This window comes from Ascaphus truei, chromosome 6 (genome assembly GCF_040206685.1).
Source record: "Ascaphus truei isolate aAscTru1 chromosome 6, aAscTru1.hap1, whole genome shotgun sequence".
NCBI classification, from domain to species: domain Eukaryota; kingdom Metazoa; phylum Chordata; class Amphibia; order Anura; family Ascaphidae; genus Ascaphus; species Ascaphus truei.
In genome coordinates, this window is record NC_134488.1 from 116,690,275 (window position 1) to 116,834,453 (window position 144,179).

Genomic DNA, 144,179 nt, shown 5'->3' on the forward strand with positions numbered 1-144,179 from the left:
TGACTCCAAAAGACTGTTCATGGTCCCAAGGCTCAACAAAGTATCCGGCCGTTCCTCCTTCTCTTACCGTGCACCCCAAAACTGGAACAACCTACCGGTTACTCTCACATCCACCACCAGTTTAAATTCTTTCAAATCTAAGGCTGTCTCACATTTTAATCTGGTCTGTAACTGTTACATATGCCTATAATATACTTCTTCTCTAACTGTGCATGCAATGTCTTGTATATAATGTATACCCTGTTAATTAATTTATGTAACTATTTGTAACCATGTATTATTTGTCTTAACTCTATGCCCAGGACATACTTGAATGTATTACTTCCTGGTAACACATTTTATAAATAAATAAATTAACCTACATCATAATACGATACAATATATACAAGGATGGGGGTACTATAGGAAATGACTCACCTATCCCCCAGAATAATAAAAGCTTGTGCCATATCCAGTTGTGGATTTATAAATCTGCCGCCTTTATGCACTTTCCTGGAGCCGTCCCTGTGCTCCGTCCCATTGCCATGGCAATGCGATGCGGCACGTTGGCGGCCACCCTTGCACAATTAGCGCTTGCCATCCACGCACGCGCGATTGGCGTTTGCTGGCGGCACATATGCAATCGGTGCTTGCCAGGTGTGTATGTGCATGGCGCGGCTAACCAGCGCCCATTGCGCATACGCACAAGCAGCTGGCAAAATACCGAGCGCGCTTGTGGGACGACAAGCGCTGATTTAGCATGCACAGGAGCGGCTGGCAAGCGCTGATCTCGCATGCACACGAGCGGCTAGCAAGCGCTGATCTCGCATGCACACGAGCGGCTAGCAAGCGCTGATCTCGCATGCACACGAGAGGCTAGCAAGCGCTGATCTCGCATGCACACGAGAGGCTAGCAAGCGCTGATCTCGCATGCACACGAGTGGCTGGCAAGCGCTGATCTCTCATGCACACGAGCGGCTAGCAAGAGCTGATCTCGCATGCACACGAGTGGCTAGCAAGCGCTGATCTCGCATGCACACGAGAGGCTAGCAAGCGCTGATCTCGCATGCACACGAGAGGCTAGCAAGCGCTGATCTCGCATGCACACGAGCGGCTGGCAGGAGCTGATCTCGCATGCACACGAGCGGCTAGCAAGCGCTGATCTCGCATGCACACGAGAGGCTAGCAAGCGCTGATCTCGCATGCACACGAGTGGCTAGCAAGCGCTGATCTCGCATGCACACGAGAGGCTAGCAAGCGCTGATCTCGCATGCACACGAGAGGCTAGCAAGCGCTGATCTCGCATGCACACGAGCGGCAAGCAAGCGCTGATCTCGCATGCACACGAGCGGCTAGCAAGCGCTGATCTCGCATGCACACGAGTGGCTGGCAAGCGCTGATCTCGCATGCACACGAGTGGCTGGCAAGCGCTGATCTCGCATGCACACGAGCGGCTAGCAAGCGCTGATCTCGCATGCACACGAGAGGCTAGCAAGCGCTGATCTCTCATGCACACGAGTGGCTAGCAAGCGCTGATCTTGCATGCACACGAGTGGCTAGCAAGCGCTGATCTCGCATGCACACGAGTGGCTGGCAAGAGCTGATCTCGCATGCACACGAGTGGCTGGCAAGCGCTGATCTCTCATGCACACGAGTGGCTGGCAAGCGCTGATCTCGCATGCACACGAGCGGCTAGCAAGCGCTGATCTCGCATGCACACGAGTGGCTGGCAAGCGCTGATCTCGCATGCACACGAGTGGCTGGCAAGCGCTGATCTCACATGCACACGAGCGGCTAGGAAGCGCTGATCTCGCATGCACACGAGAGGCTAGCAAGCGCTGATCTCTCATGCACACGAGTGGCTGGCAGGAGCTGATCTCGCATGCACACGAGAGGCTAGCAAGCGCTGATCTCGCATGCACACGAGCGGCTAGCAAGCACTGATCTCGCATGCACACGAGCGGCTAGCAAGCGCTGATCTCTCATGCACACGAGCGGCTAGCAAGCGCTGATCTCTCATGCACACGAGTGGCTAGCAAGCGCTGATCTCTCATGCACACGAGTGGCTGGCAAGCGCTGATCTCGCATGCACACGAGCGGCTAGCAAGCGCTGATCTCGCATGCACACGAGCGGCTAGCAAGCGCTGATCTCGCATGCACACAAGTGGCTGGCAAGCGCTGATCTCGCATGCACACGAGCGGCTAGCAAGCGCTGATCTCGCATGCACACGAGCGGCTAGCAAGCGCTGATCTCGCATGCACATGAGTGGCTAGCAAGCGCTGATCTCGCATGCACACGAGTGGCTGGCAAGCGCTGATCTCGCATGCACACGAGCGGCTAGCAAGCGCTGATCTCGCATGCACACGAGTGGCTGGCAAGCGCTGATCTCGCATGCACACGAGCGGCTGGCAAGCGCTGATCTCGCATGCACACGAGCGGCTAGCAAGCACTGATCTCGCATGCACACGAGCGGCTAGCAAGCACTGATCTCGCATGCACACGAGCGGCTAGCAAGCGCTGATCTCTCATGCACACGAGCGGCTAGCAAGCGCTGATCTCTCATGCACACGAGTGGCTAGCAAGCGCTGATCTCTCATGCACACGAGTGGCTGGCAAGCGCTGATCTCGCATGCACACGAGCGGCTAGCAAGCGCTGATCTCGCATGCACACGAGCGGCTAGCAAGCGCTGATCTCTCATGCACACGAGTGGCTAGCAAGCGCTGATCTCTCATGCACACGAGTGGCTGGCAAGCGCTGATCTCGCATGCACACGAGCGGCTAGCAAGCGCTGATCTCGCATGCACACGAGCGGCTAGCAAGCGCTGATCTCGCATGCACACAAGTGGCTGGCAAGCGCTGATCTCGCATGCACACGAGCGGCTAGCAAGCGCTGATCTCGCATGCACACGAGCGGCTAGCAAGCGCTGATCTCGCATGCACACGAGTGGCTAGCAAGCGCTGATCTCGCATGCACACGAGTGGCTGGCAAGCGCTGATCTCGCATGCACACGAGCGGCTAGCAAGCGCTGATCTCGCATGCACACGAGTGGCTGGCAAGCGCTGATCTCGCATGCACACGAGCGGCTGGCAAGCGCTGATCTCGCATGCACACGAGCGGCTGGCAAGCGCTGATTTCGCATGCACACAAGCGGCTAGCAAGCGCTGATCTCACATGCACACGAGAGGCTAGCAAGCGCTGATCTCGCATGCACACGAGCGGCTAGCAAGCGCTGATCTCGCATGCACACGAGAGGCTAGCAAGCGCTGATCTCGCATGCACACGAGCGGCTGGCAAGCGCTGATCTCGCATGCACACGAGCGGCTGGCAAGCGCTGATCTCGCATGCACACGAGAGGCTAGCAAGCGCTGATCTCGCATGCACACGAGCGGCTAGCAAGCGCTGATCTCGCATGCACACGAGCGGCTAGCAAGCGCTGATCTCGCATGCACACGAGAGGCTAGCAAGTGCTGATCTCGCATGCACACGAGTGGCTAGCAAGCGCTGATCTCGCATGCACACGAGAGGCTAGCAAGCGCTGATCTCGCATGCACACGAGAGGCTAGCAAGCGCTGATCTCTCATGCACACGAGAGGCTAGCAAGCGCTGATCTCGCATGCACACGAGAGGCTAGCAAGCACTGATCTCGCATGCACACGAGAGGCTAGCAAGCACTGATCTCGCATGCACACGAGCGGCTAGCAAGCTCTGATCTCGCATTCACACGAGTGGCTAGCAAGCGCTGATCTCGCATGCACACGAGAGGCTAGCAAGCGCTGATCTCGCATGCACACGAGAGGCTAGCAAGCACTGATCTCGCATGCACACGAGAGGCTAGCAAGCGCTGATCTCGCATGCACACGAGCGGCTAGCAAGCGCTGATCTCGCATGCACACGAGAGGCTAGCAAGTGCTGATCTCGCATGTACACGAGTGGCTAGCAAGCGCTGATCTCGCATGCACACGAGAGGCTAGCAAGCGCTGATCTCGCATGCACACGAGAGGCTAGCAAGCGCTGATCGCTCATGCACACGAGAGGCTAGCAAGCGCTGATCTCGCATGCACACGAGAGGCTAGCAAGCACTGATCTCGCATGCACACGAGAGGCTAGCAAGCGCTGATCTCGCATGCACACGAGAGGCTAGCAAGCGCTGATCTCGCATGCACACGAGAGGCTAGCAAGCGCTGATCTCTCATGCACACGAGAGGCTAGCAAGCGCTGATCTCGCATGCACACGAGAGGCTAGCAAGCACTGATCTCGCATGCACACGAGAGGCTAGCAAGCACTGATCTCGCATGCACACGAGCGGCTAGCAAGCTCTGATCTCGCTTTCACACGAGTGGCTAGCAAGCGCTGATCTCGCATGCACACGAGAGGCTAGCAAGCGCTGATCTCTCATGCACACGAGAGGCTAGCAAGCGCTGATCTCGCATGCACACGAGAGGCTAGCAAGCACTGATCTCGCATGCACACGAGAGGCTAGCAAGCACTGATCTCGCATGCACACGAGCGGCTAGCAAGCTCTGATCTCACATTCACACGAGTGGCTGGCAAGCGCTGATCTCGCATGCACACGAGAGGCTAGCAAGCGCTGATCTCGCATGCACACGAGAGGCTAGCAAGCGCTGATCTCGCATGCACACGAGAGGCTAGCAAGCGCTGATCTCTCATGCACACGAGAGGCTAGCAAGCGCTGATCTCGCATGCACACGAGAGGCTAGCAAGCACTGATCTCGCATGCACACGAGAGGCTAGCAAGCACTGATCTCGCATGCACACGAGCGGCTAGCAAGCTCTGATCTCGCTTTCACACGAGTGGCTGGCAAGCGCTGATCTCGCATGCACACGAGAGGCTAGCAAGCGCTGATCTCTCATGCACACGAGAGGCTAGCAAGCGCTGATCTCGCATGCACACGAGAGGCTAGCAAGCACTGATCTCGCATGCACACGAGAGGCTAGCAAGCACTGATCTCGCATGCACACGAGCGGCTAGCAAGCTCTGATCTCGCATTCACACGAGTGGCTGGCAAGCGCTGATCTCGCATGCACACGAGTGGCTAGCAAGCGCTGATCTCGCATGCACACGAGCGGCTGGCAAGCGCTGATCTCGCATGCACACGAGAGGCTAGCAAGCTCTGATCTCACATTCACACGAGTGGCTGGCAAGCGCTGATCTCGCATGCACACGAGAGGCTAGCAAGCGCTGATCTCGCATGCACACGAGAGGCTAGCAAGCGCTGATCTCGCATGCACACGAGAGGCTAGCAAGCGCTGATCTCTCATGCACACGAGAGGCTAGCAAGCGCTGATCTCGCATGCACACGAGAGGCTAGCAAGCACTGATCTCGCATGCACACGAGAGGCTAGCAAGCACTGATCTCGCATGCACACGAGCGGCTAGCAAGCTCTGATCTCGCTTTCACACGAGTGGCTGGCAAGCGCTGATCTCGCATGCACACGAGAGGCTAGCAAGCGCTGATCTCTCATGCACACGAGAGGCTAGCAAGCGCTGATCTCGCATGCACACGAGAGGCTAGCAAGCACTGATCTCGCATGCACACGAGAGGCTAGCAAGCACTGATCTCGCATGCACACGAGCGGCTAGCAAGCTCTGATCTCGCATTCACACGAGTGGCTGGCAAGCGCTGATCTCGCATGCACACGAGAGGCTAGCAAGCGCTGATCTCGCATGCACACGAGAGGCTAGCAAGCACTGATCTCGCATGCACACGAGAGGCTAGCAAGCACTGATCTCGCATGCACACGAGCGGCTAGCAAGCTCTGATCTCGCATTCACACGAGTGGCTGGCAAGCGCTGATCTCGCATGCACACGAGCGGCTAGCAAGCGCTGATCTCGCATGCACACGAGAGGCTAGCAAGTGCTGATCTCGCATGTACACGAGTGGCTAGCAAGCGCTGATCTCGCATGCACACGAGAGGCTAGCAAGCGCTGATCTCGCATGCACACGAGAGGCTAGCAAGCGCTGATCGCTCATGCACACGAGAGGCTAGCAAGCGCTGATCTCGCATGCACACGAGAGGCTAGCAAGCACTGATCTCGCATGCACACGAGAGGCTAGCAAGCGCTGATCTCGCATGCACACGAGAGGCTAGCAAGCGCTGATCTCGCATGCACACGAGAGGCTAGCAAGCGCTGATCTCTCATGCACACGAGAGGCTAGCAAGCGCTGATCTCGCATGCACACGAGAGGCTAGCAAGCACTGATCTCGCATGCACACGAGAGGCTAGCAAGCACTGATCTCGCATGCACACGAGCGGCTAGCAAGCTCTGATCTCGCTTTCACACGAGTGGCTAGCAAGCGCTGATCTCGCATGCACACGAGAGGCTAGCAAGCGCTGATCTCTCATGCACACGAGAGGCTAGCAAGCGCTGATCTCGCATGCACACGAGAGGCTAGCAAGCACTGATCTCGCATGCACACGAGAGGCTAGCAAGCACTGATCTCGCATGCACACGAGCGGCTAGCAAGCTCTGATCTCACATTCACACGAGTGGCTGGCAAGCGCTGATCTCGCATGCACACGAGAGGCTAGCAAGCGCTGATCTCGCATGCACACGAGAGGCTAGCAAGCGCTGATCTCGCATGCACACGAGAGGCTAGCAAGCGCTGATCTCTCATGCACACGAGAGGCTAGCAAGCGCTGATCTCGCATGCACACGAGAGGCTAGCAAGCACTGATCTCGCATGCACACGAGAGGCTAGCAAGCACTGATCTCGCATGCACACGAGCGGCTAGCAAGCTCTGATCTCGCTTTCACACGAGTGGCTGGCAAGCGCTGATCTCGCATGCACACGAGAGGCTAGCAAGCGCTGATCTCTCATGCACACGAGAGGCTAGCAAGCGCTGATCTCGCATGCACACGAGAGGCTAGCAAGCACTGATCTCGCATGCACACGAGAGGCTAGCAAGCACTGATCTCGCATGCACACGAGCGGCTAGCAAGCTCTGATCTCGCATTCACACGAGTGGCTGGCAAGCGCTGATCTCGCATGCACACGAGTGGCTAGCAAGCGCTGATCTCGCATGCACACGAGCGGCTGGCAAGCGCTGATCTCGCATGCACACGAGAGGCTAGCAAGCTCTGATCTCACATTCACACGAGTGGCTGGCAAGCGCTGATCTCGCATGCACACGAGAGGCTAGCAAGCGCTGATCTCGCATGCACACGAGAGGCTAGCAAGCGCTGATCTCGCATGCACACGAGAGGCTAGCAAGCGCTGATCTCTCATGCACACGAGAGGCTAGCAAGCGCTGATCTCGCATGCACACGAGAGGCTAGCAAGCACTGATCTCGCATGCACACGAGAGGCTAGCAAGCACTGATCTCGCATGCACACGAGCGGCTAGCAAGCTCTGATCTCGCTTTCACACGAGTGGCTGGCAAGCGCTGATCTCGCATGCACACGAGAGGCTAGCAAGCGCTGATCTCTCATGCACACGAGAGGCTAGCAAGCGCTGATCTCGCATGCACACGAGAGGCTAGCAAGCACTGATCTCGCATGCACACGAGAGGCTAGCAAGCACTGATCTCGCATGCACACGAGCGGCTAGCAAGCTCTGATCTCGCATTCACACGAGTGGCTGGCAAGCGCTGATCTCGCATGCACACGAGAGGCTAGCAAGCGCTGATCTCGCATGCACACGAGAGGCTAGCAAGCGCTGATCTCGCATGCACACGAGAGGCTAGCAAGCGCTGATCTCGCATGCACACGAGAGGCTAGCAAGCGCTGATCTCGCATGCACACGAGAGGCTAGCAAGCACTGATCTCGCATGCACACGAGAGGCTAGCAAGCACTGATCTCGCATGCACACGAGCGGCTAGCAAGCTCTGATCTCGCATTCACACGAGTGGCTAGCAAGCGCTGATCTCGCATGCACACGAGAGGCTAGCAAGCGCTGATCTCGCATGCACACGAGAGGCTAGCAAGCGCTGATCTCGCATGCACACGATAGGCTAGCAAGCGCTGATCTCGCATGCACACGAGCGGCTGGCAAGCGCTGATCTCGCATGCACACGAGCGGCTGGCAAGCGCTGATCTCGCATGCATGGGCAGCAAGCACTGATGTACGCCACCCCAAAATGTTGCCGCCCATCGGGCCTAATGGAAAATTCGCCGCTGACCAAATCAACTACTTGTTGGCTCAACAAAAGGTATCATAGCACCTGCTTCTTCCCCCTGCTTTGTTACTACACGGAAGACAGGACCGGCACAGGGACCCGCCCGTCTCTGCCTGTGAATTTATCTGAAATATATATTTCTATTTATAGAAAGCTTGTTGCAGCGTTGCATTGAATAGAGGAGCAATATATAAAACCGTTCTTTTTATTTAAAGAAAAAGCCATTTTGAGAGTTTTTCAAAAGAAAAACAATACGTTTGACACCAATATTTTTGGAACACAAAAAGCTTTCATTCCGAAGTATTTTATTGTGATTTTTTTTAACCCTTTTGCTGCCAGAGGGTCCAGCAACCCATTGCTTTGCTGTTCTGTCTTTGCAATACTTTCTTGGTCAAGACGTTTGGTCCGAAAACATCGATCCGTCCGCAATAAAGCCACTGTTTTTTATATGGAAAAGCCCTGGGGAGTGACAGGATTCAGCTTGCAGTGATTACCCCTACGAGGTGTGACAATATTCCCGAGGCGGTTTCCAGCTGCGACACGAGTGCGCCTTCCTGTGAATTCTGCAATACGTTCTTTAGCATTTCCTTGACATGGAAGTGTACGTTGAGACTAATAATGGGAAATTAAAGATCATTTCTTGATAATAAAATTGGTCTGAGTAAGTAGCATCGCTGCATTAAAGCGGTGACTTGTTTCCTCTCCCTTCGTCGTCATTGGCCGAGTGTGCAGCAGGGATGGGTAGCGGCTTAAAGCAGAAAGGCACATTCCCATTAACATCGTCCAACCGGGAGCGGAGGAATGCGGGTGTTGTATGCTCAGCGTTAGAGAAATGTGAGCGAAACGAAACCACCTGGGATTGGAATGAACCAGTATGAACACCTTCCTCTCCAGAGAAGCAAGCAAAGCCTTTCTGGCAGCAAGAAGTGAACCTTTTAGGTTGCGACGGGTGGGGAAATATATTAAAAAAAACTCCCTGGCATTTTACATTAAACAACATTCAGTAACTAACACAGATGTCAAGATGTCTTATTTAAATGCCTTCAGCTCTGTGTAATATATTAAATTACTTCAAGAGGATAGGTTCCATTGAGGCTGTGTTAACATAGTCCTTACAGACAATGCTATTGTTTGTACAGTTGTGATGGGCACATTTTTCACGGAAGTTGGCAAATCGGGCACAATTTGCTGTCTCCCCCTCCCACAACTGAAAGTTTTTTTTTTAAACGCACGTTTCAGAGAAATTCACCAAGTTTTAAAAAAATCAACGTCCATTGTCCCATAGCCCCTTATACACTGCCATTAACAACTATTTTTGCCCAATTCTGTTGAAATTGGCAAAATTCTGAGAAATGTGAACTTTCCTCAAATTATTGACAAAAACTTGAAATGTCACTCACCACAACAACAAAACGGTGATGGCAAATTTGAAGTCATTTGTAATTATTTGGAAAAGCCATGACCACAAAGAACTGAAGGGTAGCTCCTCAGAAGTTTGTACATTTGTTAACGTTACGTTATCTCATTTTAACGTGCCCGTATTCAAAAATACAAAAATTGGGAGCCACTCTTACACCGTGTTAAAAGGAACGGCTCAGTGAGTAAAGACACTGACTGGCACTGAGTTTGTAGCAGGGGAGCCTGGTTCAATTCCCGGTGTTGGCTCCTTGTGACCTTGGGTAAGTCACTTTATCTCCCTGTGCCTCAGGCACCAAAAACATAGAGTGTAAGCTCCACAGGGCAGGGACCTGTGCCTTCAAAATGTCTCTGTAAAGCGCTGCATACAATTAGCAGCGCTATACAAGAACATGCTATTATTATTATAAGCGGATTCGCGTTGTAACGGATCGCATTATAATGGCGTTGAGCTGTATATAATGTAATAATGACTATAGGAGTACAATAAGGTATATCCATACATACCTCAACAATATTCATTCATATTTAATTTCTATTAATGTACAATTAAAATAAATAAAGGATGTCCTTCTTTCATTTTTTTTAAATTGTACACTTATATAAATGATATATTAATGTATATTGTTGAGGTATGTATAGATATATTATCGTACACCCATACCTTATACAGTCATTATCACCTTAGATGCCATATAATTAAGTGAAAAGTTGAATACGTGAATCGAAATGATAAATGTCTCAATATTATAACAAGATTTGCATTAGCTTTTGGTAAGACACATGAAAATCTCTGTTAATAGCGCTACCTTAATAACGCACACATGGGAAAACGCAGGTAACGTAAGGATGGGGGTTTTGCTAACGGACCCTATTTATGCATATGATTAGCTTCCAGGAAACGCGTTAAATGAAGGAAAAATAACATATGTTACCTAATTAGGTACGGTAACGTTATTTCCCCTTATTTAGCGCACTTCTCAGGATCTACCTTTATGGCTGACACGCAATGCGTTACATCAATGTGTGTAACAATAGGGCTACGGTGAGTGGGATTGTGATAAATAAGCAGAGACAGGCGAATCCACCCAAATCCGTTTCCCGGATTTTCTCGCATCTTCCACCCAGAATCCATTTTGCGGTGTGAAATCCGCACGCGAATTTGGTCGGTTTTAATCCGCACGGATTCATCAAAAACCCACTCTTGGATACAACCCACAGACACAAATCCGTCCACGGGTTTGCGGAATCCGCGGAGTGTATTTGTAAAAATAATTTAAAATCCACAAAACGCGGATCACCCCCTTTTTTGAGATTGATCCGCTGAAATCCGCGAACCAAAGGAACCGGCCGATCCGCTACAGGATCCAGATCCGCTAAAAGAATTCGACCCATTTGTATAAATAAGGGTCTTTATTATGTGAACCATAAATCTTTTTGGGGATCATTTATCAAAGTCTTCCCACTGCAAATCTGGAGCAAAACCAGTGTGCAGCGTCTACACCAGATGTATCAAACGGTGTTTCTTTGAGCGGAATCCTGTCTCTTTGGTAAATATGGTGCCGTTTTTTGCTCTGGTTTTGTCCCAATTTTGTTGCCAGGAGATGTAGATAAATGTAGATAAATTGACCTCTTCATTCTTTTATTCCCAGGTCATACAACTAGGAAGTGAAAAAGATGAAGAGACCCATGTGGTTTCGAAACGCGTTGGACTAAGAACATTGCGAACCCTCTATATCCCAGCACTCCCAGAGAACCGGTCCGGTGTCTTGTAGACTTGCGACGAAGTCTCGCGGTTTTGTGACGTCACAGACCCGGAAGCGCTCGACCAGGACGCCAAACAGCGTGTACCCCGCTGCTCCGTTACAAACGAGATCCCTGCAGTGACGGGCATAACGCATACAAGCGGAGGTCTTTTCTGGACTGCTGAAGCTGCATTAGCCTTACCCTAAGGCGAGAGGCTGAAATACCAGCGTTTGGAGTTGAGATTCCAGGCCCTACACCGAGGTTGTTGGAGCGAGAAGGAGAGAGCCACGAGACTATCACGGGCGTCCGTTGGTGCGTGGGTAACAATAACCCTGAAATGCTTGTTTAAATTTTATTTCATGTACGCACAATACTTACCTCCTTATTTTGGTTACTAAAGATATCATTTAATACACTATGAGCGTTGTGCGCTGTGTTTCTTGTTTTTTTGCATACAACTAGGAGTAGCTGTTAGTTTAATTACTGTAGATAATAGTCTGTGATATCGGCAGCGCAACATTCCTCATCCTGAGTGTGTGACGTTACACATGGACCTTGGTCATCTTTCCCTTGCTCGCTCCGCCTACTCAGGCTAAATAACAGAAAGGAGCTGTTTTTAGGAGCAGGACTGTGAGATATATTGAAAGTATGTAGAATCCAGCCCTGCCCACAGAAGTGACAGGACCTGTTAATTAACCACGGATTAAATCTACATAGGCTGAATAATTACATAGTAATATAGTCATCTTTTAACACGAATGAGCCATAACCTCAGGAGTAGAGGTCATCTTTTTTTTTTAGCTTAATATAAAAGGAGGAAGGGTAGTCAGCAGGCTTTTTAAGTCTTGTTAGTCAAGTTCATGGTAGCAGAGTGAGCAGTTTAGCAACAACATTTTGATACATCAGAGGCTGGGAAAGAAGGAGTGAAACATGTCCAAGGAAAGAACAATACAGCTCTCAAGCCAACTTCCCACCTATGGGGTATGCGTGGTCGGAAGTGATACAACATTGGACTTCTCTAGGTAAGTGGGAAGAGGGTTGTTGATGTTGAGGATGCACACGGCGGCGGGAAGATGTACTCAAGTCTCCCAGCCCCGTAACTGGTGCAAACTCAGTACAAGAAAAAACCCAGCATGAGATGGATCGAAGAAAAGGAATCCAGGGTGAAATATGATCCCAGGAAGGAATTTATTTTTCCCTTTGTGAGACATCATTGAATAATGTTTCACTGGGGTTTTTATTTGCTTTAATCTGGGTCAAAATACTGTAAATACGAATCTAGGATCAAGTATCTGTCTTCTAAATTTAGCATAGGTTGAACTTGATGGACACATGTTTTTTTTCAACCTTTTCTACTATGTAACTATGTAACAATTGAGAGTAATATCATGTATTCTTTAATTCAGCGGGTGTCATTATTTTGCACTAGTGTTATCCCTGTTTTGCAGTAGGAAAATATAAGTAAGTAATCCCCGTTATATGGAAAGGGCATGGTAAAAACTGTCCTGTTACTTTTTTTGTAGTGTGCGTTTTAAATTACAGCAACACCTCTGTTTTAATATAATAATGTTGCTAATCATAATGCAAAATCTCTTGTATTATCTGCAACATCAGGGATATAAGTATAACCAGAGAAACCCTCCCAGCACCCAAACCAAATATGAGACTCTGTGTGCATAGAACCTGTATTTCCTCTGCACTGCAACAATGTTATTTGCAGATGAATAGGAAACGATAGATTGTGGCGACAGTCAGGGTAGGGGAAGCTTAGGGGCATAAGATACGTGTAGCTACAAAGGAATAAAGGACGAATACTCACATGGCAAATAATAAATGTATCCTTAAAAAAATAGCTAAGGTTTAATTACGTCCTGACCCGTCGGGCAGCAAAGGGTTAAGACAGAGCCCGGCGTTAGCTGCTGCTTAGAAAAAGTATCTCTGAGCTTCAGGCTCCAGCAACCAATATGAAAAATACAACAATCATGTATCTCACTCCACTGGATAGTGACAGCACAGCACAGACACCCCTCCGTGAGCCAATCACAGGCCTCGGAATCCAGTCAGCTCCTTAGAGCTATTGTGAAGTGATCGAGCTGCTGTGCGCCGCTGGTATAATTATTTATTGTGCGTGTTCTTTCAATGGAAAGCCCTTCAACACCCACTGCAGATAATGAGATAAGCCAGCGAGTCAGCCTCTCCAAAAGCCACTTATTTCAATTGGAGGGATTCTGTCCCCACCGACCAAAAATATCTAAAGCATGAACTGAAACAAATGAAGGAAAAGGTTCGACTGAGCCACTGATTGAGCCATCTGTGCTGAAGCAGGGATATACTGAAAACCTGACCTGTTGGGGTTTTTTGAGGACTGGAAATGAGCACCCCCTGCCCTAAAGGAAGATTGACGGCTGTAAAGCACCAGTTTTACTTACTCAGATCAAAGGAAATTTTAAAAAAAGAATTTTTTTTTCATCCGGATCTGATATTTCATTGTGAATCTGGCAGTGATCTGTTCCGTAGCAAAAATGTGTTTACCTTCTATTTATGGGGCTCATTACAGACAGCTGCAATTGTACATTTTCTATAGTAAGAAATAGTTGAAGATCTTTAGTACATGCTAATGTGCTAACAGAATAGTTGTATACAAACAAGTAACTAATAAATGTTTTAAATATAGCGCTCTTGTCGCTCATAATTACAATGCAGAGTGCGATGTATGGCACGCTGCGCAAACTGGGGGGTCGCGAGCCCCGGAGGAGTGGATGCAGGGGGCGCAGCAACAGAAGTTTGCGCACCCCTGGTGTATGGTACATAGGATTTATACAGTCCCTGCTCAGTTTATAATCTGTGTTTTGGGTGCCTGAGGCCCAGGGAGATAAAGTGACTTGCCAAAGGTCACAAGGTGCAGAATCCAGAATTTGAAACAGGTTCCCCTGCTTCCTACTCAGTGTCAGACTGTCATTTACAGAGTCCGTGTTCTTACTCACTGAGCCACTCCTTCATCTGGCTGAGGCTCAGCAAACACGAACGGTTCAACACTGCTCAATGAAAGCTGTAATAACAAGAAAATAAACAATATGTACAGTATTAAACAAATCTCAGGAGACCCCTAGTTGATTCAAAATTTAGAAGGGATGAAATTTCGTACAATATCCAAGCTTCTAGAACAGAATTGTAAGACAGGTAGGCTGGTTAGTTGCAGATTGCAATAGTCCAGAAGGGGAAGAGTGAGGGCATCATTATTTGTACTGCCCAGTGGTTATAACATTGTTAACATTTGTTATTTATTTATAATTAAAAGTTTTAAGGTCAATTCAAAGCTATGTACATGGTCATTTAATCTACAAATAACTTTTATTTGGGGATTCTAAAATGCATAATTGTAGTCTTTTCTTAGCTGTACTTTATGTGAAGGAGGTGTTACTAAGTGCAGGGGGGTGCAAACTGGGGGGGAGGGCTCCCCCCAGGGGAGGAGTGGGAGATTTGTTTGGGGGGGCGGGTGGTTACAGAGGTCCCGGGGTCTTCCCCATGGAATTTAAATTAAATGCCGGGTGATCGCGCAAGGCCTCGGCACCTCTACTTACCGAGGTTCAGCCGGCATTTAGACGCATGACCATGGGATCATGTGACGTCACGGTTGCTATGGTGAAGTCAAATGACGCCGCGGGTCACGTGACGGGGTGCGGTAACGGAGGAGAGCAGGCAGAGGGGGCGCAGCAAGAAAAGTTTGCGCACCCCTGACTTAGTGGATACTTACCTATTGTAGCTTTTTAAAGGAACTGTTACTTTAACTCAAGGATTGCAAAGAGGTTTTATCTTGTGCTGTCACATTATTGAGAATACAAAAAAGACAAGACCTTAAAAATGACAAATAATTGTGATATTGAGCGATATTTAATTGAAGTATATGTAACAAAGGAGGGAATGACACAGTGTTCCAATATGTGACATTCTTTCCAAATGAATGATAATTAGCATGCCTGCAAAATTGAGACTCAACTGGGTAATACATGGGATGGTCACTCCAACCTTGGCCAGCCAACTCATTCTATAACGTCTCTGGCCCATTAACATCTACACCAGATGTTTACTTGCTTCCTGCATATTCATATCTAATTCCAAATTAGACTAAAAAAAAGTTTTGAAGGTCATTGGAATTAAATGAGGATCAACACCATCCAGCGACACTAAAATGGTCACAAATCTGTTTCTGGTTATATACTACTGTATGTAGCATTGATGATAAGCCCAGTCATTGCTCAAGCTTAGGTAACAGGTAGCCCCTGAGGATTGCTGGGCTGCGGTCACTGGCCAGTCCACCTGTAACTTTCTCTGTGAGGTGGGCGGTGCAAGGAAGAAATGCCCAGCCAATCCCACTTATATAAAAAGGGGTTTAATGAGCTAAATCCAAAGAACTTTCAACTTCTCCTCACAAGTCTAGTCTCACAGTTGGCAAAACAGGGGAACAATCCTGAAGGGTATTGGTGCTACCAAAAGGAGGCTTACACCTGTGGCTGGATCGGGGTAGTATCTTAATATCAAGATCAAGAGGTCTCCTCTACTCATTGACTCCCTGTGGATCCTCCCGGAGGATGGACAGTCCTTGGGACTGATGACATGACTCTCTGATGGTGGCACTGAGCACTGGTTACTCCAGCTGTGAATGTACCCTCAGATGTTCCTCACCAAACCAGAGGGCTTCCCTATAAGAAACTCAGCATAGGTCACTTCCCCTGGCAGACTCATATTAAAGAGAGGAGAGAGGTTTGACACCTTGGTGGCCACATATATTATTTGTTTCGATTTGATCATTTTAGTCTTGCTATGCATAGATATTCCCAGTGCTCTTTTATGGGAAATGTACCTTTTACCGGGTGCCGGAAGGTTAGTAATGTATACATCTTGGACAGTCCCAGAATGCAATGTGAAAAATAGGTCAACTAAGTTCCAGTCCACAGGTGTAGAAAACATGGAAAACTAATGACTCAGAGGTAGTTGCCAGACACAAATTTAAAGGGTCCATATGTTATAAGGCTCCTATTGGAAAAGCAAATAGATTAACTGATTCACAGTTGTTAGACAGCCAAGACAGTATTGTATTGTATGTCTTTATTTATATAGCGCCAAAAGTGTACTCAGCACTTCACAAAGAATACAGTACAGGGAATTAAAATAATACATTAAGCACAGCAAAATCAGACAATAGGAAAGGAAATCCCTGCCCCGAAGAGCTTACAATCTAAGAGGTTTGAGGGGAAACTTACAGAGACAGCAGGCGAGGGAATAAGTGCTGTAGATGGCAGTGCTTGGCCACACTGGGTGGTAGGAGTGACTGTGGGACAGTAACCATGAGTGCAGGCTGTTGGGATGCTTAACTTGTGGGGTGAGTTTTAAGGTTAGTCAGTATTAAATCAGTAAGGAATAAGAGGAGTATTTAGTGAATAGCAAGAGAATTAAAAGATTAGTGAAGTAGCAGCGATTAAAATATATGGATATGGGAAATCTGACAATGACAATAATGACTAACAAATAATTGGCATATTTAACAGAGATCTGTAAAAGAGACTTCTCAGCTCAGGTAAGCTCCTGTTTCACAACAACCGTGGAATTATTCCCAGTGGGTCCGATAAATACATCACCTACAAAATACAGAACGCCAGATGTACTAAGCTACTGTACCTTAGTTAACCTACATTAACATTAATGTTAAGTTAGTTATAGCACCTACGCAATAAAGCAAATATCATAGTATAGTTCCAAGTGCTCTATATATACCATAAGGCTCCCATCATTAATCATGAATCAACCCACTTTGCACTATTTTGAACAGGGGTCTTTAAATGGAGGGTACTTCTCAGGGTAGTAAAATGGTCTATTTCCAAGTTGTTGCCTTTGAACGGCACTTGCCCCTCTCCTGCATACATCCCTTTTGTTGTTATGATAACCTGACAAAGTGACGCTGCCATTGGTGAACAAAGGGTACAGAAATGTTCTAATTTGGACACCTGGTTCTTTATCCACAGTGTCCCATGTATAACAAATCTCTACCCCTTACTGTACTCTTCCAGGGATTGGCGTGGAAGGGAAACGGGGCCTTGAACTTGCTACCCTGTAGGTGACAGAGCAATGACTAGTTTTTGGTGTTTACCACCGAAGAAGGATGTGTGTAACATTGTTTGGAACAGTTTGCACAGGATCCCGCTAAGGTTATAATTTGTATTATAATTAATGATTACAATGTTGTGTGAGATATTGTCTTGAAATGTGTAATTAGCCATTCATTAGGAATTTCATAACTTTGCGAGCCATTTTGCTAATTGTTTGTCATGTCTGGCTCCATCAGCCAACTCCTCCTGCACAGAGGCTCTTGGGAAGAGATGAGCGAATGTTTTCCAACGTGCTTTGCAAAATGTGGACACAAATGTTCAGGACATTTTTCCCATATGGTGACATTGCCTGAAAATTAGAGAAATTCAACCAGTTTCGCCATTTTGTGCAGCGATTTCATCAGAATTTTCATGATAATGGCAGTTTATAAAGGGCAAATGGACCGTGACTTGTATTGCTTGGTAAATGTTCTCAAAGCTTGCTGATTTATGCTACGAGTTTGGCTGAAAACAAGGGCACATTTTGCACGGTTGATGGGCTGTGGTGAAAATGTCACACCGCTAATCTTGAGTTCTATCAGACAAAAATAGTGAAGGTAATCTTATGTTTAGCTACATTGTACACTTTGTGGTGTGGTTAGTATGTGGTGTATTTCCCTGTTTTATTTGCTGCTATCACGTTCAGACCCATTGACATTTTTGTTGTTATTGACACATTTTTGCTTGCTTTTCACAAACTTCATGACCCATAATATGTTGTTGAATTTAATATTACATATCCTAATTGCATTTATACCGTGTACAGCAAAGATACAATACCCATGAGTGTGTTTGCACATCTTCCATAGGTTCCCAAAACGGCTTCATCCACCCCATTGTCACACCAATAGGTAATACAGTGGTTAAATTGCAGACATGGATTCTGGGTAGTGACATAAAAATGACAACTAAATGTGTCACCTTTAGCTTCCTATCCCCTTAGTTTTACGTTGATTCCTTAGAGCAGGAGTGGGCAACTCCAGTCCTCAAGGAAATTAAACATCTTGGCTCAGTCAATGAGAAAAATAGATTTTATATACCTCGGACTCCTGTCCTCAAGGGCCACCAACACACAAGGTATTAGGGATATCCCTGCTTCAGCACAGGTGGCTTGATTGTTGATTGAGCCACCTGTGCTGAAGCAGGGATATCCTTAAATCCTGACCTGTTTGTGGCCCTTGAGGACAGGAGTTGCCCACCCCTGCCTGCAGCATTACACAGCTTGTACAGCTAAGCCTGGGACAGGGAAGATACAGATTCATCTCCAAACATCACACAATAGGGCTTTAACCCTTTGAGTGCCCCAGAACGTAGCAACTGCATCATGGGCTTGTTCTGGTACCCTGGGAGGATCAGGGTAGCTATGTCCCCCAAACATGCTTGTTTTCTTAGGGGAGATCACGTCCTGCACTCCATAGGAAGCGATCTGCCCTAAGAAGGAGAGGGGGATGTGATCTGAACTGATCGCGGGTGGAAGGGGGATGACTCCTCTTCCATACCATGATCAGTGATGTAGAGCTCACGTGAAGTTATGTGAAGTGCTGGAGGGGCTGTGGCACTCTGGCCCCAGGGCTACTCTGGCACTCAAATGGTTAATGCCATAGTAAGACCACGCCTTGAATATGGAGTACAGTTTTGGGCGCCACTCCATAAAAAAGACATTATTGAACTAGAGAAAGTGCAGAGAATAGCCACCAAATTAATAAAGGGGATGGACAATCTATCTTATGAGGAGAGGTTAGCTAAATTAGATTTATTTACATTAGAAAAGAGGCATCTAAGAGGGGATATGATAACTATATACAAATATATTCAGGGACAATACAAGGAGCTTTCAAAAGAACTATTCATCCCACGGGCAGTACAAAGGACTTGGGGCCATCCCTTAAGGTTGGAGGAAAGGAGATTTCACCAGCAACAAAGGAAAGGGTTCTTTACAGTAAGGGCAGTTACATTGTGGAATTCATTACCTATGGAGACCGTGATGGCAGATACAGTAGATATGTTCAAAAAAGGTTGGACATCTTTTTGGAAAGGTATACAGGGATATACCAAATAAGTAAACATGGAAAGGATGTTGATCCAGGGAGTAATCCGATTGCCAATTCTTGGAGTCAGGAAGGAATTGATTTTTGCCCTTATGAGATATCATTAGATAATGCTTCACTGGTTTTTTTTGTTTGTATTCCATTGGATCAATATACTGTAAGTACAAATATAGGATAAAGTATCTGTCGTCTAAATTTAGCATAGGTTGAACTTGATGGACGTATGTTTATTTTCAACCTCATCTACTATGTAACTATGTAACTATGTAACTATGTAACTATGTAATGCCTGCATTCTTTCAGTCATTTTTCATAAGTTTAGACATGAAGAGAAAACATCTAGTTGTCAAGCTTGTTATTAAATACCTGGTGGTTGGCAAAGTCAGGATTATATTCACATCCAGAAAGAATGATGAACTTGTGCTTCTGTAATTAACCTTTACAGTATCGGGGGTCAGTCTGGCGGCATAAAGTGCCACCAGATCCCCAGCACTTCTGTGTCATGTGATGAGCCCTGGAGCGATCACATGGCATGGTTGTTACCGGGGTTGCCGGAAACAGCAGTGGAGGGGGCTTGTTTAGATTGGACTGGTGCTCCATCACACATCGGCTTTTTTTGCCAGCAAATTGCTGAAAAACCCTATTACATGGTGGCTTCCAATTGGCAGCTAAAGTGAAGCCACCTCAAGCAGCCATATGTTCTTGGACATGTACTTTTCATTGTTTGAGGTTCCCGGCTCCCTATTGGCTCCTCTGCCGCCATATTGTTCACCCAGCCGGGGATGCTACCGGCAGCACCTTTGAAGGTAACGTATCTCAAGAAGCAGGGGGTCACTCTGCTTCATACCTAAAGAAAAAACAAAACAAAAAAACAACCCTAGGTGGAACCGCTCCTTTAACACATTTTACCACGGAGTGTTTCGTTAATCAAGTTTCTTACGTTTGATGCAGATCTGTGCATACCTCGAGCCGGACACAATGAAGGGAGTAGAGATCTGTGTATACCTCGAGCCGGACACAATGTAGCGAGTAGGGATCTGTGTATACCTCGAGCCGGACACAATGAAGGGAGTAGGGATCTGTGTATACCTCGAGCCGGACACAATGAAGGGAGTAGGGATCTGTGTATACCTCGAGCCGGACACAATGAAGGGAGTAGAGATCTGTGTATACCTCGTGCCGGACACAATGAAGGGAGTAGGGATCTGTGTATACCTCGAGCCGGACACAATGAAGGGAGTAGGGATCTGTGTACACCTCGAGACGGACACAATGAAGGGAGTAGGGATCTGTGTATACCTCGTGCCGGACACAATGAAGGGAGTAGGGATCTGTGTATACCTCGAGCCGGACACAATGAAGGGAGTAGAGATCTGTGTATACCTGGTGCCGGACACAATGAAGGGAGTAGGGATCTGTGTATACCTCGTGCCGGACACAATGAAGGGAGTAGGGATCTGTGTATACCTCGAGCCGGACACAATGAAGGGAGTAGGGATCTGTGTATACCTTGAGACGGACACAATGAAGGGAGTAGGGATCTGTGTATACCTCGAGCCGGACACAAAGAAGGGAGTAGGGATCTGTGTATACCTCGAGCCGGACACAATGAAGGGAGTAGGGATCTGTGTATACCTCGTGCCGGACACAATGAAGCGAGTAGGGATCTGTGTATACCTCGAGCCGGACACAATGAAGGGAGTAGGGATCTGTGTATACCTCGAGCCGGACACAATGAAGGGAGTAGGGATCTGTGTATACCTCGAGCCGGACACAATGAAGGGAGTAGGGATCTGTGTACACCTCGAGCCGGACACAATGAAGGGAGTAGATATCTGTGTATTCCTCGTGTCAGACACAATGAAGGGAGTAGGGATCTGTGTACACCTCGAGCCGGACACAATGAAAGGAGTAGGGATCTGTGTATACCTCGAGCCGGACACAATGAAGGGAGTAGGGATCTGTGTATACCTGGAGCCGGACACAATGAAGGGAGTAGAGATCTGTGTATACCTGGAGCCGGACACAATGAAGGGAGTAGGGATCTGTGTATACCTCGAGCCGGACACAATGAAGGGAGTAGATATCTGTGTATACTTCGAGCCGGACACAATGAAGGGAGTAGGGATCTGTGTATACCTCGAGCCGGACACAATGAAGGGAGTAGACATCTGTGTATACCTCGAGCCGGACACAATGAAGGGAGTAGGGATCTGTGTATACCTCGAGCCGGACACAATGAAGGGAGTAGAGATCTGTGTATACCTCGTGCCGGACACAATGAAGGGAGTAGAGATCTGTGTATACCTCGAGCCGGACACAATGAAGGGAGTAGGGATCTGTGTACACCTGGAGCCGGACACAATGAAGGGAGTAGGGATCTGTGTATACCTCGTGCCGGACACAATGATGGGAGTAGGGATCTGTGTATACCTCGAGCTGGACACAATGAAGGGAGTAGACATCTGTGTATACCTGGAGCCGGACACAATGAAGGGAGTAGGGATCTGTGTATACCTCGAGCCGGACACAATGAAGGGAGTAGGGATCTGTGTATACCTCGAGCCGGACACAATGAAGGGAGTAGGGATCTGTGTATACCTCGAGCCGGACATAATGAAGGGAGTAGGGATCTGTGTATACCTCGAGCCGGACACAATGAAGGGAGTAGGGATCTGTGTATACCTGGAGCCGGACACAATGAAGGGAGTAGGGATCTGTGTATACCTCGTGCCGGACACAATGAAGGGAGTAGGGATCTGTGTATATCTCGAGCCGGACACAATGAAGGGAGTAGGGATCTGTGTATACCTCGTGCCGGACACAATGAAGGGAGTAGGGATCTGTGTATATCTCGAGCCGGACACAATGAAGGGAGTAGGGATCTGTGTATACCTCGAGCCGGACACAATGAAGGGAGTAGGGATCTGTGTATACCTCGAGCCGGACACAATGAAGGGAGTAGGGATCTGTGTATACCTCGAGCCGGACACAAAGAAGGGAGTAGGGATCTGTGTATACCTCGAGCCGGACACAATGAAGGGAGTAGGGATCTGTGCATACCTCGTGCCGGACACAATGAAGGGAGTAGGGATCTGTGTATACCTCGAGCCGGACACAATGAAGGGAGTAGGGATCTGTGTACACCTCGAGCCGGACACAATGAAGGGAGTAGATATCTGTGTATTCCTCGTGTCAGACACAATGAAGGGAGTAGGGATCTGTGTACACCTCGAGCCGGACACAATGAAAGGAGTAGGGATCTGTGTATACCTCGAGCCGGACACAATGAAGGGAGTAGGGATCTGTGTATACCTCGTGCCGGACACAATGAAGGGAGTAGGGATCTGTGTATACCTCGAGCCGGACACAATGAAGGGAGTAGGGATCTGTGTATACCTCGTGCCAGACACAATGAAGGGAGTAGGGATCTGTGCATACCTCGAGCCGGACACAATGAAGGGAGTAGGGATCTGTGTAAACCGCGTGCCGGACACAATGAAGGGAGTAGGGATCTGTGTATACCTCGTGCCGGACACAATGAAGGGAGTAGGGATCTGTGTACACCCCGAGCCGAACACAATGAAGGGAGTATGGATCTGTGTATACCTGGAGCCGGACACAATGAAGGGAGTAGGGATCTGTGTATACCTGGAGCCGGACACAATGAAGGGAGTAGGGATCTGTGTATACCTCGTGCCGGACACAATGAAGGGAGTAGGGATCTGTATATACCTCGTGCCGGACACAATGAAGGGAGTAGGGATCTGTATATACCTCGTGCTGGACACAATGAAGGGAGTAGGGATCTGTATATACCTCGAGCCGGACACAATGAAGGGAGTAGGGATCTGTGTATACCTCGAGCCGGACACAATGAAGGGAGTAGGGATCTGTGTATACCTCGAGCCGGACACAATGAAGGGAGTAGGGATCTGTGTATACCTCGAGCCGGACACAATGAAGGGAGTAGGGATCTGTGTATACCTCGAGCCGGACACAATGAAGGGAGTAGGGATCTGTGTATACCTCGAGCTGGACACAATGAAGGGAGTAGGGATCTGTGAACCATGTTAAATTTGCCCTCTTTTCGCCTAAGAAAAAATGTGTTCACGGTGAAAGACAAACTCGTTTCCACAGCCCGAAATCTGGGATTGTTTTTGTGAGAGAGAAAGCCCTATTTTAGGGGTCCGGCTGTTATTTGAAGGATACGCTGTGACATATCCCAATGTTGCTAGAATTTAGACACTTTTTCAGTGAGATTTTGCAAACGTTTTGGTAAAAAAAGTTTGAGGAAACTGTTTGCACATTTTTAAAAAGTTCAAACGAAACAGGGGGAACGCAGAACTCGTCAGGCTCACACCTCTCTAAGAGAAGGACGACATGACAATCCAAGATTCAAGATTATAATGTATCCCGTAAAAATAAGTCACCCATCCCCTTACACAATACAACCCCTCCCCAAATCACTCACTGATATGATGGAGTCACCGTGGGTGCCACTTTCAGTTTTCATTTCATGGAAATGTAATTTACTTTATTTTAAATGAAAAAAAAAATGACGATTTTCAGAGCTGCATAAATACACCTTAAAATTAATTCGGATATGAAGCAAAGGAAACTCAGCCTCAATAATAGGAGATACTTGGGTTTTGCTCACAGCTTTAAAAGCTCTTCGTTCCCATCCCACAAATAGTCCTACAGGAGAAATGAATCCCCGCTCTCCAGCTTACTGCTGCTATAAATATGACAGTTTTACAACTTAGAGCAATTTTTCTGTGATTTATGAGGCTATGATACTGGCAGTTAGCTGTCATCCAATAATCTCTCCATTGAGACTATAATGAGCTACCGGTAATTACATGCGTGGGCTCAGTAGGATATTATACTTGCTTCTTAACCCTTTTAGTGCTGATAGATCCTGCAAAGCATTGAACAGATTTAATTATATAAGGGTATTGTGAGTGGAGACGGGATTTTTTTTTCTCTTGAATTTGAAGCCAACACGGATTGGCCAGGTGGAAATGGGGGCGAATCCGCCCAAATTTCCTCGCATTTCTCCCCCCCCCCCCCACATCCCTCCCACCCCCCACACCCAAAATCTGGTTCACGGTGTAAAATCTGCGCGAACGGATTTAGTTGGTTTGAATCCACGCGGATTCATCGAAAACCGCTATTGGGTACAACCCGTTAGCGGATTCGTAGAATCCAATCCGCGGGGTTCATTCTTAAAAATCCCCCCAATGGGTTGCGGAATCCACAGATTGGATTCTACAATCCGCCGACGGGCTGCGGAATCCGCTGAGCGCATTCGCAATAATAATACAAAAATCTGCAACCCGCGAATCGCCCTTATTGAGATTGATCCGTGGAAATCCGCAGGCCAAAGGAAGCAGCCGATCCGCTGCGGATTTAAATTCACCCCCCAAAATTGCCCATCTCTATTGGCCGGTCCTTTTCAGGTGAGGAATTCTGCAGATTACTCTCCAAGTCAAATCCAACGCGTTTTTTTTAACATATCTATAGTTACAGTTTACAGCTCAAACTGCTGGGAACATTGGCAACAATTTACAATTTTTATCAACAGGATAGTGTTGTTAGTGTTGTTATAGAAATCAAGGATGCTTTAAAACTCATTAAAAATTACATTGAGTTGAATTTGAAACCCCCCCAGTAATTATCTAATACTACATACTACAGAACTGATTTTTATTTAATTTTTTTTAACATATAAGACTTCACATGTTTTGCTGTTTAATGTCTCCTGGCAGTAAAGCTCCTACAGAAACAGCACCAGTTGAAAGCAAGAGGATGAGTTCCAATTTAATAATGTCTCCAGTGTATATATATATCCCCTCAACCCTCCCTCGAAATAATTTAGAGCTAGACGCCTGTGCTAAAAATGCCGCACACCTGAGGTGACCTGGGAGATACGCCAATATTAACTATACAAAGTATATTGAAATGAGTCACAGCCCGCACTTCCCAAAAGGATTTCAATAAGAACTCTATTGACTTGAGAAGCCTAAGGCATCTACTGTAGTAACTGGAATATTATTTATTTATAAAATGTTCATAAATATTATTATACATTGAGAGTTACCTCTCGCTTTCAAGTATGTTCTGGGCACAGACTTATAATGACAATACATCGATACATGTTATATTTACAGACATTTCATGGATAGTTGGAGACAATATAAATTATGGGCATGGAACAATTAACAGTTTCAGACCAGATTAAAATGTGAGACAGCTGAAGTCTTTAAAGAACTTAGATTGGTGGCGGATTTGAGAGTCTCAGGTAGATTATTCCAGGTGTGAGGTGCACAGTAAAAGAAGCAGGAGCGGCATGAGTCAGATCTCAGGTGATAAGTGCTGTGTGTGGTAGGGGTGAGGTGCTTGTTCAGGTAGGTGGGTAGCTTTCCCAGAAAGTATTTGAAGGCAAGACAGGAAAAATGCACTTTACGCCTGAAATCAGGAGATGGACAATCTAGTTCTTGGAGCATTTCCCAGTGATGTGTGTTTGTAGTTACATTGTAGGATAAAGCAGCATATTGAGTTGTAGATTATGTCTAGTTTGCTAAGGTGAGTTTGCGGTGCTGTGATGTATACTATGGCCCATAGTCTATAATGGGCATTAGCATCTGCTGTGAGATGTTCTTTATAACCCATGTGGGTTTAGGGAGGATTTGTTCCTTTAAAGTACAGCCAGTTTGGCATAGGTTTTTGATGTCAGGGTATCAATATGCAACCCAAATGTTAAATGGGAGTCAAGCCATATGACAAGATATTTAAAACTAGCAAGAAGGGTGTTAGAGTGGGTTCTGATCTGAAACATGTAGTTAGTCCCAAATACCAATGGTACAGTTTTGTCAGTGTTTAAAAAGAGTTTGTTTTGGGAAATCCAGTGCTCAAGCCTGGAAAAATCAGATTTAAGTACATATTCAAGGTTAGAGAGGCTAGGGCTGTGTGCATATAAGATTGTGTCATCCGCATACATGTGTATTGAAGTGACATTACAAGCTGTAGGTATATCATTAATCAAGACTGAATAGGGGCCCCAGAACAGAGCCTTGAGGGACCATACAGGTGATACCCAAGGGTTTTTTTTGCCTGAGATAGACACATATTGGGATTTACCTGAAAGGAGTGAAAACAGTTTATAGCGTGTTCTCCTATTCCAGAGCACTGAGCTTGTTTAACAAGACAACATGGTCGACAGTGTCAAAAGCCTTTGCAAAATCTAGGAATATTGCACCAGTAAGTTGTATGCATGTATGTCTTTATTTATATAGCGCCATTAATGTACATAGCGGTTCACAGCAGTAATACACGTGACCATGATATAAATAAAAAATAATACAAATAACAGATCATGGGAATAAGTGCTTCAGACTTAAAAATTAACATTTAGGAAGAGGATTCCCTGCTCCGAAGAGCTTACAATCTAATTGGTAGGTAGGAAGGATGTTCAGAGACAGTAGGAAAGCATTCAGGTAAGTGCATCTGCAGGGGGCCAAGCTTTATGTAACGTGTATAGTATTAGCCGCGGAGCTACTCATATGCTTCTTTAAGCAAGTGTGTTTTAAGGTGGGTCTTAAAAGTGGATAGAGAGGGTGCAAGTCGGGTGTTGAGGGGAAGGGCATTCCAGAGGTGTGGGGTTGTCCACGTTCCATTCCACACTGAATCTTGTTGCAAACTTTTAAGCGGCTAGTTACTGCGGAGTGTTTTGGTGAAAGCCTGATTGGATTTGGCAGAGGAAGTTTGTCTTGTTATAGTAATCGCTTAATTGGGATTGGACAACTTTTTCCAGGACTTTAGATAGTATTGGGAGAAGAGAGATTGGTCTGTAGTTGGAGGCAATGTTTTTGTCCCCACTTATGTAGACTGGGACAACTTTAGCAGTTTTCTATGGCTTTGGGATATGGCCTGATGTTAATAATGTTTCGGTGACAATTATGGCTTTAGGCTTATGCAAAAGGCACCATGCTCTTAGTGCATCCCGTTTGGGCAGCAAGCTTTGAATATTTATATAGGTGACAGATAGCACGTTTTGGAATTCAAAGGGGGCATTATCAGGGGCATGGGACTGAGTCGAGAAGGGCAGGGTCTGGGTTGAATACAATATCCCCTGCTAAAGAGAGTAGCAGTATACATAGAAATGTGGGTAATTGTTTGCAGACTGAACAGTTACCATTAGAATGAGTGGTGCTACTGTAGGTGTGCTGGTTTTCTGAGCTCCCCACAAGCATTCCATAGATAAGGCTTTTGAGTAGTCCAGGATGTATGATTACATTGGGCATGGGCCAGGAGGGAGACGTTTGTAGTGAATAGAAGTTTGTAGTGAATAGATAGAGTAACATTTACTTTAGACCACTGTAAAGAACAGAATTGGGGGTAAAAAACAGGTTCATTATCAGAAAGATGCAGTATATAGACAAGACAATGATGTGTACCTTACCTTAGTGAGGTTTCAAGGCAGTCAGTAGAATTACCAAGTTGATGTCAATTGTTGAGTAAATAATACAGGATAATTCCCCTTCCAGTCTCCTGCATAACTCTACACCTGCAATGCTTTCCCCAATTGTGCACTCGTGTACCGGCGTCGGACTCACGAGAACTAGAACCGACAACCACGGCTTTTCTAGGCAGCATCTCTAGCAGTGGGGCTGTCTGGCTCTGGGATTGGTGCCTGCCCGAAAGGTCCTAAAATCCTACAATACCTGCTTATCTACATCACTGCATATCCTACTATTGGAAGAAGGGGTTTTATGTACCTCAGACCACCTACATTCAAATGATACCATGTGAGTGGGAGGAGCTGCTTTATCCCATTTTTTCTATTCCTGGCTGATATTTAATATTTGCTGTGTTGCACTGTATTGGTTCCCCTTTTTGTCTTGCACACACCTGGGAGTATTTGCGCTCCGTTTCCTGTGCTTGAAATGAAATAAAACACAGGTTTTCTGACACACACAAGTAAAAACAAGGGGAAGCACAGCAAATAAAGCAGATGCAGAGAGAAAGTATTATAACAAAGTGACTTGAGTTAGTTCTTCTAATCTTATAAAGCATAAACACAGTGGGCCATATTTACTAAGCAGTGTTCTGCCATAAGACACCTTCGGTGCTGCAATACATTACAGGCTATTCAAATAAATGGATTGTAAGGGGTCTTCCTGCGTCAGAAGGTGCCAGGCGACTGCTTATTAGATATGATTCACTACCCCCCAGAAGACGGTAAAGTGCTCACACTACTAGAGCTGATGCCCAGAGTAGCAGAGGTTGGGAGTTTAAATCCTGATGGTTTGGACACCAGTCCAGTCGTTGGGTGGGGTTGGGTACCTTTGCATTGAGTGCCCTAAATTTGTCAACTCAGTATAGTTGTTATGGACAGCCTTTTAGTAAGTGTGGGATGTGACTCGTTTACATATACTTTGCATAACCATTAGCATATCTCCCAGCCCCACGGTACCTCAGTGTGCTCCTTTTCCAGCACAGGCATTTCTCCCAAATTTATTTGGAGGGAGGGTTGAGGGGATATACATATATACAACTGGAAACAGTGCTGCGTTGGAATTGCTTCTCCTCCTGCTGCTTTCAACTGTGGTGATGGTTGTTGTATGAGTTTTACTGCCAGGAGATCTTAAAGCAGCAAAACGTGAAATCTTATATCTTTTCTTGGATATAAATCAGTTCTGTAGTATTAGATATTGGCTGTTTTTTTATTCAACTTTTTATGCCATTTTAATGAGTTTTAAAGCATCGTTTGATTTCTAGAGCAGGTTTTAGCTCACCTCACCAGCAGTGCAATATCTTTGCAACACTTTCCTGTTTGTGATCAATTGTTGCCAATGTTCCCACCAATTTGAGCTGCAAACTGTAACAATAGAAAATGTTACCTTAATCATATAAGGATACATTGTAGCTGCTGAGTTACACTGACCGAAGGATTGATTGAAACTGAAAGGCTTTTTACAGATTTATAACAGGAGCACCAAACGATTACCAGCTAAGGTAAGGCCTCGTTCAGGGTGCCGGCTTTGGAGGGAGGGCGTGCTGCCGTGCTAGCTGCCGTGGGACACAAAGTATTCAAATTGAATACTGGTTGTCAGGGTAGCAGCTGCCCTGCCTCCGAAGCCCGGAGTTGACGCTGGCTACAGTTTCAATAAACAAAAAATTCGTTTTTTGAAGCTGCAGCAGCGTCACAAGGACCTAGTCAGCCAATGAAATCATTCTTGAGAATGATTTCAAGACTGCAACTTGGATCCCTAACCTCACGTCTGTAGCCCCGCCCCCTCCCCGCCTCCTCAACTCTGAAAAAAGTCTGCTGGGGAGGATGAACACACATCGCCCAGCAGACTGCCGCCCTCCCTCCATAACGCCCGCCCTCCAACTCCTGCCTCTGGCACCCTGAACGAGGCCTAAGAATGTAGCATATACATTGTCACATGCTTTACAAATTGGTTCTGTATTATTGCTGTTTTAATAACATCCCTGTCCTTACATTCAATGAGTAGAAGAAGTGGAAGGATGCAATGGAACGGTCAACATGATTTGACAAATCTGGTGCTGCTTCTTACATAGGAATTCCACAGCAAGTTTGATAGCTGACCTACATGAGGGTTATTTATTAACGTCTCCCACCTTTAAACTGGGGGGGGGGGGGGAATCCAGTGTATTAAAATGACACCTGATTTATGAGTTGGAAAAACTCCAACTCAATATTGGATTAATACGGTGCTTTTTTCTTACTCTGGTTTTCCACCAATTTTACAGATGGAGAACTTTAGTAAATACTCCACGTGGTTCTATGCTGAGATGTCCTTTGCCCATCATGCACAATTCTGTCTGCTCTCTACTACCTGTATTTCAGTACACCCTCTCTAGTTAACACTGTCAGCATGTTTATACAGTAAAGCACTGCATACATGATTTACGAGTTGAAAGAACTATTTAAACTGAATATATAGCACAAATATGGCAAAATAATAATAATGATTATAATAATTATAGACTAGAACTCTTCCAAAGCTATTTGATTCTTTTACAACCACTTTTGTAATAGATTGTGATGAATCACCTGCAAACTACAGCTTACAGATTATACAGTGGATACGTTCCATAGGGAAAGTTTTTTTTGTTTAGGAGATAGACATTCCTTTACTGTATAACAAAGACAAATGATAGACAGCACTCAAGAATGTAAATGGTGACTGAGTGTAGGGTGCAATAGGAACAAGAGGGACCCAGGCTACCCCTATAATAATAACAGAACAATGTTCCAGCACTCTCAAAATATGAAAACCGTAAACCAAGGTAAATGCCAAATTGAAAATATTTAATGTGGGTACCTGACAATAACAGACTTGGAGCGATGTCACATAAGTGGAAAACACATGGCAGTGGACCCTAAAAGAAAAAAAATTCCCATTGTGATTAAGACCACCCTCCCCCCTCTCCCCCCCCCCCCCATTTTTGTTGTTTGTGCACTCCCTGTCCCTGATCTCCCTACTTCTTTTAGGGTCCACTGTCATGTGTTTTCCGCTTATGTGACACAGCTCCAAGTTTGTTATTGTCAGGTACTCACATTAAATATTTTCAATTTGGCATTTATCTTGGTTTACGGTTTTCATATTGTGAGAGTGCTGGAACATTGTTCTTGTTCCTTTACTGTATGTACTATTCCTTACTTACGGGCACATAGTAGGTTTTTATGTTCAGTTGACAATTTGGGACACCCGCCTGAACCTAACTCCCCCAACCAGTTGCAGATGTTCACATGTAGTTTATATTGTGTAACTGGGAGTGTTCAGGGCATCACAGCCTTTCCGAAGCATGAACTGAAACACTGAGCTGTACCAAGGTTGGAAATGCATAACTTTGTAGGGCAAACCAGTTCTTAGTTCTTGCCTCTTTCTGTAGACAAATATATTAGAATCAAAGCTCCATATTTACCTTGTTATCTCTGGGGCTGAATACGGTCAAGAAAGGTTACTGATGCTTCTTGGACTACATTATTCAATGTTCCACATGGGGTAGGTATGCTCCCTCTACAACTGGGCAGCACAGAGTCATTCTTGAGCACTTTTGTACATTCTAGAACTTTTCTCAGCCTTTGGTTATTAACCTCATCATCACCACAAACACACAGACTGCATGGCATGTTTACAAATCCAGATCCTGGAGGTCAATGGAAAAGATCTTACATTCCCCCATTTGGCCCTAACTCAATAAGGGTCACGTGCTTCAGGGTCATCAACACTGCTTTGTCTTCATGGGTGTGGCTTACCTATAAGAACAATGATGTATTACGTTATACGTTAGACTAATAAACTAGTACATACTGTATTTACATAAACTTCTTTGACCTCTAAATATATGTGTTGCTGTTTAACCGGAAAAGTCTTGTCATGTACACACCTAAGCATCTTATACATGTGCCTAGTGGAGCAACGCGTTAATATTTGAACAGTAAACAGTAAAATCGAAATAATAGGATAATCACTGGGTTTAATGGTCTTATTTTTACACCAAGTACCTTTAACCAGGCTCGTCCACAGATTTTATGGGGCCCAGGATAGAGTATTGACCTTGCCCTGGGTTGAGGACTGGAGGTGCTAAACGGTTGTTGAGCGGAAGGTGAGAGGGTGGTGCTCACTGTACCTGCAGTGTCTGGTGGCAGGGGAGACAAAATGCCCAGTCAGCGGAGGGTGGAGTGTCCAGCAGGAAGGCAGCCCTGTCGAACTGAGGGAGGTGGGTAAAGCTTGGAGGCGGATCCAGGTGAGTGGTGGGAGGTGGGCCCAGGCGGACTTAGTCGGCCGGGTGTGGGGGGGGGGAGCTGGGCCCAGTTGGACAGTGAGGTGGGCCCAGCCGGGATGCAGAGGAAGGGAGTTAGGGAGAAATAACACTTCCCACAGAAAACAATATAAAAAATGCTAGTGGATTTATGGAATAGAGTCCCAGATAAGGCGGACAGAGCAAATGCAGAAAATGAAGTCAGACAGGCTTGAGATTGGTACAGTACGATCAGAAGCGGTGAACAATTCCCAATAACAAGTGACAATGGAAAGAATAAGTGGACCACATGGTCAGTATGGTGTGAAGCCATTTTCTCTTTGCTCTGTAAATAAAAATACCACTTGTTGTGCATTTGCATGTCTGTCTTTCCCCATTATCACTTAGCAAACAGTGCTTCCACTGCCGCCAGGGATTCTGGGTAATGACATGCAAATGAGCACAGTGCATCACTCTTTACTCCTCATCCACTTTAACACGGACCCCTATGAGCTCCTTGCTCCAGAAGATTGTAACTCCATTCATTTCAATCAAACAAGGGGAAGGCGGCTCACGTCATAACAAATAGGGGTCAACATTTCTTGGGCTCAAGAGGTTATAACATGTCAACTCTCAGCCAGCGACAGAAATGAGTAGTGAGATGTATGTGAAATATAATGCAGCAGTGAATCAGTGACTCAACCACCAGGCTCGTCCCGGCTGTGCTTTCTCTGCAGTGTCAGGAGCTGGAATCTGCCTCAGGGTCTAAACAGCAAGAAGCCTGCAAAATGCAACTGTAAAAGGGAAGTTTTATAGGGCAATAAATTATCCCGGTGTCAGCTCCTTGTGACCTTGGGCAAGTCACTTTATTTACATGTGCCTCAGGCACCCCCAAAAAAATAGATTGTAAGCTCTATGGGGCAGGGACTCATGCCTGCAAATATTCTATGTACAGCACTGTGTAGACTGTCAGCGCTATAGAAGAAAAAGCATTATTATTATATTATTATTATTATTATTACAAAATTAGAAATGAAGATATTGTATGCAGGCATATGTCAGGCAGCAGATTATTTACACACAAAATATCTACACAAGGGGAGGCCAAATCCAGTCCTAAAGGCCACCAACAGGTCAGGTTTTCAGAATAGGCCAAATCCAGTCCTAAATGCCACCAACAGGTCAGGTTTTCAGAATATCCCTACTTCAGAACAGGCTCAGTCAAAGACTGAGCCACCTGTGCTGAAGCAGGGACTGATTGAAGCAGGGATATTCTGAAAACCTGACCTGTTGATGGTCCTTGAGGATTGGTGTTGGCCACCCCTGATCTACACATTACAGTTGGAAAGAATTAGCCACGTCCTAACCACAGTGATTGCCACCTCCGATTAATGTACCTTACGGACCCAGTCTCACCTGCGGCATGCGCACCCGGGGACCTGGCGGCACGTGTACAGTTTAAAGCCGCGATCGGCGGTGTGTAGGGCAGCTCTAGGGGAGCACGGGGGCGGGGCCATGACGGCGCATATCTGCCCTTCCATTGGTGGCCCCGACCATGTGATCGCGTCGCGGTACGGGAAGAAAAAATTCTTGTCTTCCCTGCAAGCGTATGCGTCACAGCGCTTTGCGCGGCCACACACACACGGCCACTGGGGTCTGCCCCATAGAGGGCTGTGCTAGGGTGTGTGGCGCGCGTGCCGTAGCAAGCGCCGCAGCGGCCACTGGGGACATGGCCTTAGAGGGTTATTTATTCAAACTGCACTTTTGCACAGGAAAATGTAATTGACTTTAATGAGCGTTTCCATGTAATTGTGCCCTGATCGGCACTATCGTAGTTTAATGAATAGCCCCTTTAGTGCCCTATATTTGTGGGTTCATCATTTTAACTTGAGAAATCAGCTTTTAAAAAAAATGTTTTCATCTTTTTATCATTTATCACATCTGTATTAATATTATTCGTCTATAATTAGTAACTGAAGTTTATAATGCTGCATTAAAAGATAATTATTCCTCTATGTCGATTATATGTAGTGTCCCGCGTTTTCAGTATTTACCGATTTTCACCGAAAAATGGCTTTTTTTTTCATATAAGGGATTTCGTTTTTCCCGATTTCCGCCCCTTTTTGTTGACAACAATGAACGCCTTAGGCCGAGTCCATAGAAGGACAGGCCGCGCTGAGCCACGCGGACGCTCTGCGCTGAGCCCCTGCATCCTCAATGAAGATTCCTTTAGAGGGGGCTCACGCGAGCGTCCGCAGGCGTGCTGACGAGTTGGAGTTTTCAGCCGAGCGCCAAGCTGTTTTTCAGCGCGCTGTCGGCGGAAAACATCCAATCAGCGCGGAGCAGCGTCAACGTCACGGCGCCGCGACGTCGGTGCGTCGCGGGCGATTGGCCCAGCGACGTCACTGCCCTGCCTCCCTCCGTCTCCCCTCGCCTCCGATCGCGCCCGCTGGCTCGCCTGCATGGGCATGAAATCGCGCAGATTTCAGCAGGCGAGCCTCAGCGTCAGCGCGGCTCGGAACTCCTCACCCCTCTATGGCCCCAGCCTTACACAATTGCTGTGTGTCCTGGAGCTTGGACTTAAGCATTTCCTGTAGTAAAAAATTGTAGAGCACACTGAACAGTACGGCAAAGTTATTACCGCGCTACGATTGTGTCGCACACATCGCCAGGAGTGGCTACCCGGCTATATTGTAGCTTCTGATTCTGGTTTCATTTGGCGCAGATAAAAAGGCAAAGGAGCTTATTCTATGTCAGCCAAAGTCACCAATTGGGCTGTGTTTTAGCCGAAATTTTCCCAATTTCATCCGCAAACGGCTCAACCAGCTGCTTTGGCGGATGCAGAAGAAGTCCCATCCCGTGTGTGGCGTTTCCACCCGCCCCACTGGTTCTAACACAATTTCTTTCTTTCTTTTTTTTTTTCTTCTTTTATCCGGTTTCATTGTTTAGAAAATAAACACTTTTTTTTTTTTTTTTCAAATAAAAAGCAAAAAAAAAATGCAGAATACTAATTCCAAGTTTTCTGTTTCAGGTCAATCCCTTCGGGGGCGGTTTCGTTTGACGCCCGGGGGACGTCCCTCATAGACGTCTCTATGGTCTATAACCCGCAGATCGTGAAAAAGCCGGAGAAAGAAGCCACCTGGCCCCTGGACAAAGGCGTTAAAGTAGTTGTGTCTAGCACCGGCCCCAGCAGGGCGCTCAATGACAGCAAGGTGATTGTTCCGTGGACAAATACATATGTTTTTCGTTCAGAGGAGACACCAGGGGACGTACAGGACCATAGAATAGTGGCCTTGGGTAACTGCCCGGGGCCCCACAGACTGGAGGGGTCCACCAAATTTTGCCAATGTTTTCCATGTATCACATTTGTAGGTAACTGCATTATACTGTTTGCGGTTTATGACTTGGGTAACCTTTAGAGTGCAGTGTTGACATAATGTTACATGTATTATGTAAATCAGGGGTGCGCAAACGTTCCCCCCCTGGCGCCCCCCTGCTCGCGCCCCCCTCCTTACCATGTCAAATGACGCCGCGGGGTCATGTGATGTCACGTTGCCACGGCGACGCGTCGCATGAGAGAAATGGTAAGTGAAGTTGCAGAGGCCTCACGCAATCCCCCGGCATTTCATTTAAATGCCTTCGGGAAGAGCGCAGGGCCTCTGCAACCACCGCGTTCCCCCCCTGAAAAATCTTGCGCCCCCATGTCGGAGCACCCCTGATGTAGATTGTAATATTCCTCTCTCCAGTGGTAATACATGTGAATTACACTGAATGTATTATGATACTTTAATTGTCACCTCATCGACAGGGTAAAGTGCCATTTAAATCAGAAATGTCCAACTTGCAGAGTTATAGGTCATCAAATTCAAACCTCTAAGGCAGGGGTGCGCATGCTTTTTTGTCTGCGCCCCCTGCCTGCTCTCCCCCCCCCTCTGCTCGCGCCCCCCACTCCCCAGCTTACCTTTTCTCTGGCGTTTTCTGACTTCACGACGTCATGTGATGTCAGGTTGCTATGGCGATGCATTGCCAGAAGCCGCCGGAAATCAGAACTTACAGAGGCCTCGTGCGCTCCCCGGCATTTAATTTAAATGTTGTGGGGCAGAGCGCAGGGCCTCTGCAAGTGCCGCGCCCACTCACAGAAAAAGTTGCGCTCCCCCCAAGTTTGCGCACCCCTGGTCTAAGGGGCCCCCAATGACTCTCTTGCTCGGGCCCCAAGATCCCTAAGGCCAACCCTGGCCATATGGACAGTACTAAGTGGTACTACAGGGAAATGATAACCTTCAGACACCCTATTTGTCAAAGGAGCACATTTATCTCAAACACCAGATTTATCCAAGAAAATGATTCCTGGAAACTTTAGTAAATAACCCTGCAAATGTGTTTGAAAATCAGTATATTTGCTCCTGAAACTTCGAGCGAATGCATACATCTTCTATGCCATTGTGATACAGAAGCAAATAACCCATTGGGGGTCATTTATCAAAGTTTTCCGGCTGCAAAAAAGGGCCAAAACAAGTGCGAAAATACTACACCAGAGTTATCAAAGAAGTTCATCCAATTCATTTCAATAGGAATGTTTATCATTGATACACTTTTTTTGCCCGTGTTTTTCTGCCAGGACACTTTAGTAAATAGACCACATATTCGCTAAAATAGTAATGTGACACAGCGATGTTTTGAATTATTTGTAGGTAAAAGTTTCATATTATGGACCAAGAGGAGATGTGCCGCTGGGCAGTGCTTTGCTGTACTTGACCAGTGTTGGTAAGTACAGTACCAATATACTGTTGTGTCTTCTGTCTCTGTATAAAGTTAAATCTGCAGACATATCCTACATGTGTTTTTTTTTTTAAATAAATCAGTTCTGTACTATGAGAAAATACTTGTAGCATTTTTTAAACAACTCTAAATTACATTTTTAATTTATTGTAATGTAACGAAGATTTTTTGTTTCTATAGCAATCATTTACAAAGTCACATGCCCTTCCTCTTCTGAAACGGGCTCTGGCACATCCCTTTTTGAGCCCTGGCCTCTCTATAGCAGTGCACCAATTGTATCTAGTGACTGCCTGGTCACATGATCTTCCCCACAGGACTTTGCATCTTTGGTCCTCTTCTGACAGGCATTTAGTGAACCCCCAAGCCGAATCTTTGCTGATCGATCGACAACTTAGCTAATTACTTATCATTGTGTGCATTGTTTTGATGCACATGTTAAAAGGGGGGGGGGGGGAAATAATAAAAATTAAAAAAACACAGCTTGGACTGCTGCTTTAAGCAGGGAGTGCTTAGTACTAGGGACATTTGAGAAAAGTGCTCATATAAGTAGTACTGCCATTAAACACCCAAACTCCTAGTACTTACTGACAGTGATCAATGTTGATGTCACTGTGAAGTAATGCGCTCTAGCAGAAAAGGAGGGGGGGAAATTGTGTGTGCCGAGCAAGCACATTTTAAGTGAAACTTCTTTGTCTTTTGTGACTGTTTTGTCACAGAAATTGTATTTGTGTTGGTGATGTTTTGAATTAAAAATCAAAATACAATTTCATTGACAAAACGCAAAGAAATTTGACTTAGAACGCGCATGCTCGGCACACACCCCCTGTATTAGCTATTTGCACTAATTGTGAATTCCTTGTGTGTGTGTGTGCGTGTGCGTGTGCGTGTGCGTGTGTGTGTGTGTGTGTGTGTGTGTGCGTGTGTGTGACAGTGTGTGGTGTGACAGTGTGTGTGGCAGTCTTTGTGTGTGTCTGTGTCTGTCTGTGTGACAGGGTGTGTGGGTGTGTGATAGGGTGTGTTCGAGTGGGTGGTCTCGGCTCCGTGTCCTCTTCTCCTTTGGTGATGCTGCTGCCAAGCCTAACGTGCTGACGGCTGACGAGCTCTAGAGCCTCTGCGCTTGCACCCGGAGACCGGCCGGAGTATTCTTCTGCGCATGCGCAAAGGCCCGGATGCACTTGATCGCGGCGATGGCCGTATCTGCGCATGTGCAAGCCGACAATGTCTGCGCATGCGCATGCGCAAAGGGGCAAGAACCCTGCTGTGCGTATGCGCTTGATCGCGACGACGGACGCATGTGCGATCCAACAATACCTGCGCATGCGCTAGGACTCGAGGACCGTGCTGTGCGCATGTGCTTGAACGTGGCGATGGCCGCATCTGCATGTGCGAGCCGGCAATGTGATGGCAGCTTCTGCACATGCACGGCCCGACTACCTCATCTGCCACTTCCATAACCCACTTCCATCTCAAGAAAAGTGATTTGGTCCCAGCAAAGAAGTTTCACTTAAAAAAAACTCTGTCCATAATATTGCTGACTTTCGCAGAGAAGTTTGGAAGATTAGGTTATGATTAGACATTTTCTTGTATCTAAAAGTAAATATCACTTTATTTATTTTTTCCCTGATTTTGCCTTAGTTTGTTCTTTATCCTGGAAATAACGGCACTGCCGCTAAACTCTTTTTTTCATTGCACTTCCAGACGTCTCTTTGGATGTGGATGTGAATCGCGTTGGAACAGTGAGTCAGGGTGCAAAAGACAAGGTAAAGAAAAGTTACATCTTTGCTTCTATAGAGATCAAGCTCCAGAAGGGAGTTCTGTGTGTTTTGGGAGTGAAGATCAGCGTTACTGGTACATAGGTAGCTTCTACCACTGGATTTCTTGCAGATAGGGATATTGTACAACATGACCATTGATGCAGGTGTGCTTTTGGGGTGAATGGCAGCATGAGCTTATAGCTCCCGGGGCACACAGCCACACAAGCCAATAAACATAAAAGCATAATACGCTAGAACGCTGATGCAGGGATTTGAATGTCCATGTAGTATAGAGAGATGCCTTCCACACATACAAAATCTGGTACCCAAGAGGTGTCCTGTTTTTTTTTTGGAGTGAGGGTACCCAAGAGGTGTCCTGTTTTATTTGGAGTGAGCAGGCCATGCCTGAGCAAGGTACTGGTGGCTCTTCCTGCCCTTCCTTTGCATGTCCTCAGGCTCTGGACAGGACAGAAGGGATAGCCAGCAGATTACAAAGAAGAACCTGGAGGTAGTTTTTAAGAATATCACAAACACCTTCCAGCACAAATTGCAGAAAGCCATCTTGGACTTTAAACAGGACCTAAATGCCTTAGGTGAAAGGACAAACAACATAGACAATAAGATGGCACACGGCCACGGATGACAAGATAGTAAATGAAAAAAATGATAAATGAAAAAATCTCCTCCCTAAAAAATTATATATGATAACTGAAAAATGATAAAATGATCAATGAAAAAATCTCCCCGAAAAACACTATTGAAGATTTTTAGAATCGTGAATTGAGACAAAATCTTCGTACCAACAATATTCCTGAAAGCATCTCCAATGAGGAACTACACCACTACTTAGAAAGGCCCTTTGGTCCCGGACCTAACTGGAGAAAGGCTCCGCTTGGACAAAGCCCACAGAGTTGTGGGCCCAAGGCTGTAGAACCCAAGCAGAACAAGAGACGTGGTCACCAGGTTCAACTAGTTCTCCTGGAAGGAACAAGTGATTGGAGCCTGCAGAAACAGTACTGAACTGGTATTTAATGGCACTCAAGTGACCTAGCAACCTCCATGATTAACAAATGGTGGGAGCTGAGACCGGTGACGATGACCCTAAGGGAAAGAGGTATCAAATACAGCTGGGGTTTCCCCTTTAAACTCACTGTCCTGAGAGAGCGAATGACACACTCATTTCGTTCAAAGAGGGAGGCCAATAATTAATAATAATAATGATAACAAGGCAGGGCCTGGTCTGAGCCTGCAGTGGGGTTGAGATGAGGAGCCAAAGAGGCAGGTCCCCCCTGCCCCAGATCAACTACAGAGTAGTCCAAGGCACGTGGAATATGGTGCCCAGTTTGATCCCCTCATCGGATGTGATCTGGCCGGATTGAGGAGAGCCCTGTGACTTTTGCCTGGAAAAAAGCCAGCCTGTCCCATACGTATTATACATGGAGATGGAGAACTTTTTTTTTACAAATTTGGCTGTTTATCGACCCATATTGGTTCACTTAGATGCCGGAAAGTGACTGCTCTATTACTAGAAGACAGACGAAAGAGGTTTCCTGTCAATACTTGTGTTGTGTACACCACTCACACATGGCCGTGTGAGTGATATATGTTATATTTTATATTATATTCATCCATTTATTCCGCATACCCCATCCCTTCCCCCCTACCCCTTCCCCATTTTCCTTTGCATGCCATTGTGGTGTTTGCCAACCACTGTGTATGGTCTGCATTACCTACCATCTAACTGCACTAATTATTTTCTTCTTTTTTGCGCTATGCCAACTTTGTGACTTATTATTATAAAATATGTAGCAGAATTCTCCTATCACACATGGCACGCCTTTATAACTCCTCCTTGGAGGGAAAATAAATTCCCCCTCAAATGTCCAGGGCACTGACCATGGTCTTTTCCGAGGAAGGTAAAGATCCCGTGAGATGTGAAAGTTATAGGCCAAGCTCACTCCTCAACACAGGTTTAAAGATTTATAGTAACATTTTAGCTAATCGCCTTAACTCCATCCTGCCCACACTGATTCATATTGACAAAGCAGGGTTTATTAATGAAAGACAAGCTTCAGATAATACAAGACAAATAATCAACATTATTAACTATGCCAATGTAAATAAAATGAAAACTCTGCTTCTCTGTCTTGATGCGGAAAAAGCTTTGACTAGACTTAGTCGGCCATTCTTGAATAAAACTCTGGAGAAATTCAGGTTCACAGACCCATTCCTGATGGGCGTGTGAGTCCTATAAAAAAACCTGACTGCTTCCTTAAAACTCCCAAGAGATGATCCTGGCCCGACCAAAATCTCTAGTGGCACCCGACAGGGCTGTCCACTCTTACCCCTTCTTTTTGCCCTTACCATTGAACCATTGGCCTGCAGGATAAGACAGGATCCCGATATTCAAGGGATAAAAATTGGTCAGCAATTTAAAATCCTGAAAAAAAGAGATAGCAAATACGCTGGGTCTACCACAATACTCAGAGCGACCTCCTACTGTGACCTATTAATTTACAGAGGATGTTTGTGAAACCCCAAAAGCCTGGGAAGAATGCTGTAAGTGTAAGATTAGCTTCCTAACCAATAAGGTGAACCCTGTAGGGGTATTGCAGACAATATAATTCTGACTCTCGTGTAACCTTTGATTTTGCTCCCAAGTCTTCATAAAATGTTATCATATTTTGGGTTTCTCTCTGATCACAAACTGAACACAAGTAAACTGGAAGCTCGTAATATCTCTATCCCTCCAGATGAGATAAAGTTACTTCATCTTCATTTTAGATAAGGTTGTGCTTTCAATAACACAGAGATCCCTCCCTGTGTGTTTGTATTGATGTAGGAGTCATGGACTTGGGGACCTAAGGGCAAGGGGGCAATTCTGCTGGTCAACTGTGACAGAGACAACCAGAGCTCCAATGACATGGACAACGTGGATATGAGCATGCCTAATTTTGCAGGTACATTAACATCTACAGAGAAATCGTTTATACTGTGTCATTAATGTCTCGGACCTCTTTCTGTAGTCTCCAAAGAAGGTGTTTTACGCATGTGACGCTGTGTTCTGCCATAAGGCATCTTACCTCCCATACACTTAAGTACCGTAGGTGTTTTCTGGGATCTGATGGTATCTTATAAGTGTCTCATCATGTCTTAGAAGTGTCTGATGGTGATCTGAAGGTAGTAAAAATGAGCCTACTGTACATGTTTATATTTGAAATAAAAATATACGTTTAACTCCCTTTTGAACTGTGGATGAACGGATGATCTTTAGAAAGAGCTTTTTATCCCATGAGCCAGGATAGGAACCACAGCCAGACTAGTGCTACACTTCTCAAAGCTGTTGGGTTACAATTTAAATGCCTCTGAGCTGTGCAGAAGAACTTTGGATGATATCAAATTCTTGACCTGTATCTACTAGATCATGGTACCTTTGTTATTAGGGGATGAGCAAGGTTTGTAGAGTAATGTTATTAGGACAATGTATAGATAACTTTTACAGTGAGGATAACTTGACATACTGCCATAGTAATAGGTAGTACTATACCAATTCCAACGTATTGAAGGATGAAAGTAATCATGAGAGATTTTATCAAACAAGGGTCTTCATATTTCTGAATTTCCCAGAGCAGAAATTACTTCTCAGTTACTCCATTTGCCAGGACCAGTATAAAAGTCCAAGAATTTCAAAAAAGTACAAAAGTAGGTCATTTAAGTATTTAAGCTTCATTCAAGGTTCAGTCATAGTTCCTTGCTGTCTTGGACAAGTGTCTCGGTAGGTAGAACTCCGCTCATAGCATTCGTTTTAAAAGGCCACTATATCATCTAGTGCCACAGTAAATACATCTTGACCAGAAGAAACTGATGCATTGCCCTTTTTCTCCCTCACAGATATAAAGGACATGTCTCCTATGATTCTGACAGTGAGGGGTCCTGTTGAATTCTTTGGTGATCACAAAGTGGTTCTCCACGTTTCATCTTCCGACTCAAATAAACTAAGAGTTTACGGCAAGACAGGTAAATATTCCACTGGAAACGTCATGAGTCCTACATACTGCATCTCGCTAGATTGACAAAGGTTGAAAGATCACAGGAGTTAAACCTTTACTTTGGGGTATCATGGAATCTGCAAAGCTCCCATGGCAATCACTTGGAGACTTTGGGTGTGAACCCTTCGTCACTGGCTTTTTAATCTTTGACTGGGGTGTAGTGTAACACAAATAATTACACCCTTAGTGGCTTAATGCAGGGGTGCTCAGCTGTAGTCCAGAAGCCACGCCCCCCCCCCCCAACAGGTCAGGTTTTCAGGATATCCCTGCTTCAGCACAAGTGGCTCAATCAGAGGCTCTGATTGAATCACCTGTGCTGAAGCAGGGATATCATGAAAACCTGACCCGTTGGGAGGGGTTGGGGTGAGCTTGGGGACTGGAGTGAGCACTACTGGCTTAATGCTGTACAACAGCTCCCTATAGGTTTCCCAATGACATGAACGTTTATATCGGAAAAGCAGGGGCTATCCGGCTTTGTTGAAGATAAGGAATGCGTTTACAAGACTTAAGCCGTGACTACAAAAAAAACATGTTTTACTTCCTTCTCCTGTAATTCTTGATTTTTATGACTACAAAGCAATCGTATAGGTTGCAATATAAAATGTCCTAATGACTCAATTTCCTTGGCAAAACCCTCAGAGTATTCCTGTTTTGTAACTTTTATTCACCATACAGTTCCTCTGGGTAAGGTTCCCTTAATGCTTTACATATGCACCTGCAGAACTCATCCCTTTAGCTTGCTTAAAAAAGGGAAATAACTGCTCTCAGTGATAGGTGATAAATTAATATACCAATGCCCTAGAATAGGTGTGAATATATTTGTGATCAGTTAAAACAATAATAAAGTGATAATCTTAACCAATTGGTGTTGTATTGAAAACAGACCAAGGGAATTAAATAAAACCTGTTCCGTTCACGTGTGTAAAGGTGAGGTAACTGCAGCTGTTCAAATAGGATGGCTCCGCAACCAATACTAGAACAAAAAAACAAAAAGAGAGAACAGCGCAAGACCTCATAGTGTAGTATATAAAAATTGTATTAAATTCATTCAGCAGGTGAGTATTGCACGTACATTAAAATATATTTAAGAGGCATGACATGTTACCACAACAGCTAGTAGCGTGGAATCGCTCAGGACTCAGCTGGGCTGGGGATGGGATGGGTTCTTGTCTCTCCCCAGGGGTTCTTGGATTTTCTCTCCCCTTAGATCAGCATCGTCTCACTGGATGGAGGACTGTAATATCCTTACACAGGACCTGATGCACGCTGATGCTATGCGACTCCGTTGTTGAGTAGCACGCTGATGCCGTCACTCAGGATGTCCCGTCCAGGATAGAGAGCTGTAGCACTGGCAACGTGTGGTGTAGCTTGCTACACGTCAGTGCTCCACGACGGGCTGTCTGATGCACGCTGAGGACGTCACTCCAAGCGTCCCGTCTCATACGGGTTGGAGCAATAAAATGTCCATAGACTGACATAAAAGTTAAGTAAACGCAGATTCTTAGACTCAAAAGAGTACAGACTGGAAAACGTCCTATTCCAACGCGTTTCGTAAATTACTTCGTCAGGGAAGCGCGCATCAGACAGCCCGTCGTGGAGCACTGACGTGTAGCAGGCTACACCACACGTTGCCAGTGCTACAGCTTCCTTTCCTGGGCGGGACATCCTGAGTGACGGCATCAGCGTGCTACTAAACAACGGAGTCACATAGCATCAGCGTGCAGCTGGTGTCATATGAACACAAAAACACCCAATATGGAAAAGAAAAAAAGAAAAAAATGAAAAAAGAAAATAAAACAATAAAAAAATATAATAATAAATAATAAACATAACTGAGCAACAAACACAAAAATACATACATAGTCAAAAAAAATGATAATAATCAATAATAAAGGATATTTGAATATTTAAATATTTAAAGAAAATGTTTTAACTCCCAATCTAGATTCATGCCTCTGGGAGCCAGTCACCATTTTACAGAGACTTCTATACTGTCCTACCTACTAAGGAGTTAAATACACACACGGCTTATGAGTCTCACGTAGCTTTAATTAGAGCTCGATTCCCTTCTCAAGTTATTTATATATTTGAACTGTTCATCCTGCAGCTGAGCCCTGATATCTGGGACTAGTTCCCGTGTATTCGGTTAGTCTGTGTATGTTGCAATATCTTTTATTGGACCGATATGAAAATAACAAGAAGGGATTACAAATGAACATCTGAAAAGGTTTAAGCGTCCCCTATAACACATGTACTTTGCCGTGTGCCAACGGGTTCCTTTGGGAGATGTCCCAGGACTAGTGAAAAGGTTTTATTGAGAGCACAAAAAGATCGTCATTTTGGTCCTACTTTGGACCTTTCTCCAGGTGCAAGACAAAGCACAACCGTGTCATAAACAGTATATCAACTCCAAAAGATGCCTGGGGAGGGATTGGTGGCTGACTCAACTCCAGTCCTCAAGCACCCCCCCCCCCTTACAGGTCAGGGTTTCAGGATATCCCTGCTTCAGCACAGGAGGTAAGTCAATCAGTCCCTGCTTCAGCACAGGTGGCTCAATGACATTGAGCCACCTGTGCTGAAGCAGGGATATCCTGAAAACCTGATCTGTTGTGGGGGGCTTGAGGACTGGAGTTGAGCCCCCCGTGATCTACAGTACCGTTAGGGTTCCTAACGTTCTGTTACGTTCAGGACCGACTGAGCCAGCCTTTTAAAAACAAAAATGTATTCCAGCATAAAAATCAGCACTGGCAGAAGCCGTGTCTGTATGCGATCCAGAGGACAGCTATAGTTTCAGGTCCTCTGTGTAATCACTGAGATCTTCTGGTCACGTCTCTTCCAGATACCAAGTATAATCATGTCCTAGGAGGATGGAAACTGTCCTATGAAGTCCCGCAAGGTAACAAGGACGAGTCCCAATTCTATGTAGAGGGCCTGGAATTCCCTGATGTCGGCTTCCCCGGTCTCGTGTACATAAACCTTTCCTTGCTGAAGTCCTTCGAGCAGGTAAGCGGAGTGACGACCAGCCACTAGCAACCACCGTCCAAACAAAAAAAGGAAGGACGGTGTGCGGCACCTGTAAAATGGTGTCGAGAATTAGCTCTGCGCTGAAGTCGCCTAATAAGCGTGGTGAGAAGTGGAAGAGGCAAGTGGTTGCTGCCATGAATAGCTCATATGAGGAATAGTATACAGGTTTAGCAGTAGTAGATGACTCATAATGAGATAAAAATGTGCTTGGGCCCAAATACGCAAATGACTCTAGAGACATGAAGAGTAGAGATGCTCTGCTCCAAAACATGAAAGTACTAACAAAGCCATCTACATTTTGAGTTGGGGGCTGGGATTCTGCTCTGGGCTTCGTATAATCCCCAAGGTTTTCCCTTTAATTCCCTTTATATTTACTCCCTTCAGACATCGAATCCGATCTTTACAGAGAAGGTGGTTTTTAAAATTTCCCCATGGATAATGACTCCAAACACCTTGAAGCCGGTTGACGTCTACGTCTGCAGGTAAAGATGTGTCTTCCTTCTCTTCTCCTTTCTTACCCTGTTCGACTCTGAAATACCCACTGCCATTTAGGATTGCAGTCTTACTCCAGATGCCCCAACCAGTTTATTTGTTTCAAATTAGACTTGAGATTTACGTAGGTGTGGTATCCTTTTTAGCCTGGAGAATGTTCCAAGGAACCCCTAAGACAGCTTGGCTGGATATGTAACATGCTGGAAGGGTCTCACCTTCACCATGATCCTTTCAACTAGTTTCACCAAAGCTCATACAGTATTCCAGGCCACAGGGCTCTAAATTGCACAGCAACAGACACACAGCACATGGAGCTTCCACCGGGTCCTGTTCCCCAAAGATTACTATAAAGGACAGGTTTTGAAATGCTCGAAAATTTAAAAAATCCTACATGGCTGAAACTGCCCATCATGCCTCCTCAATGCAAGAAGTGAAGAGCTCGACTAGAGCAACACACCACAACATGAGACCCAGGCCATCAAACCATAGAGCTATTGTGGGTGTTAGGGACTAAATGACATTGCACACCTCTGTATCCCCCATAAAGTATCACACAACACAACATGTATATGAATAAACAGCAGCATGAATTAATTTTGTTTGTGGCAATTTCTGCTAAATTAACCAGCATGAAAAATATCATTTTTGTTGTTGTTGTTGTTGTTGCACAATAGTAATGACCATGGTGTTTGAGGTCTTTTAGCTCATCCGGTTTGATGAAGGTGTCATTGTGTTTGTTGCCGTTATTGGCTGAAGGACCATTACACATGTGGTAAAGTGCCTCATTTCAAGGGTGTTGGACATGTTACGTTTGAACTCTATCACTGCCTTCAACTCATTCTGAAACTATTTCCTATTGCATACTCTGGCAGCAACGGGGTTAGAAAAAAAAAGGTTTCGGCCATAGGAACATAAAGGGAAAGAACCTTTCAAATGGATAAATCTCTACATAAATAATAAAATATGTAGCTTTGTAAAAGAAATCCCATGATTGGTGGTCCCATGATGGCCCTTTGTTGAATTAGCGAGGCAGATTCTGTTATTTAAGCAGTTGAGTTCAAGGACCCAACCAAGGAAATCCATTTCTAACCCCTGATCTCTCCGACCCACGGGCAACATGCTGTCAATTTGATTCCCTGTGCTGGAGATGAGTTCAGCTCTATTCAAATGAAGGGAACTAATATCTTCTTCAGCACAGGGAAGTAGCTTCAATGATATGTTGAACAAGGACCTCAGAGATGCCTGCAGTGCAGTACGAAGCAATGTATAACGGTCCCACTAGCGTGGATTTCCATGTTTTTGATAAGTCAAGAAAGCTTTTTAAGCCGTGTCCAAAAGAAAGTGGTAGTATGAGGGTCGCTGGTTGTTTTTAAAAGGTGCCCCTTTTTGTTATTGCATAAATATTAACTTTTGAAAACTGATGTTACAGGAATTTGGTGACCTTGTTCAAAAGAAGTGTGCTGTACTGCAGCATTGTAACACCCCCCATACCAGCAGTAATGTACCATTATTTTTAATGCCATTTCAATCAATGTTATCAAATTGTATTACCTGACCATAGCTTGCATTAGGGTTACTATCTGCTCAAAGCACCTGAAAAAATATTGAAAAAGGAGGCTTGTGTCAGTGCAGTTTACCGTAAACCTTGACAAAGTGGAATCTTTACGAGAACGTGGTTGTGTGGATATGATGGATGCAAAGGACTTCTGGATACTCCTACGTTTCTCTCCTTTTTTTGCTCCTTATTGTGACCTCCAATGGAACTCCAAACAGGAAAATAGTGCAAATAGGATCATATCGCTTTAATGCTATAGAAAATATTGTCACAATGTGGCAATAAAACTGGTAGTACTTCTGCGTCACACGACTTTGGTCCTCGCGATACTTTGGCCTGGCTCGTCCTCCTTGATCAGGCGAAACGCGTAGAGTGCTACGAAAATGGGAGATGGAGGATAGAGCCAGGTCAAAGTATCCAGAGACGAGAGGACCAAAGTCCTGTAGCATTAACAAAATATTATACTATTCGTGCTTTATTTCTCTTTTGAGTTCCATTGGAGGTCCCAACAAGGAGCAAAGTGAGGAGGGGACAGAGGAATATCCAGGAGTCCATTTCATCCACCATATCCACACAACCACATTCTCAGAAAGATTTGTGAGTTTAATGCTTTGAAGTGGGAGAGTTTAGACTTCAAATTGGATTTCAGTATGTGCGGTTCTCTTTTTGCACCATATCTCTTTCTTTTTATACATTTGGATGACCCACGATTCTCTGGGTGAAAGTAGTATCACCAATTTAGGCAGCAGAGAAATCATTTGAGAGTTTTCACATGTTCACAGATTATATTAATTCATGTGTATTACATTGTGTGTGTTGTATTTGCGTACCATCGGTCACTCAACATATTAAGTGTATCTTATACTATATTAGTGAAAGCACTGTATGCCTGCCTGCCTGCCTGCCTGCCTGCCTGCCTGGATGTCCGGTGTCCCTAGGGGAAATCTCATTGGTCCCTTGGGCCGCCCCCGCACACCTCTCATTGGCCTGAGGCGGAGTGACGGGTCAAAGGACACACAGGGACACACACACAGGGACACACACACAGGGACACACACAGGGACACACACAGGGACACACACACACACACAGGGACACACACAGGGACACACACACACACACACAGTAGGGGGGGGTGTACATTAGCAGCATGCATAACCCGGGGGGTGGGGCTCACATACCCGCCGGTCCCGGAGCCTCCGCCTCTTCTTCCCCGAACATCAGCCTCCACACCCGCACGCACCTCCTCCTCTCCCCGTGTCTCCCGCGCTTTCAGCCCCCCCGGCGCCGCTACAGTCAGCGGGGGAGCGAGCGCCCGGGACACAGCGGGGGAGCGGCCACAACAAGCTGCCTCCCGCCTCAGATCCACGTGGGAGCTTCCGGACGGGTGAGTGAGCGGCCTTCACCTCCCCTCACCCCTCTTCACCCAACAATCACCCCCCTTCACCCACCCCTCAACCCCCTTCACCTCCCCTCACCCACCCCCCTTCACCTCCCTTCTCCTCCCCTCCACCCCCTCCCCCACCCCCCCGGCGCCGCTACAGTCAGCGGGGGAGCGAGCGCCCGGGACACAGCGGGGGAGCGGCCACAACAAGCTGCCTCCCGCCCCAGATCCACGTGGGAGCTGCCGGACAGCTGAGGGAGCTGCCGGACGGGTGAGGGAGCTGCCGGACGGGTGAGTGAGCGGACGGGTGAGTGAGCGGCCGGACGGGTGAGGGAGCGGCCTTCACCTCCCCTCACCCACCCCTCACCTCCCTCCACCTCCCCTCCACCCCCCCCCCCTTCACCTCCCCTCCACCCCCCCTTCACCTCCCCTCCACCCCCCCTTCACCTCCCCTCCACCCCCCCTTCACCTCTCCTCCACCCCTCCCCCTTCACCTCCCCTCCACCCCCCCCTTCACCTCCCCTCCACCCCCCCCTTCACCTCCCCTCCACCCCCCCCTTCACCTCCCCTCCACCCCCCCTTCACCTCCCCTCCACCCCCCCCTTCACCTCCCCTCCACCCCCCCCTTCACCTCCCCTCCACCCTCCCCCTTCACCTCCCCTCCACCTCCCCCCCTTCGCACCACCTCCCCCCCTTCCCACCACACCCCCCCCCCTTCCCACCACCTCCCCCCTTCCCACCACCTCCCCCCCATCCCCCCTCCCCCCCACCTCCCCCCCACCCCCCCTCCCCCTTCCCCCCACCTCCCACCCACCCCCCCATCCTCACACACATGTATACACACACACGTATACACACACACACACATACAATGTATACACACAAACATGTATTCACACCCACACTATCCCCAGCACCACCACATCAGCACACCACCACCACATCCCATGCCCCCCCATCAGTACCCACACATCGCCACCTTTGCACCTCCCCCATCGGCACACCCACATCCGCACCCCCACATCAGCACCAAACCCTCCCAAATCAGCACACCGATACAATCACCATCAGTACAGCCACAGCAGCACTACCACCGCACATGGGCCGCGTGGACCACTCCCCACCCAAATGCCACACCCACACCACAAACATCCCGGGCAACGCCGGGGCTCTCAGCTAGTTGTAGAATAAAAGAACAAAGTTCTTGCTATCAGTGCTTCCGGATCCTGAATAAAGAATAGCAATATGTGGCTGCTTTGAAATAATTCACTTGCTTGTAGTGTACAGGCATACCCCGCTTTAAGGACACTCACTTTAAGTACACTCGCGAGTAAGGACATATCGCCCAATAGGCAAACGGCAGCTCACGCATGCGCCTGTCAGCACGTCTTGAACAGCAATACCAGCTCCCTACCTGTACCGAAGCTATGTGCAAGCAAAGAGACTATAGAGCCTGTTACAAATGCGTTATTTACATCAGTTATGCACGTATATGACGATTGCAGTACAGTACATGCATCGATAAATGGAAAAACGGTAGTGCTTCACTTTAAGTACATTTTCGCTTGACATACATGCTCCGGTCCCATTGCGTACGTTAATGCGGGGTATGTATATATATAATATATATATATATATATATATATATATATATATATATATATATATATATATATATATATATAAAAGCTCAAAATATATGGGTGGTATCAATATAAAGTCCTCCGGTAGATAATGGAGTCAATGACTGTGAATAAGCAGTCTTGGCTTGTTCTCTACCTATGTGGACAATTCACCCTAGAGCCTAATGTACGGATATATGCAGTTGTCTGTAAAGTCCGTTTAAAATGACTTTGAAGTTAATAACGGTCTGATGAAAAAGCACCAAAGCGCGCAAAACGCGCCAGAGTGATCCACCCTGCTCACGCCATGCTGTCACCTTATCAACAAAGCTGTTTTTAATGTAGCTTTTGTATTGTAGCCCCTTCATTTTTGCATGCTGTTGCTCCGCTTTTTTCACCCTTTGGATCTCCTGTATTTAGTGTATTGGGTTGCGCAGTTCATCATTTTGTCTACCTTACCTTTGGCTGGCTGAGTTTGGGGTATGTGCAGCCAGACAACAATCTACATTAGATGACCACAACCCTTATATGGGCCGTGTATCCGCACCTTTTATTATTACCACATAGTTATCCCACGTCCATTCTTTACTCTCTGCTTGCAATGTGCCAAACTTGTTTTCAAGTCTCACACGTTTGATGGAAGTTTCTTAGTCATCTTGGAGTTGGCGGTTGTTGTTGACATACAAAACGTGACCAAAATGACAGCGAGGGCTCCTGAAATTGATATATGATTTTATTACTGCAGCCAAGTAACTCTGCCGTAACTCTACTTAATGCTTGTTATTAACCCCTCCCTAAATCATTGACGTGATAAGCACAAACAGGTCTAGTCCCTTGTTGCTGCTAATAAGAGACAAAACTGAGAGTCGCACACAGAAACCTTGTTATTATTTTCTCTAACACAGTAAAGAAGACCCCCACCTGTTTGGACAGTAAATAGTTACAAACTCTACTGCGTTAAGTAGATAACTCTTCCACCATTCTACAGTCACTATCTATAGGTTGCCACCTTTTCATATTATTTACTAATTGAGAGTTGCCAAATGCTTTAATGTTCAATGACACAGCTGAGCTGATAGAGGTCAGGGCAGATGTCTTTCCTCGAGTGCAATAACCAGTTGGTTTGATGTCCATGTGTGCCTCATGGGGGTTTTCTTTATGTATTTCAGTGTGCCAGATAACATTGACTTCTTGAAACAGCTGACGGCTCCGGTGCAAAAGGCTAGGTGTAAAATGATCATCTGCTCAGAGGTGGACAACATGGGGGACCGCTGGATTCAGGTGAAAACAACTATAGTTATATTATCATTCTTTATTCTTATGTACAATCCGATGTGCACCACAACATTCAACATTGTTTAAACGATGAAAAGACCAGGGTAAGTGGTGCAGATTGCAAAGAGGAAACCATGGGAGAAGGGGACTCACTGTCCCTAGGAGCTTACAGTCTAAGCCAGGGGTGGGCAACTCCAGTCCTCAAGGGCCACCAACAGGTGAGGATTTCAGGATATCCCTGCTTCAGCACAGGTGACTCAGTCATTATGACTGAACCACAAATTGAGCCACCTGTGCCGAAGCAAGGATGTCCTGAAAACCTGACCTGCTGGTGGCACTTGAAGACTAGAGTTGGCCACCCCTGATATAGAGTATACTGAGCCGAACATTCCCTTTTTTATATTCACATGATGAAGGGGCTTTGCCCCCGAAATCTTGTGCGATATCCGCACATATGATCTAATAAAGGAAAAGCTTCTACGCTAGTTACTTGCACCACAATTCCTATGTGCGGTTGCTGTTCGTGGGTACAGTTGGTTCTGTAGGCATGAGAGTGTCGCCAGGACACCTGTAGGGACCAAGACGAAGAAGTGGTCGTGAAAAAACCAGGATGATGTCAAGTGGACCAGTAAACTTCACTGAAAAGACAGTAACACCTTCTCCTCCTGTCACTGATATTCCTATTATTTACCACTCTTCTCTCCAGTGACAATATGTACATGTAACGTTCTTCTACCCTGCAGGATGAGATGGAGTTTGGATACACAGAGGCTCCACATAAGAGCTTCCCAGTGGTGTTTGACTCCCCAAGGAATAGAGGGCTGCAATATTTCCCCTTCAAAAAGATTCTGGTACGTTATCTAGTTGATACTATGCTGGAACTCCACAAATCTGCTGGAGGCTTTGGGCAGTGAATGATGTGCGGCTGTGTGGTGTAAGCTTCTCCCAACTTACTGTTGTCCTCATTATCACTAAGGCTGAGTCCCCGGTGGCTGCGAATGTTCACTGACGGCGTGCGTGTCGCACCCAAAGTACAGGCCTCTTTGGGGCATGCCCCAGTAGGCGCGTGTGTGCGATCGCACACAAAGCGCGATGGCGCGACCGCTGGAAGGGAAGACAAGAACTTTGTCTTCCCGTGCGGCGACGCGGTCACATGGTTGACTGGCAACCAATGGTGGTGCAGATAGTGTAGACCAATGGGAGTGCAGAGTGTAGACAAATGGGAGTGAAGTATTGGCTGTCATGGCTGCCCCCCCCTATCATGGCCACACCCCACACGTGTCCCATCGCTACCCCTAGACCGCAGATCGCGACTTTTACTGGTGCATGCGGCGCTAGGCGCGCCGTCACGCTCGCAGCTGCGGCCACTGGGGACTCAGCCTTTGGGGCGTTACCACCGCCCCTTTAAATGTTATGCAATAAGGTACTCTGGTGTCTGATCCAGGCTGCCGGGTGAAATCGCTGTTAGGCAGAAAAAAAAACATAACCTGTAGCTTTGTGAGAATGTATCTAGCAATATTTCTGCTTAACAAGCTTACAGGCTTTCTGAGATTCTCACTAATTTGGAGTCAGTCTCACTGATTTTGTTAGCGTAAGTGGTCTCATAGAGCTGAATTTGTAGGGAATGTCCCATCTGCCAGCCACAACTGGTCCCAATGTAGGACAGGGTTTTTTTTTGGTTAAGGAACCCTATAATTATATTGTCAAATTCTGAGGAACTCCAACCCTCTCTAATAGCGCGTCTGGGATCAGATGCATTGTAAGGAACCCCAACCCTCTCTAATAGCGCGTCTGAGATCAGATGCATAGTCAATTCTTATATATTTGGTACAATTTACAAATGACCTGAAAATTACAGCGAACGCTTTATGGATGCCCGGGGAACCCAAGGGTTCATAGGAACCCCTGTTGAAAATCACTGATGTAGGGATGCAGGTGGGATATGCACAGGGTGAATAGCAAGAAGGGAGACACTGATATAGGAAGACAACTTTCTGCAAAAAAAGGTTACAAAGCAGGGCCCCTATGTAAGCAAAACAGTTAACAATCACATGTAGAAACTTGCCTCCTTGGCTGAGAAATGTTAATGAAAACTCTCTTTCATCATTGTATTTCTATTTCTCCCAGGGACCAGATTTTGGCTACGTGAAAAGGGAGCCCGACAGCCAACTAGAGATAAACAGCCTGGACTCGTTTGGGAATCTAGAAGTTAGTCCACCAGTGACAGTGAATGGGAAGGATTATCCCCTGGGAAGGATTCTGATTGGGAGTAGGTTACCCATGTAAGTGTTTGGACGTTTTGGCCCAGTCTGTCCGTGTTACTCACTCGTGTCAACGTCATTTGTTCTGCATCTTTCTGTACACTAAATGTGCAGTGTCACCAAAGTGGCCCTATAGCGGTTATAGGTTAAATTAGTTAAATCCAGGTGACTGATTGCTTAAGCGTCTGTACAAGCACAAATAGACACTCACCTTGAAATACACTTATTTCATTTCATACTGAATTGTTTTTTTCTCAGATTAACCTGCTCCCAATTATGTGATGTCAGAAACTAGAAGTCTGAACTATAAAAACAGGACATTATAAACACATGGATTTCAGAAGTGTTTTTTGCCTGATAGATGCATACCTGTAAAGTTTATGCTATGTTTGGAATTGGAAGGCGTGAGCTTGAGCTATATTCTAAATATAATTAATTACTTAAAAGTACATGTGTGGTTGAGCCCATGTATTAAAAAAAAAACTAACCGAAAGGAATGAGCCACACCCAAAACAGTGTTTCGTGTGCACGGAGGTAAGAAAAACAATGTCTCTCAGTCACGGTGTTCCTTTTCCCTTCATTTTTAGGGAAACAGGTCACCGGATGCATAAGGTAGTAAGGGACTTCCTTGAAGCTCAGGAAGTACAGGCACCGCTGGAGCTGTACTCCGATTGGCTGACAGTGGGCCATGTGGATGAATTTTTGAGTTTTGTACCAGCCCCAAACAGAAAGGTACTACAAGAACAATACCCACTGGAGAAGTGGAAAATACGATGCTTTTTGGGGTAACAGTGGACAGTAAGGTTTTGTGGGGCATTGGTAGTACAGTGATCATGAAGCAGGTGCGTTGTTGTGAGGCAGTCAAGCAGCAATGATCTGTGGGCCTCAGAGTAGATGCAACACTAGGATGGAACACACTTATAATACTGTGGTTAAATTTTGAGTGTCTCTTGTAGCAATGTTCAGAAGTTCCAAGGCAGTAGTTGGAAGGGTAAAACTCAGCAGGCATCTCAGTCCATTCAGTGGTTCCCAACTGCAGTTCTCAGGGACCCCTAGCAGGCCCTGTTTTAAGGATACCCCTGCTTGAGCATATGGGGTTCAGTGAAACTGATTAAGCCACTTGTGCTTATACGAGAACGTCCTGGAACCTTGCAGCGTTAGAGGTCCTCGAGGACCAGAGACGGGAACTCCCAAAGCAATACAAATATATTCTAATGCAGAGGGTAAAGAGCAATGGTCATGGAGGGGTTAAACATCAATGCTCTGCAGATAGTACAGTGGTTAAAGTGTAAAACTCGCAGCATACTCTGAGTGGCCACTAGTTCTGCACCTCTGTATTAGTGAGTGACGATGTGTGTGAATATCTCGCAGTTCACTTGGCAAAACAGTGTTTGTTATTTTTTCAGGAAAAGTGCATACACCCGAATGTTCTACACATCTTTAGTGATGATGCAGACCAGCTCGCCACAGTAGCAATGATATCATCATCTTTCTTTGGTAGACAGCAGCACATGTTCCCCAGTCTCTCATACACAGAAAAACATGTACATGAATCACCCGGCTCCGCTCTCTTTTTCAGGGATTCCGTCTGCTCCTGGCCAGTCCCAGCGCTTGCTTACAGCTGTTCAGAGAGTTGCAGCGTAAGGGACACGGTGATGCGGTCATGTTTAATGGTATGTAGGGTCACTTTTGCCATGCCTGCCCTTTTATTTACCCTAGAATGTATCAGTCACCTAGTATCCGGTTTTGATTTGGTTTCAGAGACATGGGCCTGCCAGGAGTACCCCTGAAGAGTGAAGCGGAATTAGTGCAAGTTTCGTCATTCATAGATTTACAGAAATCAGTGGAATATAATTCAATGAAGCACTAAAATAAAATTTAAAAAATTGTACAGAATAGTGTGTCCAGGTTTTTACGCCTGTCCCTGGTCTCCCATACTATATTGGATATGTATGTACTGTATGTACATCTTTATTTATATAGCGCCCAGTGTGATCAGCCCTTTACAAAGCCAATACAGTACAGGGAATTATAATGCAGTTAGCGCAACAAAGTCAGACAATAGGGAAGGAAATCCCTGCCCCAGAGAGCTTACAATCTAAGTGGGATGTTGGGAGAGTTACAGAGACAGCAGGTGAGGGAATAAGTGCTGTGGATGGCAGTGCTCGGCCACAATGGTTGGTAGGAGTGGGTGTGGGACAGTAGCTATGAGTCCAGGCTATAGGGATAGACATAGTGTCTAGAATACTTAAGTTTTACTAATTGAGGTTCATAGATACCGCTATGCACATGTCAGGTAGGATTGGGACTCGTGTTTTCCGTACCCCACAGTACAAAATATATATCTATCTATGCCTGTCATTGAAAGTATGAAGCACTTTTGTGCTGGAAGGTTGTGCAATGCATAGCTGTCTAAAGGGTGTGAAAGAATTGATCCGTACCCTTGTGTAACAGCAGCCGGAAGTTCTTAAATTAATGTCGAAATGTTGCCTTCTCATTTTTTCCAGGGTTAGACGCAGAGCAACGAACTATAGATCAAATCCTGGCAGACACTATGTTGGAGCAGGCCTCTATAAGCACTCAGGTAATTAGGGGATCATACAAATCTAAGAGTGGATCTGATGGTAATCTAACCCTCAGAGAAAATAGAAGTGGTCAAAAAGATACGAGATCTAACATGTCTTATTCAGGAAGACAAGGTGAAAAAAAAGCACTGTATGAAAGAGTCGTGTTCCATCTGCGTTCAGTGATTATCTGGTGTGGTTCATGCCCATGCAACTGTAACCCTTATGGCAAACCTGCCCTTACGCAGGGATTACTGCCAGGAGGAGGGCAGACCTATAGCCTAAACCACACAGGGCTACACAACATTCATTTTATGTTATCTCTCTTCTCATAGGAATCCATTGACTTTAACAGAAAACTTATGAAGAAGGAGCTTGGGCTAACGGAGGCAGATATCATTGACATCCCCATACTCTATATACAGAGACCATCAATCAACAAAGCAGACGCCCTCTTTCCCAACATGGTGAGAAGAACATTGAAGGGAGAGGGGAAGTCTAACAGAGGAAGGGTCACATTTCTAGCACTGATACTTTCTTGTCTAGCTCTTGTAACAGGTTTTCCCCCCACCCGGAGGGGAACTCATTGCTACCCAGTGTTCTTGTGCTGCTCACCTGCTAGGCTTACAGGATACTGAGTGTCCACCGGTGTTAGTTGGGGACGAATAGGACAGGCTTTAGGGATCTTCCCAGCTCTTCACGCGCCTCCATTCCCAAAGGGCCTATAGGGATAGGTGAAGTCCCCTGTGGAAAACACTCACTCTCCCCGAAGAAACTGCAGCCTCTGGCAGGAGTATAAACAGTGACTTGTCTTTATTCTTCATAGTACACAGCAGTATACCAACACGTACACTCTTGTCCCTGGAAATCAACCCCCAGGGCTTGAGGCCCCAAAGGTCTATCCTTAGCCCACATGCTCCCTGGTGGAGTGTGGGGTAGTTGTCGCACTCCCCTGAGGGAGGGGCAGGAAGGTGACCAGAGCCCTGGCTCCACACTTCCAACAGTTAGTCAATTTAGCTCTGCAGGCCCTTTTGTACCCAAGGGGGAGGGTCCTAGGTCTGAGCCCCAGAAAGGGCAGTACAAAGGCCTTAGCCCTCCCCCCCCCCCTTGTCACTCAAGGGAGTTGTTTACTGCAGTGGAACCCAGATTAACCCTAACACTGCCTGCACTGGTACCAGGGCTTATGAGTTAGGCAGGGCAGATTAGTAGCCAAGGGGATACATGGCTACACTCTGACTTTGGATACGACTCAATATCTTGCAAGAATAGTCTCTATATCTGCCATCATCCTCCTCTCTAAACGTAGATGTTATTTGATAGAGACAAAACTAGGGGAAAATATAGAATAGAAAAGTTGAGGCACTCAAGAAAAAATATACATACAACCTATCTTAGAAAAAGTATCAAAATGTATTAAAAACAGAAAAAAAACACTAAGAGACAAATAGCACATGGGAAGTGTATGGGGAAAAAGCTCCACAGAAAACAACATACAAACTTACCCAGAAAACAGAACAAGGCCACAGCAGTAAAGCAGTCTAGAAGAGCATGACACCAGTGAGGACTGACACCACGGGGGGGCGCCAACGACCCTTCACTTGGTCCTCTGATGTGAGATGTTATTTGATGTCATTTCCGCATCACTTTTATTCTGCCCAGACTGGGAGGTGGCATTGGAAGCACCTTATAATGAGCAGGTCAAAGATACCGTGCACACATTGTAGCTCCGTAGTGTAGGCCTAAAATAACATTTTACAAGGGCAGTAATGGAATGTGCGAAACAAAACAAAAAATGAAAAATGTTACATGCATGCAACACTGAAAGGACATTATTAATGCTTACAAATATTCCATTTTAATATTGAACTATATCAAAATCTCATTGGAAAAAAAAATGAAAATTAGATGGCTGAACATTACAATTCAAGAACATAGTAAAATATCACGTGGTATCGTCCCCGAGTCCAAATTGGCTACCCATAATTTACAATGAAACAAATACAACAAGACATCCGGGTTGTATAGATTAGGACAATACTATGCTTGCATAAATCGGCATCCCGATAAATATTGGTTTTGCATACAGAGATTGCCAGCAAGATGAACCGACATGTAATTATAATTACCAAACAGATATCACTCCCAAATTGTCACCAAAAAATGCCTATAAGGAGGGCCGGCCTCAGCAAACCAATAGTTAATACCTGGTGATAATGTTGGTTCAAAAAGTCACCGCCATTCCATTCCTGTTCAGCAAGAATCTTATACTGTACTTAGTTTCTTTTAAATGCAGACAGGGCCATCTGTAGTGACACTCTCATATAGGCAGGACAGCATGCTGCCTACTCCTGTAGTCCCAGGTGCGAAACGCGCATCTAACTCTGAAAAGCACAAGTGTCCAGCATACAATCCCTTTCTTAAGGTATCATTAGGGGCTGGTAAATGACTGAGGATAGAATATTGCAGCTGATCATGCCACTCCGCACTTGACATCCCATATATAATTAAACATCTCCTTTACATATTTTCTTTTCCTTTAAAAGGTGAACATGCTGGTCCTGGGGAATCTCCTGGGAATCCCGAAGCCATTTGGACCAGTTATAAATGGAAAATGTTGCTTGGAGGAGAATGTCCGGTCTTTGCTAGAGCCACTGGGCCTGAGCTGCACCTTCATTGATGACTTTGTGCCGTACCACCTGAATTTGGGAGACGTGCACTGCGGCACCAATGTTGTGAGAAGGCCCTTCACTACGAAATGGTGGGAAACAATCCCCTAGGTGGCTCTTCAATCAGCTTCTCTAAAGGGTCCAAGAGTGTCCTGCAGAACATCATCTGCTGCTGCTTCTTCTTCATGGTCCAATGTGGATGCTCCAACTTCCCTGCTTGGACAACCCCAACGTAATGCAAGCTGTTGGCACTGAAATTCACTTCAAAAGATTCCGAAAACACATGAGCAAATGATGTTTGTAAAACGTTCTTACAATTCCTGTTTCATTGAAGTATAATGAACAGTATCATTTGTACGTCTTGTTATAAACAACTAAACTTACCTACAAATATTCTTCTCGACCTGCTAATTGTATTTTTTATTTCATCCCATTTATAAATGTGTTGAACAGCACGGCTGCTTCATAAAACACACAGCAGCCCGACCCAGCAGTGATCGATGAACAAGAATACGACTACCGCAAGCAAATCATACTTTAAGTACTCTTTCCTTAAGTTATTTTTTTTTTACTTTTTTTTATTTAAAGGCATATTGATGTTATATTTTTACAAATCAAGTAGAACTCGCGAGGTCTTGTTGTCACGATGTTGTACACGGTACAAGAAGTTTCAGATATCATAAACATCAATGTCCGGGCTCAAAACATTTAATTCTCCATAGATGACCGGAAGATACAATGTTGGGTGCTACTATAGCGGGAGGTCGACCGGGAAATGTACACTATAGCAACAGGTCTACCGGGAAATGTCCACTATAGCGACAGGTCTACCGGGAAATGTCCACTATAGCGACAGGTCTACCGGGAAACTTACACTACTTACTATAATTTCAGGTATTTTGTATCATTATTGTTTTACGATATTAAAACAAAATTGTGAGCTAAATAATTTATTTATTGAACCATATAAAGATGACATTTTCTAAAACCATTACCATACTTTATTTGAATCATATGTGGTTACAATATACACTTAAAATTGAATCATATGTTAAGATATACACTTCGTATATCCTTTAAAAATGTTACAAGTAAATCAGTATCTTTTCTTAGACCTTTCCATCAAAAATGATGAATACGAGACTAAAAATGTTCACTGCCGATGCCTCATTTTCTTAAGAATGCGTGTTTTAGCGTCCAACGATGAGCGCTCGAGTATTTGCTCCAGTATCAGGATCCACGTAATAGTTCTGGTGATCAACCGTACAATGACAGTAGCCAATGGTATTTAGATTGCAATAGGCCGGGCATTCATCAGCATGAAAAACCGAACCAGACTCGCATTCCTGTTCAATGATGGGGATCAAAGTATTTCTGTCGTGCTGTCGCACTCAAACCGCTAACACTCCAGTTCAAGCAGAGCGCCATTTAGTGTAGCCCACACCCATTATTTGGTAAAGATATCCAGGTAGATCTCACGCCATAGTAGTACCCAATGTTGTCATATTATCCCGCAGCATAATTACTTCTAATACTGGGAGATCTACTGTATCACTGCTAGAGATGCAAAATTAATATTCAGCAAATCCCAATCCACCAATGGCAGCATTACCAGCAGCAGTAGCTCCCTCTGGTGGTCAATGAAAAGAACATCTGCTTTCTGCAACATAAGCTTGAAAATCTTACTACAGTGCAATAAACTTTTTTTTTTTGCTTTTGGAGAATTCCTTACTAGATTTGTCTTTGTTTTACTACTTGGGTTACACTTCGGTTGTGTTACCAACTGGATAGTTTGTATGAATATCAGCGTGTATTTGAATGCTTTAAGTCAGTGCTTCCCCACGCCAGAAAACCCAACAGGTCAGGTTTTAAAGGATTGATTGGCTCAATCATGGTGACAACCTCCTGTGCTTAAGCAGGCATATCCTTAAAACCTGATCTGTTGGATGTTCTTAGGGACTGGAGTTGGGAACCAAGTCAAGGTGATGAAATACATTTGTTTCATCAGGTAACATCACAATGTTAGGTTTAGAAGCAGCATGTGTCAAGGTATGTAGAGTAACTTTTGCAATGCTTGCCCTTTTAACTACCCTAAAACGCATCTCAGTTGGTATCTGACTTTGACAAGTATCTATGCACCAGAACCAGCAAGACTTAAGGATTCTAGACTAGTATTTACCATATAAAAAAAAGTTAAATGAATTATATTGTATATATTATAGTGTAGCAGACCCGTGCCTGAAACTCGATTGATGCAGCAGCCAGGCTTTGTAGGGTCATTAAAAAGGCATGGCAGAGGCGCATGCGCGGCAGGTTGGAGATGGAAGTGTAACCGCACAGCTCCTCCAACCGCCGGCAGAGATTAGCAAATAATCAATAAAAAACCAAACCGAGATATTTAAAAACTATCTCCAGCATCACCTTATATACCCCAGATAACATTCTTTAACTAGAGGAGGGATGGCAGCGACCAGACAAAAGGCACGGCGAAAGTCTGATGTGCGGGCCTATTTCACCGGCCAGGGCAAATCCGGAGCTGCAGAGATGTCAGCAATGTCGGATTCAGACTCGGCACATGATACGGAGGGGGCCGCGGCAGCAGCAGGACAGTCCCGTATAATAAAAAAAGAGATTTCCCGATTACTCGTTGACTTGAAAGCATTTTTCAGGGGCGAAATGGAAGGGCTACGGAAAGACATGCTACAAATCGGCACGCGAACAAATGTACTGGAGGAGCAAATGGAGGAAAGCTCCAAGAGGCATCAAGAAACACACACACGGGTACAGGCCCTGGAGGATCGGATCTCTGAGATGGAGTCCCGCCAAGAGGATGCCGAAAATAGAGACAGGAGAAATAACCTGAGGGTTCGGGGCATCCCAGAGGAAATTCTAGACCCAGAGGCGCTACTGACGAGGTGGATGGCATCTATTCTCCCGGGCAAGGCAGAATCAGACCTGCGGATGGATAGGTGCCACAGGGCGCTGAGATCGCGACCATTGCCGTCAAACCCCCCTAGGGATGTCATCCTGAGACTCCACTATTTCTCAGTGAAGGAGGAGGTGAGCAGGATCGCACGGGCCACCCCTCACATTACATTTGAAGGGATAACATTGACAGTATACCAGGATATATCCCCCATCACACTGGCCAGAAGGAGAGCGGTGGGGCATATAACTAAGGAGCTGAGGGATCGGGAGATTCGCTACCGGTGGGCATTCCCGTTTGCCCTAGTGGCGATAAAAAATGGCCGACCGCATGTGCTTAAACACCCGTCGGAGGGGATGAGCTTCCTGAAGAAGCTGGGAGTCAGAGGGACCCCAGCCTCCGGCCCGCGGGGGACGCAGGAGGAGCTCACAGTGGATATACCACCGCGGCGTCCGGGATCCTCCTCCCCGAAAGAAAAACGGCAAGAGAAGGTAGCAGGAGGGGACAAGAGTCCATAACTGACCAACAGTTCCAAAGTTGATTGCAGCTCTTAAAGTTCGAAGTTGCCACAGGAGCTGCTCGTTCTCCCCAGTTTTAACCCTCTGACATGAACAGCCCCTCAGTACCAATACCAAGGGTGTAGCACAAGAAAACTCAGAAAGACGAAAATCGCCCAAAGACTTCCTTGCCACATTTATTGCCGCCAAAATGGCCACCACAGGCTTACCTGAAGTAGACGAAGGAGTCGAGGCGCGGAGACACCAATGGCGGCCAAGATCTTGGCGGGATCGACTGCTCCGTGAGGGGGACCCGCCCATGGAGCTGCCTCCGGACACACCTTCTTCCCGCGAGGAGCTGCCTCTGAATGCGTCCGCTTCGCCCAGTCTGACGACATCACTGAGCCGGATCTCGCGAGAGCGGGAGTTCGGTCAGACGGACCGGAAGCGGAAGACGCAGGGGGGAATGCCCGGATGTCTTGGGGACCCGGAACAGCAAAGGACCTCCCTGGCGGGGGTGCGCGAATTCCGCCGCCGGGGAGAGGCATCTATAGTGTCAGGTGTCACCCGGGGAGAGGCATGGGGAGTAACAGCAGCCAGGGAGGGACAGAGAAGGTGGCCCACGAACAGCAGTGTGGTAGATATGGGCACAAGGAGAGTCTAGATAAAGGGAGGAGGGCGCGACATAGCCAGCCGGCAGGGGGATAAACACAGGAACGGTGTATTAGAGCCCATACAAAAGGGAGGGGACCCAGGCTAAGGGGATTAGCGGGCTAAATAAGGCGAGAGGGGGGGGCAAAGAATGTTCGGGGTATTCAGTTTTCGTTTAACAGGGGGCGTTAGGGGGGTGGAGGGAGGGCAATCAGGGCTAGTTAGGGACAAAGTTGGGGATAGATTACAAGATAGTAAGTAGGTTTGGGTTATCATGAAGTGTCGGCGGGAGGGGGGCGGAAGGCCACTCTACCTGCAGGCATGGGCGCCGTTACCAGGGAGGTGGGCTTGAACTGTTTCCCTGGCAAAGACCCGGATGGGCATGGCCGAGACGGTGGGCCATGGATCTGGACCAGGAGGGAGGGGGGTCCAGAGGCAGAAGATATCCACCGGGCAATGAACCAGAGGTCCAAAGGGACCACAATGGTTCTTTCTGTTTATGTATGTGTTTTGTTTATGTGTCCTTCCCTCATGTTTCACCCCTTCCACACCCCAGCTCCAAAAGGCGGAAGGCAGGGCGAGTCCTACAGATGTCAGCTCTACAACACGTAAGTCTGCCGAGAGATCTTGGATATGGTTCCGAAAGGCGGTTGGTTGAATAGGCGATCTGGGAGTCTGCACTACGAATTCCACGCACAGAACATGCCCAGGGCCCGGGGTAAGATCACACCGGCTTACATATTAGGACCACACAGACACTACTGTATAAAATGGAGGTAATTTTTATCTCGCAAAATGCCAAAGGGCTCAACAGTCCCCACAAGCGAAGAGTCGCTTTTACTGAGTTCAAGAGGAGACGGGCTGACGTGGTCTTCCTCCAGGAGACTCACTTCAGCTCGCGCAATAACCCGAAATTCCTCGATTCTAACTTCCGAAAGTTTTTCCTAGCATCAGGGGAGGAGAAAAAGAAAGGTGTAGCTATACTGTTTCAAAATAACACCCCCTTCCAGGTTGAAAAGGTTAAAAGGGACCCGAAGGGGAGATACCTAGTTCTGATAGGGATCCATAAGCAGGTCAGAATGACGTTAGCCTGTATATATGCGCCAAATGAAGGTCAATCAGACTTTTACAACGCATTTTTTCAGAAGCTTCAGCTATGGGCCGAGGGCCAAATAGTTCTGGGTGGCGACTTTAACACAGTCATGAACGCGAGTGTAGATAGAACCACGGCCCAGAAAACAAATAAGAGAGAGGGGAATATTCCACTACTGAGAGGCCTCAAACAGATTAGCCTGGTGGACATCTGGAGAGAGCAGCACCAGGGAGACCGCAGTTATTCTTTTTACTCCCACCCACATGACAGCTACAGTAGGATTGACCACTTCTTTGTGTCGAGCAGAATGGTCCCACAAATTTCCGATACAAGCATACATGATATCACTTGGTCGGACCATGCATCAGTAGAGCTGAGATGCAGTCAATTTGGTAGTGCCAGACCAGGAGCAAACTGGAAGCTAAATGAATCAATAATTAAAATTCCGGAGATACAAAAAAAAGTGAAGTCTGAAATATCAGATTATTTCCGGATAAATAGTGGCAGTGTGGAGTCCCAATCACTGTTATGGGAGGCTCATAAGGCCACGATTCGGGGGGTACTAATCGGGATAGCTGCAAATAGGAAAAAGAAAAAGGAAGCCAAATTATCCCAGCTATATCACAGGTTACATGAGCTCTCTATTCTACATAACCGGACAGGTAGAGATGACGCTCTGAAGGAGTTGAAGGATGTTAGAATTCAGCTAAACCTCCTCCTTACTTCCCGAGCGGAGAAAGACATGAGTTGGACACAGAGGAAGTTCTATGAGAAAGCTAATAAACCGGACACTATGCTAGCCACCAGACTCCGTAATCGGAAACCAAATTTTAATATTCAATCAATTAAGACAGCTGGAGGCCAGAGTTCCTCAAACCCTAAAGTCATAGTAGGGGAGTTTGCGAAATTCTACGCACAGCTATATAACGGAGAGAAGGTTGTACACAATGCTAGGACAAGTAGTAATCTACAGAAATTCCTAGCGGATGCAGACTTGCCACAAGTGAACAGGAGGGAGCGAGAGGCTCTTCAAAAAGACTTCACAAGGGAAGAATTAGAGGCGGTAGTAAAAACCTTAAAAGCATCAAAAGCCCCAGGCCCGGATGGGTTCTCCAACCTGTACTATAAAAAATTTATCGGGGTTCTGGCTCCGCACATGCTCCAGCTGTTTAATGGAGTATTAGCAGGGGAGCCCTTCCCGGGACAGATGCTCCAGGCGTCGATTTCAGTAATCCATAAAGAGGACAAAGATCCCACTAGCTGCCAAAGTTACCGGCCAATATCATTAATTAACACAGATGTAAAAATCTACTCTAAATTACTGGCCAATAGATTAAATATAATCCTGCCAGGGCTCATCCACCCGGATCAAGTTGGCTTCATTAGAGGTAGACAAGCGGCCGACAATACTAGGAGAATAGTGGATATAATAGACTTTATGGGAGCCAACGAGATTCGGGGTATAGCCCTAAGCTTAGATGCGGAAAAGGCCTTTGACAGGATTGATTGGCCATACCTGGAGTCCACGCTTGGCGCATTTGGGTTTGGAGGCATATTCCAACAGGCTGTTAAGGCATTATACACGGCACCTTCAGCCAGGGTGGTTCACCAGGGATTCCCCTCGGAACTATTCCCAATTCAAAGTGGTACGAGACAGGGATGTCCGCTTTCGCCCCTGCTATTCGCCTTATGCATCGAACCACTCGCAGCACAAATTCGGAACAACGCTGATATCTCTGGGGTACAGATCCATTCGCAGGAGCACAAAGTGGCTCTGTACGCGGATGATATCATTCTAACCCTTGCCAAGCCGCTCATCTCGTTGCCCAATCTGTTCGAGCTTCTAGAGCGTTTTGCCCAGATCTCTGGTTTCAAAATAAATCAATCTAAATCAGAGGCCCTAAGCCTTTACATGCCAAGAGAAATGGAGAAGCTGATAGAACTCAACTTTGAGTTTAGATGGCGCCCCTCCTCCATGAAATACCTAGGAGTGCAGATCACCAAAAAGACGAGCTCCTTATATTCGGCAAATTATCCCAAACTGTTGAGGACTCTCAAAAAAGAGCTACAGGAGTGGAAGGCATATGGTATTTCTTGGTTGGGGAGGATCTATAGTGTCAAGATGAACATCCTTCCCCGAATTCTATATCTGTTCCAAACTCTCCCAGTTGCCGTGGTTAGAGCAGACATTGCAGGGCTCCAAAAAGCTATTTCTCAATTTATTTGGAAAGATAAAAAACCACGGATTAAAGTAAAAATTATGCAGAAAGCTAAGGAAGCTGGCGGCCTGGCAGTTCCGAGCGTCATATCCTACTATAAAGCGGCACAATTGTGCCAAATCACGCAGTGGCATGGGGACCCGGGGCTCAGGAGGTGGGTGGCACTGGAGAGGGAGGTGTGCGCCCCACTGGAGCTCAGGGACCTGATCTGGTACCCGAGGACACGGGTGAAGGATGTGCTCATTTCTCTGTCCTCTGTGCGCAACTCACTCTCGGTCTGGGAGGCTTCTAAAAGTAGCTGCTCTTTGACCTCCAAACACACACTGATGGCTCCTTTATATGGCAACCCGGACTTTGCTCCTGGGCTGGCAGAAAAATGCTTCCCGCGCTGGCGGCAATTAGGGATTAGTCGATTGAAGGACCTGGAGGTTAAGGGCAAGATCAAATCTTTTGAACTATTACAGTCAGAAACGGACATACCTAACACTGATTTCATGAGGTACCTCCAGGTTCGGGCATTCTATAACGCACACCCGGTGAGACCACCGTTGACTAAATTCGAACAGCTCTGCGTGCGCGGAGCCGACACGCGGGGACTGATCTCTGCCTTGTACAGAGAGGTGGTGAATACTGACTCAGACAGGACAGTCAAACCCCGTTTCATGGCACAATGGGAAGAGGATCTCCAGGCTCAACTAGAGGACGAGGACTGGGCCGCGGTGTTTAAAGCCGCGGCCTCAAGCTCCATATGCACGACATTGAAGGAGAACTCATATAAGGTATTATTAAGGTGGTATCTCACCCCAATCAGATTAGCTAAATTCGTCCGGGGTGCTTCCCCGCTCTGCCCCAGGCAGTGCGGGGAACAGGGGGATCTGGTGCACATGCTGTGGTCTTGCCCGAGATTAGTGCCGGTCTGGACCCAGATCCGAGATTGGCTGCAGAGGATCTTTTTAGGGCTCAACATCCAGCTGGACCCGTGGCTATTTTTATTAGGTAAACCTACAAATGAGGTATCTAGATCGGGTAACAAGCTGATAGCACATTTTGCTACCGCTATGAGGTGCGAGACCGCAGCACTGTGGAATCAGAATGCGATTCCGTCTATTGATAAAATCAGAAACAGAATTTGGTTCATTTGCAGAATGGAGAAGTTAACGAGTTTAGTTAACGACTCAGCCGACAAATTTGAAAAAGTGTGGTCATTATGGCTTGCTCAGACTGATATTCAGGGGATGAATGAGGCCACAATATGGCTTTGATAGAGATAGGTGGGCTCTCCTTGGATGTCGGGCTGGGAGCTTGATGGGACGATCTGACAGTAGGGCTCCCCCCGAGGTATAGCGGTGGACCGATTTATTGATCATCGGAAAAACGAGGTGAACCGGGTTTAGGCTCCTTTGTGAGGTGGACTGGAGCAGAGCAACGGCAGTTGTGGTGCAGGACTCCTGAGAAACGAGGGAACAGCGATTCTCCCAGGCCGCCCCCCCCATCCTTACCCCCCCCCCTCCCCGCCATCCTTCCCCTTTTTGCCCTGTCCCTAGATGTTGTCAGTCGGTCTTTGTCCTGTCCTGTGGTCCCCCCAATGTCCGTCTGTTCTTCGTAATTTGTTTCCGTAAGTTTGGTGTATACCTGAAACACTTGTCAATATTCTGTACGCTATGATGTGTATGCACAAAAAACTAATAAAAATAAAGTTGAAAAAAAAAAAAAAAAAAAGGCATGGCAATTGTTACCCTACATACCTTTAAAATGTGATATCACTACTATGCTCGTTCTACTTCTCCCTCTGGGAAGCAAATATGTCCTGTTTGCATTGCATAAAAGGGGCTGGCTACTTTTTGGTATATTAAGAGATATCTAAATATTATAAGCAGGTGTTGGATGGAAAGGCCACTGAAGGAGTAGGTTAATGCTTTTTCAACAGGTGAGCCCAGCATAAACCCCACTCCTGTGCACCAAAATGAGATTTAAAGCTCTTTGAGTGGAGACCCGTTTGCAATGCCCATGTATAGCAATATATACCACGGGCGCGCGCGCGCGCGCACACACACACACACACACACACACACACACACACGTGCTTGTGATCAAACAAATGAGATGAGTAACTCCCAATGGAGTTACTTACAGAAATCGGTTTTGGTTTTTTTCCCCCCATTCTTAAGAAGTACATGAACTTACAAAATAGTGAATTACTTTATTAAACTTGGTGAACATATAACTTTTAGTGTCCTATAAACAGGTGTGTGTGTGTGTGTGTGTGTAACACCAAATTTATCACTAGCAAGTTGTCCTCCACCATTTGCTCTTTGGCCAATATATATTTTTTAAAGTAGCAAAATTACAAAGGCATTCATCATAGCTTTTACCCCATTAAACATCGTTCCATCTTAGCCCTAGGTGACCGCCCATAAGGGTTCCCGCACTGTTCCACTGTGACCCCAATAACACAAACACCCCTAGATTCAGAACAAATGGGCACAGAAAAAACGTGTACACAAAGAAGTCTTTTATTTAAACCGTGTACGCGAGAAATATAAAAACAAAAAAATTAAAAAAAAAAAAAATACAACAGTAAACCAAAAACCCTGTATCCTCACAAAAAGGATTCCAGACCACCGTGGGAAGACATGGCTGGGGTAGGACCCTCCCCCACCACCAGTCAGAACGCAGTGCAGCCACGGCAGGGGCACATCATTCCACACCCCTTGCACCAGATCACCTCTCCCAGACTGAAGCAGAAAATCTGCAGTTAAAAAATAATATATATATATATGGGGGTGGAGGCAGAGAGGGGAATATCTTCCACACTTAACCTCTTCATTGCTGGAGATGAATTACTGGAAAAGGCCAGCAGTGAAAGGGTTAACCCAAAGAAGGGGTGTCAAAACTCCATCTTCTAGGGTGACCAACAGGCCAGGTTTTATGGCTATCCTTGCTTCAGCACAGGCAGAACCACTGATTGAGCCACCTGTGCTGAAGCAGGGATAGCCATAAAACCTGGCCTGTCGGTAACCGTTGAGGACGGAGTTTGACTCTCCTACACTAGAGGAACCTGCAGAAGCAGTTGTGGGTGCGTAGCATGGAAGTTAGCGTGCTAGAATATAAAGCAATGCCAGTTATGACCACGCATTTCCACACCTCCGCAGTCTCCTATTTTAAGAACCTTCGCCCAAAATAGACCATAGATCTCTATGGTTCTGCATTTCCTGTAATTACAGGACTCGCTCCTTCTAAAAACAATGCGCAAACTACCTACTGCAGTGAGAGATGTATTACCGGTGGGGCAGAGGACAAATGTGGGCTGTAACCACAAAGTATATATGACTAACCTGGCAAAAGTCTGCTTCAGGGCTCAACCAGAAAACAATTTGATTGTACAGACACTACAATGCATCACTCACGTGTGCATGGCTGGCAAGGGGCGTCTCCCTAGTCAATTGCAGCTTTAAAGCATCATGTACGCAATAAGAAACAGTTACCAGCCACTGAATGACATACGCCTGGCTTACAAGTCCTTTCCAAAAGACCATGTGGCTGACATGTTATAAGGAGTGATGAATGAATGGCGCAGAATATCACCTCTCTGAGCAAGCAGGATTATTTTCTCTTTTAAATTTCACACTTCATTTTTTTTTTTTCTCCCAACAATAACTAAAAAGATAAAACAGAAAAACAAGCTGAATAACGGCTATGTAACAACAAGGCTGGCAACAGGCTGTCGGAATGTAAGAGCACCGTGTGCGCACACAGAACACCGGACCGTAATGGAAAGGCACCGCGAGTGCAGCACTGCTGGAATGGAAGGTCCGGACACACTGTTCAGTAACACTCATTCACAAGGCACCGGTTCCGTACAAAACAAAACATTATTTGGAACCCAACTCTGTAACAGGTTTCTGCTTTTTGTTTTTTTTGGCAGGACTGGGTTGTAACACCGCCACCTACTGCCTGCCCCATTACAGGTGAAGAGAAGACTCCGTAGGGATCTTAAATACCAAGGGGCTTGGCAGATGCAAGAGTAGCTTGTACAAGCAGCAGATGTTGGAGGAAGTTACCAGTCTAGCTCCATGGCATCAGGTCCATTCATTTATTTATTTCTCCCATGCAAACTTGCGCTAAAGGTTTTTTCCCCCCCCCCGTCTTCCGATCAGACGCACGTATCTCCACTGAAATGTGAAAATGGAAAACGGTTTTAGGGGCCAAGAAGCAAAAGAATCATTCTTTTCTTGGAGAAATGAGAGCCGAGAGGGCAAAATCGGAGAGGAATGTAACAGGAGCAGCGTCCCAGTACCCTTGGAGTTGCAGCTGCCTTAACCCTTTTAGTGCTAAAAAGGAGCCACAGTATGTGGTAGGCAGCACTGAGAGGGGTCACTAGGGATGGGAGAGGAGCGGCTGGAGTATTGCATCCCCGCTGCATCTTGGCCCCCCGTCTTCCTCTCAGAGGGTGCGCGGATTGTATTCTGGGAGTTTTTTTAGCTTTTCTGTGTCTTGCTCGGTTTCATCACGTGCAACCACTAGAGAGTGCGCATATCCCATTGCAACCTGAGGAAGGAGAGAAAAGCAAGCTGTTAGTCCAGTGCAAACTCCTCAGAGCATGGTTACGTGAAGCAACACCAACAGGCAGACCACGCGCGTATCCTGAACACTCACATGCTCAGAGTAGATGCCGTCCAGAGTCTTCACTTCCTGTGCTGTAGTGGAGGATTTTGGCTTGTTGTCCCCGTAGCCCTGAGTTGACAAAATGACCAAATTATTCACAACCACCTGCCAACGGTTCAGTTTCACTTAGCTACATTCTGTGACATCGCACCCAGCCTTTGGGACACCTTCAGCATGTTTGAAGTGTCACAAAAAAGCTACGATAAACAACCATGTAATTTTTGTTCCAAATTAATAAACCCCAAAAAGCACAGCAAACAACATTTTTCATCAAGGGATTTTTGGGAGCTGGTACCCATGGTAAGAATTGAAATGATGTAGAGCGACCTATGTTTGGAAAATATATCAGTATGATTGTGGTATTGCCATGATAAAAATGGCTGGTAACTCTTCGGGGGGTGGGGGACTGGAGCCGGCCGGAGCTCTACGACAAAGCTGCAGCATGTATACCGCGCGCACAGGAATCCTGCTGGTAACCTCCCTCTTAAAAGCTGGCCAATAGGGAGCTGTGAAGTCAGGTTCAGCTTCCTATTGGCCCACGAGTTTCGAGACTCGGCCATATGAACGCTGGTAGCGGAGCAGCTTCCCTTACAGAGGTTTCTCGTGAAGCAGGGGGTCCCCAGAACTGAAATGAATGGGGTTCCGCTCCGCAGACCCCCTGCATTCATCCTATGTTTAAAAAAAAAAAAAAAACATTTTTCGATTTCGTTTTTTTACTGGGCATTTATCACAATAAATTCATTATTGTTATCATGTGCATGTTCTGTTACCGCTGAACCCGTGTGTGAGTTATTAGAATAATCACAATAGTGCTAAAATAATAATATTGCAACATTTAGATTGTAATCACCCTGGGGCAGAAATTTCCTTTGCCGCGGTCTCATTTGTTGTTTGTTGCAATTATTTGTATTAGAATACAATATTCTCTGTATTGCCTTTTTTTTGTAAAGTGCTGCATACATCGCCACCAGATACAAAAATATACTTACAAAAGGACAAATGGGAAGTTATAACAGTTCCACATGTCAGTAAGTGACCAGGATGGAAAAAAAATGGAGCAAGTGGTTAAATAGAAAATAAAACCATGGAAATTAAACCGTATATTTTACGTTATGCTGACACTGTAGTGTATGTATAGCGCCCGTCTCTGAAAGTCTTGCACACGTGCCTGACCACACTTACCAGCTCGCCATATGTCGGGGAGGGCCCCCAGCTGATTGTGCTTTCATCGGCTGCCACTAGGGTACTGCTCTTCCTGGGGGGGGGGAAATAATACAGTCCAATAATATAGCGCAGTCCTGTACATATATTTGAAAGCATAAGGATTAGCAAAATATTTATTTATATTTAGACATTTTGTAGGGATAACTTTAGTCATAAATACCATTTTACACACAGTCACTGGGAAGTACAATGCTGGCGCTGACCCGTTCAATAACTTGGTACCCGGCTTCATGCAGCCGGCGACTGTTACCAGAGCACTGCGGTAGCCAAGTAAGTTAGAATATAAGTTTCTCAGAGCAGGGACCTGAACCGGTTATGTTATCTGGCGTTCATTCATATTCATTTGTAAAGACTTTTTATGGTCTTCACTTCCTTTGTATGGCACTGCTAAAAATGTCATAGATAAATGGTGCAAAGTTCCAGATAAATTATATATTTTGGTGTTCCTACTGATTTTATCGATGTATATTAGAAGGACTCCACTACTAAAGGGTTATGGTTGAAAACTGGCACAAATGACGGTATACCTAAATCAATAAATCTCCTGGAAAGCCTGTACTGCCTCTTCCATGCTGCTCCCCCGCACCTGACTGCAGCAGGATCACGCACAAATGCCAATAAGACACAGCTATTGGCCTGGCAAGCCTCGTGAGAGCTCCTGCTGAAGGCTGGTGTGGGAGCAGCATGGAGGCGGTAGCACAGGTTCCTCGCCCACACCAGCTCTTCTGTCCCGGTACCATCAATATTGGTCTGTAGGCCAGACAGAAGCGACCCGACCCGCATGTTTGACAGCCCTGCCATAAAATGGTCAGTGCTGAAGCCTCCCCTGGACACACTCACCCGCAGGCCAAGTTTCTCACTTTCCACCCACACAGATCCTGCACAGCTTTCGGATACATGGTGGAATCACGGGACGTGTTCGTGGCGCCCCAGAAGAACAATCCGCCTAGAAATAAACCAGATGTACAGTCAAACACATATCCTTTTTAAGTGCTGTGTTGAGATCCCAACAGTTCGCATGACTGCGCACAGACCGCTAAAGAAAGGCAGGTGGCACCCCAAATGACAACTTCTACCACCATTCCCACACAGCACTCACCCATCTCGCTGACCGCAAAAGAGCAGGTGGCTCCAGCGTAGATCTGGGCAGCTCCACGGCCTGGGAAGTCGAAAAGTTTTACCAGACGTGGCACCATCTCATCCTTCTGCTCAGCGTGTCCCAGCCGGCCATACCCTCCGAACCCCCAGGAGAACACGCGCTTCTGAGAGTCTAGCACCAGCTGCGCGAAAGGAGAAGCTATTTAGCATACTGTCCCTCAAGTCCAAAATCAATCAGCTTACTGCTGCTGGAGAGGCGTGGCAATACTGTGCAGTGATACACCCCTCCTGCACCACTATTCTTTACATGAAAACAGAACTGCCAATTCAGTGTTTTCCTGCTAGAGGGCAGCAAAGCATTGCACCGTACAGAACCGGGTCACGTTCCTGAGACACGAGAGATGGTGTCAATGTCACTTACACAACATTGGCTCTCACTTTAGGCTAGACCAGCGGTGCTCAACTCCAGTGCTCAAGCCCCCCCAGACTGAGCCACCTGTGCTAAAAGGGGGGAGGGGGGAGAGGCACTTGAGCACTGGAGTTGAGGACCCCAGGGCTAAAGAACACATACAAGACTTAACACAAGGAGATCAAAATTGAGCCAAATGTGAATACAAATAAAAGATGTATAAAGCTTTGGCATTCTATACTGATATGATGTGCAATCTTCACCCAGGAGGCAGATGGGGAGTTGTTTTATTAAACCATACTACACAAAGTATCAACCCCCCCCCCCCCTCAATAAAATAAAGTGCACAAAGTACAAATAAATAAACTAATGCAAAACACACAAAACACACAAAACACAGCCTAATAGTGGCAGAACCCTCCCTGGACTGCACAACATTGTGGGGGAGTGACCCCGTGGTCAGGTGCAGACATATTTGCATCTTTCTTATATTTTCTTCCATATTTATTTCTCTTTATTTGGAGCGCTCCATTTTACAATTTTTTTTAAAAAAAATACTCATTAAATCAAATCATCCACGTTAACTCTTAAAATCGAAGTAAAATGTTGCACTCATTTTCCAATTAGCTTATGGACTACCAGAGTGGAGTGCTGCCTCTTAGAATAGACGTAGAGAGAGGTGTAATTGACGTGGCTGTCGGCGGCCATTGTATATGGTCCTCAAGATGCAGATAAAGTATAGAAGCAAAGAGTACACAGACTTGCTTAAAAATTATTAAGCGATTGTGGACTGGCGTTTTGGCCAAACAGAGCAGCTTTTGTCAAATAGAGGCTGCTCAGCGCAGACAAAAGCTTGTCTACAATGGCCTATTACATCCTTTATAAGCAAGCCTTTGCCTCGGCCTCGATACTTTGTGTTCTAGACTTCAAACCTGTAAGTTAGGGGCTTGGAAGGAGTGGTGACAAGACTGGGGCCTTACCGAGTGATTGACACCACAAGCAATATCTCTCACAACCACATTAGTCACAGGCAGAATCTGCCCGTCCTTGGTTTTCTCTATAAATATGCCGACTCGGCGTGCTATCAGCTCGCAGTCGTACTCGATGCGCTGCGCACGAGCAATGAACTTTCCGTCAGAGTTGTGCCCTGCAGGTGTAAGAAAGAAAACAAACCAAATGTTACGATGCAGAACAAAGAGAGACTCGCACATACAAAGCTTCGAAGAAAGGGAAAAACGGTTAATGTGGCACCTCCATGCTTATAAAGTTACAACTTTTCAGATGTAGGTCCAAGTGTCCATCTCACACCAGCGCAACAACCCCAGAATATACAACGCATACTGCTTTCCCAAAGGGCCATATGGAGATTAACCGAAGGAAGAAATGCTGGTGTGATTTGTGCACTAATAAAAGCAGTCCACAAAAATGTATATTAGAATACACAAAGTATTTCAGGGGGGGGGGGGGGGGTTAAAGTTCATTATGTATCAACTAACATTGCAGATAATTATAGTAATATTTAAGCACTTCAACTAGCAAAATACACAATAGCCATATCTAGTTAGTTATATTACCATGAAACAGATCATTGTTTCAAGACCTTTACAACCTGGATGAGATATTAAACTTTTCAAACACTAGAAAGGCTAGCATGGGATTAGGATAGAAGGTGTCTGGCTACTGTGCAGTGCAGAAATAGTTCATACCCAGTTGTCCATATTCCGGGCAGCCAAAAGAATATATGTTCCCCTTGCAATCCATAATTATGCTGAATTCAGCCCCGCAGGCCACCTTGGTGATGGGCTGTCCATTATACAGGATCTAAGGAAAAACAAACAAGTCCGGTCACCGAGGAAGTAACTGGGGGGGGGGAGATACGTAGAGAGGATGGTGAAGGGATGGACATTACCTGTGTAGGACTTGGCACAGCATCAGTCTTGTTTCCCAGACCAAGCTGACCCATCTTGTTCTCTCCGAAACCATAAACTGATCCAGTCTCTGGAAAGATGAGAAGAAAGGTAAAAGGTATGAGGTATAACACCGCAGACAACTTCCAACCACATCCAAAGAGGTCACCCTGGAAAGGACCTGCTCTCAAACACTTACCCGTCAGGGCAAGTGTGTGGTTCCGTCCACATGCCGCATGCACAAACACCTCCGCCTTCAGACTCTCAATGAGTTTAGGGGCATCCACCCGCTTGGTGTCTCCATGTCCTAGCTGCCCCTTGTCATCGCGTCCTGGAAAATACCCCGAAAAGGAACAACGGTCGGTAAAGTACCAAGAAAAGACATAACCGCATCACTGTCAGTCTTTCCCAATAATAATAATATTCAGTGCATGATCAAGGCAGGCTCTCGTATGACAAGAAGTCATCACTGCAAAGTTATACAGTTCCTAGGAACCCCTGTTGAAAAGTCACTGCCCCAACGTCTCACGGTTAGCATACAACAGTTAAAGAATCCTCTTCGTATAACGGCCTTCATTAAACGTATAGGTACTTCCAGTATGCTGCAGAGCTATTAATACTAGAGGATGATGCTTCTGTCACATACCCCAGCTCCAGATCTTCCCCTCGGTGGTAATGAGCACGCTGTGTGCGGCACACGGTCCGGAGGCCACACTTCGGACATGTATGCCCGACAGACAGCCATACCTATGCGGCCCCAAAAGGTTCTGACCCAAGTGGCGGTAAGCAGCTGAAGGAAACAGAATAAAAACAAGAGGAAGTCATATAGTGAAATGAAACCAATTACAGAAGAGATGCAAAAGCCTCATCCCTGGATCATGTGGCGACATAATAACTGAAACCAGCAATCCATATTTGCAGACAAACAAGAAGTGAATTAGTCAAAGTTATATAAAATTTCCTCGGAGGAGGATGTGGGACAAACAAACGAAAAATTAGCTTAATTAACCAAGTTTAAAAATGCCCAACACAATTATTTTCCTTTAGTCAAGGCCTTATGACCAAACCAGAATAGTGGGTGTACTCATGAATACCCAAAAAAATGATAAGCATATACGTTATCGTTACTATATACTAGAATACAGTAAGTTAGGGAGCTTACAGCCAATTTCCCCTCACGAGTGATCTGAAACTCTGAGCTTAGCATCAGTACCGGAGCAAACCATGAAAGTTCAGAGTTTGGTACCAGATGGACATAAGATCAGAATAAGACGCTCGAACCTCAGTCGCGGTGCATTGCTATAATAAAGGAAAGTGTACCTTGCTGTTTAGGCACTTCTTTACGTCCAATCAAGTCCCAGTTGGTCGCTCCAAACACTAGAAGTTGGCCTTTGGCCTTGGAGCCTTCAAGTTTCTGCAAGATAGGATTTAGCCCTTGGTAAAACTAACAGGAAGCATACATAACCTTCATGGACTTCAGTGTGGAATTTCGGACGAAAAGAGACGATAGTCACATATGGAATCAGCGCAATAGTGTTGGGTCTTTAGTCACAACGCTTGTGAATATAAATCATGTGTAACATTATCTGTGACGGCTTACAAAACTAATGCCTCAGTTAAGACAATACATACGAGAGATGCAGTTAAGTGAAAGCATAGATATTAAATATCTGGAGCTGCTTATAGCTGCACAACAGGAATGATTATTTCACACAATTATTAGACCTTCAGAAGCATATACAAGCAGTCCTCGGTTATCCTTCAGAAACCCTCCCGCAAACCGCCGTCGGATAGCGGACCACCGGATTGTGAATCCATGTTAATCCGCGGCGGTGAGCGGCGGATAAGCCGTTCTACGGATCGTATGTCAAGCACCAACTATAGAAGTCAATTTGGGGTAACCAAACTATTATCAGCAACTAGAGAACCAGATTAAAGGTAGTTATTCTTGCCATTTGAAAAGCCTCAGGAGAAGATGCAGTATACAGTTTGAATCATATAGATTCAGAAAATTGCCCATCTAAATCACCCAATTATGACCATTCAAGACCCATTATTCTATGTAGGTTGCCCACACTTTAGATGAAGCACTTGCTACATCATAGAATTGCCACACAAAGTTAATGCAATTTATTGGCTTCTGTCAGGTTAACCAAATTAACAAAAAATACATTAAAAAAAAAAAAAATCACCAATTATCAATTATCAATTTCTTGATAAATTCTTTATCAAAAACAAAGCCTAAAAAAGTTCTCAAGTCAAATATAAGTAATATTATGGTGCATTTAATGAGACCTCACAACACCACACACAGAACTATTCTGCTATCTTGAAGTAGTTTTGTCAATTTAAATGGATTAGGCAACAGGTGATGCAATTTAGTTAAAAAAAATTGTATTTTAAAATAGATGTTGTAATACATGGAGCGCACCAATATTGCTGCATCACACAGGATGAATTACCAATGTCAGGATTACTTATGAGTCCTGTATCAATGGCAACATATTCAGCGCTGTTTATTCTTCTCCATGGCTTACAATTTTTTCCTTGCTGTGCTCGGGCTCATTGACAACCACGGCAGCTGGTCCTTTGCCGGCCCCCTTGCCGGCGCCTCGCTTGTGGTTTTGGGCCTGGAATCCCCCGTCAGACCCCGGGCTCCCGTCCAGATCGTCTTCGTCGCTGCTGAACTCATCGCGGTTTCTCTTCTTACCCGACGCCGCGGCTTTCTTCCTGCCACCAGGCCGGGCCGCTCCGTTGCCGGGACCGGAGCTCTGGGTCACCTTCTTTCTCGGCATGATAACCAAATTCCGGTTGAAACCTCACTAGAGACGATATTAAAACCCACAGCATGAAACAGTTTCATAGTCAAAAGAACTAAGGGGGGCAAAAGAACTAAAGGGGGGGGGGAAGAAAAACTGCTGTGTATGAAGAGAAGGCAGAAAAGGTATACAAAGAAAGAAAGCGCAAACCCCGGGAAATTACCCCAAAACCTAAGAAAATAAAGTGTAAAAGAAATAGTAAGAAAGGAAACGGAATAAATCAGAAGCAGATAGATGCAAATGAAATAAACAGAGGCACACAAAAAGTAAGAGGCAGGCTGCAAGAAGTGTGAGATACAGCAGCTTATTATGTATTATGTATTACTTATTAACATGTATACATTATCCCTCTTCCACTATAAAAATAAAACCCTATACATGCTCTCCCAACCCCATAAACATGTATACATGATCTCTCTTCCACTATAAAAATAAAACCCTATACATACTCTCCCAAAACCATATATTCATGTATACATGATCCCTCTTCCACTATAAAAATTAAATCCTATAACCTTACACATCCACCCCCCTATACATTTACACTTAAACGACTCTTCCCCTAAAAACACCAATTATATCCACTTAAAAAAAAACCAGGGCAACCCAAACATCACCCCTCAAAACCACACTCCGCCAAAACACCCCAGAAACCACCAACCCCTAATTGTTTTATATCATCTGAGCATAATTAAGAGACTTTATCCATTCCCAATTTTCTAAACAAAACATGCATTTAAAAACACAAGTTTAATTTAAATTTTAAAATGACCAAAAGATTTCATGTGAATATATACACGTGTATAATTATATATATATATATATATATATATATATATATATATATATATATATATATATATATTTTTGTATATATATTTTCACATGAAATCTTTGTTTAGTCATTTAAAAAAAAATATACACACACACACAATTCTTATATTACATTTAGATCAAAATATAAAAGATACTCTAAAAACAGGAACCCCTTAGAATATTCATTTTGGCAAGCTGCATTTTCCCTTCAATCAGCCTTTTCTTTGTTAGGCCCCTGACCCCTGAGGCTGCCCAGCACTGCCCCCTTAAAGACATAAAAATGCCCCCAAATAACCCAAACCCGTTACCTGCCCCCAGATTAATATAAAAGGGGAAAACAAAACAAAAAAAAGTTATTTACCAAAGTGTCCCAAAATCCAAAGGAGGGGTGTAAAATGTTACCCCTTTGTCAAGGAGCTGCTGCTTCTGCCTGCCTGTTTAATTGATTGGGAACAATAGGATCTCTGTCTGTCTCCTATGGCACCACGTGGATCCGCCTTCACTTCCCCTTATTCCACTCCCCTCTCCTTTTAATCCATCACGTCTTGCAATCACTTTTATGTGCAACTCTACCTTAACCTCCTCCTCCTCCCCAAACCACATCAAACCTCCCCACCCGCAAACATAATATTATGGGTGGGTGCAGATCAGTTACCTGGGGACTGAAAACCGGAGACAGTATGGATCCGAGTGACTGTCTGTCTGTGTCAGGCCCCCTCCCCCTGCAGACAAACAGCCACCAGGAGCCGGCCCGGCAGTGTGCTATACAAAACAGAAACACATGTATGGGCAGAAAGAGGATGAAAGAGTCAGAGATCAGGGTGGGAAAGAAGGTCTGTCTATCTCAGCATAGCTCCTTCTTCAGGGAGGGAGGACTTCACTTGGAAGCTGTACAGGGGGTGTTGTGCCAGCTAGGACCATGGTGAACTGTTGGATGCAAATGCAATGTGTTTATGGGACACGTTCATTGGTACTTTCTTCTTTTTTATCAGACCATTGGAAGTGTTTTTAAATATTTAAAATGTTATGTAGTAACAAAGAGGCAGAGGGAGTAGGTGGTATGATACCTTTTTACTGGACCCACAAGTAGTTGAAATGTTACAAGCTTCCCAACCTCTCAGCAGGGCCGCCAACAGGAATCATGGGGCCCAGGACAAATAAAAGGAGCAGGGCCTCTCCCCCCACCCCCCGAACCCATAGCGCACCTACCACGGAAAAATATTTTTTAGCGCGCAACTTTTACTTACCTGTTTTCTTCTTATTGTAATATGGAAAAAAACCATTACAATGCAATCTGTTTATTTTTATATTTTCAACAAAAGACAGGTGACTGACTGACTGACTGACTGACTGACTGCCTGCCTGGGTGGGTGTGTGACTGAGTGACTGGGTGAGTGAGACACTGGGAGGGTGACTGAGTTACTGAGTGGGTGGGGGACTGGGTGAGTGGGTGGGTGACTGACCTTGACCGGGTGGGTGCTGCTTCCTTGCCTGCCAGATGCTTCCCCCTGCCCCCGATATCCCTGTGGCTCCTGCCCAGGGCGGGAGGTAGGCTTGGGGGCTCGGGGGGGGGGTTGTTGGGCTTTTGGGGGGGCGAGACTGGCGGCAAATACGCGCCTGCTGCCTGGGGCAGGAGGCGCGCGCGGGGGAAGCTCAATTGGCGCTCGCAACGGCGTTTCCCCTCCATCCCCCATGTTGGGGGGGGGGCAAACGGGCCCACAGGCATCAGGCCGGACACCCTGCTTGCCCTGCGCATGCGTGCCGGGACCTCGGCTCTGCGCATGCGCACAGGGAGTCTCCGCCATTACGGTGCCCGGGACGCCAACACTGGCAGACCTGAGCATACAGTATAAAACATTATAAAGCATACTTTAATAAAGTATAGCCCTTGGGGAACCTTATACCTGTGAGGGAAATGGGCCTGGGATACTTGGGCTCGAAAACCAGGGTTCTGGAGGACACTGGAGACCCCTAGTGTAATTCACGCCGCATACCCGCAAATCATGACTGCAAGTCAGGGAGAATTACTGGACCTCCGGTAACTTTGTCCCCCAAACTCCTGCAAACAAAAAGGAATACATTTCGAACAAAATATCCCAACTAAAAAACTTACACTCCCAAAGTTTTATGTCCCTGGGGCAAGGGGAACAGATAAAGCCCCAAAACAGGTCATGTTTATACTTTGCATTGCATGGGACTTACATAATACACCCCATCTTCATCTACAGACGGGTACCTGAAAATCATAAACTATTTGCGGGTAACACAACAGTACTACCGGCTACTCCGGTCAGCAACATTTAATACACTTTTTAACCCTAGTTGCTCCCAAATATCCACCCTTAATATCCTGCTCCCAAAGTCCCTGTCTTGCAGCTATTTCCTAACAGGGATCCTAACTATACCTAGCATTCCTAGCTTACATTCCTGCAAGGGACCATAAATGGGAACAGAGGTACAGGGAAATACATCAAGGCGCACAACTAGACACAAGAGCTGACACTTCAGCCCTTGACATATGGTTTTTAGGGGCAGCTAGCCAGGCTTTTATTAATGAAGGTCAGCTACCCCCCTAGCATCAAGAAGCAGATTACATTGAGAAAATGTGTAAAGTAACTTCCATTCCCTGTTATGTGGGACTGCTAGTGTAATAGGTAACAAGTGCACCTGAAGAAAAAAAGATATTTAACCCAAATGTTGCCAGCAGGGACTTGACAAATGGGCTTAACCTTTTGTTGCAGTTTTCATTTTTCATCATCAAAATGTTTTGGCAAGGAGGCATATACTTCCCTGCCTTACAAACTTGATTAGGACGAATCTTAATTAATATACAGATGCAGCGGCTATTATTTTAAGAAATCACAGCGCCGTTTGTGTGCGCTGCTGTATTCCACGCGGCATGAATGTGGCCAATCGCCCCAGGCACACGTGTTTATCGCGGTTGCTTTGTTTGAATTTCATGGATTGTGTGCAATTAAATGCAACATAATAAATTATGTGTACAGTACTGTGCCAATATCAGGTGTTTAAAAGCCACAACACTAAAATGCCATTTTCTGCACTCGCGTCTTAAGGCGGTACGGTTGGGAGCAATCCCGCGCCATGACGTGGTATTCCGAGGTATACACCGCGTGATTTGTTAAAATAATGGCCGCTGCATCTTTCATTTTAAGAAATGCCTCTGCTTCATTGTGATGCAATATTAAAGGCCCCTCTTTTATTTATGTAACCCTCTGTCACGCACACACACCTGTAAGCACGTGACCTACATACGGGGCAAGAGTTAATACACAGTTCTCAAGCTGTCCCACTTTTCACCTTCACAACAAAAGGAACTATCTCTCCCCCCAATCCGTCCGCATATACCATCTATCACGAACAGTACACAAGTGAGCACGTGACTTAGATATGCAACCAGGGTTAATACACACGGCTACTCTTGCCAACTCACCTTTCTCCTGCGCAAGGTACTTTCAATGAGTTAATATTAACCCCTTACTCAATTGCAATCATGTCTATCCACTTCCACCACCCAAGAAATTATGCAAAATATGTAAAATCATATATCTGCCAGTGTGGGACTCAGGTCCGTTTACTATACAAAAACGATGCACTTAACAGACTAAAATCTGTTGTAGCAAAATGTGTCCGAAAATGTAAATACTCTCTTCAGGGTGTTCAACAGTTCATTCAGAGCCCCATAGCATTATTTATAAATAAATTGTTTAATATATAAAAAATACAGTGCTGCAGATTACAGAAAAGGATAATTACAAGAACATACCATTACAGTAAATGCAGAACAGTTTCTTAAAATAACAGGATTAAACATGTCATAGGATTTCCCCCAGAGGTCATTGGCATAGAAATATGAAAATTGACGTGTTTGGTCCACAACACACCTCTGTTGAATTCTGATCTCATAACTCCAGGGCAAGCCCTATATACACCATTCTTTTTCCATTGATACATCATAAGCCCACCCCTGTCATAAATCAACTGCTAGGTTAACAGTTTTACGACAGAGGAAAAATAACTCTTTTGATGTTTAAAAAGTTTTGACTCAATATATAAACGCTCATAACTTTATTTCCCCAATACCATAAAGGAGAACCCACCAATTTAGTCCTCTTTGAAGCGCTAAATAGACCCAGGAAGAGTTTTGACCTGTCATAAACCGTAAACTACTTCAGCGCAGAAGGCAAGAACCTTGAGTGAAGCCACTTCAGTTGAGACGCTTCAGCGAAGGTGCTGCAGCGCGACAGGGAAAGGACTGGAGTCACAGGAACAAGAAGCTTCAGTACAGGGACTTCAGCACGGGAACAAACTCCACTTGGAGGAAGCAGGAACCAGAAGCCACAGTGCTGGGAATCCAACGCTTCAGCACGAGAAGGCAGGAAAAGTTCAGAGAAGCCGCTTCCGCGTGGCAGGGTTTCTGGAAGGAGGAAACAGGAACAGAGAAGGGTGAAGGCCACAGGAACCAGGGGTGCAGACACACCACAGGAAACACTGGGGGAACCAGCGTAGCCGCTACAGCACGGCAAAGGCGGAGTCTGCCAGGAACAAGGAAAGCAGCACCGGAGCTACTATGCAGGAAGGCCTTAGGAAGCTGGGGAATAGAAGCAGGAGACAAGGCACAAGGAGGCCTAGCAGGCCAAACAGAGAGTCTGTGACAAGCACAGTTACTTGCAACTGGTATTGCAAAGTCTATGTCCAGCAACTTCCTGAGGGCGGAGCAGTATCTAAATAGCACAGGAGGCCAATCAGGCCAGAGCTGCACGGGAGGCAGCAAGAGGCAGGTGATTGCAGAAGCAAGGAAAAGTTTGTCTGGAACCTGCCAAGCTCCTGAAGGATGGGTTCCAGCCAAACCCAGGAGCGGATTCCTCACAATTAGCCCCTGAAACACCAGATTGATTAAAATACATAATATTTCATGATATTATCATGACGCCCTCCTTACCTGGTGTCACAGGAGACCAGGACTAATACCAACGATCAATATCACCAGATAGAGACATGAGAGTTTATAAAATGAATTTATTGGAAAAGTGTATCCACAACAGTAAAAATACACAGACAACACACATACTTAACTTGGGAAACTGGGGATACCCTGCAGGCCTAGTTGCAGGGACCTTCTTGCATAGGTTTCCCCTGTTCTGCTTCCTGTACAGGGCCTACTTGTCAGGCCTGAGACCAGCACTGGAGCTTTTTACCTGCACCTGAAATCAGAACTAGAGCCAGAGCTACAGCTAAGGGCTCGTTCAGGGTGCCTGCTTTGGGATATGGAGGGCGCGCGTCCGCGAGTTGCTTGTGTAGGAGACGTCCGATCATCCCCTGCCGACAGCCCCAGCGTTCTGTCGTTCAGTGGGCGTGTCTTTGACGTCACATGCTAATCCTCTCGGTCACAGACAGAGAGCAGGGATGAGGTGTTGCAGCCTTGAAATCATTCTGAAGAATGATTTAATTGGCTGCCTTGGTCCCTGTGACGCTGCTTCAGCTCCAAGAAACGAAATTTTCGTTTACTGAAGCTGTCGTCAGCGGCAACTCCTGGCTTCGGAGGCAGGGCAGTAGCTACCCTGACAACAAGTATTCAAATTGAATACTTTGTTGCTCACGGCAGCAAGCACGTCAGCACGCCCGCCCGCCGAAGCCAGCACCTTGAACGAGGCCTAAGGCCTCGTTCAGGGTGCTGGCTTCGGCGGGAGGGCGTGCTTACGTGCGAGCTGCCGTGGGACACAATGTATTCAAATTGAATATTGGTTGTCAGGGTAGCAGCTGCCCTGTCTCCGAAGTACGGAGTTGACGCTGGCTACAGTTTCAATAAACAACCCAAGTTGTTTTTTGAAGCTGCAGCAGCGTTACTGGTACCTCGGCAGCCAATGAAATCATTCTTGAGAATGATTTCAAGACAGCAACTTCGATCCCTAAGCTGAGGTCTGTAGCCCCGCCTCAACTCTTGAAAAAGTCTGCTGGGAGGATGTGCACACATCGCCCAGCAGACTGCCGCCCGCCCTCGCAAACGCCCGCCCTCCAACTCCTGCCTCTGGCACCCTGAACGAGGCCTAAAATAAGCTGAAAAAACAACTAACTAGGGGTCTCCCTCCCCACATGTTTATACCCCTAGCCCACCATATTGCAACATTCAGGGCCAAGTGCTGGCTACATGCCCAGGTCCTAATGGGTGGGTAGGACTGCAACATAACAGTTGCAACATAAACTGTTACAGGAGAAGGTCACAGCCAACTTCTGCAACATTTCTCCTGCAGCACATTAACCCCTGATTCCTGAGGTGCTGGAACCAAGTAAAATACATACAAATATACATAACACATAATACTATACCAATGTATTATTGACAGGTAGGGATAATGGCAGACTTAACCTTTATTAACAGCAGCCATATTTACCCCATATCATCACACCCGGCTCTAAAGGAGGTCAGATCAAACTGGTTATGTACAATGGCAGTGTGCGGTCTCTCAGGCCTTTGCAGGGTGTTGGGTAGGTGCTGGGTGGGCCTGAATAAGCAGATAGGAAAAGAGGGGCGCCAGGAACTTTTATAAAACAAAAAGGTGCTTTATACGTTGCATCTGGACAGAACTTGTGCAAACAATAGTATTCTGGACTTCCTCCCCTGGTAACTACCCCTCCTCTGCTGGGGAGGTACCTAACTTGAGGGCCCATTATAAAGGATATAGCGGGGACAGATTGCAGGGAGGATATGATGCGGTGAGAACCCGCTGGAGGGGAAGGTTCTATATGACTATGAGCTGCAGTGTCTGCAATCCGGTGAGGACAGTGCTGTAGTAGGGGCAACCCTATGAGACCTGGACAAGTGGCCTCCCTCTTCCACAGTTTAAGGATCCCATTTCTCTAAGAGATGCTATCTTAAAGGGCACGTTCTTAACTGAAAACTAACAGTAATAGGACACAGCTTAATACACATGGCTATACACACAAACCTATTTACAGGACTCACACTGAGGACCCAAGTCAGAACCTGCTTCTAGAATATAAATGGCAGCTATATATACCCCTCTACATTGTCATCATAAATCACATGGTGGGCAAGGGAGGGGAGTAAACACACAGTTAACCCTTTAAGGCATTTAACCCCTTACAGAATCTAGTAGTCCCCAAAAAGGGGGTTATATTTATATGGGACAAACATTTTAAAGAGCACAGTACAATGTTTATTTATTTATAAAAAATGTTTTAACCAGGAAGTAATACATTGAGAGTTACCTCTCGTTTTCAAGTATGTACTGGGCACAGAGTTATAACAGTACAGGGTTAGATTAAAAGAACAGAGGTTATACAGTCAATTCACAGACATGTCATGGACAGATAGATTTGGAAAATTGGGTACAGGGGATAACAGGCTGGGGAGTTTCAGATTGAAACAGAGAAGCTTTAACATCACTAAACATCAGCGAACAGCAGTAAAAAGCTCACACCCTTTGGCTGCCGATCGGCTGCGCCAAAGGCTGTCTGCCTTTGGGGCGACAGAGATGTAGACTGAAGGGGTTCAGATTGAATGCAGCTGGGAATTCTGCATCGTGCACCCGCAGTCTCTTCTCCATTGCTTTAGTCTACAGGTCCCCGAATGTCTTTACCAAGCAGTTCAACCAGGAAATGCACCCAGGCACACAAAATAGGATGTTGTAATGTTCACCCATTTATTTTCATGAATCACTATTGAGACAACTTCCATAGAACTCTATCCACTTACCTCCAATATGTGACTTCAAGTAAAGATCATTAATGCATTGTGAGTTTGATTACTACAGGATCACTCTTTGTGTATTAAGGAGCATAGCATGAAGGGTTAAGGTGGCAAGTAAAACCCTTTGCACAAAGGATGTACCCCATAAACCAAACATCAACGGTTTATTTCTGGTTAAAAGGTGTAACCACCAGTAATTGCTAAATCTATATCAGTCATCTACTGTTTATTCCCTTCATAACGGTTTGGGAATGTATCCGCATAATTGTTATTGAATTGAATTTGCACTGTATGATACTATGCACTGTTTTTTTTTTTCTTTATCTTTATTCATATATTGCACCGAGCACTGAATAGTGAAGAACAGCGTCCTGGAGGACAATTTCTCTGTAAGAGCGGTGAATTCAAAGTCCTTTGTCCTCTTGGCTCATTAACATTCCTGTGGGTGGGGTTGACGTTCCACATAGTACAAGCAAATGTCAACCCTTAGCACGCTGGTCCTGTGCAGAGGGGAGCAGCTCTTGGGCAAACCATCAGGCGTACGCCTTTGGGGTGACGCAGATGTACACTGAAGGGGTTCAGATTGAATGCAGCTATGAAATCAAAGTCCTTTGTCCTCTTGGCTCATTAACATTCCTGTGGGTGGGGTTGATATTCCATATAGTACAAGCAAATGTTAACCCTTAGCACGCTGGTCCTGTGCAGATGGGTGCAGCTCTTGCGGAACCCCATCAGGCATCCGTCTTTGGGGCGACGCAGATCTACATGTGGGGGTAAAGACAAGAACAAAACATACGATACAGTCATTTAAAAAAAATATTAAACAACAAGTAATGAGGACCCTGCTCTGAGAAGCTTACAATCTAAAAGGAATAAAAAGAGTAATGCCAAAAGGATAGGATGTGGTATCCTTGGCTTGATATTACAGTAACCATGTCAGGAAGATGCTGAGTAGACCTCTTTAAAAAGGTGGTTTGTGAGGGAACTTTTGAAAGAGTGAATGGTGGTAGATAGTCTGACGGTGCAGGGTAAAGAGTTCCACAGCTGGAGTCCATCCCTAAAGAAGGTAGGAATGACAGGAAGTAATGAGGAAGGAGGAGATCTATTGGTTATGAGCCGAGCTGAGACTGCGTGTTGGAGCATACGTAAGGATTAGATTGGAAATAGAGTGAGGGGCTGTGTCATGAAGAGTTTTGTAGGCGAGAACCAAAACCTTGATTTTGATAGGTATGGGTAGCCGGGGTAGGGATTTGCACAGTGAAGCTGCAGAGATAGAACCGTTGGTGAGGTAGACGAACCTGGCAGTTGCATTTACAAAGGACTGGAGGAGGTGGGGGAGACTGACAGTATTCCAGTCAGGATGTTAAAAATGCACGAATTAGAATTTTGGTGGATTGTGTGGTAAGGAAAAAGTGTATTTTAGGAATGTTTTGGAAATAAAAGCGGGGGAATCAGGTCAATCCACTTGGGATGCCCTGCAAGCGGTCTAAGGTAAAAGGAAATTACAAAATGGGAGCTAAGGCCTGGGCCATGGTGCCTTCGCCTGCGCGGAGGCTGTGGGAAAGCGGGTGCTTTCCCTGGGCATGGTCGACAGGCCGTGCTGGGCCGTGGGGGTGTGTGCTCTGGGGGCGTGCCTATGGCGTCACGGAGCTGGTCCGTCCTCATTGGGCGAACCGCTCACGTGACCATCCTGTCGCGCCAAGAAATCAGTTTCAACTGATTTCTTGCACAACGCCCACCCCCTCTTGCATCCACGCACCCGCACGCCGCATGGACGCGAACACTGCCTTAAGGCCGTCTGTTCGCTAAGCGTGCGGCCCCAGCCTAAGACAAATAGTCCGGTGAAGGAGTAACAATCATCAACAAAAAGGAGCCAAGCACACCAAAAAATAGGAAAAAAACTAAATATAGCAAAAAGGTGCATATTGGCACCGATACGTTGGATGCAACTTTGACTTTTTATAGTTATTATTAAATGGCTTTTTTTGCTAACTTTTGATTTTTTCCTATTTTTTGGTGTGCTTGACTTTTGTTCGTCTGAAAATAAAAGTGGCATGAGTTGGTGAGCTATTTGATTTGTGGTATACAGGAGAGGATGGTGTCATATATAACACCTAGACATCTGACTTGAGGTGTCAGATGGATAGTAGAGTTATCTATTACATAGTTACATAGTTACACAGTAGATGAGGTTGAAAAAAGACATACGTCCATCAAGTTCAACCTATGCTAAATTTAGACAACAGATACTTTATCCTATATCTATACTTATTATTGATCCAGGGGAAGGCAAACAAAAAACCCCAGTGTCATATCCAATGATATCTCATAAGGGGAAAAATAAATTCCTTCCTGACTCCAAGAATTAGCACTCGGATTAATCCCTAGATCAACATTCTTCCCATGTTTACTTATTTGGTATATCCCTGTATACCTTTCCTTTCTAAAAATATGTCCAACCTTTTTTTTCATGGGTAATGAATTCCACATTTTAACAGCCCTTACTTTAAAGAACCCTTTCCTTTGTTGCTGGTGAATTCTCCTTTCCTCCAACCTAAAGGTATGCCCCTGAGTCCTTTGTACTGCCCTTGGGATGAATAGTTCATTTGAAAGCTTGTACTGTCCCCGAATATATTTGTATATAGTTATCATATCCCCTCTTAGACGCCTCTTTTCTAATGTAAATAAATCTAATTTAGCTAGCCTCTCCTCATAATTTAGATTGTCCATCCCCTTTATTAATTTGGTGGCTCTTTGCACTCTCTCTAGTTCCAGAATGTCTTTTCTAAGGAGTGGTGCCCAAAATTATACTCAATATTCAAGGTGTGGTCTTCCTAATGCTTTGTAAAGGGGCATAATTATGTTTACTTCCCTTCCATCCATTGCCTGTTTAATGCAAGATAAGATCTTGTTTGCCTTTGCAGCTACTGCATGACTTTGGGCACTATTGCTAAGACTGCTGTCTACAAGCACTCCTAAATCCTTCTCCATCAAGGATTCCCCCAATTTATCCCCGTTTAATGTGTAAGTCGATAGTTTATTCTTGCATCCCAAATGCATAACCTTACATTTATCTGTATTAAACGTCATCTGCCATTGACCTGCCCACGTTTCCAGTCTCTCCAAGTCCTTCTGGAGAGAAATTACATCCTGCCCTGATTCTACTACCTTACACAATTTAGTATCATCAGCAAAGATGGAGACTTTGCTCTTGATGCCAACCTCAAGGTCATTAATAAACAAGTTAAAAAGCAGAGGTCCCAGTACCGATCCCTGAGGTACTCCACTCACGACTTTAGCCCAACCTGAAAAAGTTCCATTTATGACAACCCTCTGTTGTCTATCCTTCAACCAGTTTTCAATCCAGATGCATACATTATTACTGAGTCCAATTTACTTTATTTTGTACACCAACCTCTTGTGTGGAACCGTATCAAAAGCCTTTGCAAAATCTAAGTAGACCACATCAACTGCATTACCCTGGTCTAAATTCCTACTTAACTCCTCAAAGAAACAAACAAGGTTAGTTTGGCATGATCTATCCTTCATAAATCCATGCTGACTATTACTAATGATTTTGTTTTCCATTAGGTATTCCTGAATATTATCCCGTATTAAACCTTCAAGTAGTTTCCCCACTATTGAGGTCAGGCTTACAGGTCTGTAATTCCCCGGTTGTGATCTAGCACACTTTTAAAATATACTGTAGGCACCTGCTTTACGCCAATCTTGTGGTATTGAGCCTGTGGAAATGGAGTCCTTGAATATTAAATGTAATGGTTTGGCCATTGCTGAACTTAACTCCTTGAGAACTCTTGGATGTATAACATCGGGGCCAGGTGCCTTATTTACTTAAATTTTTTCAAGCCGCTTATGAACATCTTGCTCAGTAAAGCAATTGTTCATTAATATGGAGGTTGTGGCTTCCTCCTGCGGCACTACAATTTAAATTGATTCTTCCCTGGTAAACAGAGGCAAAGAAGTTGTTTAATACCTCTGCTTTTTCCTTATCTCCAATAATCTGCCTACCCATCTCACACTGAAAGAGTCTTATATTTTCTTTTCTCATTTTTTTGTTATTAAGGTACTTAAAGAACTTTTTAGGGTTGATCTTACTTTCTATTGCAATCCATTTTTCATTATCCATTTTTGCTAATTTGATTGCCCTTTTGCAATTTTTGTTGCATTCCTTATAATTCTGATACGATGCCTCCGTCCCTTTTGACTTAAATAATCTAAACACCTGCCTCTTCTTGACCATTTCCTCCCCTCCCTGTTTATTTAGCCACATTGGTTTTGACTTATTTCTTTTATACTTACTGTATTACCCAAGGGTATATATACACTGATAAGTGTGCTTTTCTAACAATGTTTTAAAGACTGCCCATTTATCTTCTACATTTTTCCTGCAAAAACATCATCCCAATGTATTACTTGTAGATTAGCCCTATCACCCAATCACAACTCCCCCCCCCCACACACACTTTTACCTGGGGGGGACATGCTCTGTCCCCCCATGAACTGCTGCAGACTGGGGTGGGGAAACAGGCAGGGGGATGAGAGACTGTCTGTGTGCAGTGAAGGCCCCGCCACCACCTCAAGCAGAGAGCAGCAACAGCTGGCGAGGAACTCGTGCCCAACCTCGGGTCCAACTTCCAGCGTTGGCCGGTAGGCAGGGCCTCCCTGTTCTCTCACCCTCCCCTGCCCCCCCTTGCATAGCGGGGTTTAGCAGCGGGGTTGTTGCACCACTGCTTGGGAACCCTGGTTCTATAGAAACCTTGGAGTGTGATTCTAACGGTTTATTACCATATGCAATCAGCCTACCCATCAACATAACGTACTATAACGCACTGTAACATGGCATTGTTCTCTCCCACTGTGTACTGTAATGTATTTTCATATGTCAAAGCGCAATTGATTTTTATGATGTCACTTAGCTGCCTTCTCCATCATCCCAACTTGTTTCTGTACCCTCCTCCCCCCCCAACTGCCCTTAATTATATCTACCTGTACGGTTATAATGTATTTGTGTTCAATGTTATACATTATTTCAGTTACCTTGTAAAGACTAACAAATACAGGGTTTTTTTTTTATTTGATATACACGTTACACATACTTTTGTTTGCTTTGACATACTGTAGAGGCTCGATTCAATATGTCAGGGGGTGCTCAACTCGAGCCCCCAACAGGTCAGGTTTTCAGGATATCCCTGCTTCAGCACAGGTGGCTCAGTCAAAGACTGAGCCACTGATTGAGCCACCTGTGCTGAAGCAAGGACTGAATGAGCCACCTGTGATGAAGCAGGGACCCATTGAGTCCCCTGTGATGAAGCAGGGACTGATTGAGCCACCTGTGCTGAAGCAGGGATATCCTGAAAACCTGACCTGATGATGGCCCTTGAGGACTCGAGTTGGCCATCCCAGCAATATGGTATTAAGATGTCTTTTCTCTAGAAGATTTAATTTGAACAGAGCCCCAAATCGTGGACAGAAAGACATCTCCGCAAAATACTGAATAGGGACCTTCATGTTTTTCCAACAGAAGGACGCGTCCATGCTGATTGGATGGCGCAGCTCGTGCGCTCGCAATCAATGTAAACGCATTGGAGCGTCCATACTGCGCGCGCACGTGCACCTGAGCGTGGGGAAGAGCGATGCGTGCGGAGTCTATTGCCACGCGGTGGCCGGGTCACTTGAGCGGTTCGCCCATGCTGTGCTTAAAAGCTGTGTGAAAAGCGAGCAATTTCTTATAAGGATTTCATGTAAAAATGGATTTCAGGCAAAAGGTGACACATTGTGTGCCCATTTGCATGTCATTTCCCAGAATCCCTTGCTGCAGGGGAAGCACGGTATGCTAGGTGATAATGGTGAAAGGCAGGGTTGCAGACCTGTCTAAGACATGTGAATGTGCTCACAAGTGATATTCTTTATTGGCTATGTGCTAATAGTGGAGGTTTTTTGTCGCCTTTTTCGCCCACCATAACGTAAATAATGCTAATGTAGCCCCCTTCTGGGGATTACTAATTAATGTAAGGCGTTAATGGCTTTAATGGGATAACCGGGTGGGATCGCTCTGGTATTGCCCGTCCCCATCATGTGATGTAGGATGACTGTGCAGAAAGGATTGCCACTCCCTTGTATGTCTTGTGACCAGTGATGTTACCATAGGGAGATAGCTGCACAATGTTCTAGAAGCAGGTTCCTCTGAGTTCTGGCAGAGGGACTCACCGTGAGTCCTGTAAATATGTTTCAGTATATAGATAAGTATATTATGTGTCCTGTCCCGTTTATTATTTTCAGTTAAGGAACGTGCCCTATATAGTTAGCGCCTATAGTAATGGCCCAAGATTGTTCTCATGCTGAAAGAGGAATAGGTATATTCTTAGCAGGAGTTCTCAGAGGAGCAACTTCGGAGCATAATCGGATCGGCCCCACCTGCAGGTCCTTAATGAACTCCAGATCCAATATGCATGGACAAAGTATGCCGTACACAGTAATGGGATACTGATCCCAGAAAGCAGAGTGTATTCCCGACATGGGCCCATTTGATATGGGACACTATTGATGCTATGCAGAAGATTATCAATCTAACCAATACTAAGGGAAACAAGCATAAGAACCTTCATAGGGTAGGAGTGAGAGGTACCAGCGGAGGAAGCACAGAGTAACTTTATGATTTGCCACCAGTTAATATGTCTAATGTGAAGTCTGTCTCTGTACAGCGAGCCTTATAAACAGATGTTGAATAAAGCTCCTTTGTGTACTGTAAAAGTTCCTGGCGCCCATCCTTATTCTATCTGCATATCCACGCCCGTCCCATGTATATAGCTCATCTCTATGTAAACTCCTCTAGACCCGGGCAAGGAGGGATACATTAACGTGGAATGCTTAACCCATCGCTACCAGAAAAGCCTTTAAAGTGTTGCAATTCTCTGGGAAGAAAGGGGTTAAGCATTAATGTTTATAATTAACTCTTTTGTGCCAGAGTAGAACCTAAGGGTTATCTTTTCTCTAACCACCAGCAGTGCATATGGACTTTCTATAATGCAGCGGATTCCAAAACAAGGGTAAAAGCACAAGATAAACAATAGGGAGGTTAGAATACACCCTTTTAATCACACGTGTAAGCCTGCCACGCCTGCCAAAGTGGCAATGCAGTGAAACGCGTTAATTAAGGTTCCTCAGCACATGGGTTATAGTGCTAACCCAACTCACGTGGGGCACAGCAGCTATGAATCAGTGCTGAAGTGACTTCAAGGAAACCCTCATAATAGAGTCCAATACTTTCAGAGACCTCCAAATTTATATAATGTAATCTTCCAGTGCCCAAAGGACTCCCGTAAGAAACCTCCACATCGACGACGCTGCATATGAAATGTATTATGTCTTATTCAGTCTGTAGGTTATGGGTTGGGTAACTGGCCTATCCACTCTGTGGTTACAGCCGCGCGTGATGTAATCTAAAAAATAATAATACTTAGAACTGTTGGGCAATGATCCCAAATAAGTTTTTTTTTCTTTTCTTGTTAAACCACAAGAATTCAGAGAACCCTAAAGACTTTGATCTTTACGCTTGAAAAAAGAATGACTTCTTCACAGGGGAGTGCCCCAGGAGGCACTGCTAGATAGTGGAAGCGGTGTGATCGTACTGCGTGTTACTTATTTTATTTACAAACCAGAAGTACCACTTTTTTTTTTTTTTTTAACAAGAAACCTACAATTTCACTTTCTTTTTCTTTTTCCAGAACATGTTATATAAGCATTCTAAACTAATATTTAAAGAGCATAATGTTATGGTTAAAAATGACTGTAAAATCTATTAAGTGAGTATTTATTGGACTGCATTATATAAACATTTAACAAACGTATAGAGTACAGGTGTTGCAAACTAGTTACTTCACTATAATTCATATGTACAATAATGCATTACATTGTATTCATTTTTCCATAACTTCACCATTAGGAACTCCACAATCTTGTCAACACTCAAAGTCCGCTGCCTAGGGGTAATTTTTGATTCTGCCTCCTCTGCATCATTCCTCACATTCAGTCCATCATATTCAGTCCCTCAGTAATTCCACCTATTAAATATCGCTGGAAACATGCCATTTTCTTACTGAAAATGCAACCACAATCTTAATTCTCTCGCTCATGATATCCTGCTCCAATTGCTGCAAACTGTACTCCTAGTCCCACTATCCCATCTCCAGTCCATCCAAAAAGCTGCTCCCACACTCATCTACCTCACTCAGCACCCTTCATCTGCTGCTCCCCTATGCAAATTCCTACAATAGCTTCGCATATGCTCTAGAATTAAATTGAAAAATCTTAGCTCACACATACAAAGCCCTCAACGATGCTGCCCCACCTCACACCTTGGCCATTGTCTCCAAATACTACATGAAACACCCTTACATTCTGCCCATGACCCCCTCGCCACTCCTCTTTCATAAACTCCTCTTACTCCCGCTTACAAGGCTTCTCCCGTGCTGCACCTTATCTCTGGAATTCCCTAATAGCACCAGCATACTCTCCCCCAGCTTTCACAGTTTGAAACGCTTCCTGAAAATTCACCTCTTAGACACAGCCTGACACCCCCTTGACATTCACTCGTAATGAGCAACCACTTATACTAATGATTCAACTGTACCCATAATTCCCCCTAGATTCTGAGATCTCCCCAGCAGGCCCTCCGTACCTATTGTATTGGTGTGCATTCATTTGCATGTCCTTCTGATTATACAACTGCTGTTCTCCCATTGTAGTTGGAACTTTTTAAATAAATGCTAATTATAATATTAACTGTTGATTTCTTATAACCAGGATCCAATTTCCTTGGTCTCTGGGAATTTAAAATAACCAAAGAGTTTATTTCTGTGTCCTGACAGCACAGGACAGAAAAAAAAAGCAACATTGTGGGGGGCTGCAGAGTGTTAATAACGATTGTGCAAAAGAAAATATTATAGTAGTGACCAAAAGGTGCTAGTGCAGGGATGAATTTGTGGCACACATGCCAATTCTGGCAAGCGGCTGCAGTTTTTCCATTGCCCTCTTTTGTCCTGGGAACAGAGGGTGATTAAAGGGCTGATTCAATATTCTCTGGAGCAGCTGATCACACTGCGAGGGAGATTGGGCTAACTAAATATATTTGATGTACCGTGGCAAGAAAAAATGTGTGAACTCCTTAGGATTTTTCACATATTGCAAACCTAAAAGGTTATTAGATCTTAATGTAAGTCCTAATAATAGATAAAGATAACCTGATCAAACAAATGACACAAAAACATAATGCTTTATCAACAAGTATTTATCCACAAATTATTCAACTTTCAATATCCAATTGGGAAAAAGTATGTGATCCTTTAGATTCAGTACCTGGTGGCACTCACTTGAGCAGCAATGACTGTAACTGCCGGTCAATCTCATCAATTTTGAGGAATTTTGGCCCATTCCTCCTTACAGAACTGCTTCAACTCCGTGACATTTGAGGGCTTCCTTGCATAGACAGCTTGCTTCTGGTGCTGCCACAACATTTCCATGGGGTTTAGATTCTGACATTGACTTGGCCATTTTAAAATACGGAATTTCTTCTTCTGCAGCCATTCTTATGTAGATTTGCTTGTATGTTTAGGATCATTGGTTTGTTGCATGATCCACTTTCGTTACAGCTTCAGCTCACGGACGGATGGTCTGACACTCTCCTCTAGAATCTTCTGATACAATGCAGAGTTCATGGTTGCATAAATGATGGCAAGCCATCCAGGTCCTGAGGCAGCAAAGCAGCTCCAAAGCAGCTCTAAACCATCACAATCCCACCACCATGCTTGACGGTTGGGATGAGGTTCTTCTGTTCGAACACAGTGTTTAGTTTTCACCAAACATAACGTTTCTCATTGAAGCCAAAATGTTGTACCTTTGACTCGTCTGTCCAGATAACATTGTGCCAGAAGTCTTGTGGATCATCTATGTGTACTTTAGCGATCTTCAGATGGACAGCAATGTTCTTACAGTAATGTTCTTTTTAGAGGGCAGTGGTTTCCTCCTGGCTATCCTTCCATGAACACCATTCTTGTTCAGTCTTTTTCTTATAGTTGAGTCATGAACACTCACATTAGCTAAAGCGAGAGTGGCCTGCAGATCCTTTGATGTTACTCAGGGGTTCTTGTGACTTCTTTGATAAATTGCTGGTTTGTTCTTGGAGAGATTTTGTAGGACGATCGCTCCTGGGTAGAGTGACTGTGGTCTTGAACTTTCTCCATTTGTAGACTATCTGTCTGACAGTGAATTGGCGGAGCCCCAAATCCTTAGAAATGGATTTGTAACCCTTTCTAGACTGATGAGCATCAATAACTGCTTTTCTGGAGTCATCAGAGATTTTTTTTATCGTGGCATGACATGCTTCCACACACCTCTGTGGTGAAGACCAAACTCACAAAGCTTCTGATCTTTATATAGGGTGGGGCCTCCCCAACTCACCCCTGAAGATCTAGCTAATTATTTAAACACAAACACGTGATTCTAATTATCCCCTTTAGTTTAACTGATAAAACCAGGGTTTCACTTACTTTTGCACATACCCTGACTCTTAGTTACTCATTGTGTGTGTCTGATTCATACATCATTGGTTAATATAAACCCTATTGGATATTTAAGAAAAGACTGGTTTGGAATTAAGAAGGTTATCATGAAAAAACGATGGAATTTCCGTAATTATCATTGGGGTTCACAAACTTTTTCTCGCCACTGTAGATAGATAGGGCCAGCCTTAGGGCAAGGTGGTTGCCTTGTGCCCCAAACCTTTGGGGGCCCCCATGCTCTGTCCTCACCCTTCTCCTGTCGGCACCGGGATCCAACTTCCACCTGATAGCAGAGGGGAGAGCTGGAGGAGGGAACGATGAGTCCCCGGGACGGTGCAGGACCGCTGCTCAGCACAAGATGCGTGCGTTGCGTGCGCTATGTTTGTGTGTAAGGTGTGTCTAGAGGGGGTGGGGGTCTGCCCTTCTCTGAAATGGCAGTGTCACCTCTCTTCCTGCTATCGTGTTATCATGACGACCCGATGTCACATGACGATGCATTGCCATGACAACGAGCCATTACATACCACCTGTGATTTAATGATGTTGCAACGCTGAGGGAGGGAGGGCTGGAGGAGGGGCCCTGCTGCCAGCATGCCACCTTGGGCCCCGCAAAGGTACGGTCGGCCCTAGAGATAGATAGATAGATGGCACCGATGAGAAGACAGCAAACTGAAGAAGGTGTGAGTCACACCTATATTTCCAACAGATACATCAGGTATATGAGTCACTACAAAGCACAACCAACTTTAGGCCTCGGGCATGGTGCCTCAGGCCGCGCTGATCAGCGCTCCTGCTCTGCCTCGCCTGCTCAAACTGGAGCTTTTTTGTGTCCTGGCAGGCGAGGCAGTGAGCGCGCTTTTGGGGCAGTGCATAGGCGGGGCGGAGGCAGGCCGGAGGCGTGTCGGGAGGCGGATCGGAGGCGGGGCGGGAGGCAGGGCTAGTCCCTCGCTCCCATTGGATGTGAGTGGTCCCTCCGCTTCCCTGAGCGGCAAATTTTAAATTTGCCTGTCTCTCCAAAATACCTGAGCCTCCGCACGCGTGCGGAAGCGGCTGCTAAAGCCGTGCTGATGACAGATGCAGGGGGTAAGTGCATCTGCTCAGCGCGGCTCAGCACGGCTCACCCTACTATGTCCCAGGCCTTAGAGTGAGAGACAGAGAGTGACAGAATAATAGTGAGAGGAGAGAGTAGTGAAGGATAAAGCAAATCGGGGAGGTCAGAGGAAAAAGGAAGAGTGTGAGTTTAGGATTGAGAATTGGAACTGGAAGCATGGAAGCAGCGTCTTTGGATGTCACACGACTCAGTGTCTACCGGGACTGAGTAACCGACGTGTTATTTAAGCCATGAAACACGTTGCCTTTTTATCCTAATGATATACTCCACTGTCAAATCATCCAGCTACGCAGAGACATATTTAGGTATTTATTTATTTATTTATAAAATATTTTACCAGGAAGTAATACATTGAGAGTTACCTCTCGTTTTTAAGTATGTCCTGGGCACAGGGTTAAGACAAATAATACATGGTTACAAATACAGTTACATAATGAGCAGGGTATACATTATATACAAGACATTGCGTGCACAGTTAAAGAAAATATATATTATGGGCGCATGTAACAGTTACAGACCAGATATGTATATAGTTATCTTTGCTAGGCCATTTACATCTGAAATATTATTATGCTTCCCAATCTAATATGCTGCAGGCCCTTGTGGAAGCAAATGGGTTAAATCGTTTTCAATGAGAGCGCATGTATTACTTCCCAGCGTTCTCACAACAGATAGAGGACAGCATTAATGATTTGGGTGCGGCTTTGCCAAGCTACTGCGCTGTCATAGTTAATCTTTAGAGAACATTTAATATGTGCTGTTCCGGATACACTCAGTATAAGTTTCAATGCGAGTACATCACACTTTTTGAAGGTGGGAAAAGATATATTATTTGGGATTTAACCCCATGTGTACTATTAACCGCTTCCTTATAGTATTGCTTCTTGGCAGACTTTTTAGCGTGTCATTGCTTATTACTTGTAGTTGGCACTCACATCTCACAATTTTTTAAGTTGTGTATTAAAAGTCGTTTGATGGACTATTTAATTTTTCTTTACTAATCCCGTAATTGATGCATACCCCACCCATCTGAGTGCATCTCTGTAAATAGGGGCTTTTCTTTCTCTTCAGTACCTCGCGCTAGGAAAATATATTCTTGTGTTGGAAATCAACAGTACACAAACTATGATAAGCATGGGGGTCGTGACACAGGACATACATTCATATACCCCCGTTACTAGAACTATGAGTCACGATTTAGTATTAAAAATGTACTGTGAAAAGAAAACAAAATGAGTTGAACATTTCAGCACAAAATAACTAGAACTGAAATTCTCAAGGACACATGTTATACATGTAACGGATTTTCTGGCCTAGCCTGACCCACCCAATCTCACATTGGCCCCTGTGGTCTAACCAGTCCCCATTACAGTGTAGTGTCTGGTGGTGAACCTGTTGGCAACAGGACTCCTGAGTCTCCCACATGATGTTGTGTGGGGATTGCCAACCCAGACAGGCAGCTGAGGTAGTGTGCTTGAGTCCTACCTAGATCCAGTGCAGCGCCTCCACCTCATCAGGATCCCAGCGTCCGCTTGTGGATGGTCCTGGTGAGGAACTCCTTTGTGGTACACTCCTCTGTGTAATCACTCCACACTTACACACGAGGGTATGATTGAACAAGATCATCTTTATTGACTTGCAGTGGGCCAGCTACCCCTCACAGCGGTTGTACTCAGCCGCTCATGCTCACCGCACTTCCCTTTGAAAGGTATCTCTTCCCAATTTGGTGGATTCCCTATCTCCCCTCAGGGAGATATTCCCTGTGCCAGGTCCCTGGTCACAGTCTAGTGAGCCACCTCCTCCCAAGTCTGTACTCAGACTTGCTCCTTACTCCAACTACTACAACCAACTTCGAAACACTCGGCAACCTTCTAACTTTTGAGCAGTGCTGTGCCTTATGTATCCTTATGTATCCAGGCACAACTCTGACATCACTAATTATGGATTCAGAGTATGGGCCACTCCCATCCATACATAGGGCACCTCACCAGGGTGTGAGGGCAAACCTCCATAATTACTGCTGGCATGCCCATAACTTACCAGGCCTTACTGTCAGCAGGAGAGATGACTGTAGTCCATTTTACAGCATGGCTAAATTCTCCCCCTGGTGAATCCCACCGTCCCCGGCTGGGACCTAAATTTGAAGTACCTTTCTTCAGGAAGCACTGTAAAATGAATGACATACATAATTAGTCACAACATTGACAGATTTCACAAAACATATTGCGCCATGCAAGCCCTGACCAGCAGCCACTAACTTACGCAACAGCCATCCTGTTCCCCCTAATAATAGTGACGAGGATCGGGTTTCTTAACTTTCCGACCCCCCATGTCCAGGACTGTCACACTGTAATCACGTGGCAACCCCCTTTCAGGTCGATACACCACTTTATGCTTATAGACATTCCTGCCTATACTCCACACCCGCACACCTTTCCTCGGCTCTGCTGCCCTTAATGGCACCCCCCTTATTTACCATATCCTCTTCTATGGTCTCTCGTAACCACCTGTCCCTATTGACCTCGATCTCCTGCATGAGGGGTTCCGGAACGTAGGGATATTCCAAGCCATGGGAATACTTGTACTTGGCTGTAATAGCCCTCTCAGCCGGCTGCACCGAGTCAAATTAGCATTCCCTGCCCTCCCTGGCAACACCCATGACAGGGGCTCGTCTGGGTCCATGGGGTCTGTCAATATACTGGGACCCTTGGGCTCTATACTGCCGTGGCAGATCTGAAACCACCGCTCCGACATCTCCTTTTGCCGCTTCTCTGCCGTAAATTCTCCCTTAGCCCACCAGTAATCTACTACATCATCCCTCATTAGTAGAAACCGAGTGCGGTCCATCCATCCCACATAACCCTCGAATAATGGGGCCCACCACCGTCCTTAACCTTCTCGGGCTCTGATTCTAGGGATTCTCCCTCCTCTGTGTCTCCCCAAGAAGACACCCTCGATGTCCCAGTAGATCGGGACTTAGGCCACCCCACACGCTTTGGCCTTTTCTCTAACTTCACGATAGCCATGCTAGGGCTCCAACTAGACATGGATGCCTCCCCCGAATAGCCTCCATCCACCGACCCATCATCGGACGTATAACTCGCCAGTCTCTCCCCAGTCCGTTCCTCCGAAGTTCCCTGGGACCCTCCCGACATTCCCAAACTAGATGAAGACCCACGGGAAAAGGTGACGGGGACAGGGGCTTTATCTAGGGCATGGGTTTGGGCATATGGACGGGCAAATGGTATCTGCGGGGTTCCGACCCGCTCTCTACCCTTAGAGTGTCCAGGATCACTGCGAGGACTCTCCGCTGGCTGAGCCTCACCCTTCTCGACTCTCCTCACAGCCTGCCAGCTCTTTGTTGTCACAGGTGATCGGGAAGCACTGCCCAATCGCCGAGGCGTCGTTGTCATCTCTCTGGTCGTGCCGCTACCTCCGCCGGAAGTGATGTCATCACCGGAACCGGAAACTCCGCCATCTTGAGATGGATCCCAATGCGGGATCTCTTCTTCCAGGACGACGTCCGGAAGTTCCGCTGCCTTCTCTTGCGCCGCCTCGGCCTGACACCGCCTCTCCCCCACGGATGCTGTCACCGGAGCCTGGTGAGAACAAGGGCTGCTCTTACCGCTCCGCAGGGTGGGCGTGGATCGCCCGTCACCGCTGGACCCGCCAGTCCCCGAAATGGAAGGACTTCGCCTCTCGGCCTTCCGCTCCACTGGCGACACCCGACTCTTCTCACCGATACTCCCAGTAAGTGGTACTTTCCTCCCGTTTTCACCACAAGATACTGCCAAGGGCTGAATCACTGCACCGGACGACACTCTGGGTTCCTCATCGGAGGAATCCGCTTCCACTCTGCTCGGGGTCACCGTTCACGGCGACCGCCTTTTAGTCTCTCGGTCGGTACGCTGACCGACCGCTCCTTTCTCCTCGGGCTCGGCCTTAGCAACCGGCCCCGATCCCCATTCTCCGGGATCCGCACTTTCCTTCCACAGTGCACCGGGGGACCTGGCGGACAGCCTAGCCGTATCCCCCGTGGGTTCGATAGTCTGGATGGCACAAATGTAGGCATAGGCCACAAGTACTGTGTACCACATTGCGAGCAGCGCGCCGCCGTGCCCATGGTACCGCCGGGTAGCCTACATTGTAGACAGAGGCACACCACAGTCTCGGTGCCCGCCACCCAAATCACCAGTAAGCCTCCTGGTGCTGAATATGGTTTTCGTATTGTATTGACTCCTGACTGACCAGCCATTGTCTCAGTAGGAGATACTTGCAGCAGCGGTTTGTTCTGTGCACTGGCTCCGCGAGACTGGCAAGCAGGGGTTGAGTTGCCAGCCACTCCCTTGACTAGCTCCACCCTCATCTGACAAAGCTGGAAACCACCCCCACTAGTAGCAATTATGGGCGGGTCCCACAGCTTAATAGGATGTCCTTTAATTGAGCCCGCACCTTTCACAGTCCTGGAGGGCGCGGCCACAGCTTTCGCGCCATTACCCCCAACAGGGTGGGGTTCTTTCTTTGGCGCCAATCCCGGCCAACTGTCTGCAACTTTTGCAAATGCAGAATTCTCTTCAACGAGCCCACGCGGTCTCCCAGGGAAGCGGGAGCCGCCATCTTGGTTTGCATTCCCAATCACTTTAGCGACTGAGGTAGCTTTTTGTATTGTGCTCGCCGGCTGGCAAGCAGATCCTTCTTTTCCACCGCCCACAATCACAATGTCCTCAACACTGTCCTTCAGGGTAGCACCCCGCGGTCCTAGGCAGGACCAAAACGGTGCAGCCACAGCCTTAGCACCACTCCACAGCAGGCTTGTGAAAGTCATTTCCGTAGCATGCTCTTCACCCGCACACACGCCTTGTGCGCTCTCTCCATTAGCCTCCGTCCGCCATCTTGGACCTTCCGCACCGCGCGGATCCTCCATTCTTGCGGTCGCCATTCTTTCACTGTACTTAGGATTATTGTACATGGAGCTCCTCTCTGCGGGGCAGCTACCACACCGGTACAATAAAGATTACCTTGATGCACCACCTTGTGTACCTAATGTAGGCTGGACTCGTGTTTGCACTACCTCAGGCTAGGCTCACTCTATCTGTGTCTGCTGTATCTCCTTCCTCCCAATCTGTGCTCCCTTCGGTAAGTGGTCTGGAATGGGCTAGAGTACTCTGGCTCTTCCATGCAGTACTTGGGCGTCTACCTACTGTTGGCTAGCCTAGCGCAGACCCTCTCCAGGATTCCTGACCACGTTAACAGGCTATCCCTTTAGGCATCCTACCAACTAGCACGCCTCAAGGTGACTAGGACAGCTATAGCCCGGCTCCAAACCTCCAACTCCTTTCAGGCCCCTAGGTCGTCCCTGCGAACTGACAAACTCCATCAGCCCCCTGACTACCCCTAGGCTCCGACCCAACACAGCACAAAGTGGCAGCAGAAACTCTCCCTGTTTCCTAGTGTGCCTAGCAAAAGCCTGTCCTGTTGACAGGTCATCTCAGCAGCGCCTCCAAATGTAACGGATTTTCTGGCCTAGCCTGACCCACCCAATCTCACATTGGCCCCTGTGGTCTAACAAGTCCCCATTACAGTGTAGTGTCTGGTGGTGCACCTGTTGGCAACAGGACACCTGAGTCTCCCGCATGATGTTGTGTGGGGATTGCCAACCCAGACAGGCAGCTGAGGTAGTATGCTTGAGTCCTACCTAGATCCAGTGCAGCGCCTCCACCTCATCAGGATCCCAGCGTCCGCTTGCGGATGGTCCTGGTGAGGAACTCCTCTGTGGTGCACTCCTCTGTGTAATCACTCCACACTTACACACGAGGGTATGATTGAACAAGATCATCTTTATTGACTTGCGGTGGGCCAGCTGCCCCTCACAGCGGTTGTACTCAGCCGCTCATGCTCACCGCACTTCCCTTTGAAAGGTATCTCTTCCCAATTTGGTGGATTCCCTATCTCCCCTCAGGGAGATTCCCTGTGCCAGGTCCCTGGTCACAGTCTAGTGAGCCGCCTCCTCCCAAGTCTGTACTCAGACTTGCTCCTTACTCCAACTACTACAACCAACTTCGCAACACTCGGCAACCTTCTAACTTTTGAGCAGTGCTGTGCCTTATGTATCCTCTGGAGGCAGGCACAACTCTGACATCACTAATTATGGATTCAGAGTATGTGGCCACTCCCATCCATACATAGGGCACCTCACCAGGGTGTGAGGGCAAACCTCCATAATTACTGCTGGCATGCCCATAACTTACCAGGCCTTACTCTCAGCAGGAGAGATGACTGTAGTCCATTTTACAGCATGGCTACATACATCTCCGGGTTCGCTTGGCCGTGCACTACAAGGGAGTGACCCCTGGACATTTCACCCATTAACCCCAATCTCAGATTAAAAAACAAGAGGTGCATCTGGCTGACCACTCGGGCGCCATCTGCATTTATCACACGCGATTCAACATCAGAATGCATGGACATTATCATCATTTGTTATCCTCTTTATTTATGAATGAAGTACTCTTTATTTAAGAATTCAAATGATGGTTTGTGATGTAATGGTTAGTATGAGAGGGTCAGGCACCAAGAACTGAGAATTCCCAAGCTTCTCCAAGTTTGAGAAAACCAATGATGTCCCCCTTACTTTTTATATTAGAATATATGTATGTGTAACCTATATTTCTGGGATGCAGAATGTTTAGCATAAAACTATAGTGGTATTAATGTAGTGCAGGGGTGCATGTCTACTAAATACAGTCTTACACCAACACAAATAAAGAATACACTTCTGTTGCAAACATTTTGCTTGTAAAGGTTGAATGAATGTGTTATAATTGAATCACTGGATTCTTTGTTTTCTAAACTGAAAATGTAATAACGAAGGTGAAATAAAGGCAAACCACATGGATTAAGTGTTTAGGAAGTAAGGGGTTGTCTGTGACGGAGCACGTTGCACATGTTGCATCTTGCTGTCTCCAATGATGTTAGAATGACATGATTAAACTACGAGCATTGTCACACCTCTCCCTCTCATAGTGAATCTGCTGGGCATGTTACCAAGAATTGTTTTGCATAAACATCTACAAGAAATCCAGAAGCAATAGAGAACCTTTGGGCACAATGGCCCAGATCCACAAAAAGGTGCTAAGCTTTAGCACGACTTGACCCCCATTAATATGGATGGGAGTAAAGTCGTGCTGAAGCTTAGCACCCATATGGGCATATGGGTAAATGTGGGATATTCATTAAACTGCACACAGAAACTCCCTTTGAAGTCAATGAGAGTTTCTGTGCGATAGGGCCCTTAGGCACTATCGCTGTTTAATGAATAACCCCCCCTCCTCCACCCAATATTCTTAATGATATACAAGTTACAGTTCCCTGTGTCCTAAGTCCTACTGATGTTCTGGGATGCCCTTATCTGATGGATGTTACAGCACATGCACATAAAGACTACATTGTACTCTAACTCCATGGTGTCCACTCCAAAAGCAGACATCCTTTTTCCCTGTCCCAATTATAGCCTTCCACTGATGCTTATGTAGCCATGCATAATAATGACTGCGTACATCTTCCCTGTTGGCAGTAAGTCCTGGTAAGTACAGGTCTGCCAACAGTAGTTATGGAGGTTTTCCCTCACACCCTGGTGTGGTGCCCTGTGTAAGGAAGGGAGTGGCTGTATGCTCTGAGTCCCTGGATAGTGACCTCAGAGATGCGCCTGCCCCCTGAGGTATAAAGGGCACAACACTGTCAGTTAGTGTTGTTGCAAGGTTGGCAGAGAAGCATCTGGTAGAATGTATCTTCCTGCATAAAGGATTGGAGGAATGCTTTTGTGACCCTAGTGCTGTAACTAGCGGTAGCAGAGTGACCAATCAAGTCTGTCTAAGCCACACTGTGTCCAGGGACCTGGCACAGTGGTGATCTCCCTAGGAGAAAGGGAATCCCACTTCAATACGGGAGGGCGTACCTGGCAAAGGGACAGCACGGAGAGATGTGCGGCTAGAGCCGGCAGCTGCATAGGGCAGTCTGCTACATCCAAGTCTATAATAAAGATGCCTTGTTCAAAGAAACCCCCACTGTGTGAGTGTGAGATTACTCAACAGTGGCAGTCACCACCGAGAAGGAGTTCCTCACCAGGACCATCTCCCTGCGGAAGCATAGATCCTGATGAGGTGGAGGCGCTGCACGTGAAGTAAGTTGGACTCGTACCCACTACCTCAGATACCTGTCCTGATGATATCCTCTTATAACACCAAGCGGGAGACTCAGGAGTCCTGTTACTGGCAGGTGCACCACCACACACGACCTTGTAATGGGGACCGGTTAGACCACACGGGCCAATGTGAGATTGGGTGGGTCGGACAAGGGGGGTCCAGCCGTTACACTTATGTAGCCATGCTGTAAAATGGACTGCAGTCATCTCTCCTGCTGGCAGTAAGGCCTGGTAAGTTACAGGGATGCCAGCAGTAATCATGGAGGTTTGCCCTCACACCCTGGTGAGGTGCCCTATGTGTGGATGGGAGTGGCTACATACTCTGAGTCCACCATTAGTGACATCAGAGATGTGCCCGCCCCCTGGAGATATAAGGCACAGCACTGTTCAAAGTTAGTGTTGTTGGAGTAAGGAGCAGGTCTGCGTTGAGACCTGGGAGCAGGAGGCCCACTAGTGCTGTAACTAGTGGCCTTATTGTATTCATTCAGCCTCAAGCTGTATACGCCATACTGTGTCCAGGGACCTGGCACAGGGGTGATCTCCCTGAGGGGAGAGGGGATCCTAGTCCATTGGGAGGGTGTACCTTTGAAGGGAGTACACGGCGTAATGTGCGGCGAAGTAACTACTGCGAGGGGCAGCTAGCCCACATCAAACAATAAAGATGACCTTGAATAAAGACACTTCACTGTGTGAGTCTGGAATTACTCCACAGGGGAAGGCACCACAGAGGAGTTCCTCATCAGTCACATCTTCCTGCGGACGCAGAGATCCTGATGAGGTGGAGGCGCTGCACTGGATATAGGTAGGACTCAAGTACACTACCTCAGCTGCCTGTCTGGGTTGGCAATCCCCACACAACATCATGCGGGAGACTCAGGAGTCCTGTTGCCAACAGGTGCACCACCAGACACTACACTGTAATGGGGACTAGTTAGACCACAGGGGCCAATGTGAGATTGGGTGGGTCAGGCTAGGCCAGAAAATCCGTTACACTTATGTAAAAACATCCACGAGAATATTCCCATTACAGCAAACGTAGTCAAGCTACCCACTGCTATTTAATAAGGAAAAGAATAATACGGGTGAAGGAGTGGCTCAGTGAGTAAAGACACTGACTCTGGCACTGAGTTTGAAGCAGGGGAACCTGGTTCAATTGCTGGTTGTTGGCTCCTTGTGACCTTGGGCAAGTCACTTTATCTCCCTGCTGACTCTGGCACTGAGTTTGAAGCAGGGGAACCTGGTTCAATTACTGGTTATTGGCTCCTTGTGACCTTGGGCAAGTCACTTTATCTCCCTGCTGACTCTGGAACAAAAAATAGATTGTAAGCTCCACGGGGCAGGGACCTGTGCCTGCAAAATGTCTCTGTAAAGCGCTATGTAAAAATAGCAGCGCTATACATAAACATGCTATTATTATTATAAGTGCTCTCAGGGGATAATTATAATTACAGGAAATGTAGGTACGGTGTGCTGAGTTGCTCCCATCTTTTGAAGTCCATGGAAGTTTACAACCTTTTTTGTGACAATATGCCCTGATCTATATTCAGTATTCTACTACGTCAGCACACAAAAGTTTAACTTGAGTTACAAGTTATATCTAAAAAATACTTGTTTTTGTTTTATTGGGGTCAGTCCAGAATGACCCCGTCTGCTTTCTGTGTTTGTCTTAAAGTATGTTTATCTTTGTTTTTATAGCTCCCTCAGGGCTTTACAAGAGAGACAATACAGAACAGGGAATTATAATACAAGAAGTGCAACAAAAGAGATCAGACAATAGGAACGGAAATCCCAGCAAGAGCTTACAATCTAAAAGTGGGGTTAGCTAAGAGCAACCTGGTCTGGGATTGGGGGGTGATTAAAATCATAGAGCCACAACCCTTGTTGACAGTGGAAGTAACCAGAGTGTCTTTATGTAACTTAAAAGGAATTGCACAGTGATAAAACCAGAGGGTGTGGCCAGGAAGACATTCCACATGTCTGTACAAGTTCACTAAAAAATAAAGATATCTTGCATCTGATATGATTCACAAGAATAAGGAATACATCTTTGGGACATTTGAAATCGGACGAGAAATTATGCTAAACAATGCACGATTGTGAGGGTGCAAAGGTCAGATATTTGTTTGCCCCTAAAAATTAGCAGAGCTCTGTCAAGACTAATCTCTACGCCGGCGGCAAACTCACCTGAACACATTGATGCGGGTCCCATCTTTCTAGGTGTTGTAAAATGAAAGTTATGGGGTATTTTTTATACTTTGCTATTTTTAATCCAAAAAAAACAATTTTCTCTCCCCAAGTCTTAAAAATGTAATTAGAGATTGATGAGGGGGAGTTAAGGACATGTCCCAGAATATGGGCTTATTCTGTTCCCAATGCAGGGGTTTTAGGATAAAAAGCATGCATTTGGGACAGGAATTTAGAATTCAACAAAGGTAGTGTTAATGCTATGACACTTGAATTCTCATATTTCCAACTCAAGACCCTTTGAGAAGAAGCCTAATACATGGTAAAGTATGTTAGGAATTTCTGTGTATTTTATTCCATAATCCTTTATTAAACTGTCTGCATATTATACTGTGTGTTTCTTGTAACATTCTTTTTTTCTGTAAATAGGCACTGTACTACTTTTGTATGTATTGCCTTTGGGCTCTAATTGAACTTTACACGCTTTTAAAGAGAGTTACTGCATTTTCGGGCGCGTTTTGCCATGATAGTTTTTTGTGTGTTAATTACATATTTTTTTCCTAGTAAACAGAGAGCAAAAACTCTGCAGGTAAGACTTGCAAATATTTTTTTGTTTCAATTTTTTTATTGAGTTTTTTACAAGGTTGAAACATCAGCACCTTCCAAAAACATTTAACAATACTAAGTCGCATTGCGACGTGTAAGCAATCATTGGTAGTCGGACGACGTTGGAACCTCTAGGACTCTTGTGGTCTTTGTTTTTTTGGCGATCAGCATCTAACTCTGCCGTCCGGGAGAGTGGACCAATCAAGAGAGTCTGCAACCGAACCTCGTTGACATCCTGGTCAAAAGGATAGAGAAAGAGAAGAGAGGAAGAATGGGGGGTAGAGGGGGAGGGAGGGAGGGGGGAGTGGACAGGGAGAGCGGAGGAGTCAGGGGACCCCCCCACCCGGCAACCCCCTCGTGTATTCATACTCCGTGTAGAGACTTGGGGGGAGGGACCGACCTCAGTCTGGGCCCAACTGGTCCAGATTTTGTTTAGTTATAAGGCCACGTATCCATACTTTATTGAATTTGTCAACTTTTTGATTTAATCGAGCCGACAGAAATTAGATGAGCCTGACTTCATTCATCCTACGAAGTACCATCTGTTTGCTGGGGGACTTTATCTTTTTCCAGCTGGCTGCAATTGAGCAATGCGCCGCAGTCAAGAGGAAAGATACCAGCTTCTATACCTGGGCGCTGAGGTTCTCTATTGGCTTTGCGAGCAGGAATGTCGAGGGGTCCAGTTGGACCTCAGACCCCGCAATCTCCTCCACCAAACATTGGATCATGCCCCAGAACGACCGAATCCCGTGGCACGTCCACCATATGTGTACCAGATCTCCTTTCTGTCCGCACCCCCTCCAGCAGAGGTCAGACAGGCCAGGGAAGATCTGGCTCAGTCTACTCGGTGTTAGGTACCACTGAAATAGAATTTTGTAGATGTTTTCTTTGATAGTTGTGCAAATTGAAGTTTTGGCTGCTGCTTCCCAAATGTCCTCCCAGTCATCCCTGTCTATATCCAGGTTGAGGTCTTCGCCCCTTTTAACATATAGCTGTGGTTGACGGGACTCGATGACCGTGCTAGCCCCGTGTAAATTCTAGAAATCAGACCCTTCCGGTATACACCTACTGCACATATGTTCTCAAAATGTGTCGGGTTTTCAAATTTGGTGTTGTGAGAGATCGCAATTAATAAGTGCCTGATTAGGCGGTGGCAGCGAGTTGAAATATATTTTGATGGATTGAGGGGAGATATTATTAATTTGAGGGACTCAGCTGGGATATAACTGAGTTAGCTGTATAACTGTGTGTCACGTACGCAAGTCACGTGCTCACAGGTGTGCCTTTTGTGATACTATTAAACTTACGTGTCTAGTTGTATTGGATTTTACAGCAGTAGTCATGCTGTAAAGCTAGCAGGGGAGAGAAGCCTTCTAACAATAAATAATCATTTATGAAAGTTTATTTGTAATTTTTTCAATAAAAAGGTAGTGGGAGAGAAAATAAAAAAAATAGCGCTACTCTGTAGTAACCCTTAGTAGTCTCCAGGGCTGCAGGCAGATTTCTCGGGGCCTAGGACTAGAGTTTCGATTGGACCACCCTTTACAATAGACCCATCAACCAAAATACAATACCCCCTCCACCCAAAAAGTATGTATGTATATCTTTATTTATATAGCACCATTAATGTACATAGCGCTTTACAGCAGTAATACACGTGATATAATCATATAAATAACACATAATACAAACATCACATAATGGGAAGAAGTGCTTCAGACATCAAAGTGACATTTAGGAAAAGGAGCCCCTGCTCCGAAGAGCTAACAATCTAATTGGTAGGTAGGAAGGATGTACAGAGACAGTAGGAGGGCATTCTGGTAAGTGCGTCTGCAAGGGGCCAAGCTTTATGTATCAGGTGTATAGTATTAGCCGCGGAGCTACTTATATGCTTTGTTAAGCAGGTGTGTTTTAAGGTGGGGTTTAAAGGTGGCTAGAGAGGGTGCTAGTCGGGTATTAAGGGGAAGGGCATTCCAGAGGTGCGGGGCAGTCAGTGAGAAAGGTTTAAGGTGGGAGAGGGCTTTAGATACAAAAGGGAGTAGGGAGAATACAGAATGTAAAAGTCGGGCTGGTGTGCAGCGAGAAATTAGGGCTGAGATGTAAGGTGGGGCAGGAAGAGTTTAAAGCTTTAAAATACAATTACCACCTCCCTCCACAAAATACAATACCCCAGAGGCCCGGCAGCTGGAAACAGAAGTTGGGGCAGGACACTTGTCCCAGTGCTCGCCGCCCGGTCAGCGGCCCTGGTAGCCTCACACTTCGATCACTGGTTGACCTCCACGTGACTGAGAGGATAATAATAATTATGTGGCAGAGAAATTAATGATTTGCTTGTACATTCCTCACCAACCTGAGCCTTTGTTGCTGCAATAACACTTTGTCTGCTGGAGCACAACAAGGCATAGCATGCTGCAGGAGTCAAAGGGGTTTGTGAGGCTATAGACTTTAGAATGAACTGTATAAAGCCGCTGCGTTTTTCTAACTAAAGTGTAAGAGAATGAAGACCATATTTATTAAGTGCTGTTAAGCCCAGAGGCACCTTACAGCCCATTCCTTTGAATGACTCATAAATTGCCTAACAGTCTTTAGCACGGCTTAGTAAACATGGGTATCAGAATGCTACCAGTGAGGACAACTTTATCTCTTGATAGCAGAAAGGCAAAATGTATTTTGCAGGTGCCAGTTTGAATTGAGGGAGTGGTGCTGTGGCTATCATTACAGATTACACATGGCGCGTTTGCGAACTTGGTAAATACAATTTTACAAAAAGTCACAAAAAATGGCAAGCTTCGGTGAAAACAGCTCTGTATTCGTCAGCAATTACATTTTGCTCTCAACTTGGCGTTTTGGGGACAATTTGTGAAATGTGGCGTTCTTTTTCTTCTACTGGAGTTGGACAGCTTTGGCTGTTTTCTCACTGTTGTTGTCGAACTTCGCTAGTGCTGTGAAAGTTTGTTTTAAGTCCGCGTTGACGACTTTAGAAAACACTGACAAGGTGTGCGCTTAACTCCTTCAAACAACTCGCTGAAACATTCACAGGTTTCCCCCAGACCTGTCACATCTCAATCCCTGACAGCGCTGTCACTGCAGGGCGTGTTTCACTGGATTCTGTTGCCTGCACATGTTGCTACGCTCAAGGTAAACACACAAAGAGGAGGAACAGGTTGGAGTATTTCCACATAATAAAAAAAGCTGCTCCTGGATTATACCAGACAGTCCTCTAGTGTGCAACAAACCACTTGCTTCAACTACCGCAGAGAACGGAATATAGGCACATTGATACGATTGGAGGAGGACAGGAGCCCAAAGAGTAAGTTTTAACTGCTGTCTTGTTTACTGAGCCCTATAAGTGACTTTGTAGTGGACAAGAGAGAGTGGAACTGTGTGATGAATGGAGTTCTGCTCAATCCTGGGTCTCCCAGTACATGTTAGTATCAATGGTTATGGAGTCTTTATCTTGAACAACAGGAAATAGTTTATGAATTCCTCTCCTATCTGAGCATTCCACAGTATGTAGCTTTACAGAGGGAGTATTATCCTGCAGTATTTCAGAGGACATGAAGTGTGCGTCCTTCAAATTTTTATTTATAAAAATGTTTTACCAGGAAGTAATACATTGAGAGATACCTCTCGTTTTCAAATGAGGGGTGTGGCGGTGTGACTTTGGAGCATTAGGGGTAGAGGGAGAGCCAGTGTTTCCAGATTCTCACTGGTATTCACTGTTTTATCTAGGGGGTGTCTGTGCTAGTAATGTTCAGGGGGCTGGATAAGGGGCAGTATTAATGAGTGTCTATGTTATATAGGAGCTATACCTAGGGTGTATCTATACAATTAAAGTCTATAGGCTGTATTTAGGGAATCTCTATATTTAAGATGTTAATGGTCTGTTGATAACAACTCTTTGTGACTGACATGAGGCTGTATCTCAGAATTTCAGAAGGGTGTGTTGGGAGGGGTCTGTATCCAGGAAGCTGGGGGTTTCTTTTCTCCAGGTTGTCTGGGTTTCTAGAGGGTAGAAGGAAGGGGTCTGTACCCAGACAATATCCATATTTATTAGGGATAAGAAGGCAGCTGTGCCTATGACCATAGAGCCTCAGTAATTGTCAGTGAGAGGGCTGTTTCTATGTCAAGTGGTCCCAGGATGGAGTTACAAAGTACTTGTATTGTGGGAGAAAAGGGATTATATCTGCCATCAACCCTTAACAAGATAAAACTTAAAAGTATCACTTCTCGTTTTCATATATGTCCGGGGCACAAAAGTAGACCACATTATAAGTTACAGTTACAAACATGTTTAACGTGAGAAACGGCCACAGTCTTGAAATAAGTTAGACAGGAGGCAGTACAGAGAGACAGGTAAATTGTTGTAGAATTGGGGTGTTTGGTACCAGAAGCAACCGGAATTTTTATTGAACCTGGGAACTATAAGCAGGTTTCTGGCAGATCTAAGGAGATAAATGCTGTGTACAGTAGGGGTGAGAAGCCTGCTCAGATAATTAGGTAACTTGTCCAGAAAGTATTTGAAGGTGAGACAGGGAAGATGTACGTTGGGTCTGGACACAAGGGAAAGCCAACCTAGTCCAATTTAGGCTGTCACTGTGTGTGTGTGTGTGTGTGTGTGTGTGTGTGTGTGTGTGTGTGTGTGTGTGTGTGTGTGTGTGTGTGTGTGTGTGTGTGTGTGTGTGTGTGTGTGTGTGTGTGTGTGTGTGTGTGTGTGTGTGTGTGTGTGTGTATATATATAAAGTACACCCGGTTTGAAATAGATTTTGGATGTCAGTTTGTTAACATGCAAACTAAATGTTAGATGGAACTGAAGCCACATACCTACATATTTAAAACTAGAAACTGGGGTAAGATTAGTTTTACAGTTGGTTCTGATCAGTAGCTCTGTCATGGGACGGTTTTCAAATGTTGCCTTATGCCCAAGTACAGTACAGTACCATAATTACTGTTTTGTCAGTGTTTAAACACAGTGTTTTGAGTGTCCCAGTTTACCTGCATTGTAAAACCAGATTGCAGGACATTTTCAAGGTCAGAGAGGCAGGTGCTGCTTGCATACACGGCTGAAGGAGTGGCTCAGTGAGTGAAGACACTGACTGATTACAACAATGAACACTGAGTTTGAATCAGGGGAGGCCTGGTTCAAATCGCAGTGTCAGCTCCTTGTGACCTTAGGCAAATCACCTTATGGCACCAAACTGATAGTTTGTAACATCTACAGGGCAGGGACTGTGTGTGTAAAAAAAATCTATGTATAAGGCCTCGTTCAGGGTGCAGGCTTCGGAGGGAGGACGTGCTGCCGTGCGAGCTGCCGTGGGACACAATGTATTCAAATTGAATACTGGTTGTCAGGGTAGCAGCTGCCCTGTCTCCGAAGTACGAAGTTGACACTAGCTACAGTTTCAATAAACAAAAAATTCGGTTTTTGAAGCTGCAGCAGCGTCACTGGGACCTAGGCAGCCAATTAAATCATTCTTGCGAATGATTTCATGACTGCAACTTGGATCCCTAACCTCACGTCTGTAGCCCCGCCCCCTCCCCGCCTCCTCAACTCCTGAAAAAGTCTGCTGGGAGGATGAACACACATCGCCCAGCAGACTGCCGCCCGCCCTCGCGAACGCCCGCCCTCCAACTCCTGCCTCTGGCACCCTGAACGAGGCCTACTACTGCTTACCGCACCCTATATTGTAATTGTGAAGCCCCATGAATTGCATGTGGACAAAAGTGCTGTATGAAATACAAGTTATTATTATGATGGTATCATCAGCATACATATGCAAAGTAGTTGTAATATAAACTGTGAGCAGGTTATTTATAAAGATAAAGCCAGAAAAAAGTGAAGACCTCATAACAGAGCATTGGGGCTTTGTTTAAAGTCACAGCTCTTAAAGCTGCAGTCCAAGCAAAATCCTGCATGTTTTTTTTTTTTTTTTTATATATTCTGTATATAAATCAGTTCTGTACTATGAGAAAGTACTTGTAGCATTTAAAAAAAAAAAAAAGACAACACTAGATGACATTTTTAATGTAACAAGCATTTTTTGTTTCTATAGCAACCATTTACAAAGTCACATCCCCTTCCTCTTCTGAAACAGACTCTGGCACACTCCTTTTTGAGTCCTGCCCTCTCTCTAGCAGTGCAACAATTGTATCTAGTGACTGCCTGGTCACATGATCTTCCCCACAGAACTTTGCATCTTTGGTCCTCTTCTGCTGCACTGTCAGCCATTTAGTGAACCCCTGAGCCGAATCTTCGCTGATCGATCACAGGAGAACATATCGATCAGCAACTTATCTAATTACTTATCATTGTGTGGATTGTATTGATGCACATATTAAAGGGAAAATAAAATAAAATAAAAAACTGGCAGCTTGGACAGCCGCTTTAAAAGCTTGTCTTATTCTGTTAGTCCAAATAAATGAAAAATGCAACATTAGTTTCTTCCAGTGAAGAACTTGCTGCTATCCGCTGCACAGTTTTTACGTGACGAATAATGAGAAGTCATAAATAAAAAATATAATAGAATGTGATAGCGCCTCTGTTAGACTAACGAAATAATATACTGGGAAAATGCTTGCAGGACAAATATACAGTGGGATAGCCTGGGAAAGCAGAAGTGTGAGCGAGGGGACAGAGGAATGAATGGATAGAGGGAGGGATTTAAATGTGACGTCAAGCTCAGCAGCCTGATCTGTGGGGTCCCAGACTGAATATTTACAGCCGGGGACATCAGGCCCTAGTGGCTTGCAGAAGGAAGCAGGACTCCCTGATTGGCTGCGTGGGATGCTGACAGCACTGAGAATGGGAGAGGGAAGGGCAGCTCCTACTGATTGTACAAGGAGTGAAAGAAGCATATTTGAGACAAAGGGGGAGCGAGAAACAGGGTCCTCTCCTGTTGGAGGCCTGATACTTCACCATATCCCTGGACCTTGTTGTTGCTGATCAGGTGGAGTATGGGTGTTGGTGTATGAGAGCAGCAGCACAGGACAGCTGATCTTGTTATAAAGGATGGGCAGCAGGAAATACTGCGTTATGTGCCACCTCCTTTGTACTATTACAACAAAGACTGAAGTGTAAAGTGGGTAAGTGACTCCACACTGCTTCTGTCTCCCTGCTGCTTTTGTCCTTCCCCTTCAATGGGCTTGTTCCAACCCTCTCCCCACTAATCACCCTATCCTGCGCCCAAGCATAGAAGAAGAGGGCTTTGTAACCTAGTAACCAGGTTCCTAACATTCAATTCCCTCAAACCCCCCCCCCACCACCACCCTCTCTCAAAAAGGGCTGTGACCCCCATATACCCGCCTTACGGGGGAGCAGCAAGATAATACAAATGTCTTTGTGCATATACATTTGCAGCACTTTAATATTTTGTCCTAGACCAGGGGTGGGCAACTCCAGTCCTCTAGGGGCCACCAACGGGTCAGGTTTTCAGGATATCCCTGCATCAGCACAGGTGGCTCAGTCTTTGACTGAGCCACTGATTGAGCCACCTGTGCTGACACAGGGATATCCTGAAAACCTGACCTGTTGGTGGCCTTTGAGGACTGGAGTTGCCCACCCCTGTCCAAGATCCACGTATTTACTAAGAGGTTAATCCAGTCCTAGTTTTAAGACGCACTCCCCAATCTCCGTCAGTGTAATGCATTCTGGTCCTTGTAGTTCCTTTATTTTTTGTTGGGCTCTCAAAGAGATGAAGTGGGAATGCCGTAAACTCAGAGAAAACTGGAGGGTCGTATGTGCAGAGATGAGGAATAACAATGTATTATATGTATGGTGTGAATATATAGGATGCACTGGTGTGTACTGACCAAGCTGTGAATGTGCGTTCAAGGGCACTACATACAGTACATGATGGTAGAAATATAGGCAATAATAAAATATTGTTTATGTGGCACTCTCTATATCTATTCTTGCAATGTTTATATATTGCAAAAACCTTTAAAAATGGTATCTAGTGAGCTTTGTTACTAAATGCACTGTGTTCTTGTTATGTGACACAGTAACACTACTTACAGTACTGCTGGCATATGGCATACACAGTGCTGCAGCATAGGATTGCAGTGCAGTATGGATTTATGTACAGGAGTTGGGGTGAAAGGAACTGAGTACATTAATAGTAAGGGTGCAGCAGGGAGCGATACAGCGGTGCAACAAATTAGCTATATGTTGTAGGTATGTGGGTGTGTACTGTATGAAGAGGCAGAGAGTGTGTGTGTTGTTGGGACTAGCACATTAATCTGATATTGAGAGGTATATACGGCACATCCCATCTCAGGTGCAGTGACTGAGCCCTGGTTGAATCTGCACATTTCTACATGGGATGAAGAAGTGCTCGGCTGCTGTAAGGAGCAGACTGCGAGATTATTCAGGACTATCACAATGGGATCTGCTGCATTATTCAACGAGATAAATCAATGTGCAAAATCTCATCTGAATATATCAGCCTCTCTAGTTAGAAGCAGAACATGCCCTTGGCTGGGAAACACTTGTTCTCCCTAAATACAGCAATCATTAAGTACATATTTGCAATTCCTAAAATATCTATCTCTTACACACTCATACATGTACTATATATATATATATATATATATATATATATATATATATATATATATATATATATATGTGTGTAAAAAATACAAGAGCGCACAGAAACACTCCTTGTAGTGTAGATCAGGGGAGCGCAATCTTTTTTCCCTGCGCCCCCTGCCGGCTGCTGCCCTCTTTCTGCGCCCCTTCTCCCTCTTACCTCGGCTCCGGCGTCGGCGTCATGACGTCACGTTACCATGGTGACGCGTCTCCGGAGCCAAGGTAAGTGCAGTTTACAGAAGCCTTCGACGCTTCCCCAGTACTTCATTTAAGTGCCTTCGGGAAGCGCATGGGGCCTCTGTAAACCCTGTGTCGTCGTCCCCCGCAGACAATCTCACGCGCCCCCCAGTTTGCTCACCGCTTGTGTAGATAATAGGATAATATGCACTCACCCATTACATATGCACTCACCCATTACATATGCACTCACCCATTACATATGCACTCACCCATTACATATGCACTCACCCATTACATATGCACTCACCCATTGCATATGCACTCACCCATTGCATATGCACTCACCCATTACATATGCACTCACCCATTACATATGCACTCACCCATTACATATGCACTCACCCATTACATATGCACTCACCCCTTACATATGTACTCACCCATTACATATGCACTCACCCATTACATATGCACTCACCCATTACATATGCACTCACCCATTACATATGCACTCACCCATTACATATGCACTCACCCCTTACATATGCACTCTCTCATTACATATGCACTCTCTCATTACATATGCACTCACCCATTACATATGCACTCACCCATTACATATGCACTCACCCATTACATATGCACTCACCCATTACATATGCACTCACCCCTTACATATGCACTCACCCATTACATATGCACTCACCCATTACATATGCACTCACCCATTACATATGCACTCACCCATTACATATGCACTCACCCCTTACATATGCACTCTCTCATTACATATGCACTCTCTCATTACATATGCACTCTCTCATTACATATGCACTCACCCATTACATATGCACTCACCCCTTACATATGCACTCACCCATTACATATGCACTCACCCATTACATATGCACTCACCCCTTACATATGCACTCACCCATTACATATGCACTCACCCATTACATATGCACTCACCCATTACATATGCACTCACCCATTACATATGCACTCACCCATTACATATGCACTCACCCATTACATTCTTGATATAAAAGCAAATCGGGCTCAGTCGAGCCACCGGTTGGTGCGTGATCAGCAGATCTCCATGATCAAGCCACGTGCTGTGCAAACCATCTGATCACTTTCTCCTTAGTGCCGGCGGATGCTTCCGCGTGGGAGAAGTCACTTCCAGTCCATTGGAAAAGGGGACCGCCACTGATTTCCATCCTACGCGTTTTGTGATCCTTGATCATCAAAGATCCAAAACGCGCAGGGCGGAAATCAGCGTCGGCCCCCTTTTCAGGCAGACCTGTGTCTGTATACAGTATGAGTGTGTAAAATATATATATATAACATGTATATGCCTACATCATATATCTGAACAGCAATAAATAATTGAGCCTTAAATAAAGAAATATGGTTGAAAGGTAAATTAGCCACTCCTAGTTAGTGGAAAACAAATACATAATACCTGTACCCCTCCCTTTAGGAGTATTCAGATGGTAAAAAGATTGGCCTTACATTTTTAGCAAATAAAGGTACAATTCCGGCGCTCCTCCCAAATTGGCTTCTAATTTCCGAGTGACATTTTTACATTTAGAACCCAAGTCTGTGTAACAAAAGGAGCAATTTGATGAGAAGTGGCGACCAAATTACTCCTTTGCTAGACAGACAGGTTCTGATTGTAAAAATGTCACAAGTAAATTACAAGCTAATTTAGGAGGAGCGCCGGAATTGTAGTCCTAGTTAGGATTCCATAACCGTTCCTAATGTAATCATTTCCATATGAAGGAACTAAAAATAGACCCTATATACAGTATATAGGCACAAACTGATGAAGTCAGCACTCAAAGGTCTGTATGAAGAATAGGTGATTTTGATTCAATTGATTGAATAAAAATCAAGTATTTGTCTTCATAAAGACCTGTAAGTGCCGACTTGTTCCTCTATTGAATCACTTTCTCGTGCACCCGGGCAAGTTAACTTTGATGTTGGAGTGCATCCACAGTAATATATATATATATATATATATATATATATATATATATATATATATATATATATATATATATATATATATATATATATATATATATATATATATATATACAGTGGTTGACAAATCACCAAAAAATCTACTCGCCACACAAAAAAATCTACTCGCCACCTAGTACCAAACGTGTGCTGCTTGGGCCAATATTTACTAGCCCGGGGGTTAAATCCACTCGCCCGGGGCGAGCAAATGTATAGGTTTGTCGAACACTGTATATATATATATATATATATATATATATATTTATATTGTGGCAACGGCTCTCTTTATGTAGCACTGCCGTTTACCCAGGCTCTTCGCGACACAGTCTTCTAGGGTTTAATTTGTAGAAAAGTGGGACAAACACACACAGGAGACACTCAGCCCTCAACCTTCAGTGGTTTATTTTTTCATTAGTGACACTGAACATTTTTAACACCGACACTTTAAGAAACAAAAGAAATCATAAAAGGAAATATCTACTCCTGTCAGGTGTCTAACTCACATGCATATCCCTATCCCTATCTGCAATGTTGGCAGGGTAAGCCATTTACCAACTTTAAATAATACACAGAGATAATATTGAGTCCTTAACTGTCAGGTGGGGACAGCGTCCCAATAGATCCTCAGATGCTGCAAGACATGGGGGGCTGGCTACCCTGAACTGGATACTGGGGAGCAGCAGTTTCCTCCCAGCTTCCAGGCCCTAAGAGAGAGAGTGAAGCAGCAAACCTAACTGCACTATATTCCTGTTCCTTAATTAGGAGAGCAGGTGAGGGAAACCAGAACCATTGTAAAGTCTGGTATGGATTTCCTATCCACCAGCCTTAGTGACTGTGAATCTGTGGGGCAGATCACAGCCACACTATGGGCCTCATGCAGAGAGCAGCGCTATTTAAAATTGGAGAGGGGAATAAAAAGTAGGTTTAATGGAGAGTTTTATTCTCCATATGCAGAAATGGGCGAAATCCGCTATTTTTAGCATTACTGCATGCGGAGAATTGTAAATGAGGAGATGCGCGCAGCTGAAAGCCGGTGAGCTCCTGCTTCTTGCCAACTTTAGTTGGCGGAGAAAATTGAAGAAAATCGCGCCAAAACAGCCGCTAGATGGCGAGCGCGCCTTTCTGAATTCGGATATTTTTCAGACTGGCGAGATGTAGTTTCTCGCCAGCCGCGCGGCGAGATTTTCAAATAGAAAAAAAAAAAGTGGCGCGTTTTTCCTACCTCTCCATTTTCAGCTGTTTTTTGCGCGATTTTCTCCGGAAAATGGCGAGATTTTAAATAGCGCTGCTCTCTACATGAGGCCCTATGTCTGCACTTTCTTCTATAAATCAGACAGAAAGCTGCCCACTATCCTGGGACTATGTCAATATATATATATATATATATACAGTGGTCGACAAATCACCAAAAAATCTACTCGCCACCTAGTACCACACGTGTGCTGCTTGGGCCAATAGGAGCTCGCCACGATGTTAAATCCACTCGCCCGGGGCGAGCAAATGTATAGGTTTGTCGAACACTGTATATATATATATATATATATATATATATTTATATATGTGACATAGTCCCAGGATAGTGGGCAGCTTTGTCTGATTTATAGAGGAAATATATATATATATACACACACACACACACACACACACACACACACACACACACACACACATTTAGATACACACAAAGAGAAAGCACACACTTCATAGCGTAAAAAACTATAACACTTTTAATCTATTGGAGAAGAAGGATAAAGAACCTGCACTTGGAAACCAACTTTATACAGTGTGTGCAGGACTCTGGGCTTTGGTTTACCCTTGGTTCGGTCATGTTGAAGTCCTTCTGACCTTAGAACTGGGATCTTGAAATGGCCGCCACGATCAGAGAGGAATCGAACCCATGACCTTTCATATGCGAGTACAATACTGCGAAGTGCAATAGATGTTAAATTTGTTTATAGAGTCAGATTCATCCCACCAACCCTGTGGTGTAGCAGGTAGAGAATTTCTATATAAAATGTATTCACTGTTGGGCTGTCATTGGTCAGAGAGGGGTCATATGACCCTCCTCTACGTGAGTGCCGCCGCAGATCCGCGTTTTAGCAGATTGCGCTATAACAGGGTTGAGCTATATATATATATATATATATATATATATATATATATATATATATATATATATATATATATATATATATATATACAGTGGTTGACAATCCACCAAAAAATCTACTCGTCACACAAAAAAATCTTCTCGCCACCTAGTACCAAACGTATGCTGCTTGGGCCAATAGGAGCTCGCCACGATGTTAAATCCACTCGCCCGGGGCGAGCAAATGTATAGGTTTGTGGAACACTGTATATATATATATATATATATATATATATATATATATATATATTCAAAAACAATTACAGAAAACTTGATAGCAGGCACTCCAATTGCATCCCACATCAAATGAAAAGATAGCTAATTACTCAACCAGACTCTGATAAAATAGACACAGCACTGCAAGGTTGAATATCAAAATGTGATCTTTATCATCCAAAGTACAGAAGCCAACGTTTCGGTCCTCTCTGGGACCTTCCTCAGGATAGTGAGGAGGAAGAGAGAACCGAAATCTTAGAGCAGTGGTGCTCAACTCCAGGCCTCAAGCCCCCCCAACAGGTCAGGTTTTCAGGATATCCCAGCCTCAGCACCGATGTCTCAATCAGAGGCTGAGCCACCTACGCTGAAGTAGGGACCGATTGAGCCACTTGTGCTGAAGCAGGGACTGATTTAGCCACCTATGCTGAAGCAATGTCTGAGCCATCTGTGCTGATGCAAGGACTGATTGAGCCACCTGTGCTGATGCAAGGACTGATTGAACCACCTGTGCTGAAGCTGGAATATCCTGAAAACATGACCTGTTGGGGGAGACTTGAGAACTGGAGTTAAGAACCCCTGTGCTGGAGTATTTATATATGTATGTGTGTATATAAGTCATCCGGGAGTGTATTCGAATCAAAAACTGTCTTTTCTTGTTGCAATAAATTGGTGATAAGTCACATAAAACACACGTGTCTGAAAGCGGCAAACCCAAGCTGCCCGTTTTCCTTTTTATTTTTTCACCTAGTATTGAAGCTGAACCCCATTCATTTAAGCTCCGGTTCAGCTCAAGAAACCCCCTGCTTCAATCATATGTTAAAAAATAAAATAAAAAACAGGCCACTGGGAGGGCTGCTTTAAAATAGTAGGACATATGAGCTTTGTTGAACTGTGTTTGATTCATTTACAAGCCATAGTTTATCATTGGACTGTACTGTGCTTCTCTCGGGGGAATGATTGCAATTATGTATCTGAAAGTGTCCATACAAGTGAAAGAACTGCTTTAAAATATTAAAGCTGCAGTTCAAGCAATATCCTATATGAATTTATTTAATTATAAATCAGTTCTGTACTATGAGAAAATACTTGTAGCATAATATATATATATTATAATGTAACAAGCATTTTTTTCCCCTTTAGTAATCATTTACAAAGTCACATCCCCTTCCTCTTCTGGAACAGGCTCTGGCACACCCCTTTTAGAGCCCCGCCCTCTCTAGCAGTGCACCAATTGCATCTAGTGACTGTCTTGGGTCCTCTTCTGCTGCACCGACAGCCATTTAGTGAACCCCCGAGCCGAACCTTTGCAGATCGATCACAGGAGAACGGATCGATCGGCAACAAGCTAATCACTTGTCAATGTGTAGATTGTATGATGCACATATTAAAGGAATTTTTTTTTTAAATGGCAGCTTGAACTGCTGCTTTAAATGTAAGAAATATTACACAGACCAGTGCAAAAGTTGCTGCTCTGAGCAGATCTGACACAGGAATGCAGAATAACCTGGAGTATTTAGCAGTCACATCTGATGCGTCTTCACTGCAGTGCTTCACGTTTTGACAGAACACGTTTGGGAGGTTAATACAAACCAAACCTATGATCTGTAACTATTTCTCTGTTTCAGGCAACTTGAGTCATTATTAATTTATTTGTAATACTATGGCGGGTTAATCCGCCACCTTTCTTTTATTATTTATTTATTTATTTATTTTACTATCTGATATCGGATTAGATACGAACACGGTCCGTGGGTTGGATTTTACTTTAAATCGGACGTCGGATTATTTAAAATCCGACAAACCGAGCTTTTGTGGAGTTTAAATAATCCGCGCTAATAAAAGTTGGCACAATCCGAAATCGGATTCTCACACGCGGATCGGCTTTTGAATGAAAAGCCTGGGAAATTCTGGGAAGGGGATTTGGAGCAGTTCACCCATCTCTAGTAATGCGTTCACTCGTATGATGGATTCAAACAAATGTATAATGAGGGTGTCGAAAAAGTGGGCACATGCCACAGCCAATCAAAATTCCCCATTGAGGAGTACATTGTGCATCATAGTGTCATTCCCATCACTCATTGGCTAGTCGCTTGCATCATATTGAGTAGCCAAGTTAGTGGAAGAGTTGCTTATTGAACAGGAGAGAGTAACGTAAATGGTTCTGAACAGTACTATTTTGTCTATTGGCTGATTCAGAGGCTTGAAATGATATTCCTCGTAGTGCCAACAACGGGTTAGTGGTATAAATTATATTTCCAGTTTGAAAAGATGTTTAGAAAATGAAATGCAGTGGTCACTCTGCTATGTAACACTTTATAACAGTTTTAACATCTGATGAAAGAATGTACAGTATAAAGAATTGGGTGTGAGGTGCTGAAGGAGTGGATAAATAAAATAAAGACACTGACTGAATGCGACGATGCTGAGTGTGAAGCAGGGGAGTCTGGTTCAATTCCCTGTATCAGCTCCTCGTGATCTTGGGCAAGTCACTTTATCTCCCTGTACCTCAAGCACACAAAAAAAATAGATTGTAAGCTGTATGGTGCAAGAAAGTCTATGTGCAGTGCTGTGTACACTGTTAGCACTCTACAAGAAAGAAACATTTATTATAATAAAGCCTAATGCTGCACAAACACCTCCTATGGAATATACAACCAAGGATGTGATCTGCCAATTTGTTTCAGCTGTGAAAAACCCTTGGATCCATCTCAAAAGTAGAGAGGGGGATATCAATGTCAGACCCAGCAGGATTAGGACCCACATCCTGGGCTATTCAGAGCTAAACCAGTTATGGGTCTTATCATCTCTTCTCATTTCCACCTTTTCAACTCAAGTTCATTACTAGATATTATTGCCAGGATGGTTTCTCCCAGGTTGAGCCACTTTGAGCTGGCTGTCCAGCTTTAGGCCTCGTTCAGGGTGCCGGAGGCAGGAGTTGGAGGGCGGGCGTTCGGGAGGGAGGGCGGCAGTCTGCTGGGCGATGTGTGTTCATCCTCCCAGCAGACTTTTTCAGGAGTTGAGGAGGTGGGGAGGGGGCGGGGCTACAGACGGCAGCTTAGGGATCCAAGTTGCAGTCTTGAAATCATTCTCAAGAATGATTTCATTGGCTGCCGAGGTCCCAGTGACGCTGCTGCAGCTTCAAAAAACGAATTGGTTTGTTTATTGAAACTGTAGCCAGCGTCAACCCCCTACTTCGGAGACAGGGCAGCTGCTACCCTGACAACCAGTATTCAATTTGAATACATTGTATCCCACGGCAGCTCGCACTTCAGCACGCCCTCCCTCCGAAAACCTGCACCATGAACGAGGCCATAATCATCACTGTGCTAAACAGCAGACGTTCATTAAAACTGATCCTTAATCTCAATCACTGGCAGACAGTGACATATCCAGGGTCCCAGATAAATAAACTCCTTAACTAATGGAGATGCATGGAGGGGACGTCCATTATTGGTTAAGAAACAGCCCCACATTAATCAAAGAAAAATAATGGGATGTGGTATTGATATACTGTATGTACATCTGGTGCTGAGTTTTGCCGCAGTATACAGATACACTTTACTTCATAGGTCCTGGGTGGGAGGGAGGACACGACGCTTTCAATGACAAAGGGTCCTGCTATGCATTACCTCAGGGGTGCTCAACTCCAGTACTCAAGCCCCCCACCCCCCCCAACAGGTCAGGTTTTCAGAATATCCCAGCTTCAGCACAGGTGACTCAGAGACTCAGTCGAAGACTGAGCCTCTGATTGAGCCACCTGTGCTGAAGCAGGGACTGATTGAGCCACCTGTGCTGGAGGAGGAACTCATTGAGCCACCTGTGCTGAAGCTGGGATATCCTGAAAACCTGACCCGTTGGTGGGGGGGGGGGGGGGGGGGGCGGCTTGTAGACTGGAGTTGAGCACCCTGCATTACCTACTCATGCTGTACCACCATATGCTGCTAAAACCAAAGACTCAAGTTACACAATCTATCTGTGCACAAAGTCAAATACAAGTATGATTTATTTTTGAAAGATTTGATTAATCAACTTATCAATGTAATAGACTGAATTCCACCTATAGTAAATATTTAATGTAATTTCCTCTCGTGTAAAAATTAGTCAGTTTCTATTTTCATCAGGTCTGTTTATCTGGAATGATAGTTACATACAGTACATAGTAACTATCATTCCTGTTAAACAGACCCTTCCTCGCTATCTCTTTAAACTAATTACGCTGACATCAGTGACCAAAAAGCCCCACAAAAGGGGAAGATTCGGGATGAACAACTTTCCGGCATATGTAACAGTTTCCAAATAGTGTTATCACAAAATTAATTAGGTAAAGATCGCAAACACTAAGGCAGGGTGGGGGTAGGGTGGGGGGGGGGGGGGGGGGGTAGGGTGTGGTGGGGGGGGGGGGGGAGGGCAACTCCAGTCCTCAAGGGCCACCAACAGGTCATGTTTTAAAGATAGTCCTGCTTAAGCACAGGTGGCTCAACGTCTGAGCCAATGATTGAGCGACCTATGCTGAAGCAGGGATATCCTTAAAGCTTAACCTGTTGGTGGACTGGAGTTGCCCCCCCCCTCTCTAAGGCTTTTGGTTACTATGGAGACAATAAAAGTGAAACGTAGCATATATATATATATATATATATATATATATATATATATATATATATATATATATATATATATATAATATATATACAGTGGTCGACAAATCACCAAAAAATCTACTCGCCGAACAAAAATATCTACTCGCCACCTAGTACCACACGTGTGCTGCTTGGGCCAATAGGAGCTAGCCACGATGTTAAATCCACTCGCCCGGGGCGTGCAAATGTATAGGTTTGTCGAACACTGTATGTATATATATATATATATATATATATATATATATATATATATATATATTTAAAATTACTTTACACTTATACATTTATATATATCCTATTTATTTTAAAAAGGGTGCCAATAGCTTACATTTGACCTATTAAACATGCCACTGCCATTAGTGCACCTTATTATGAGCAGGTACAGTAGATATTTCTGGTTATGTGTTGGTGTGCTGTATAGAGTTCGGATTTTCAGTAGAAATAACTGTTACTGTATAATATCATTATAAACACAAATGCTGCCGATAGAAGAGAACGTGCTGCACGGATATGCCCTTTCACTGCCTTGCAAGTGTCTTTAGCCCTTGATACGGTCACTAGCAGAAGCGCATGCAGCGTTTTATACAACAAAGGGGTTCGCCTATGTTTTATTTACAGTTCAGAGAAGTGTGTGGTAATTACTCACAATAAGAGACAACAAACACTTATTCCTAAAAAAAAAAAAAGAAGAGCGAGCTATGTATATTGTAGTGACTTTATTTGTACAGTTACGCTTTCCTGCTGCATTGTATATTAGAACAGTGTTTTGTTAACAGGGGTTCCGTGGGACCTTTAGGTTCCGTGCAATTTCCATGTTATTTTTAAATTGTGCCCATAGCAACCGCTTGGGGACTACTTGTTCTATAATATCCCTAATGGGTTAACCGGGTGGCCTCGCTCTGCTATTGCCTCTCCCCTGTATGTCTTGTGACCAGTGTCACCATAGGGAGTATAGAAGGTATATTTAGGTCCCCTTTGAAACAATTAGATATTTTCTCCATCCATATAAATGTTGAAAAACCATATTCTACGGGTTCAGCAAAGACTTTCCATTTTAGAAAGGCAGATTTGAATAAACTGAGGAATAATCTACAAGGAATACATTGCAATGCAGAGAAAATGGGCAGTCTTTAAAACATTGTTAGAAAAGCACACTTATCAATGTAATAAATATAAAAGAAACAAGTCTAAACCACATAAACAGGTAGGGGAGGAAATAGAAAAGAAGAGTCAGGCGTTTAGATTCTTTAAGTCAGAAGGGACAGAGGCATTGTATCAGAATTATAAGGAATGTAACAAAAATTGCACGAGGGCAATCAAATTAGCAAAAATGGATAATGAAAAAAGGATTGTAATAGAAAATAAGATCAACCCTAAAAAGTTATTTAAGTACCTTAATAACAAAAAGATTAGAAGAGAAAATATAGGACCCTTTCAGTGTGAGATGGGCAGGCAAATTATTGAAGATAAGGAAAAAGCAGAGGTATTAAACAAATTCTTTGCCTCTGTGTTTACCAGGGAAGAATCAATTGAAAAAATAGTGCTGCAGGAGGAAGCTACAACCTCTATATCTGCAAATAATTGGTTAACTGAGGAAGAAGTTCATAGTCGGCTTGATAAAATGAAAGCAAATAAGGCACCTGGCCCCGATGGTATACATCCAACAATTCTTAAAGAGCTAAGTTCAGTAATAGCTAAACCCTTATATTTAATATTCAAGGACTCCATTTCCACTGAATCAGTACCACAAGATTGGCGTAAAGCAGACGTGGTGCTTATATTTAAGAAGGGAGCTAGATCACAACCAGGGAATTACAGACCTGTAAGCCTGACATCAATAGTGGGGAAACTACTTGAAGATTTAGTATGGGATAATATTCAGGAATAACTAATGGATAACAACATTATTAGTAATAGTCAGCATGGATTTATGAAGGATAGGTCGTGCCAAACTAACCTTATTAATTTCAGGACGCAAGTAGACATTTATATCAGGGTAATGCAGTTCATGTGGTCTACTTAGATTTTGCAAAGGTTTTTGATACAGTGCCACACAAGAGATTAGTGTACAAAATAAAGTAAAGTGTACTCTGTAAAAATATTTGCACCTAGATTGAAAACTTGGTGAAGGACGGACAATAGAGGGTTGTCATAAGTGGAATCTTTTCAGGTTGGGCTAAAGTTGTGAGTGGAGCACCTCAGGGATTGGTACTGGGACCCCTGCTTTTTAACTTGTTTACTAATGACCTTGAGGTTGGCATAGAGAGCAAAGTTTCCATCTTTGCTGATGAGACTTAATTGTGTAAGGTATAAGTAGGTATAAGTAGACTGGGAACTTGGACAAGTAAATGGCAGATGAGGTTTAATACAGATAAATGTAAGGTTATGCATTTGGGAAACAAGAATAAACAGGCAATTACAAATTAAATGGGGAAAAAGTAGGTGAAACCTTGGAGAAGTAGTTAGGAGTGCTTGTAGATAGCAGTTTAGCAATGGTGCCCATGCAGTAGCTGATAAGACAAACACAATCTTATCTTGCTTTAAACTGGGAATGGTTGGAAGGGAAATAAGAATTAATGTTGTCCCACTATAAACCATTAGTAAGACCACACCTTGAATATGGATTACAGTTTGGGGCATCATGCCATAAAAGTACATTATGCAACTAGAAAAAGTGCAGAGAAGAGCCACCAAATTAATAAAGGGGAAGGATAATCTGATCTATGAGGAGAGGCTAGCTACATTCGATTTGTTTACATTAGAAAAGAGGCGTCTAAGAGGGGATATGGTAACTATATACAAATATATTCAGGGACAGTACAAGTAGCTTTCAAAATAACTATTTATCCCTTTAGGTTGGAGGAAAGGAGATTTCCCCAGCAGCAAAGGAAAGGGTTCTTTACAGTAAGGGCAGTTTAAATGTGGAATTCATTACCCATGGAGACTGTGATGGCAGATACAATAGATTTGTTAAAAAAAAAAAAGGTTGGACATCTTTTTAGAAAGGAAAGGTATACAGGGATATACCAAATAAGTAAACATGGAAAGAATGTTGATTCAGGGAGAAATCTGATTGCCATGATGTGGAGTCAGGAAGGAATTTCCCCTTATGTATGTATATATGAATGAATGTCTTTATTTATATAGCGCCATTAATGTACATAGTGCTTCACAGCAGTAATAGTTACAATCATATAAATAATAACACAAAGGGAAGAAGTGCTCAGACATAAAAGTGACATTTAGGAAAGGGAGTCTCTGCTCCGAAGAGCTAACAATCTAATTGGTTGGTAGGAAGAACGTACAGAGACAGTAGGAGGGCATTCTGGTAAGTGCGTCTGCAGGGGGCCGAGGTTTATGTATCAGGTGTATAGTATTAGCCACATATGCTTCCTTAAGCAGGTGTGTTTTGAGGTGGGTCTTAAAGGTGGATAGAGAGGGTGCTAGTCGGATATTGAGTGGGAGGGCATTCCAGAGATGTGGGGTAGTCAGTGAGAAAGGTTTAAGGTGGGAGAGGGCTTTAGATACAAAATGGGTAGAGAGAAGACATCCTTGAGCAGAACGCAAGAGTCGGGATGGTGCATAGCGAGGAATTAGGGCTGAGATGTAAGGAGGAGCAGAAGAGTGTAAAGCTTTAAAAGTGAGGAGGAGAATCGAGTGTGTGATACGGGATTTGATAGGAAGCCAGGAAAGGGATTTCAGCAGCGGAGATGCTGAGACAGATTTAGGAAAGAGAAGAGTGATTCTGGCAGAAGCATTTAGGATAGATTGTAGGGGAGACAGCAGGAGGTTACAGTAATTGAGACGGAAGAGAATGAGGGTCTGTATCAGAATTTTTTTGCAGTCGAGCAACAGAGGAAACAGCGTATTTTGGTAATATTGCGGAGGAAAAAACGGTTTTAGCTACCTTTTGAATGTGAGAGGAGAATGTGAGACCCCTAGGCAGCGTGCTAGGGCTACTGGGTGAATGATAGTTCTGCCAACAGTTCTGCCCACAGAGAGCTCGATAGAGGAGGAGGAGGTGTTATCAAAAGAGACACTAAAAGTACGATGGGAGAGGTAGGATGAGATCCAGGATAGAGCTTTGTTACGAATACCAAAAGTATGGAGAATGTAATGGAGAAGAGGGTGGTCCACAGTATCAAAGGCTGCAGAGAGGTCGAGTAATATGAGCAGAGTGTAATGACCTCTGTCTTTGGCAGCATGGAGATCATTAGTTATTTTAGTGAGGGCCGTTTCAGTGTAGTGAGCAGTGTGGAAGCCAGATTGTAGAGGGTCTAGGAGAGAATAAGTGTTGAGAAAATGGAGCAAGCGAGAGAATATCAGACAGCATTGGATGACATTTCATTGGGGTGTTTTTTGTTTGCCTTCCTCTGGATACTGGATACAAAATACTGCAAATACAAATATAGGATAAGTATCTGTCATCTAAATGTAGCATAGGTTGAACTTGATGGACATATGTCTTTTTTTCAGCCTCATCTACTATGTAAATATGTATGTTTTTCTTATGTGTAACAATTCTTTAGTGTTGTGTTCCAGAACTACTCTTGTCTCTTCTAATTCTTTATTACTCTTATTGAAAACTTCTTCAAGATTGTGTGTACTATTCTGTATTATTGGGGCCCACATAATCCCATAACTTCCCTTCATCATGATAGTTTAATTCAACGTACACCACAAACCTTTATCTATCTATCTATCTATCTATCTATCTATCTATCTATCTATCCATTTTATCACAGCGCCATTGTGTGTATGTCTTCTTTTGTGATGTTTTGTTGTCTTCTTTTTCTTGCTTCTGGTCTGGACCTTCATTTTTAGTTCTGGCTCAGGAAGTGGTCATTGTTCATCTGATGGATCTGGGTCTTTGGTTCCGGTTCAAGAAAAGGACTTTTTTTCTTACAGTACCTAGCTAATTCTGGACATCGGATACTGTATCTCCGGTTTCAAAAAGTCCCATGGACCTGTAAAAGTTATGCAGGGGGGTTGGGAAAAGGGGGGGGGAGGGGGAGAGGGTGGGAGGAGGGGGAGGGGTGGGGAAGTTCCGAGTTGTCTGTTACTTTGTATCAAAACAGGACTCTCCTCTTGGTATCCAAATCCATCCTTCACCTGGGGAGAAAATCAAGTACAGTATCAAGTTATTGGCAGTGATATCTGTTTGTTCATGTTTACCTGCCTTTCCTTTGTATAATTTACATTGATGTATGTGCACTGTGCTTATTCTTTGGCTTTTGTGACCAATGATGCTGTGTAACCAGTTTCTACACTATAAGAATGGTATTGCTGAATTTCTTTCAAATGTCAAAAGAACCTTCCCTTTTAAATATTTTTACCATTACCAATCCTAACTATTAATCTCCCCTCAATAATAATAATAATAATAATAATAATATATATATATATATATATATATATATATATATATATATATATATATATATATATATATATATATATATATATATATATATATATATATATATAGTAATATTTCCATTTGAGAGATATAGATATAGATATAGATATAGCAGAATAAATGAGTTCTTCAGTATTAGGTGATAGATTTTTTATAGGACTAACAATTTATGTCATAGGACAAGCTTTCGAGAGTTCTACTCTCTTCAGGAAGAGAGGATAACTCTCGAAAGCTTGTCCTATGACATAAATTGTTAGTCCTATAAAAAATCTATCACCTAATACTGAAGAACTCATTTATTCTGCACTATCGCAACTGGACTAACACGGCTATTTTCTGAGAAATATATATATATATATATATATATATATATATATATATATATATATATTTTTTTTTTTTTAATTTTTTTATTTTTATTTTTTTTCACATTTCCATCTACATTCAGAATTACCAATTTTACTGCATCTAATTCCACTCTTTTTATGCTGAGAAGGAGGCTAGGAGTATAAACAAAAATGACATTGGACCAGCAGGGGCATGGACGGCAAAGCCTGCCCAAAATTAGCCGTCATCCCCAAGATCTGTCCGTCTACTAAGACATCAGGCTACCCCCTCAATTTCTCTTTCAAAAAGGGGAGACCTTTACCATTGTCAGTAAAATCTCAGTTATATATATATATATATATATATATATATATATATATATATATATACACACACACATGTAAATATATATATATATATATATATACACATGTAAATATATATATATATATATATATATATATATATATATATATATATATATATATATATATATATAAAATGTGTGTTCTACCTACATTACAAACATCTATCCTGCAGTTTGGTTAACCAATGGGCATATCTTTGTTTGAGGCCCCTTTTACTTGGATCAACGTAATGCTATTAGCTGTTTAACACATTTGAACATTCCTTTTTCTACAGGTGGCAAAACTCATGCAAAATACCTTAAAGGTTCTAGGTCCATCAGAGTCTTTCTTTATAAGAACAGCACTGGCCGCTGTCTCTGATGCATGCACCTGAATACAGAAATACGTTTCTTTTCAAGCTGCACACACTGTAAGGCTGTATGAATGCTATCTTTAGGCTTTCCCAGGCTCTGTGGCATTCCTCAGTGCACAGTGAATCTCTGTTTAAAAGATTATAGAAAGGTCTAGTTTTCCCCCCCCTGCAAAACCTTCTATAAATTCCTTTGAAAAATTAACTAGGCTCAAAAATGTTCTCAATCTTGTGATTGAAGTTGGCCGGGGTAAAATTTGTAAAACCTCCGTCCTCTGTTAGACTCTTTCTTTGCTCTACTGCTACTACCCCAAAAATAAAGTTTTCACTTTTTAAAACTTGTGCTTTATATGTATTTAGTTTCAGTCCCGACTGCTCTAATGCAGCAATACTTGATTCCCTCCCCCCCTTTTTTTAATCTCTCTTTTTCTTATTTTACATGTAAAGCATGTATAATTCTACATTCTTACCAAAAATGGCAATTGTTTGGTGCTCCTGTTGTAAATCTGTAAAAATCCTGATTGTGCCTAACATTGTGCCTTTCAGTTTCTTCAGTCAGTGTAACTCAGCAGCTACAATGTATTCTTATATTACTAAGGTAACATTATCTATTGTTACAGTTTGCAGCTGAAACTGCTGGGAACATTGGCAACACATTATCACAAACAGGAAAGTGTTGCAAAAATCTTGCACTGCTGGGGAGGTGGCTAAAACCTGCTATAAAAATTCAAAGAATGCTTTGAAATTCATTACAAATGGCATTAAGAGTTGAATAATATTTTTTTTAAAATGCAGTAAGTACTGTATTATCTAATATTACAGAACTGATGTAAAAAAACAAACTATAAGATTTCTCGTTTTCCTGCTTTAATTTGAAACCTTTACATGTTCTGCCTCATCTTTTGTTTGTATCAATAGATCATCCACATAGTGTAACAGTGTCTCCCAGGCCCAAGGGTCCCAAAACCCATCCGATAAAAATATGCTGGTGAGCTGCTATAGAATCACTAAATATAAATACAAATCTATACTATGAGTCAGGGTGCGAGGGGGTCTTAAAATAGCATCCTACACCCCTAACAGCCATTTCATATGCTGTGTTGTCCAGTATGACGCAAGCACAATCTTTTCACAATTGCAAATCTTTTCTTTAATACATTACATTAATAAACTCAACATGTAATACCACATAGGTTTATCTTTCTTAACCTTTATTATTCTAAAGGTTTAAATGCTAGAGCGGGGGTGCGCAAACTGGGCTGCGCAAGTTTTTGTCTGGGGGTGGGGGGGTGGTGCTGCGATTACAGAGGCTTCGCGCTCTTCCTCAAAGAGTCTAAATTAAATGCCGGGGAGCGCGCGAGGCCTCTGTAACTTACTTACCTTGGCTGCAGGAGGGGGGGGGGGGGGAGTTACTGCAGTTGTGGGCATTACACAGAGCTGTGAATTGCTCTCTATTTCAGCCTTACTTTATCCCTCCCCTCATTTTCCTTGCAATTCTTTTATATCTTTGCTAATCCCTTCTCCTGCTTCTTCTTGCCCAAAGCATATTCTTTGTGTTGTATTCCTGATATTGATTTTGGAAAAACTTTGCGTCTGATCCTTAAAATATTGGTTTTCCATAACACTGTTTCAGATTCTTTCTGCCATCTATCCTGACATTTAGATGATATCATTTCTTTCTTGTAGATCAAGACCAGCTTGATCACGACCTCAAACTTTCTTTTATCCTTGTGTGTGCGCTAAACTTTTTCTCATCAAATTCCTTAAATACACTTGTATCCTGTTTCCATAAAGTATCCCACAACTCTACACACCCTACGATTTCTGGTGCTGTGAGGGGGATTTTACTTTAATTTGCCTTTTCTTGAATAAAATCCATACTTGCGTAATAGGGAATAACCCAACGTTACTTACAGAATTTGGCGCTTTCTTTGTAAGTGCGGGCAGCAGAGGAATCCCCGTCGACTGAGACAAAACTGCTGCTTCGCGCCTTTCGTTTTTTTGGCCGATTCCTCCTCGGGAGTCACACTAGACGTTTCTGGACCAAGAGTGTCACTTTGGATCGGTTCGGTCTCTGTGTATTTTCCGGATGTAAGATACTGCTCAGGAACTGATCAACTTCAGGAAAGTGTCTTTACTCAACTGGTCCTTTCTTGGTATACTTCTGGTTCGAGTGTGTCCATATAGTTACATCAGGGTATGGAGGGTTACCGGGAGACTTCCTTGCAATAAGGTACGCCACCTCTCGTGGGCTTTCCCCCTCTGGAAGTATACGGGCACACGATGGGCGAAGTATACGGGCACACGATGGGCTGGCTCGCCAGTGAAGATGGTCCTTTAGATCCTTCAAGATTGAGACAGGTATCTTTGTTCCAATAATGGTTTATCCTTCAGTGACAGAAAGCATATAACAGGCATACAGGTTCAGAGTGGAGAACGATCAGCATGATGGTATTTCATAATTATGTTCTCTATATGTCTTGGCAAAACCTTTATACCCTTTTTCTTATAACAGCTATACGTGGCAGTTACTTCTATTTCTCATGATCAACCAGATTATACATAGCAATCCATAGTAATAGACAGCAAGACAACATGCTTTCATCTTTAGCAGTTATCGTTTACACATTCATGGTAGAACAGTGTTTCCCTATATTTTTATCTTCCTGACATCCTTGAGAGATGTCTACTAATACTATCAATCTCTGTTCTGAAAAAGCTCCCTTATGACAGACTGATTAATTACTAACAGTATCTTAAAATCATCTTTATTATACTACAAATATTCGTACGTTCTAAAGATGCTCTTGTCATACTGATTTAACTGTCTTAACTCTTCTCACATTCCAGACTCATGAGCTCTGCTATGTAGAATTTCAGCAACACACAAAAAGCTAATTGTAATTACCAAGTTTTATACAACATAGACAAAATGGTCCAAAAACAGAAGAATTTACAATGCATCTGATCTCAGACTCGCTATTAGAGAGAGTTGGGGTTCCTTACAATGCATCCGATCTTAGACCTCTATTAGAGAGAGTTGGGGTTCCTTACAATGCACCTGATCTCAGACACACTATTAGAGAGGATTGGGGTTCCTTACAATGCATTTGATCTCAGACGCGCTATTAGAGAGGGTTGGAGTTCCTTACAATGCATCTGATCTCAGACCTGCTATTAGAGAGAGTTGGGGTTCCTTACAATGCATCTGATCTCAGACGCGCTATTAGAGAGGGTTGGGGTTCCTTACAATGCATCTGATCTCAGACCTGCTATTAGAGAGAGTTGGGGTTCCTTACAATGCATCTGATCTCAGACGCGCTATTAGAAAGGGTTGGGGTTCCTTACAATGAATCTGATCTCAGACGCGCTATTAGAGAGGGTTGGGGTTCCTTACAATGCTATTAGAGAGGCCTGGGGTTCCTTACAATGGATCTGATCTCAGACGCGCTATTAGAGAGGGTTGGGGTTCCTTACGATGCATCTGATCTCAGACCTGCTATTAGAGAGAGTTGGGGTCCAGCGGAATATAGAACATTAGAACAATGTGTTGCATGCCAGGCTAGCACTGAAAGAGTCAATAAGCATATCCCACAGAAATAAAGTGCATTGTGCTACATGCATAAGACACATTATCTCATTACATGTAATGCTTTTTAGTGAATCTGGCCCTTTGTTTCTTTCCCTATGTATCGCTCTCATTGTACATCTCTCTCTGTCACTCCCCCTCTCACTCTGGGACATGTTGCTGTTGGCAGGAGATATCATTTTGACACAAGGCCGCAGTTCTGGATTTCCAGCGCAGGGGAATCGCTCCCAACCTTTCCATGTTGGGAGTTGGAAGGTGCGAAACTCTGATTCATTGCAGCAGCTTTGGCTTAAAGGTTGTGCTGGGGGTGTGGAGTCTGACAACCCATTCATTTCTGTGAGCCTCCTAAATATAAATAGATCACGTGTAACCACATCAGTGTTAGGACGCTCCTGCAATGCGTTGCAGTATAAAAACGAGGACTCATGCTTTTAATTGTGCAGTGTTAATATCGGCCTGTGTGTCATTGTGACACTCGCTGTCTTTCTAACCGGCTGCTAGAGGAAACACTTAACCTCTTCAGTGCCAGCAACACATATCAAAGCATGGCTGGATGCTGTGGTACTGAAAGGGGTGGAGGTCCAGTTCATATTTGGAAACCCCCTCTGATCATGAAAACCTGAGATGTTACGTATGCCCTGTGCCAAGTATATGGAGCGGAGACCAAAACATCGTTATCCCTGCCAATAAATACTAAGCGCCTCCTATCATTGTTTACACAGCGATAGTGCAACATCTGTTGTGAGGAAGGACTCTGCTGTTGTTTCTGGACTTTGGTAATATTTCAAGTACACGTTACAGCAATACTCTGTGGATCTTTGCTTCTTGAAGTTATATTTGATCAATTTTCATGTAAAAGCTGCCTGTGAGCAGGGTTTCTGGCTCTGTGCTTCTTTAACCCAGGCTGTGCTGAATGAAAAAGCTGTGTATTATGGCAGGCATAAGCTTATAGGAACAGGGCGGGGTAGAGTCGGGACAACTGTTTCATGCCCAACGGCTGCGGGGTTGGGCACCAACATCCACATCCAGCTGCCGGGCCCCAGCTTTCCCCCCCCTCCTGCAACGGCCCTCTCTCCCCTGCTATGGCTAGGCCCGTGCCTTGCGTGTGCTGGAAGTTGGGCCACCCCCCTAGGTAAGAGATGTGTGTGTTTGTGTGTGTGTGTGGTTATGTGTATGGGGGTGGTTGTGGGGTTATTATGTGTATGGGGGTGGGGGGTTATTATCTGTATTGGGGTGGTTATCTGTATTGGAGGAGGGGGTTACTATGTGTATTGGGGTGGTTATTATCTGTATTGGAGGAGGGGTTTACTATGTGTATTGGGGAAGGGGGGTTATTATGTGTATTGGGGAGGGGGAAAGAGAGGTGTGGGAGAAAGATATGGGGGCGTGAGGGAGAGAGAGCTGGAGCATGAGGGAGAGAGAGGTGGGGGGTGGGGGGTGGGGTGAGGAAGAGAGAGGTGGGGGCGTGAGGGAGAGAGGGAGGTGGAAGTGTGAGGGAGGGGCGTGACGGAGAGAGAGGTGGGGTGTGACGGAGAGAGAGAGGTGGGGGTGTGAGAGAGGGGAGCAAGAGAGAAAGGAGGGAGAAGATGAGAGGGAGAGTTGGGGGTGTGAGAGATAGAGGGGGGGGTCTCACAAGGCCACCAACACAGGGGTGGGGACAGGGGGGGGCAGTGCAAACTCTAGTTCTGTGCCCCGGGAAAGCAGTTTGCGGCCGACCATGTTAAAATGGACAAGAAGGAAAAGGTTTCACTATGTGCTCATTTGCATGTCATTACCCAGAATGTGTGTGTGTGTGTGTGTGTGTGTGTGTGTATGTGTGTGTGTGTGTGTGTGTGTGTGTGTGTGTGTGTATGTATGTATGTATGTATGTCTGTATGTCTTTATTTATATAGCGCCATTAGTGTACATAGCGCTTCACATTAGTACTAAACGTGACAATCATATAAATAACAAATAATACAAATAACAGATCATGGGAATAAGTGCTTCAGACATAAAAGTAACATTTCGGAAGAGGAGTCCCTGCTCCGAGGAGCTTACAATCTAATTGGTGGGGAGAACGTACAGAGACAGTAGGAGGGCATTCAGGTTAGTGCGTCTGCAGGGGGCCAAGCTTTATGTATCGTGTATTGTATTAGCCACGGTGCTACTCATATGCTTCTTTAAGCAAGTGTATCTTAAGATGTGTCTTAAAGGTGGATAGAGAAGGTGCTAGTCGGGTATTGAGTGGGAGGGCATTCCAAAGGTGTGGGGCAGTCAGTGAGAAGGGTTTAAGGCGGGAGAGGGTTTTAGATACAAAAGGGGGTAGAGAGAAGACATACTTGAGCAGAACGCAAGAGTCGGGATGGTGCATAACGAGAAATTAGGGCTGAGATGTAAGGAGGAGCAGAAGAGTGTAAAGCTTTAAAAGTGAGGAGAATTGAGTGCGAGGTGCGTGATTTGATAGGAAGCCAGGAGAGCGATTTCAGCAGCGAAGACGCTGAGACAGATTTTGGAAATAGTAAACTGAATTTGGCAGCAGCGTTTAGGATAGATTGTAGGGGAGACAGGTGAGAGGCAGGAAGGCCGGACAGCAGGAGGTTACAGGTTTCGAGGCGGGAGAGAATGAGGGCCTGAGTCAAAGTTTTAGCAGTCAAGCAACAGAGGAAAGGGCGTATCTTTGTTATATTGCGGAGGAAAAAGCAACAGGTTTTAGATATGTCTTGAATGTGAGGGGCGAATGTGAGAGAGGAGTCGAGTGTGACCCCTAGGCAGCGTGCTTGGGCTACTGGGTGAATGATGGTTCTTCTAACAGTAATGTGGAAGGAGGTAGTAGGGCCAGGTTTGGGAGGAAGTATAAGGAGCGCTGTTTTTGCCATGTTAAGTTTCAGTCAGCAGAGGGCCAACCAGGATGATATTCCAGAGAGACATTCAGAAACTTTGGTCTGTACAGCAGGTGTAAGAATCCCTTGCTCCAGAGGAAGCACTCTATGCTAGGAGATAAAGGGGAAAGGCAGGGCTGCAGACCTGTCTGAGACATGTGAATGTGCTCACACGCGGTATTTTTATTTGCTGAACACTGTACGGTGGTTTTATTTTGGTCACTTTTAACTCACCATAACTTGTTTTGTGTCTGATTATACCCAATAAAAACGTACAGACACTCAGCATCATTCTGCTGTGTTTTATATTCATTTGCAGGGTGGGTCTAAAAAACTTTCCTGTAAACACGACCTGCACCGAAAGGGTCATGAATAAGGTGAGAGGGTGACAGGCGTTTGTTGTGAATCTGACGCCATTGTTCTCTCCTACATGGCTTAAAAGGGACAGTTATTGACACATGTAACATTGGACACCGGGGTCAGTGATACCGGTGACATGTAGTTCTGTCATTTTATAGGATTTTACTTAACCCCATTAGTGCCACCGCATACTGTACATACATACATACATACATACGTGAACGCGTCGCACCCTACAGTATGTCCTCTGAAATGAATCAGACTATTTCTACTTAGAGGCAGTTAGGAGACGAAAAATCCCCCAAGTTTCTGGATTGCAAAGCGATAAAAATAACCATTGCTGTAGCCAGCATAAAAAGTCTATAAAATGTTGCAACAGCAAAAGCACGTATTGATAATAGAGTAGGTGGGGCTGAGTTGAAGCAGAAAAGACACAGAGTGGGGTCATGAGCTTTTTTTTCCAGAGGAAATCAGGATGAAAAACAACAGAGAGGAGCTGGCTCATTTCATTTTCTGTGTGATTTGTTCTTTGATGAACTTCTGCATAGAAACGGTCAGTGGGCCCAACACAGGCACAGCTACGGGAAGACGGCTCACCAAAGCCTTTTCAGGCGGGATGGGGCAGGCTCTGCTCTCTGCAATGTTTGATGGGTTGTGAAATATTGCAGACACCACATTCCATTCAGACCTGGAAATCACGTATACATTGTATATTGCCGTTATCTTAACGTAGCAGTGGGGCGAGCCAATGGAAAAGTTAAACAAAAAGTAAAGAGACCATCGGAGAGGTCGGCATTCAAATACACTGTAACAGGGGAGTTATCCCTGTTCAGGTAATGTGCCTCTAATCCAGCAGTGTGGTGGTTAACTGCTGGTAGTCAATTAACAAACACCACCTGCCTGATGGCTTAGAAAAGCCTGTCTTTTGAGACAGGAAGGGAGACTCCTTAGCTCACACCTGAGCTGAACTTGGAGACACTTGTCTTGAGCCCTGCCAGAAGAAACAGCAGAGCTGCTTTCAAGACAAAGGGGAAACTTCTAAACCTGAATGCTGACAAACCCTGAAGAAAAGGTAGCAACCAGGGACAGAGAAGATTTTCCCTCCAAACCACAAGGAACAGATAAGACTTTTATTTACAAGACTTTTTATATCTGTTCATTTCATGCTATATGTTTGGGGCTGGGAGACATGCTTATCTAAGGGAGTTGTGAACTGCATAGTATTTCACTAGAAATACTCCCAAGTGAATAGAAGCTTTGTTTACCCCTTGTTTGGATGGTTTCCTGATGTTAAGGAAAAGGCGCAATAAAAGGCTTATTTAATTTCACTATAATCAGTCTCCCTTGCATACCTCTGTGAGCGTCCGCCTACATACACGTTTACAGGAACACTGACACGTTGACTAATAACACGCAATTCTCTTTTAATCTTGTATGGAGCATGTGTACCTGCTTCAGGGTAAGGGGGCGGCCTGCAACACATTGCATTGCGTAGGAGGCACTGAAGGGGTTAATGACAGGCAAGTGGTTTGTGGCTTCAGTGAGGTCTGGGAGCAACAGTGGGAACCAATCACACAGGCAAGAGGGATCCGTTATTGGGTACTGTGTGGCATTAGAGGAAAATTGACCCTTAGCCTAGGAACGGTCACATTCTGAAGATGATTCTCACCCTACGGGGCTTATTCTATATTTGCATTGAAGTCCATGGGGAATCACGGTCAAAAACAGCCCAGTCGGACGCTTCGGAAAATAGAGAATAAGCCCCGATCAGTACACTGAGATCCCTCATTTTTTCCACCGTTTTGTTGCATGAAAAAGGCTGACATCCTTCTTAAGAAGCCGCCGTCCTCTCGCTCAGGAAGATTTAAGCTTGAAGAATTTGAAGGCAGCGGGATACATGGCTACTTTTGAAAGGATTGAGACTGGGATTCTGCAACCTACTTGACCACATATAACAAGGGGTGGCCAACTCCAGTCGTCAAGAGCCACCAACGGGTCAGGTTTTCAGGATATCCCTGCTTCAGCCACCTGTGCTGAAGCAGGGATATCCTGAAAACCTGACCTGTTGGTAGCTCTTGATGACTGGAGTAGGCTACCCCTGTACTAAACCAATCATAATAGCAGAATTAGCGAGAAACTCTACTTTTATTATAACAGTGACGATGTGTTTCCGTATCACTTCCTGCTATAATAATCTGGCAGGAAATGATGTTCCACTATTATCTTTTCCCCCAGCAAAATGAGTCTCTGCAAAGAGCATAGGCAGAGAGCATGTAAGGGCGGATGGAAACATATGGGATCAGAATTGAGGTATAGCACCTAGAGCAGTGATTGTCAACCACTGTCATGACACTGTGGAGTATCACGACGCCAAGTCTTGTGTGTCACACAATAGTTATCGCACAAGACAAAAGTCATAAGGTTACACAAAATGCAACTTTAACCTGAAATGGATTGTAATATATCAGAACATCAAAATCTGCAAAATGAAGGAATATGATTATTTTCAAAGTGAGCTAAAGGTGTCAGGCTGAGTGGTGAAGGGGCAGGTCAACACAAATAATATATAATGGCTTCCATAGAAATATTCAAACACTATTAAAGTAACTGTTTTACTTATCTGTATCCTGTGAAAAAATGTATCACTTCTCTTTTGGAAACCCTGGATCCACAATCAGCTACTAATGT

At 45.0% G+C, this 144,179-nt stretch overlaps 3 protein-coding genes across 12 annotated transcripts in view; 2 read left to right on the plus strand and 1 right to left on the minus strand.

Moving 5' to 3' along the window:
• Positions 1 to 11,941: 11,941 nt before the first annotated feature.
• On the plus strand, positions 11,942 to 60,077 carry LOC142497737 (protein-arginine deiminase type-1-like). Its single transcript, XM_075605979.1, has 16 exons — positions 11,942 to 12,310; positions 35,291 to 35,471; positions 36,951 to 37,023; positions 38,737 to 38,798; positions 41,635 to 41,752; positions 42,684 to 42,809; positions 45,681 to 45,844; positions 46,250 to 46,347; positions 52,088 to 52,199; positions 52,937 to 53,044; positions 54,321 to 54,475; positions 55,042 to 55,186; positions 56,034 to 56,127; positions 56,962 to 57,038; positions 57,354 to 57,485; positions 59,562 to 60,077. Exons 1-16 carry the CDS (start codon positions 12,219 to 12,221, stop codon positions 59,793 to 59,795), a joined length of 1,971 nt encoding a protein of 656 aa, XP_075462094.1. The 5' UTR covers positions 11,942 to 12,218; the 3' UTR covers positions 59,796 to 60,077.
• A 9,490-nt stretch (positions 60,078 to 69,567) lies between these two features.
• Positions 69,568 to 80,813, minus strand: RCC2 (regulator of chromosome condensation 2). Of its 2 annotated transcripts, none has more exons than XM_075605980.1 (13): positions 80,664 to 80,813; positions 78,911 to 79,195; positions 77,694 to 77,787; positions 77,020 to 77,163; positions 76,573 to 76,704; positions 76,376 to 76,464; positions 76,173 to 76,287; positions 75,447 to 75,613; positions 74,059 to 74,239; positions 73,800 to 73,905; positions 72,918 to 72,990; positions 71,727 to 71,804; positions 69,568 to 71,618 (listed from the first exon to the last, which is right to left on the minus strand). In XM_075605980.1, the coding sequence occupies exons 2-13, from the start codon at positions 79,166 to 79,168 to the stop codon at positions 71,514 to 71,516; spliced, it is 1,542 nt and encodes a 513-aa protein (XP_075462095.1). In that variant the 5' UTR covers positions 79,169 to 79,195; positions 80,664 to 80,813; the 3' UTR covers positions 69,568 to 71,513. The 2 variants fall into 2 exon arrangements, with proteins under 2 accessions (XP_075462095.1, XP_075462096.1); XM_075605981.1 differs by lacking the exon at positions 80,664 to 80,813 and adding an exon at positions 80,370 to 80,585.
• A 32,391-nt stretch (positions 80,814 to 113,204) lies between these two features.
• The window catches only part of ARHGEF10L (Rho guanine nucleotide exchange factor 10 like), a 104,286-nt gene continuing 73,311 nt past the window's right edge, over positions 113,205 to 144,179 (plus strand). For 3 of the 9 annotated variants that reach the window (XM_075605985.1, XM_075605982.1, XM_075605989.1), the window contains exon 1: positions 117,095 to 117,498. The gene's annotated coding sequence lies outside the window, so the exon portion shown is untranslated. Of the gene's footprint in view, positions 113,726 to 117,093; positions 117,499 to 139,323; positions 139,403 to 144,179 lie in introns of those variants that run through there. The other 6 variants (XM_075605988.1, XM_075605984.1, XM_075605991.1 and 3 more) reach the window with 6 other exon arrangements.

Coding starts and splice junctions, on each gene's coding strand:
- LOC142497737 (XM_075605979.1), top strand. CDS start 12,219: ATGTCCAAGGAAAGAACAATACAGCTCTCAAGCCAACTTCCCACCTAT. Junction 45,845..46,249: donor TGCTGAAGTCCTTCGAGCAG/GTAAGCGGAGTG, acceptor TACTCCCTTCAG/ACATCGAATCCGATCTTTAC. Junction 53,045..54,320: donor TCCCCTTCAAAAAGATTCTG/GTACGTTATCTA, acceptor TATTTCTCCCAG/GGACCAGATTTTGGCTACGT.
- RCC2 (XM_075605980.1), bottom strand. CDS start 79,168: ATGCCGAGAAAGAAGGTGACCCAGAGCTCCGGTCCCGGCAACGGAGCG. Junction 77,164..77,693: donor AGAAGTGCCTAAACAGCAAG/GTACACTTTCCT, acceptor TGTTTCCTTCAG/CTGCTTACCGCCACTTGGGT. Junction 71,805..72,917: donor CCCCGACATATGGCGAGCTG/GTAAGTGTGGTC, acceptor TTGTCAACTCAG/GGCTACGGGGACAACAAGCC.